Source organism: Impatiens glandulifera, chromosome 9, assembly GCF_907164915.1.
Source record: "Impatiens glandulifera chromosome 9, dImpGla2.1, whole genome shotgun sequence".
Taxonomy (NCBI): Eukaryota; Viridiplantae; Streptophyta; class Magnoliopsida; order Ericales; family Balsaminaceae; genus Impatiens; species Impatiens glandulifera.
In genome coordinates, this window is record NC_061870.1 from 26,551,958 (window position 1) to 26,691,244 (window position 139,287).

The 139,287-nt window shown below is 29.1% G+C and overlaps 8 protein-coding genes, 1 long non-coding RNA gene and 1 pseudogene across 14 annotated transcripts; 5 read left to right on the forward strand and 5 right to left on the reverse strand.

Annotated features, from left to right (window-relative positions):
- Positions 1-9,992: 9,992 nt before the first annotated feature.
- LOC124913753 (wall-associated receptor kinase-like 14) lies at positions 9,993-12,439 on the forward strand. Its single transcript, XM_047454166.1, has 3 exons — positions 9,993-10,933; positions 11,011-11,082; positions 11,170-12,439. The coding sequence occupies exons 1-3, from the start codon at positions 10,162-10,164 to the stop codon at positions 12,375-12,377; spliced, it is 2,052 nt and encodes a 683-aa protein (XP_047310122.1). The 5' UTR covers positions 9,993-10,161; the 3' UTR covers positions 12,378-12,439.
- Positions 12,440-15,545: 3,106 nt separating this feature from the next.
- On the forward strand, positions 15,546-48,306 carry LOC124914076 (protein SWEETIE). Of its 2 annotated transcripts, none has more exons than XM_047454554.1 (48): positions 15,546-15,885; positions 16,117-16,324; positions 17,557-17,663; positions 18,502-18,738; positions 18,817-18,906; positions 19,120-19,204; positions 21,248-21,312; positions 22,123-22,227; positions 23,156-23,245; positions 23,418-23,498; positions 24,532-24,600; positions 25,564-25,689; positions 26,400-26,503; positions 27,656-27,788; positions 27,874-27,980; positions 28,857-28,967; positions 29,128-29,295; positions 29,409-29,495; positions 29,617-29,707; positions 29,941-30,009; positions 30,106-30,228; positions 30,511-30,579; positions 30,683-30,787; positions 31,419-31,507; positions 31,869-32,025; positions 32,369-32,518; positions 32,940-32,989; positions 35,242-35,341; positions 35,417-35,473; positions 35,774-35,841; positions 36,315-36,408; positions 37,414-37,640; positions 39,026-39,152; positions 39,234-39,302; positions 40,195-40,251; positions 40,400-40,486; positions 40,560-40,688; positions 40,832-41,035; positions 41,138-41,593; positions 42,706-42,771; positions 42,977-43,074; positions 43,178-43,274; positions 43,461-43,596; positions 44,635-44,948; positions 45,038-45,172; positions 45,259-45,423; positions 46,320-46,445; positions 46,621-48,306. In XM_047454554.1, exons 1-48 carry the CDS (start codon positions 15,721-15,723, stop codon positions 48,076-48,078), a joined length of 7,311 nt encoding a protein of 2,436 aa, XP_047310510.1. In that variant the 5' UTR covers positions 15,546-15,720; the 3' UTR covers positions 48,079-48,306. The 2 variants fall into 2 exon arrangements, with proteins under 2 accessions (XP_047310510.1, XP_047310511.1); XM_047454555.1 differs by having other exon boundaries at positions 45,262-45,423.
- A 677-nt stretch (positions 48,307-48,983) lies between these two features.
- On the reverse strand, positions 48,984-50,254 carry LOC124916106. Its single transcript, XM_047456839.1, has 5 exons — positions 50,034-50,254; positions 49,845-49,948; positions 49,583-49,754; positions 49,419-49,517; positions 48,984-49,325 (listed from the first exon to the last, which is right to left on the reverse strand). The coding sequence occupies exons 1-5, from the start codon at positions 50,220-50,222 to the stop codon at positions 48,984-48,986; spliced, it is 906 nt and encodes a 301-aa protein (XP_047312795.1). The 5' UTR covers positions 50,223-50,254.
- Positions 50,255-68,059: 17,805 nt separating this feature from the next.
- Positions 68,060-69,625, forward strand: LOC124914499 (3-ketoacyl-CoA synthase 5-like). The gene has a single exon (XM_047455060.1). The coding sequence runs from the start codon at positions 68,108-68,110 to the stop codon at positions 69,602-69,604; it is 1,497 nt and encodes a 498-aa protein (XP_047311016.1). The 5' UTR covers positions 68,060-68,107; the 3' UTR covers positions 69,605-69,625.
- A 14,708-nt stretch (positions 69,626-84,333) lies between these two features.
- Positions 84,334-93,581, forward strand: LOC124915046 (cytokinin hydroxylase). Of its 2 annotated transcripts, XM_047455694.1 has the most exons (7): positions 84,334-84,366; positions 85,572-85,587; positions 90,900-91,130; positions 91,210-91,436; positions 91,512-91,753; positions 91,847-92,252; positions 93,162-93,581. In XM_047455694.1, exons 1-7 carry the CDS (start codon positions 84,334-84,336, stop codon positions 93,579-93,581), a joined length of 1,575 nt encoding a protein of 524 aa, XP_047311650.1. The 2 variants fall into 2 exon arrangements, with proteins under 2 accessions (XP_047311650.1, XP_047311649.1); XM_047455693.1 differs by lacking the exons at positions 84,334-84,366; positions 85,572-85,587 and having other exon boundaries at positions 90,848-91,130.
- On the reverse strand, positions 88,649-89,324 carry LOC124913726 (annotated as a pseudogene).
- Positions 93,582-107,368: 13,787 nt separating the features above from the next.
- On the reverse strand, positions 107,369-108,049 carry LOC124916107. Its single transcript, XM_047456840.1, has one exon. The coding sequence runs from the start codon at positions 108,047-108,049 to the stop codon at positions 107,369-107,371; it is 681 nt and encodes a 226-aa protein (XP_047312796.1).
- Positions 108,050-113,881: 5,832 nt separating this feature from the next.
- On the reverse strand, positions 113,882-114,850 carry LOC124916569 (LOB domain-containing protein 40). The gene is made up of 2 exons (XM_047457300.1): positions 114,661-114,850; positions 113,882-114,575 (listed from the first exon to the last, which is right to left on the reverse strand). The coding sequence occupies exons 1-2, from the start codon at positions 114,848-114,850 to the stop codon at positions 113,953-113,955; spliced, it is 813 nt and encodes a 270-aa protein (XP_047313256.1). The 3' UTR covers positions 113,882-113,952.
- A 10,753-nt stretch (positions 114,851-125,603) lies between these two features.
- LOC124913721 (ribulose bisphosphate carboxylase small subunit, chloroplastic-like) lies at positions 125,604-127,382 on the forward strand. Its single transcript, XM_047454138.1, has 3 exons — positions 125,604-125,846; positions 125,934-126,068; positions 126,884-127,382. Exons 1-3 carry the CDS (start codon positions 125,667-125,669, stop codon positions 127,118-127,120), a joined length of 552 nt encoding a protein of 183 aa, XP_047310094.1. The 5' UTR covers positions 125,604-125,666; the 3' UTR covers positions 127,121-127,382.
- Positions 127,383-130,783: 3,401 nt separating this feature from the next.
- Positions 130,784-133,373, reverse strand: LOC124916528. 4 transcript variants are annotated; one of them, XR_007096885.1, is made up of 5 exons: positions 133,131-133,373; positions 132,701-132,825; positions 132,497-132,612; positions 132,114-132,172; positions 130,784-131,879 (listed from the first exon to the last, which is right to left on the reverse strand). It is a non-coding gene; the product is annotated as an uncharacterized LOC124916528 (long non-coding RNA). The 4 variants fall into 4 exon arrangements; XR_007096884.1 differs by having other exon boundaries at positions 130,784-132,172; XR_007096883.1 differs by having other exon boundaries at positions 130,784-131,202; positions 131,681-132,612.
- Positions 133,374-139,287: the final 5,914 nt, after the last annotated feature.

Here is a 139,287-nt window from a genome sequence, read left to right on the forward strand (position 1 = left end):
ATTAAAATATTAATTTTATAATATTATATATATATAATTAAAATTAAAATTAAAATTTCTAAACTAAATAATTAAAATTAAATAAAAATTAAATATATATATATATTTATATAATTAAAATTAAATGAAAATTAAATATATATATTTATATAATTAAAATTAATATATTATATAATTAAAATTAAATATTCTAAATTAAATAATTGAAATTAAATTAAATTAAATTAAATATTATACACTATATAAATACTAAAATATATATACATTTACTAGAAAACAAGATAAAATACATAAAAAATGACAATTTGTCAAACTATATATCAACTTTTTCAGTATAGTGTCAATTCAAATAATTAATGACAGAGGTTATCGTTATGGCCAAACGACAACAAACATGGTTGAAAGTTAACGAAATCTTACGTTCGGCTCGATTTTTAACAGTCACAACAATGGTGGAATATATATATTATCAATCTGTGAAGTTAGTTGCACAAAGACAAACTGAGACTTTTGATGACATTCAAAATGGTCAAATTTATTGCAAAACGTCAAGAGAATTATGTAAAATTGTTCGAGAAATGTTATTCCATATAGGGTCTTCGAAGTCATTACTGCGCAATACAAAACCAAAAGTGGGTATTGGAAAGATAGTAACAAACAAAATGTGGATTTATGTAGAGGTTTTTGCTATTGTGGAAAATGGAATCGATATCATTTTTAATGTTCACATATTGTGGTAGGTTGTTTGACATGCAATCTAGATTGGAAGTAATATATTGAATCATGTCACAATTTATCAACGCTTTATAAAATGTGGAAGTTTTAGTTTAACCTAATTCTTAACTAAGCATATTGGACATTTCTACTAGCAAATAATTGAGAGACATACTATGTTCTCATTGCTGATGAAAATATGAGAAAAACAAAAAAAACGTAGTGAGAGAGGTCAAAGTTCGCATCGTATTCGAACTGAGATGGATAATCCTATAAAAGTGATAATTTGTGGACGATGAGAGCAAGAAAGACATACAAGACGCAGTTCGCAATGCCTTGAACATGATCGTCATTAATATTTAATGTCTACTTATTTTTTTATTTTTTTATTAAATGTATTTTTTTAATATTTATGTAATATATTTTATTTTAATATTTATATAATGTATAAATTAAGTTAATTTTTATTATTTAGTTTAGAATATTTAATTTTAATTATATTATATATTTTTTATTTTAATTATTTAGTTTAGAATATTTAATTATATATAATATATTATAAAATTAATATTTTAATAAATTAAAGAATGAAAGTGAGGTATTGTGGGAAGATCCAATGAAACTAAGATATATTGGAAAAATGAACATTGAAGTGAGGTAGAACCGAAAAATGTTCAAAAGACAAAGGTGCAATACGATAATAATAATAATAATAATAATAATAATAATAATAATAATAATAATAATAATAATAATAATAATAATAATAATAATAATAATAATAATAATAATAATAATAATAATAATAATAATAATAATAAAGTTTTAACTATTGTGAGATGAAGGTGCAATCCTTAATGAGAGATTAATTAGTTATTAAAAAAAGTGTAACTCATAAACATGGTTAGAATGGTTCCAATATATAATATTATTGTTTATTCTTCCAAGTAAATCAATAGTTCATGAACTTGCAGCAATACCATTAGCATAGATGCAATGATCTTGATCTAATATATATCTATATATATTAATATTATATGGTACTATATATCTTATATTATTTGTAATCTTATCTTTATGTATGTTGGCTCTACACCCTGCTGCAATCTATGGGCTGAATTATGGGAAATGAACAAAAGGTCCTTTAAACTTTTTTAAATATGTAAATAGGTCCCTAAAGTAAATTGTCAAATAAACAAATGCAAATATCTGATCCATTAATAGCCGCCTTGATACTTTTGTATTAAACTATCACACACTCAAACCTAAAATCAATATTTAACAGCTAAACTTAATTACTATGACTATTTAAAATATTAAATGACATTATAGTCCATCTTTTTTTTAATATTCAATTTTGTATGATATTGTTTGCAATATCCAAAGACCGGGCTGAATCAAAATTAGAGATAGGGGTTGAACTAGGATGATAATGGTTACCATATTTGTTAGGCAGTGAAGTACCTGTCTTTGAACTTGATTTTCATTTTATTATCCTACTCAAATTCAATGAATATCTCTATTTCTATTATCATCCTCAATTTGTCAAGTACCTAGGACCGGCCCATCAAGTCCCCGGACTAGGGTAGCCAACTTTCCGAATAACCCATTAAAAAACAGATTTTGGTTAAAAAAATAATAATTAAAACATAAAATGGTTTAGTGTGGTGGTTTAATATGTAGAGTGCAAATTTTATTTGGTCACATCTTCAAATTTTAAGAAAAAATATTTTTTTTTAACTAAGTACCTGATCTCTCGATATGTACCTTGTTATCCAATTAAAGTATGAATTTATATTTTTTTTAATAAAAAAAAGTTATAAAATAGAGATGGAGGAATAAATAAATAATAAATCATTTTAAAACTAATAATATCAAATTTTAAAAAAATAAAACTAAAAACATTATTTATATATATAATTACGTTGTATATATTTTTTAAATATAAAATGATATAAATGAGAGTCGTTAAAACTCAACGACAAAAATATTACAAAATTGAAAGAAAAACATTTAAAAAAACACAACACAAAGTAGTTTACTATATAATGATCGAACAAAAAGAATAAATTTTAAGGAACACGGAAATTTTCAAAAGTTCAATGAATTCTCTAACTGTCTCAACTACTTTATCTAATGAAACCTTTCCGATTGTCATAATAATATAATTATGAATTAAACGTATTTGTTGATAACGATTACTAAACGTTATATAGTTTTTTCAAGTCAAATGGTCCACCAGAATATAAGCGAGATAATGGTATAACAACATAATAATTTTGTTGTTATTATAAATTAATAAGAAAATATAGAATAAATGTTAAAAAAAATTAAAGATGGAGATGAATGAGAGAGAAATAATATTTTACTACTTCAAGATAAGAGTGAGGAATAGAGAAATAATTATTTTGGTATTAAAAAAAAAGTTAATGTGAAGTGTGGGTGAAAGAGAAATAAATGATATAAATTGTTTTGATGAAGGTAAGAATGGGATATAATCACATTTTCTAGTTTAACGAAAAAAAAAAGCTGGATATCCCAAGTCTCCTTTGAGGTATTGGGTTTTAGCCTATCATGTGACAAGTTTTGCTCGCTTAATTAATTGGTTAAGTGTGTTGCGATTATATACTTCACCTGCGGGGATTAGTCACATTTCATTCTAAAAAAAATTGTGTACATAACACACTAATACTCATCCACAAAAAAAAATATAATATTTTTTAATATTAATATAGTATTAAACCCAACCATATATACAATTTTATATTAAAATTTTTATTTTTATGTTGAACCAAAGTTCAGGGGCCTTTATTATAATATCATATTATCCTCTAATTTTATATTTAAACCAGCAGCTGTTTGTTTATTTGTTTTCTATTTCATTTTATGAATACCGCCGGCTACCCTTCTCTATCTCTTTCTATTTATATATTGTTTCCCATTTAGAGCACCTCCAATATAATTAATCATGGATTGCATTGTATCAAAGACCCAATCTTCTCTCTCCTCACCAGCTAAGGCGGCGGACGGCGGCGACAAGGTTAATGAGAAGGTGTCGACTTGTCCTTATTTGAAACTAATATCAGTAAAGGGCGGCGATGGATCGGAGTCTCTGGATAGAGACACCATTCTCCGGCGAATACATCATCACAGAGTCCGTACAGCTTTCCGGTCTATGCTTACTGGCGGCGGCCGCCGCACTTACTCCGACACCGATGAGCATGAGTGGGTTCAACTAATGGGCGACGCTTTCTCCCCTTAGTAATCAGTGGTTTAGTTGAACCTCTAAAGAATAGTAGTAGAGAGAACTAAGACCAAAGATTACGAGTTCGAGTTCGATTCATCTATGTGTGTTTTAACTGTTACAAGTTCGATTCGACCAGAGTGTTTTTTAATGGATCCAAGAGGACCTTGAATGTAGTGTCGTCTTGTTATTCTTAATTTAAAAAAATAAAAAACAATTATTAATAGCTAAAGATATTATATATAACTTCTTTTGGTAATTTTTATAATGTATATATTATTAAAATGGCAGTTATTATAAATGATAAATCAGACTTTTAATAGTGAATTATTTAATCATTTCAATTGTTAATATTAAAATAAGTATATTTTTAATAATAATTGATTAAAAACTAATCAAAGTTATGAAAATTCTCAAATAATTCATCAATATCATGGTTGGGACTTAGGATCCAATCTTAACTTCTTTTTTTATTTTTTATTTTTGATATTTTTGTTAATTAGACTACCTAGAATACTAAACTCATCCTAATTTTGTTGGTACTCTCTTTACTTGAAATTATTTAGAAAAAATTATTTTAATGTTTTATAAAATTTTACATCCTTTGAATATTTGGCTTACACATTTCCATTAACTCAATGAAAATATTGATTTGATTTAAAATTTCAAAGAATTTAATTTAAACAAGTAGGTTATATTTGTATGCATAAATTAGACAAGTTTATAAATTATTTTTATTTTATAATTTTATAAAATAAAGTGAATTTAAATATATAAATAAATAAATATTTATTATTAATTTTGTAATTATAATTTGTTTTGTTATTGTATTTTAAATTAATTGTATATTTAAATATTTATATACATAATAATAATATATACTTAATAAATTTTCTCTTTTAAATTTAAATTTATATCTTAGTTACTCATATAAACTAGTAAAAATACATTTAAACATATCTAATATATATATTTAAAAAATGAGCTCATATACTCACATACAGAGTTCATTTTTTTTTTAATTTAATATTTATAATTTTTTCTCTTTTTTTTTTTTATTAATTAAATATTTATTTTATACTTTTCTCTGTTCTTCTTTTCTTTTTTGTTTTTTTAATATAAACAAAATTAAAATTAATATTTTTTTATTTAATCTTTGAATCATAATTTAAAATTTTAATATTTATTAATTAAATATTCGTTTCTTCTCTCTTTTTTTTATTAATTAAATATTCATTTTATTGTTTTCTTCGTTATTCTTTTTAATTTTTTTAATATAAATAAAATTAAAATTAATAATTATTTTATTTAATCATTATTCAGGATTTATAATTTTAATAGAAATAAACATTACAGTTATACATTAAACTATTTTACTTTATAGTTTATTCAATACAATTAGTCATTAAGTATTAGTCTCTAAATTTAGATTAAACAATTTTAAATTAATTAATATTTATATAAAAAAAATTAAAATAGAAAAAAGAAATAAAATTAAATTAATTAAATATCAAATTATTGACATACATGAGAATAAACGAACAAAAAATAAATAAAGAAGATAAATAAATAAATAAATTAATAAAAAAATAAATATTTAATTAATAAATATTAATTTATTTAAAAAAATTAACCAAGTTTACTAATAAAGGTTAGATGAGCCAATTTTTAATAATAATACGTTTAAATTAGTAATTCATACGTCTAACTTATATCTACGCTTTCTTAAAGTATGTTTTCTTCATCGAATAGCGCCCTACCGCCCTTATGTGAGAGGAGGGGGCGCTCCGTTAAGGGAAAAGTGTTTTACTAATGATAGTTGATATAGGGCTTTTTCGCTTGTTCATCAAGCTTTCACTTTTTTGTCGCCTAATCTTCCAACATGTTCAATAACTGAGATCCATCCAGGGACTTCTCGGCCGGAGAAAATGGGATTCGAACCCATGATACAATCTTCTTGTATGTCGATTTAGCAAACTAATTCCTTGAGCCACTCAGCCATACCTCTTGTGGATTGGAATTACATTGTATGTGTGGTTGGTTGCTCCAAAAAAAGTGTCTAATAAGTTAGGCTATTATTATAAGCCCATTAATATTACAGAAATATGTAATTTTGAGATTATTCTTCTTCCGATCAAATACAATCTACCAATGTTATGTAAGCCTTTGGCTTGATAAAGCACTAATGATGACAACCATAAATCTGTATCCAAATTAAAAGATGGTTATTTAACCGTTACATATGAAAAAATTACTCGCTATAGCGTATTATCTTTTTGTAATTCGTGTAATTTCAATATAAAATTGAATGCTTTTTTTTCTATTTTTTTAATAAACCATGTAAAATAACAATTTAAGTAATTCCATTCACGGGTATATCATTTATAGAGCAAACCACCAATTGCTTTGAAGAAATCCAGCCCACAGAATCTATGACAACATGTTTTGAAGAAGGGTGTTATGTAAAATTGAAATTTATTTGAAATAGCAAGAGTTTAATTAAAAATTATTAGTTATATATTATTATATATATATATATATACATATAACTAAATATTTTATATCTTTAATAATTTTTAAAATATATATATATATATATATACATATTTAAATATAAAATTAATTAAAAAAATAATAACAACTAAATAACACTGTATAAAAATTATATTTACAAAATTAATTATTTTAATTTTTTGAATAAATAATAAAATTGTAATTTATAAATATAAGTATACTTTTTTTTTTAAAATGTAAAACCATATAAAATCGTAAAATCAAAATTATTCATAAACTCGTAAAATAGTAAAAATTTATTATCATATATATAATCTATATATATATATACACAATGATGCTTAATTTTCAAAATGTCCAGATTGTCGAGTGCTGTGGTTAATTTGGATATATATGTGAAATTAATTGATACTTGAGTCGAATTGTGGGTTAACCCGCTCATAAATTTAAAACGATTAAAAATAAAATTAAAAATGCTATAGGTATGTTTCGAATTTGCAATCTAACAAAAATAAGTACAACTCTTTAACTAACTAGACTAATAAGACTTTATATTTTAAATTCAACACCAAATTTGATGAACACGGGACATTTTTAACAATATAAGTTTAATTTTTTGACTAACTAATATATACGTATATATATAATTATAATGTTTAATTTTTAAAGTGTTCGAATTACCGGGTCAAAAACTGTAGTTAATTTGGATATATATGTGAGAGTAAATAGATACTTGAGTCGGATTGTGGGTTGACCCGTCCATAAACTTAAAACGATTAAAAATAAAATTTAAAATGCTATTGGTATGTTTCGAATTTGCAACCTAACAAAAACAAGTACAACTCTTTAACTTAGACTAATAAGACTTTATATTTTAAATTAACATCAAATTTAATGAACGCATGACATTCTTAACCATATAAGTTCAACTTTTAACTAACTAATATATATATATATATATATATAAAATGATGTTTAATTTTCAAAGTGTCCGGATTGTCAGGTCGAAAGCTGTAGTTAATTTGGATATATATGTGAGAGTAAATTGATACTTGGGTCGAATTATGGGTTGACCCACCCATAAATTTAAAACGATTATGTATGTTTCGAACTTGTAACCTAACTAGAGTCGACCTTGAGTTTTGGATGCCCCAGCCCGGTAGAAAAAAAATCGATATATTTTTGTTGTCATAGTTCTAGTTTAAAAAATTTGATAAAAAAATAGTAGTTTTTTTAGTGAAATTTGAACCCATAATCAAATAAAAGTTTAAAGTTTTCATCTTAAATTAATAAGCTACATCATTTTATGTTTGAAATTACAATAAATTTAAGTTATTTAACTAAATATCTTACCATTTTTAATAAATGGGTTGCACTAGTCCGCAGACTTTCCGGGCTTACCCCAGGGCCGACTATGAACCTAACATACAAGTACAACTCTTTAACTAAGTGTGATTGAAATGTGATTTGTCAAAAGATAATAGACTAGTAACAATTAAAAATTGTTAAAAAATATAAATTAAATATTTGATTGACCAAAGTATGAGGTCATAATGTTAAATATTAAAAAAAAAATATGAATCAGTTATTTGATAGAATAAAGTGAGAGTGTGAGGTCACAATGCTAAATATTAAAAAATATGAATTAGATATTTGATAGACCAAAGTGAAAGTATATAAGATCACGAGATGAGAGGTCATTGAGAAAAATATATGTGATGAGATATTAAAAAGATGAGTTGTTTTGCTGAAGTGAATAAAATGTGAAATTAGAGTGTTTTATTTTTTATTTTAATATATTATTCGTGATATATTAAAATTTTAAACATTAAATACATATTATTATAAAAATATATATATATATTTTATTTATAATTTTATATACACGAGAATTTTTCTAATTAGAATTTCTAATTTTTCTAATTGTAATAGTTGAACTATTTAATAATTATCTAAAATAAGATTGTTTACCTTCTCTCAATTTTTAAGAATAAACCAATATTTTAAAATATTGGTCTCGTTTTTATAAAAAAAAATACTAAATAAAGAAAATGGGCCAAAAAGACCTAATTGAATACATATATCAATTACTAAATGAAAGATATGAGCCCAATTGAATATTAAAACCATTACCAACTCATGCTCATGAAATAAATAGTTTGAATTAGTTAAAGTAAGTTAAAATTATAATTAACTTAAATTGACTACTTATATTCACAGAATTTACAAATACTTAAAATATTCAAAAACATTTAAGAGATGTATAGAAAAACGGTATATATTATTATTATTTTTATATAAATAAATATAAAATTAATTACATGAGTTTATTTATTAAATAAATAATAATTTATTTTTCAGCAGTATAAATTCATTTTATTTATATGAAATAATATACAACAATAAAATTAAAATAATTTATAAAATTATAAAATAAGACCATCATATTAACTTTCTAAATTTAAAAATAAATAATAATATATTTTAATTCTCATTTATTGTTTTGATGCATTATAGTATTTTTACATATTGAAAAGAGAAAATAATTATGCTTTTTATATAAGTATTTATATATTAATGATAAATGAAATATAAGAACTATAACCTATAATAATGCTGAGCTGTTCAATTACAGGTTAATAATAACCTATAATGATGAGTTGTTCAATTAACATCAAGTCAGCTATTAAAAAAAGAAAAATTGGTTGTATATATTATTAAATTATAGAGTCGTGTGTACACAAATTTATAATACACATTTTTTAATATGTAAAATAATATAATAGTATCACCTTCTTGTTGTGACTTGCGCTGGTGAATGCATTTTGTCCGGTTTGACTTTTTTGTACGTCTTCTTTGATCATTTTGGACTTTGAATTTTACCGGCACAATCAAAGGAATAAGAAAATTACGTGTTTGTTTTGAATTGTTTTTCTCTAATTCAAGAATAGTATTTATTAAATTAGACTATTTTGAAATTGAATTTAATTTATTATGAAAATTCAATAATTTTATAATTTAATTCTTTGTGATTTTATAAAAAATAGTTTTAAAATAGCCTCTCAAATATTTATTTTTAATTTAATAAGCATGACAATTATAATCTGTCTCACAAATTTTTTGGATCTGAATTGTCTCGTTAATACAAATTTCTTTCGCGATATTATCCTCCCGATTTTGTTCCGTACATTAATAAAATATATAAAATTATTAATATATTTATTTATATATATATATATATATGATATAACAATGCTCTCGAAATTTGCAATAGTTAACACAGGAACAAATTCAGAATTTTAAGTTTGGGGAGCTTAAAAATATAATGATAATTATATAAAATTATTAGATAAAAGTAAGTTTTGTCATTTTTTTTAATAATTAAATAAATAAATAATAAATTGAATTGAATTTTTTTAAGAAATTAGAAGGTAATGATACATTTTTTAATTATTTTTTTTTTTTTTTAATATATATAAGGTATTTCTCAATTATGAACTTACTTCTGATGGGTCAATTTCATACGAAGCTTCGTCTTCTTCTCAACCATCAATCAATCTTGGAGATCAAACAATGGAATCCATAGCTTCATTCCTCGAGTTCTGAATATAATTATATTTCCAGATTCATCTATTTTATGATGAATATGTACTTTGCTTGTTTGTGATGATTATGTGTTTGAATTGATAATGATGATTCAGCTTCATCTTCCTGTATTGCCAATTTTCCTAACTATTTTGTTTTCGATCTACATTTTCTGTTTTGCGTTCGAAGTTGAAGCTTCAGGTTATTGCAATAAGTCAGCTAGGAGTTGCGGAAAAAACTCTCTATCTTATCCGTTTGGATTCTCTGACAGTTGCCCCATTCGCCTGAATTGCAGTGCCTCCGATGGCGAAATCTTCATAGGAGAATTCAAAGTGCTGAATGTTACCGAAGATAGCATTCTAGTCAATATTCCGATGAACTGCAACCGTTCGATTTCGGATATTTATCAGCTCTTCGGCAGCAACTACGCAGTCGATTCGCAGAACGGTCTTCTATTAGAAGGTTGTAATTCGACACCTGAATACTGTTTTATACCAAATATATTGGGAGAAGATAAGATAGGTTTTCATAAATGCGACCAGATCGGAAGTACTAACATCAGTTGCTATTCCGTCGGTGATAATCGGACCAGTGAGTTTATGAGCATAGAAGATCTGGAACTGGCTAATTGCAGGTTTCTTTTAACTTCAGTTGCTATCGACATGCCTAACACGTCGAATTTCACGATTAATTCGCCGGTGTCTCTCCGATTCCAGTCGGTGAAGCTTGGATGGTGGATTATAGGGAATTGTAGCTGCTCGGAGAATGCGATTTGCTTGCCGATACTGAATACCGGAGAAGAAGACGGTTTCCGCTGCCAGTGTTTGGAAGGTTTTGAAGGAGATGGATTCGCCGACGGCGACCATTGCCGGAAAGGTTAGTAGTTTTATTGGATTTGTACTTGTACTCTTTATCTATATCTTGTTTTGAATCTTTTGATGATGCCAAATCAGTGGATAAATGTCGTGGAGGATTGTTGTTTGGCCATTGTGGTAGATCTACCAAAGCATTTGTTCTTATTGGAGGTAATGAATTTGTAATGTCTCATGATCTGGATCTGATTTGATACGAAGAGTTGAGAAATCAATGGTATAATTTGTTTTCATTCACAGGAATTGTGCTTGGAGCATCTTTAATGGCTATTACTGTATATTCCTGGTGTATCATCAAACGAAGATCCAAATCCATAAGAATCCAAATGAGCGCAAAACGTCTATTATCTGAATTTACAGGCACTTCATCTGTTCATCTTCATCCTTACAAAGAAATAGAGAAAGCAACCAACTATTTTTCCGAGAAACAGAGACTCGGAACAGGGGCTTATGGAACCGTCTATGCAGGTAAATTGGTTAACGACGATTTAGTGGCGATTAAGAAGATCAGGCATCGAGATGCCACCGATGGAATCGAACAAGTTATGAACGAGATCAAGCTTCTGTCCTCGGTTAGCCACACGAATCTCGTTCGTCTCCTCGGTTGCTGTATAGAAAACGGAGAACAGATTCTCGTATTCGAGTTCATGCCGAATGGGACATTAGCGCAGCATCTTCAACGTGAAAGGGGAAAAGATGGACTACCATGGAGAACGCGGTTAGCAATTGCAACCGAAACAGCTCAAGCAATCGCATATCTACATTCAATGAATCCACCTATATTTCATAGAGACATCAAATCCAGTAACATACTATTGGATTACAGTTTCAAGTCGAAAGTAGCTGATTTTGGTCTTTCTAGATTCGGTATCGGAATTGGTATTGATATTGGTATTGAGGACAATTTCCATTCCCATGTATCTACCGCCCCTCAAGGGACTCCTGGTTATGTGGATCCACAATATCATCAGAACTTCCATCTATCAGATAAGAGCGACGTTTATAGTTTCGGAGTTGTTCTAACAGAAATAATAACAGGTATGAAAGCGGTCGATTTCTCGAGGTCACATACGGAGGTGAATTTAGCAGCTTTGGCGATAGATGTGATAGGGAAGGGGCGTTTGGATGAAATAATTGATCCGTTGATGGAGCCTTATCAAGATGCGTGGACACTTTCGAGTATACATAAGGTGGGGGAGATGGCGTTTCGATGTCTTGCGTTTCATAGGGATATGAGGCCTTCCATGAATGAAGTTGCGGAAGAACTCGATCAGATTAGACTCAACGGATGGGCTCAATTGGATAACAACGACAATACATGCATGTCGACGAATTCAGCGGCGTATACATGTTCGTCGCCATTTAATGGAAGCGAGAAGTCGTTTAGTAGTATTTCACATAATTCAGTAGTAACGTTGAGGAAGGAATCGGAATTTACACGTTATTGATTCCTATTTTGTATACTAATTTTAATATGGTTAATAAATGGCCCACATTTTATTTTAATTTATGAATTTAACCCAACTCAAAATGATTACTCTTATGTTTATGTTTGTAAAGGAAGTTATTCAAATCTTGGCCCACTAAAAAATTGTTTGTTTGTCACTCTTAACAAGCCGTTCGTTTAAATCGTTTATTTTGGGGCTGGTCTAATATTTATTAATAAATTAATATTTAATAACAAAAAAAAATACTGATGTAAATTAGCTTTCTTAATCAGTTCTAAAAGAGTTATACTCAAACCGTTCATAAGTCTAATTACAACTATTAAACTTAGCGGTGGGTCGGTACGGTATATCTTAATATTTTATTCATACTTTATACCTTATTTAAAATTTTGATATGCAAAATATGCATACATTTACCTTACCTTGATTTCAGTATACCTTGTTTCGATATACCTAAATTTCGGTATACAAAAAATTCATACCTTTACATTACCTTAATTTCGGCATACCTCGGTATTATACCTTTAATACCTTTGAAAATTATGAGAGATTGCATATATTGAATAATATTTCAGTATAATTGTATTTTAATATTACTCTAAAATTATATTTCTATAATTAAATTAATATCAAATTTATTTAATTATTCCATTATAAGTATTATATATATATATATATATATATATATATTAACTTATAAATACTATTTCGGTATTTCGGTATATTTAGATATACCAAAATTTAAAAATCTCATATATTTACCGTACCAATAATTATGGTATCGGTATCAGACCTTACCTTTTTTTCGGTATACCTTAAAAGTTGATATTTTCAATATATTACGATACGGTATTTTCGATGTACATTTAATATCGGTAATTTTCTCCACCCTTAATTAAACTGTTCCTCTCTTTCTTGATTTTTTTAGTCTTTTATAACCTAAATTAGAGTTCTAATAATAATAAAATCTTTAAATATTAGACGAGTTGAATTATACAATTTATAAGTTAATATTACAAATACATTATTTAATGAGATTCCATTACATTTACTTTCTAATATAAATTTTTTATACATTTTTTTTTCTAATAATTTTGAAGGTTAAAATGTATAAATATAAGATTGAGAGAAATGATTTGAGTTAGAGAATTTTGGAAATAATTTGAGAAAAAATTACGTGGCACAATCTGATTCGTTAAAAAAATAACATTTTTTTTTTGTTTCTCTCCTCATCCTTTATCATTTTTTAAACACTGATGTGATCATAAATCATTCTTTCTTATTTTTCACTCTCAAATTCCCTCCCCTATCACTTTTATAAGATTAATTAAGTGAAGATTTTAATTTATTTTTAAAAATCAAAATATTTTAAATTTATTAAAACATTTAAAAATGAGATTAGTCTTGATTACGAGAATAAATATATATAAAATAAGATTAGTCTTGATTACGAGAATACATATATATTTGAGAAATGATTGAGAAAGAGAATTTGAGAGAGGGAATTGAGAGGGAATACTGTGGCGCAATTTGATTAGCCAGAAAAATAACAAAATTTCTCTCTCTTCTCTCTTTCCTCACCTTTTATCATTTTTCCAACAAGTGATGTAGTGACACATCATTCCCTTCACATTCATTCCCTCAAATCCCCTCTCCCTGTCACTCCTTTATATATTTTATTATTAAAAAAATATCATAAATTAAAATAGAGATAGTATCTAACTTTAATATATATATATATTGAAAAATAATATTCGTTATAAGTTAATAATATAAATAATAATACATCAATTTTCAAAGTACACAAAAATAAAATTAAAACTCCTATTGAATGACTTTATTCTCCCATCTATTTATAACATTTTTTCATTTATTTATGGTTTGTCTACTTTAAATCACAACAACTACTTTGTTATAATTTAGTTTTCTATATATCCATGTTTATTTAATTATTCCAATTTTTATTTTCTTTTATTACTTCAATTTTCATTTTCTTTGATTAATATGAGATTTGTTAAACATTGCCAGTTGGAGTCTACATGTTATCTTCTTTTAATAATTAGTCATTATTTTTATTGATAATTTATTAAATTTTAATCTCTTACAAAAATAAAATGAAGAATTACAACAAAATGAACTATTAATATACCAACTTTCAAGTAAAAAAAATACCACAACATTGGTATTAAGTAATTTAAATTTTTTTAATCTGGATGAAATTCTTATTATTAATATTATAATTACATGGTAATGAACTTTGAGAGATTCTTACTTAAAAGTAAAGTAGATGTAATGAATTAGAATTATTCCATTTAAATCATTTTTCTTCAATTTGAACAGTAACCTAACTCCCTACCTCCCAACAAAAATTGACATAATTAAATATATAATCATTTATTTTATCTGCATTTTAAGTGTATTTCTTTATAATAATATGAAATGTTAATATATTATATAAAAATAATTTGTATATAATTATTATAAAAAAATTATCTTAAAAAAATATGTTAAAAACGGTATTATTAGATTACCCGAGTGTAAATAGGGTAATGATAATAGTAAAAATAAAATTGAAGTTAAAAGAGCGTACTAATTAAAAATAAATAAATATATTAATACCCTCCTTATTAGTAACATTAATCTAACGGAAGTTAGAATTATTAGTGTACTTTTTTCTTAGATAATTTTATATTTGTAATTTTATCTAACTAAAATTTTGTTTGTTATCTAACATAATAATATTTAAAATCATCCAACTTAAAATTCATTATTATAAAATATCTAACAAAAACAAAATTTAAATCAAATCAATGAATCAAAATGAATTAAAATTTTATTTACCAAACATAATATATATTAAAAAAAAACTCATCAAATTTAAATTAAATCAAGATACAATATTATCAACTATTATTATGGAACTAAAATAAGTTCTTTTTTTTTATATTTATGTAATTTCATAATTATTGGATATTCTTAATTGTATTTTTCAATTATTTATACTATATACTAATTTTTTTTTTTTTATGTTATTTGATTTATTAATAAACTATCTCTCATTTATATAACTATTTATGCATTCAATAAAAATTAACAATTTTTTTTTAAAAAAAAACTTCCTAAATACGAATTAGGATTCCAAATTTCCAAGTAACCGACTTCAAAATCGATCGATATAAGTTGGATCGATCACCCGGTCCGGTCCACACGGCAAATTCGACTCACGAGTCGCAACTCGCTAGACTTACCGGCCACTCTCTCCACCTCGAGAGAGATCCATACGAACTTTTCCATTCTCTCTTCAAGTGTGAATCAACAGTACTCGATCCATCTGTGAGTTTGGATGGCGAAGAACTTCGTGAGAGAGAATGTTCCACTCTCCAGATTTGGTGTATTGGTAGCGCAGTTGGAGTCTATTGTTGCTTCGGCAGTTCACAAGTCCCCTGATTCCCTTCTTTGCTTCGACCTTCTCTCCGATCTCGTCTCAGCCATCAACGAAGAACCTAAGGTCACACTTCTTTCTCTTACTCACTTTTCATTTCGATGAACCGTCTCCATTGCATTGCCCCTCGCTCCGCAATCGGAATTTGATCGATTTAGGTGTATTTGGTGTCATTTTTGTTAATCTCAGATTAATTAATGTGTTTTAAGTTTGTTTTTCCAATGCTTATGAAGTTTAACTGATTTATTACCGAAGTATACTATTTACAACGTTGGTGAATTGATTGGGGAATTTCAGGAATCTATACTTTTGTGGCAAAGGAAATGCGAGGATGCACTTTACTCATTGCTTGTGCTTGGGGCCAGACGTCCTGTTCGTCATTTGACATCAATGGCAATGTCAATGATTATAAGGAAAGGAGATGGAATTTCCATATACTCAAGAGCAAGCAGCCTTCAAGGATTCCTTTCTGATGGGAAGAAAAATGATGCATCACGTGTTGCTGGTTTGTTACAGTTTTTATTTGCAATTCTATATTGATGCTAGAAAATATTCCTATTTACTGATTTACATTTCATATTGTCACATGTGCATACAAGTATCATGAAGCTAGTTTCATGAATTGCATACAGAAAGTGTTGGAGGCCTTGCAACCATTTATTAGTTTATTTTCATGACTTCTATTGGTTCATGAATTTTGAGTTGGTGTCACCTTGAGGCTTATAATTATTGCTCTATACTCATGATATCCATACATGTATCCATTCTCTGCTGCCCATTATTTGGCATTTTGTGCCGATGTGACTGGAAAGGTTTGCTTGTAACCAGGCTTTTCAGGGGTTGCTAGCGATAAACCCGAAACATTTGGGTTGTGCTTTCTGACATAAATTATTGTTAATAAGGTTCTGGATGTTCCCTTATGTTGAAATCACTTTCTATTCAAAATTGCTAAGACATGGCTGTTAAACCAGAAAATGCGTTCTTGGATCTCTGTTTTATATTATGATGGAAAAAGAAGGGGCAAATTTATGCATTGTCTTTTCTAACCAGAGCAAAAATATCCATGTACTAAGAGCAAAATTACACATGAACTCTATTGATAAGCTGCAAAATTAACCATACATTAAGTTAAATAAGATTTGTTTACGTAGCGGTTATGTTTATCCAAATTCCCTGACTCCCTGCTTGGCTACCCCTCTTCTTCACAAATTCTGGTAAGCAAAACTGTTTTTTCTTTCTAATGTATTTTAATGTAGGAAGCTAGCATAACCCCACAGTCATGACCTCCAGTAAGCAAAATTGTTATTTACATTTATAAATTGTATTTTATTAAATGGATCGTTGATTTTGTATCTTATTAATTAAAATCATGTGTAGTTTTTCTCATTTATTAGTACAAGAGTATTCTCTCTTATGGAAAAACTTAATGTTTAAATTTGCCTTTTCCCATGGAAAACTGTAAAAATTTGAGTTTATGCTTTGACTCAATATACAAATAGTAACAAAATGTTATCACTTCAGTACCTGTAGAAGTAGAGATTAATCCCTTGTGAGGACGATGATAATTTTGACTTGATTAAATCATTAAACATTTGTGATCGCACTTTTAACTCCTAAACTAACTACGCCCGGTATATAATTTTTGCTTTGAAGGCCCTGACAATTTTTATTGTCCTTTCCATTTTGTTAATCTCAGTTTTTTTTTTCATGTGTGGTAATCTGAAATAATTTTTGTAGGTGCTGCACAATGCTTGGGAGAATTATATCACCACTTTGGTAGAAGAATTACTTCTGGTCTATTGGAGACAACCAATATTGTCGGAAAATTGATGAAGTTTAATGAGGTGATTCCACAATAAACTATGCTGTCTCACTAAACTTATTTTTAATGGTTATTACATATATGTGGAACTCGTTTAGGTTGTATTTTTAGTCTATCCTCAACTTGTTACAACATTTTTTATTGATCAAATGTTGCTTTGTAAAGATGTACTCATTTTCTCTTTGTGTGTACTGTGAGTGTGGAATGTCTTCTAGGTGTCTTATTTTGAAGATTGTTAGCTTGTAATTTTAAGTAATAATGTAATTGTTTGTTATTTTGTTTTTGTCTGCAAACCATATTTTGAATCTATTTCCCCCTCTAAAAAACTATTTTGTCAAATCTTATTTCTAGTTTGAATAACCAAGTTGGAAACTCTTATTTATGTGCATTGAATTAAGCATCAGACTGCTTCTTCATGCTGCCGTTGGGACCCATTTTTACAACTAGTTTGCATAGCTGTAGTGTTTTTTGGTAAGGTAATTGGCTGATGTAGCCCTCCTTCTAGTGGTACATTCCCTTTTTCTCCGTGATCTGTAACCTTATGTTTCATTAATATGCTATCACAAGTCTGCAAACAAAATCAAAACAACAATAAGGTTGTTCTGCAATCCAATATGCCTCCTAGAGAGTCTAGGTACTTGTTTTATATTTTTTTTGAGACCAAAGTTTATTCCCCTCCCACATCATCCCACCACCATGAACCCCACTTAAATCAAGGTGCTTTTAGTGGGAATCAAACTTGTCACTGCCTATTCCTTCCTTTTATTGAATGTGTAAAGTCATTGTAAATCTTTCTTTCAATGTTTTGTCAAGTGACCTTATATTAATATATTCTATCGTTTATCCATCTACAATTGTAGGACTTTGTTAGAGAAGCGGCTCTGCAGTTGCTTCAAAATGCTTTGGAAGGCTCATGTGGTAATGCTCCCGCGCCAGCATATGCAGAGGCCTTTCGAATCATAACCCGTTTAGGTGTTGGGGACAAATCATTCATTGTAAGAATAGCTGCTGCAAGATGTCTGAAGGCATTTGCAAATATTGGAGGGCCAGGGTTAGGTGTTGGAGAGCTTGATAGTTCTGCTTCATATTGTGTTAAGGTTGTACTTTGTTCTCCATTTATTTTTGTCTTCTTCTTACATATTCAGTCTATGATATATTTGATGCTGCTTCTGTAGGCCTTTGAGGATCCTGTCTCTTCTGTCAGGGATGCCTATGCCGAAGCTTTGGGTGCTATACTAGCTATTGGGATGAATCCTGATGCACAGGTGCAATATCTACACTCCACCTTTTACACTTTTCTAAAGTTTGCTAAGTCACGTGAAACAGCTTGAATGAGAACTTTAGTGCATCTGCAAAATTTGCATCTTTATTTCCATGCACTGGGTATCTTTTTTAAATATCTTTGTTATTGTAGGAGGGGTGCATCTTTTATCTACTGAACTGTCCCCAGTACAATCTAATGTTTCATCTGTTATTAGGTGCAACCAAGGGGAAAGAGTCAATTTACTCCGAAAAAGCTAGACGGCTGCTTACAGAAGCATTTGGTTCTTCCATTTACAAAAGGTAATTTTATCTGCTTGTTTTCTTACTTTTCCTAAATCTCAGTATATTGATGGTGGGTTGTACTGTTTTTGTGGTACTGACTACTGAAAAATATTACTCTTTTCATTCTAGATGAATTGTTTTGATGTCTGTGATATCAGCAAGAAAATTATTAGCGATTATTAACCAACCTGATGTACCTTAATGCTGTATTCTGTGGGCCATTATGCATACCATTTAGTGTCACTGAAACTTGTATGAAACTCTGAATATGTGTACTTTTATTTGGTTGAAAGAAGTACACATAAATTTTCAGTATCTGTGATATTATAATCTTTTATGTAGAATATTGAGTTCCTTGAGAGTAAAAAGTGATAATATTATTCAGATATTATTTGTGGTTTACATGAGAAATGTGTGATATATAAAAGACATTGAGTGTAATAAAAGTAAGGACTGACAACAAACAATGTGTAGAGTATAAACAAAGCAACATGTTGAGTACAAGTAAATTGCACCAATTCCATGGAAGATGGAGATATAATTCTACACTCCCCTCAAGTTGGGTAATAGTTATTGAGAGTGCCCAACTTGCCACAGTTCCTCGAAATTCGACATGAGAAGAGCTTTGGTTAATATGTCAGCCACCTAAGAGGAATAGCCTTGGGCAGCTATGAGAGCGGAGAGGATGCTGCCGAGGGGATGAAATGTTGATGACATTCTTTCATTTCAGCGAGTGCCTTTGAATCGCCGGAGTGTCGCTGGATGTTGATCTTTCACTTCAGCGAGTGGCTTTGAGTCGCCGAAGTGTCGCTTAACGGAAGTGAAGATTGATAATTTTTGGACAGATTATGTTGGAAAAAATCTGTCGACACGAAGACGTAAAGTGCAGTTTTGAAACGACGAAACTGTCAAGAAGTCAGGACATGACGAGGCCGTTGTTGATGTCCCATGTTTCATAGGTGGGATCATCGGATTTGAGAGCGACAGTGGTTCCGGTAAGAAATGAGAGTTTTCCTCTGCCTCGAATATTCATTTTGATGGATCTTGCCCATTTGAGGTAGTTGTAACCGTTGAATCTAAAGACAGAGATAGGAGAATAATCCACATAAGGGATCCACCATGGTGGATGAGAAGAATCTTGGCCAGCCATGATAGGAGATAGCCAAATGAAAATGAAACTTTTGAGACCTCAAGAACGCTATGATACAATGTAGAATATTGAGTTCTTGAGAGTAAAGAGTGATAATATTATTCAGATATTACTTGTGATTTACATGAGAAATAAAGGACATTGAGTGTATTAAAAGTAAGGACTGACAAGCACATGTGGATAATTTTACATTTTAAAATGATCCATACTATCATTATCATCATGTGTGGATGATGCCTACAATCGATGCTTACTCCCACAACCATGATCATGATCCCTCTGCCACCAAACAGAATTACATATATTTACAGGGTAGCATAAAATCGATCAACACATTGGAAGGGTGAGAGAAAAGTGGTGTGTATCCATGACTAGTTTTGATTGATTCCGAGGCAATTCTTCTATCATCTTATCAGGGCCAACTTGTTAGTGTTGGCATATCATGTTCACATTCTGGTATTTGCGATTAGCTTAAGTTAAGATATGAAATGAGCTTGAACTATTTGGGTGCTTTATTTCGTCCAAGTTATTTGAGAAAAAGCGGTGTTCCCTAAACTGTCAATATTTCTGAATCAAAGTGATAAACAACATTTTTACTGCAACTGATCATGTAAATGTATCCACAGATCTCTTTCTGCTTTTAGTTTCCAGAGAATATGGGTATTGGTATTACTGCCAAAGTCATTGGGTGACTTGTCCCTCCTGATTATGTTTTTGCTTGTCTTCCCCCTCCCGACTGTGATAATGGTTTTTGTCTTCTTGGTGAAGTTGAAGGTGTAAATCAACCGATTTATAGATTGAAAAGTGCAATTATATTTCAAGTTTTCCCCCTCAATTTTGCAGATATATAACATTACCTACACTGCCCTACTAATTTGTACACTGAACATCTCTTGTTGTCTAAATTGCAGCCAGTGGGCCTCGGTGGAAAGATATTCGAATCAGCTTAACCTTGTCATGGGTGTCGTTCCTGCAGGTAGATTTCTGAGATCTGACAATCCAAACTGTAATTTAATTTTGGTGTTTTTGAACAGGCTTTTGGAAAATAAATACATGTATTATGCATGATACCGAACATTGTTATATTGATACTGTAGAAAACCAAAGAGACATTTTATTGTTGAGAACATGCCAATTTAAGATCATCTATTCATAGGATGTCAAAAACTAATAGTATCTTAATTAAATCCATTTAAATATTATTATCCTAATCATATCATATTTATATTGAAATATGAGATATTGTTCTAATATCATAATTGTAGGTGTATATCATATTTAGTATTTCAATGTTAGCCCTCAAATCCAAGTTCATATATTTATGATAAACTTGGATTCCTGCCTGGACTATGCAATCTTCTCTTGCACTAATTTTTTATATGCTTAGAACCAAATTTGCACATTAGTTATTTAGAAAATAATAATAATTTTACACCAGTTCTTCTTTTTTAAACGACGAAGTTTAAATCTGAAGGTGAAAGGGATGCTTGGAATTTCAGAAGGCCATAGTTTTCCTTGATAGGAAGCTAATTTCTATATTGTGCATTACTGTCATATAATGACATCCATTTCATTTCAAGATTCTTGTCCTTAAACAAAGGAGCAAATAGCTAGTATCTACTATTCCATTGTATAAATGAACCAGTAGACTGTCAGGCTTCAGTTTGTTACAAATAAATAGGTGGAAAGTAAATTGATTATTATCAAGGATCCCATTTTTTTTGAAAATTGCTTGACTTCTTGATGTAGTACTGATATTCTATTGCTATTAATCCCTAACTTGCAGGCCATGCGTCTGAAATATCACCACCCAGATATTGAGCTCCAAGACTTTGCTCAGCAGGTCATGGATATGCTTCGGGTGGACGGCCCCATTGATGCGCAAGCATTGGTATTTATTAAATTATATTCAGATTCTTTTATTTATTCTTATTTGTGGAAATAATCAAAGCAGGTTTATATTTTATCATCTCATTTATTTCTAGATATATTAAACTAAACTGGTTAGATATTTTAGGAATTTTGATTTATTATAATTGAGGAAAATCAGTTCTAATATTGTATAAATATGTGTGACCTATGATGAAAAAATATATCAAAAGTATCACTTTCTGTCAATTTGAAAATCCCTCATCATTGAAGGAATGATGACAAATTGTTGTCTTCATTTTGTTTGTTTTTGCAAAAAAATTCATGTGAATATTTAACAAAATCATCATGGGAATACTTTTTTTTATCTCTCAAGATCCAGGGAGATGATCACTTGTCCAATGTAGGGGTTATGTTGCATTAGATGGGCATCATTGGAGATTTAAGACAAACAATAGCAATAGGTTCTCTTGCATGTGTTCCTGACGGAAGGGTAAAAAATTTCCAAACCTAGCATATGCAAGGATTTGCCTCCAAACTTCAATATGAAGTTTGGAAAGGTTAAAGCTCATCAATGATGTGTCTAATGTGAATGTAGGAACATTCATATTATCATACTAGTGAACTTATCTATCAACCAGTGTAGGATAAATGACCTCATTTGAAAACACCATTTCATCCGGTTTTCCCATTTGGAGATAGGATGTATCTTAACTTAGTTTGGCTAGATCATAACTCCTGCTAACCTAAAAACAGATAATTTAAAATAATAATAATTACAACATAAGAAATAGATCATTAAAAAGGTGTTATTTTTTTAATAAGGATTTAATCAATTTATAGTATTTTAAACGTCTAATCTTTAAGTCTAGTATAAGTATACTAGTTATGTGATATATTCCAGTTTGAGAATGAAACTTATCCCTACTGCATTTCTTGGTTATTTGAAGGCATGCGTTGTGTATATTTTGCGGGTTGGTGTCATTGATCAAATGATGGAACCAACTCAAAGGAGCTCCCTTGTTTATATAGCGAAGCAGGTTTGTTGTACAATTTACTTCAGCTTGTAGTTTTTTCTTTTCTTTTGTGGTTAATAATTGGCTCGTAGGATTTGAAATCACTTGGAATCTGTATGACGTTTCTTCAATTATAAGTTATAACTATATCTTTGTCATAAACTTCCTTCATGACGTGCTTTTTCTTTCTTTGCAGCTTAAATCACCTGATACCATACCTGCAATGAAAGTTGCTGTTCTATGTATACTGTCTTATTCCCTGAAAAGCCTTGGAGAGGTTAGTGGTTGTATTGCGGTGAATTGTTATATTACTTTGTGTCTAAGAGTGTATAATATGAAGTCTGAAGATATCATTTGGCTGGTTCTTAGTTGGAAATAATTTTTTATTGATGTCATACTTTATGGTTAACCTTTAATTAAAAAAAATACTTTATGGTTAACCTTGACATGTTTATTTGGCACATTTATTTCCTTTTGAATTTTATCAGTTGTGAAATTCTTGGATAAATCTGAAATAAAATAAGGAAGCTGGTAATATTTTATAGTTGATTAAATGCTTCAACATTATTTTATCTTTGTATATGCAATATTGGGAGAGAAGAATTTGTATTCCTTTTTATGTACTATATGCAGATATCCAATCTAGAAAATATTTTGGGAAACTTAATAGAGAACATAATTTTAAAAAATATCACTTCACATATTTATTTTTCTTAATAAGTTGTTAGCTATGTCTTGCAATGTCTTGCAATGTCCCACTGTTGGGGGCAACCTGAATGTATGATAGTTCTGATGATCGTAAAAGTAGTTGCAATTTCCGGAATTTCTTTAAGATGCATGTGAAATGTGTTGAACAATGCCTGTTTTCTATTATTACCATAACAATAATCAGACTATACAGATAGTAAGTCATTCTCATATGGGATAAGCGAGTGCTATTTGCCAAGTTGAGCTTGCAATCACAAAGTTCTTTTATGTCGGGTTTCCAAACAGATCACGGGATATCATGCTAAGAATTTACGCTTTGCAGATTTTTCAGTTTTTCCTTTCTTTCTTTAAAGTTTTCCGTTCTTCCTTTATTTTTGTAAGACCTTTGGCTTAGTTGTTGATGCTTAAATGACGTTTTTAAATACAGTTTCTTAAAAAAAAAGAATGGAAGAGGCAGTCTTAGGAATCTTTAGCTGTACACTTTTGATTTTAGCTAGTGTATGTTGTTTTAGTGGGATAACTTAAGGTGCTTTAAATGATCTGAAGAACATTTTAAAACTTGATCAATGTTATTGTGAGTACTTTTTGACATACATTTGCAGGTGCCACTTGAATTCAAGGAAGTTCTTGATGATACAGTTATAGCGGCCTTATCCCATCATTTGCCCCTTGTAAGTTTTTGTAAAAAAAAAATGTTTTGTATACAACTTGGCCCTAATTAGGATTCTTGTTGGTATTCAATGTCACTGCTTTTCAGATTAAACATGACATTGTACATTACTGCTCTCTTGTTTTCTGTTTTTTTTCTTTGGATACACAATGACATGTTAACTGAGGGAATGAGTACTTCCCTTCTTGGCAGTCTATTGGTGTGCATCCAATTGATACTTCTCACCTTTGGTTAAATTCATTGTTCCTTCTATATGTGTTTCAAAATTGGGTTATGTCTGCCACTGTTGTCTTGAAAATGAAATTACAGCATGCTAACAAGGAAGAACATAATGCCCCAACATTAGATCTTGTTCTATGATTGATTCTCCTTCTCTTTTTATAATTATTCATATTGATTTGCATTGACGGTATTTTAGATATTTTCCTTCTCGTTTACATTTTTGTTTAGGGCACATGACATGAGGGGTGTGGGAGTGATTTAAAACTGATCACTTTTTTTTTTTGATGATGGTCCGGGTATGAAGACTTGAACCTATGATTTTGCGGACATGAATTCTTGCGCACTCTTCCATTGAGCTAAATGAGAACTGATCACTATAATGGTGGTTTCCTGTATTACTTCTGTCGATGGTTATGTTTAAGTTTCAGACTAAAATGGTATTAGTGTCAAAATAGATGCTTGCAACGAAGCCAGGTGTTATGGGGTGGTGGTAGATGCATTTATGTTCTCATGATCTTGACTCACATAGTCTAGATTCTTCTAGAAATTGTCAATTAAGAACCCCTTATGCAGATAATTCAATTATGGAATCATTACACATCTAAGTTGGATCAACTGTGATGGAAATATCACCGAGAGGGCAAGACATGAAATATGATCTAAACCTCCTTGAATTATTTCATATTCTGTGCAGGATAGACATGATTATGTACTGAGCTTTTACCTTAAATTTTATGGCTAGGTACGGATTGAAGCTGCTCTAACTCTGCGATCTCTGGCTGAGGTTGACCCCACTTGTGTTGGGGGTTTATTATCATATGCGACCACCACCCTAAATGCATTGAGAGATAATGTTTCATATGGGAAGGTAAAACTATTCTAACTAATACCTTTTGCTGCTTATTACCTGGGATCATGTAATTTGTTGGTTAGATGTGGCAGTTATACATATGAACGTGAAAAGTGTTAGGTTCCTTTGTCTACGACATTTATTTTTGCAAAGAAAAATTCATCCTTGTTCTTCCCTATAGTCTATTTTCCCACCTCCGGATTCTCATATATATATATATGGAATTATTGGACATGTTTATGATATGCCTGCTGTCTCGATAGACGATATGACTTAATTTTCCCCTCCCATGGTAAGATTTTCAGGTCTCACAAATTTATACTGAAAGGAGGTTATTCTTGTTAAACCATTTCCTGGTTCATCTCTACAAATATGATCACAAGTTAAGGGATTACTTGGGCCGAGTGAAGATTGATGATAAATAAGAAAGAATATATATTTTCATTTAGATCTTGTTTCCTTTGTATTTCAACAAGATAAAATCTCTAGCTCTCTTAATCAGACAACCTTAGAACATAAAACCCACCTGTCTTCATAGTATCTGAGTTTAGTCATTTTATAATGTTTTCAAAGCTCTGAGTGCTTCTATACCCAATATGGTAGCCTACTGTGTGAAATGTTTAATACCTTAACCTGTTTTTTTGCTCACTGTTTGGTGTTTGAGTTATTATTCCTTTCTCTTTGGCTATCATGGCCTTTCTTACTCTGACTTCATTTATTATCTTTAGGGAAGCAATCTAGTGTTAGAGCTGAATTCTTTGCACGGGCAGGCCGCTGTTCTGGCTGCACTGGTGGCAATTTCACCAAAGTTGCCCCTTGGTTACCCAGCTAGGTAATGATTGCATGAAGCTTCTCACATTAATTCATTTATATTCATTGATGCTTTCATGCATCTGAAAATATCTCGGAATATTCAGATTTACTACTTCGTTTGATCTGTTTTTGCTAGTGTACTTCTTGAATAATTTTCTCATTACTAGCATACCTCTTTAGGTTGCCATTTTTGCTGAATATTGGACTAACTTGTATGTTTTCTAAAATGGTAGCGTTTGATGGTCTACATATATTTTTGGTTTGAGACTGAATAACTGCTAGGCATTTGAATTTGTATCATATGTCAAGTGGAAGGGCCTTGGATAAGTTTGCTGATCCTTTAAAGTTGATGATTGTTTACATTTATTATCAATTACTTCGTATATTTAGTAACTTCCCTATAGTAGTTTGGTTTCTTCTTTGAAATTTAATAGCTTTTTAAAAATGAAAATTCCAATATTAGGCCTTTCTACAAGTCAATCTAATACATGATTTGGTATCTCTCTCTTGAATTAGTTCCCTTTTCATGGTATTTTGTCAGTTTCCTCTGTGAGAAATATTTGATATCTTCAATGTATTTTTGATGGTTTAGAGTAAAATATATTTTCTTGAAATATGTAGTGTCTTAGTTTTCGGTAGAGCTAAGAAACAATCTAGGGTAACATTATTTCTTAGTTTAGTGTTTATAATGCTTCATCTTCTCATGGTGCGCTCTTTCCAATATGAATAATGTTCTGTATCTAATACACTAGTACTCCTTCTGCCCCATTTTATGAGAACTTTAATTTTAAAAAGCAACTCCCAAATTATTTGATCTCATGGGCCAATTCATTCACTATATACTCACATCCTCCAAATTAGCCTCATCGACTTTCTCACTTAAAAGGTAAATAACTTATTTTCTCTATCATCAACCCCAATATTAATACATCATTATAATCATTACTTAATATTTTCTCTTTCTGTATCTTTAATTTTTAAAGGAATTTTGGTCTCAAATAATTTCATACCACCTTCCTTGAAACTCACCATAAACCTAAAGAATCCATTAAAATTAGACAGAGGGAGTATTAATTATTTTACACATGCAGGATAAACTGATGCTTCATGGATACTAACCAGCAGCATTTCAGTATCATGATAGATTATGTTGTTTTCTAATTTTTAACAGGTTGCCCAAATCAATCCTGGAAGTTTGTAAGAAAATGTTGACCGAATCTAGTCGGAACCCAGTGGCTGCTGCTACTGAGAAAGAAGCTGGATGGTTACTTTTGGCATCATTGTTGGCTTCTATGCCAAAAGTGGTAATTCTATGGTTCATCCTATTTTGGAACTTATAGAGATACTTTCACATTTGTTTGACATCTTGTTAAATTTTCATGTTTACAGGAACTCGAAGATCAGGTTTTTGATATTCTTTCTCTGTGGGCATTTGTGTTTAGTGAAAGTCCGGATCACCAACTTAAACAAACAGAGGATCAAATCGCAACAATAAGGTTTTTTTTTTCTCCAAAAAGTAAAAACCTTGTATTAATAATGAAAAATATCTACAAAAATTTAGATGAGATGATGAACGGGCTCAATTCTCATTTTCTTTTATTGAAAAAGATTAAACTTTCATTAAGAAAAGGAATGTAAGTTGCGTTCAAACATTACAAAAAAGGGGATTGAGTGGGGGAGCAAAAAGCACAAGGCGAAAAGCACAAACAGAAAGCTAGATGCCAATAAGATACAAAATTCCGTATGAGTCCCCATTTTCCGGATTGAAGTGCATCATGAATCCTTTGAGTCTATCTTAGCCGTAGCTTTTTCCCATCAAAGATTATTTTGGCTTTTCTTTTCAAATTGTCTACCACATGATAAGGGAGATTTCCAATTTTACGTGATGTTATTGCCCGATTCCCATTCAATCAATCTAGCTCAAAAATCAGTGAACCAACCACAAGTTGTTTTTCTAGACACGTTTACATGTCCTTCCAAACCGTTGACTTTGGCAACGATATCACAGCCCTCCCTGGTTTCTCTAGGAACGCCGTCATATGCATCGCTAGAAGTCTAGAACATATGTGAATCATACTTTTATTAGTTGGCTGCCTTATTGGATTTATTTTGAAAGGGTGCAACCATTTCATTAATCCTACATATGCACGAGGGTCACGAACACGATAAATGTGGTTAAAAACAACCTAACAAAAAACAAAAAGTGTAGTGTTACAAGTTATGACATGAGTTCTGTAATTCCATTTATTGCAACTGAAAATTGTGAAGCTCTTTTGGATTTTTTTATCTGTTTCTGGTAGGATTAACTTTCCTATTGGAAGATGTTTAAACATGGCTTGAAATATCATCTTCACAATGTTATGTCATCGCAGTGTGTGGTCAGCTGCAGTTGATGCACTTACAACATTTATAAGATGCTTTGTCTCTCCGAATGCTTTGAACAGGGGAATCTTATTGCAACCGGTGTTATTTTACCTTAGTCGGTATGTGCACTTATAAAATATTTGAATCATAAAATTCCATTTGGGCTTTACTTCAGTAGAATTATTTTCTTATTTTGTACTGTTATTTGTCAACAGTTCTTCAGAAATATTGCAAATGTATTCCACTCTGAGATAAGAAATGTAATTTATGATGGAACAGTGCATTATCCTATGTGTCACTGGTGTTAGCCAAAGACCAACTTAAGCTAAAGCCTGCAGTGGACGTGTACATCATCAAAACATTGATAGCTTACGAGGCCTTGTCTGATCCGACATCATATAGGGCCGAACATCCTCAGATTATTCAGATATGTACGACTCCATTCAGGTCTGAAGAATTTTATTTACTAGTTCTGTTAAATTCTGTAAGCATGTGCAGTTAAGAATTAATAAATGTTGGAAGATTGGCTGCTAAGGTTATGTATATTTTATGGAAACTAGGGATGCCGCTGGATGTGAGGAAAGCTCTTGCTTGAGGATGTTGTTAGACAAAAGAGATGCTTGGTTAGGTCCTTTGGTTCCTGGAAGGTGCTTGACACTTGTGTTTTCCCAAACATATTGATGTGATAATGTCATTGATGAAGGCTCCCTAAACACGTGTTCTATTAGTTATTTCAGAAATTAATCATTGTCTTTTTTATACATTCAGTGATTGGCTTGAAGATGAACTTCGTGCATTTCAAGGTGGAAAGGATGGTGTTTTACCATGTGTCTGGGAGGATGAGCTTCCTTTTCCTCAGGTAAAAATAGTTTTATTTCTGTGGTGGTTCTTTTTTGCATTTGAACAAGGAAAGATCTTTCAGTTCCGATGAATGCAAATGTAGAAGATTATATATTTTCTTTTACATTACTATCCACATGATTATCTGCAAATCTTTTTTGACGTTTTGGGATGCATGATTACTGCTGATAGTAGGTGGATTGTTGTACAAATTGTAATAATGAAGCTAAATTATGGATTTTCACTGTGAAGCCAGAGACAATAGGCAAGATGTTGGTGAACCAAATGCTTTTATGCTTCGGGATTATGTTTGCAGCACAGGTATTTGAAATGTTTAAGAATCCACTATTGTTTCTTGTATTCAAATCAAATGTTACTGTTAGAATACTTTTGTCAAATAAAAAGTTTGTATTGCAGGACAGCGGGGGCATGTTGTCACTTCTTGGCATGATGGAACAATGTCTGAAGGCAGGAAAAAGACAAGTTTGGCGTGTTGCCAGTATTACTAATATATGCGCTGGATTACTTGCTGGGTTGAAGGTTCTTATTATCCCCGAAAACTATGTTATTATTTCTTGAATCGTCCCTCCGAAGATCAATTGAATCGTCGGAGTGTCGCTGAATGTTGAGATAATTCTTCATTTCTTATGCATGTTTATTTTTTCTTTTTGAGAAAAATAGCATTTGCAGGTCTCAAACTTGAGATCTTTGCATTATTAGTACAACACTCTAACTAACTAAGCTTTTGCATGGTTGTTAATGTTTTCCATATTTTTAATTGTTACCTAAGGATGTAACCTTTGCCCATCTTTTGCATATTAGGCTTCACTTGCTTTACGGCCTCAGCCATTAGGATTGGAGATATTAAATCTGGCACAATCCATCTTTCTGGTTTGATATTCTGCCTTCATTGTATTTATCTTGTGCAGTAAACTCTATATATTATTGCCATTATTCACTGACTTTCATTTGTTCAATATTTCACCTTTGCCAGGGTATTCTGGCAGAAGGAGATATTTGTGCATCACAGCGTAGAGCATCGTCAGAAGGTCTTGGCCTATTAACACGTCTTGGAAATGATGGATTCACAGCCAGGCTGGTTAGTTCCATGTTCAAAGTTGTCCATTTTTGTAGATTGACAAGCTTCTAAAAAGATTTTAGAGTTAAGTGCTGGTTACAATTACGTTTTTTTTTTTTGGAAAAAAGATCTAACATTTTATTAGAATCGAAAGTGACCGCAAGAAGCGATCATCATTTTACAAGAGAAAGGGGGGGGGGGGGGGGGGAAGAAAAAAAAATACAATGATTAGATTCCCTATCAAATCATGAAATCCCATCTCGTGCAAATTCCCCGTTTCTTGATGGAGGCAAAGGTGTGGAGGAAAAAGCCCCTAATCCTCTCTTTCCTTGAAACCTCCTTCTATTCCTATCCTTCTAGATTGTCCACCACATGATAAACGGGGCACATTTCCACTCGGGACTGATGGCCTTCTCCTAGCACCAACCAACCAATTCATTGATCCCTGCAACATATCCACTCTGGTCACTTAAAAGCATGTTAACATTTCCGTCTGCCCCTTGCCCCTTGATAAAAATATGTAAAATGAATAAAAAAATAAAAATTTGAGGTCAAGTTCACATGGAAATCCTGTAAGTAGTATATTTATCTTCCGTAATTTACTAATGTCCAAAATAATTTCTTGATAAATACTAGTTATTTTATTGAACAGACAAGATTGCTACTTGGGGACCTAGCCGGAGCAACAGATTCATGCTATGTTGGATCCATTGTTTTTGCGCTAGGCTGTATCCATCGCAGGTGATGCACTAGAATTTGTGGTCTACACATAAACAAACATATCCTTTATTATATTAGATCATTTGAGATGCCTAGATCAGTAATTATTTGTTGTAAATATCCTTAAGAATGTACCATTTGTGTCCTTATTAGCTTATTGGACACATAGTATCTAGTAAACGATGTTTCTCCCTTCACTTTCCAATGGCTGACTACAATACATCTTAGATATCATGATTTCTTATTTTGGAGAAAGCACCATTTTAGCAACACTAGTCTTTTTATGATTCACATTCACATTCACATTTACATCTGCATCCATTTCACCTTCTGCTTGTGTGTCAGTTGGTTGAGCTTTTCTATCGTTCATCTCTGCTTGCAGTGCAGGAGGCATGGCATTGTCAAGCTTAGTGCCTGTAACAGTGAACTCTATCTCTTCATTGGCTAAGAGCTCAATCACTGGTTTGCAACTCTGGTCTTTGCATGGCCTGGTATTGACTATCGAAGCTGCTGGCTTATCCTACATTTCGAATGTGCAGGTATTCTTATAGAGTTAGTCCAGTTTACATGATCATTTCCCAGAGATGACATTGTTCTCTTATATGTTTCTATTTTTCTCTTAATGCTTATAATAGTGAATTTAAAAATGTTAGCATAAATCGTGTGAGCAGGTAAGAGATGTATAGAATCGTGTGGTTTTTCATATTGCTATATACGAGAACTGTTTCTTTATTTGCTTATCTGTTTCACAGTCATTGTCATCTTTCTTGCTGTTTGTCTTTTTCGGTTTTCTGTTCTTCTGCTTCTGCATATCATTTTACAGTTTCAGCTTTGCATCACTTTAAAGTTTTGTATATGTTCCTTATTTACCTTTCCCAATAGGCAACACTAGGTCTTGCTCTGGACATTCTCCTGTCCGATGAGAATGGGCAGGTTGACCTTCAGCAAGGTATAGGCCGACTTATCAATGCAATTGTTGCTGTGATTGGCCCCGAGCTTGCTCCTGGAAGCATTTTTTTCTCTCGTTGCAAGGTTTTTCCATTTACCCTATCTTCTTCATCATTCTTTAGTCCTTGTTTCTGCATGCATATCATCATCCAACTCTTTTTCCTTTCTAGAATTTCCCCAATCGTTTATTGTATTTGTATATAGGCATACATTATATTACTTGTGCATTCGTAAGTAATCTACTTTTAATTCATACAGTTGGCATGTTTCTTAATTTTTAAGTTTTTGCTGCTTTAATTATTGAATGGAGAAATGAATTGAAAAGTATAAACATGGTGCATACAAAACATAATCGCCTCCGGGCATCCATCTGCATGATTTTACCATAAATAAACTGACCTGTTTTCTTTGTGAGCTTATTATCTATCTTTCTAGTTTCAACTTTTCTGGCTCATTTGTATGATTACTCAAATATGACACTGACAATAGGTTTCTCCAATTTCAGTCTGTTGTTGCAGAGATAAGCAGCCATCAACAAACGTCTAAACTTCTAGAGTATGTCTGCCCATTATCCTGCTATATCTGACATTTTTTGTTTGTGAAATTTTTAGAATGGAGAGAGAAAGATATCCTTTTTGATATATTATTCTCATGATAGGTAATACATATTTTTCTAAATCAAGATAAATTAAAATCCCTAATATATTACAATAATTTATTCTTTTTTTAAGAGGGTCAACTTTTTATTAAAAACAACGCAAGATGCGTTCAAACATTACAAAGAGGGAGGAAAAAAGCAAAGCAGGAAATAAAATAACAACGGAATAATTTAAATGCCAATAAGATCGAAAATTCTCATCCCGTTCAAGTCTCATTTATCCGGATTGAAGCGAACGCGTGTATCATGAACTCTTTGAGATGATCGTAACCATAATTTTTCCTAGACTCTTCTATTTTTTTTTTCTTTCCAGATCGTCCACCACATGATAAAGGGATTAGTTTCAGTCATCCATATGTTGCTAAAACTCCAGTCAATCTATTTGATTCCAAAGTTGGCAATATTTGTTGGTGTATCCCATTGAAAGTGAAGGAGGTTTTGCAAAAGAACCCACATGCTCTCTTGGCAAGGTCGCAATGAAGAAGAATATCATCAATGGATTCTTCACTCTTCAAAAAGTTACTTCTGCTACCAAGATGATATCCTTTCTTTTCCAGTATGTTAGATGTCAAGATTCCTCCATTGATAGCTTCCCAGCCAAAGAACGAGATTCTTGATGAGATATATGCTTTCCACCTCTTTCCAATGAAATCGGGATGGAGTCCTTTGGAGGGACGCATGGTAAATGTAGCTAGTCTTGTAATTGGAATAACCGATTAGAGAAAACTTGTCGTCAGTCTCCTGGTGAATCAAAGCATGGAATTTCCCCAAAGGAAATTGCTAATGAATTTCCCCAAAGGAAATTGCTAATGACTGTGTCAATTTTGTTGGTCACCGAGGTAGGGATAGTGAAGAGGGACATAGTGAATGTGGCGAGGGAGTTCTTGATGAGGACTAACCTACCGCCTTTAGAGAGAAGTTTGCTCTTTGGCTCTTCCAAAGAACCATCCTGATCCCCCATTTTCTCGATGATAATCACAATAATTTATTTTAATTTTCTCAATATAAATTATTCTTAAACTATTTTAACAATATATAGGAATAAATTAGATAAAATAAAATAAACCTAGTTTGACTATTTCCCCTCAAACTAGACAACATATTCTTCAAACGGACAAGACCTTTGAGTGACTTGATTAACCCAAATGAGTACTTGATTCAACTAAAAAAAATAGTTTGGAGGACAATTACCAAACAGAAGGTCGATGTCGAGACTCTCGCAATGAGGCGTTGTGGAGTGTTTGCAGGGTACGACAGTGAAGTTTCTGTGGAGTTAATGCCAAAACTATATGCGTGGCTTTGAGGACAATCACCCAACAGAAGGATGATGTTGAGACTCTCGCAGTGAGGCATCGTGGATTGTCTGTTGAGTGGCGTCCGCTAGGTTGATTTAGTTAGCGCTGAAGAGTTGCAGAGGTACTACGGTAGAGGTACTACTGAGGTGATGCCAAATCTTTAGTTGTTGATAAGTTGATCTGTGAGGCTGTGAATGAATTGGATTGTTAACTTTGACATTAGCTGATGCTAAAAATTGGCTTGCTTTGAATCTTTCCAATTGACGGAATAGAGCCCAAAGTTGAATTGAGCCTAAATGACTCATTCGTGTGGAAGCCTGGAGGGGCTGAGTTTTTTTTCCTCTTCTCCTTTTTGCTTTGATACCATTTGGAATTTTTGAATGTAGAGAGGAAAAAAGTGTTTTTATATATTAGTCTCATGATAGGTAATACCTATTTATACAATTGTAGGAGCTGGTTTTTCTCAATCAAGTTAAATCAGAATCTCTAAAATATCACAATAATTTATTCTAAATGAGAGAATAAATGAGAGAATAAAATAAAATAAACTTAGTTTGACTATTTTCACATTGTTGGTAGTAAAAATTGTTTTACATGTATACCCAAAATACTTTTTTGTGTGGTCTCAGGTCAGATACTCTTTTCGGTTTTTTTAAATATATTTTTCTCTTACATATCATAATACTGCTGAAATTGTATGTCTAATCCAAAATATCGAGTCCTTGGTTTGTGAGGTATTCTTGATCTATCACAAATGTTCACTTATTCTGATATTTTTGAAGATCATTGTTTTCCCCTGAAACATTGTCATATATATAGTTACATATATATCACAACAATGCCATTTTTGGCAGGAGTATACGGTTCACTCAACAACTTGTACTATTTGCTCCTCAAGCTGTTACAGTGCACTCTCATGTGCAAGCTCTTCTCCCAACTCTATCATCAAGACAGGTCATATAGCTAATCACTCTACTTGAATAAAACTAACGTATATTGTCTAAAACATCTTATCTTCTTTTGGATCAGCCAACATTGAGGCATATAGCTGTATCTACTCTAAGGCATCTCATAGAGAAAGATCCTGTGAGTGCTTGTATTACCATAATTCTTTTTTCTTTTCCTTGCCTGTAATATATTCTACTTCAAATGAGTACTTCTCCCACTTCTGCTCTAGTTAAATTTCTTCATATACTGCTTGCGAATGGTAATGTACTTTTATCTATATCTTTGTATCACTTGTGTGACTGTATCAGTTATGAATAATTTAGTTTGCCATACATGTTGTTGACTAACTCTGCTTTAAACATTGCATTTTGTTGATCCCATCTTTGAATGATGTCCTAAAATTTAGTATTGATCAATATATGAAAATATTCTTTACAGGATTCGATCATTGGTGAACAAATAGAGGACTTATTGTTTCATATGCTGGATGAAGAAACTGATTCCGAGTATGTTGAGGCACTCTCAATTGTTATTTGACAACTGAATACATATTTTTAGCATTGAACATGTTTACACACTATCCCTCTTTGTTTGACTGTTCACTCTTTATGGAAATGATAGTAGTCACCTTATTGAATGAAATTGTTTAACATATTCTTCATTAGCTATATTATAACAGTCATCCATCTCTCTCAAGTATTTTGTTGAATGAAATTTCTCAACACACACTGGCTAGCTTGAATATCCTTCTAACAGTGAAGTCATTCTATCTGCATAATCATTGCGTCATCTTTCTATTTTCACATATATTTCCTTGTTTCCCCTTCTTTTTCCTTATTTCAATTTGTTGCAACACTTGATCTAAAGATATTATGAAAATATTCAATGATTTTCTTTTCTTTTATTATGAAGAAGCTAACACATTATCACCCAAATAGTCATATCGATAAATACTGTAATATATGTTTCCTGTTTGTAGGATTGGGAATTTGGTTCGTAGCATAATCATCCGCTTGCTTTATGCGTCGTGCCCATCACGTCCTTCACATTGGTTGTCTCTCTGCCGTTCTGTGGTAGTTTCCCTCTCCCTCCAACTTGTGCAATTGTTCTTTTAGCTTGGCCTACCCAATTTTACTTGACAAGCTTGGTTAGCAACTTTTTTGAAGATACATGTATGATTGGGGAATAATTTCCTGATCATCATCTATCTAGCTTCTCTTTTCTGGAATGAATTGGGTAGTGCATTTCTTTAGCATCACTCTTTCTTTCTCAATTCCTCAAACACTGATTGCTAAATACTAATAGAGTAGAAATATGGAAAATATTAACCGGAACAGTAGCATACATTCATTTTGATGATTTTCACCAGTTGCCCACATCCATTTTCACAAACTTTAAATGTTACACTCGTTACTTATAAGATTTGTGATTTACGTGATATTTTTTTCATGCACTCTATCCATCTGTACTTGTTTCCACACAAATATCATATATTTTTTGTTCTCTATACTTTATTTTTTTCCCTAGACCATCCTTGTTTACATTACTACATAACCCTTCATGTCACATAACTTGCCTTTATCAAATCTGATTTGTTTTTAAATGTTGACATACTAATCCCTCTCATCTTCATTCCGAAAAAGGGGCTTGTACGAGATGAAATTTTTTCAATCTTACTGGCATTTTTTTACGTTGTTTTCTTATTTCCTGTTTTGTTTTTTCCCTTCGTTTGAATGCATCTTGTGCTTTTTTCATAAAAGTTGACCTTTTTAAAAACAAAACTAGTCCCTCTCATTTTATTTCCTATCCTCATAACCTGCCTGTTTCATGATTCCAAAACCTCTCTTAGAAGGACGAGGTTACTAATGGAACAACAATTTTTGGACGGCATAAAATTATTCTAGTGGAAGGGATTATTTGATCCATACCTGCAAGTCTGATGTCTAGTTGAGCCATTTAAAAGTTCATTGAGTTTGAACATTTTGTGCAAGTTCAATAAGATATTTCAACTTTTTCTTTATTATTTCACAAGAAATGAATTATTGATGTCCAGAGTGGATCTTGTCAATTTCATGCAGGTTCTTGCAACATCAATGGGAAGAGATTCCACAACAAATGGTAATTCTGAACATGATAATTTAAATAGTCTGGATGGAGAGCCCACACCAAGTATTGAACAGGATGATGAAAGTATGGTTTCCCACTCAAAAGGCCAACACATGCATGGTGGTCCAATTGATTTGTCAAGCATTAAGAGTAGAAGAGATAAACACTTAAGATACAGAACCAGGATTTTTGCTGCCGAGTATGTGAGCTTTAAAATAGAGGATCAAACCTTTTTTTTTCTTATATCTTGACTCTTGCATGATTATTTTGTTGGTAGTTCTTTTGGGTACTCCAAGTTATCTCTTTAGATTTTGCACTAATGGATTCCCTTTCAACTACTGTTAGGTATTGACCTGTATCACATGAAAATGTGAGGGGTACTAGATGTAGTATAAGAATTGTCAATTTGGAACTGATATCTAAGAGCATTGGTATTTTTCCTTGAATCATTCTCCTCAAATCCAATCTCGTTGGTTTCCCACTTCCAACTTGGGAATTTCTTTTTATTTCCCCTTATGTAATGGTAAAAATTAACCTTGTTAAGATGATGCCAACTAGGCAAGCAACATAGGTGCCATGTCATGTAGATTATTAATAAAAAAAATTATTGCCAACCTGAACTGCAAACTTTTTTATTGAACAAGCTCTAGAATGTTTTTAATTTTTTTTCTTAAAGGGTTATGTAACCAGCCTCGTCAAGCCAATTTTCTTTTGATTTCTTATGTTACTTTTTAGACACTAAAAAGAATGCATTTCCAAGTATGATACACCACAATTTTTTGACATGATCATCGAAGAAGACAAATGTCCATATATGCTTGAGTATGATACAGAGCACTCACTTTTGTAATACAAATCGTATTCTGATCGACACTGTATTTGGAGTCTGTCATCTTTGTCGTGTCTAAACTGCAGCATGTATATTTGATATGTTTCTTATGCATTATATGTTTACTTTTTATTGCTTTATTCAGCAGGCTGTAAGTTTGGTACTATCAGTTTTCACCATTATATTATTTCTGGTTGAGCCTAAATTTGAGTTTTGGTTCCCCTTTCCTTATCTTTGCAGTAGATTCAGCACTAAAAATTTCTTCAGAATCAGTTTTTTTCTTTGTTTTCTATATCCGTCTGCATACTCAAAATATATTGATACTGGAGCTTTTGTCCTTTTCATAATATTTTAAAATTGTGCCAAAGATTCATTTACCTCGGTAGAGTGCAAGTCTTGCCCGGAAGGTTATGGGCTCAAATCTTCATGACCATTTTCAAATTTTTTTTTTTAAATTGTGCTCCTAATTTGTCTAGCTTAGGTAATTACTTATCTTATTAATATATCTATGTTCCGAAAAGATCTTAGTTGGAGCATACACACTATAATGCTAATATATTTGTCCTAAAGCCTTCACTTTGTTTGTGTATGATACTTGGACCTCTGAGACATTTTATGTACGTGGTACTCCATTCAGTATCTTTCCATATTCTAAGATTTGCTTAGTTGATCTGTTTTTGGGCTGGATAAGTACTCAATTGTCTTACTTCTGGCTTCGACATGTTAAATAATAGGTATTCGTCACATAATTTCAGGTGTTTGAGTCAACTACCTGCTGCTGTAGGTAATAATCTTGCTCATTTTGATCTCTCTTTGGCGAGGAAATATTCTGGTGACTGGCTGGTCCTTCAGGTGCAAGAGCTCATATCACTTGCCTATCAGGTAATGTATAGAAACTGATGCAAGTACAGATAGTATCATACTTACATTAAATATGTTGTAAGTGACATATTTTAACTGCAGATGAGCACCATACAGCTTGAGAACATGCGACCTATTGGTGTTGGGCTGCTAAATACCATTGTTGATAAGGTATTTAACTTGGTCTATTCTGGATAAGTAGGATAAAGGAAACTTAATGCTAGGAGAAATAATAATTGTTTTCTGAAAGGGAAATTCATTAAAATCAAAGATAAACGCCGAAGTCGCATTTACAATGGATTCGAGCAAAACGTACCTACATTAAAAGCACAAAAGAAGAAGCAAGGGTGTGACAACATTCCAAGTACAACACTTGAAAAACTAGAACATATTTGGAATGTCTGACACCTAAAACCACCACATTTAAATCAAATGGATAGTGCATATGACTCCCCCTGGTTGAAGTTGAACGGCTTTCTTTACATCCAAATGGCCCACAGAATAATTGGAAAAGAATAATCAACCAAAAGATAATTCTTCTTCACCTAACCGGGGAATACACTTCAATTGGAAATTCTCATGGATAGGATCAAACTCTATTCTATGGTATTTTCATGAGGCTCCTTGTTCTTATTCTTAAGCAAGTCCCTTGAGAGTTTAGTTGGCGACTTTTATGGCTCAAACAAATAGTGCATCATGAGGATTTCTGCATGAATATGTTTTAAATTCCAATCACAAGCATGTAAATTCTTATGGGATTTGCAAGGCATAATTGTGAAAAATTCCTACCATCCTTAGTATAGAAGCAAATACTGTAATTTGTAGGGCGAGAAGCTTTATACTAGTAAGTTGTATAGTGGAAGTCAAAATGTTGGTTGTGCAACATGTTATGCGTTTAGTTTCATTGAAATTACTTCTTATTTGCTTTTTTGATTTCTATGTTTCCTTATGGTTTTGAATCTACTGATGGAAACAGTTGGAAATTTCCTTGCTAACTTTGAAATTTAGATTTTATTGACCTAGATATATTGAGCCTTTTTTTGTTTTTGTTTCATACATCCAGTTTGAGATGACGCCAGATCCTGAGCTTCCTGGACGCTTTTTAATAGAACAATATCAGGTTCCCTTAACAATAACATATGGAATATTTTTATGTTCATTCAAATTTTGAAAGGCAAAAATCATGATCACAATATCTTTCTCTGTCATGGGCATATACATTCGGTGGTGTTATAGTTTATGTTCGTTTTGCATTTTTCTGAAACCAGGCTCAACTAATATCTGCAGTCCGTACTGCACTAGATGAGTCCTCAGGTCCAAGTCTTCTGGAAGCAGGGTTACAACTTGCTACAAAGGTATACATCACATTCTTCTCAATGCTGTTTTCTATCATATCATGGTAAATCTTAACTCTGGAAATTATATCAGATTTTGACCAGCGGTTTAATTAGCGGAGATCAGGCTGCAGTTAGGCGCATTTTTTCTTTGATTTCACGACCATTAAGCAATTTTGAGGACCTTTACTATCCTTCATTTGCAGAATGGGTGTCATGCAGGGTATGTAATAATCTATTCTAGGAATTCTCTTTGTTCCCTGAGTTATGTTTTCAGGGTTTGCTATACCTTTTCTTTTGCTCGTTCATCTTTTGAATCTAATGTGATAGGAGATCTTGTGTTAACACATCCATAATTCTTTTTAGATTAAAGTGAGGCTTTTAACTGCGCATGCCTCTCTCAAATGTTATACTTGCACATTATCAAGGAATGCATATAATGGGGTGCAAGATGATTATCGAGCTCAACTGTCTTTATTTTCTGAAAGTTCAAAAATACTGGGAAAGTACTGGATCTCAATTTTAAGGGATTACAGCTATGTCTGCTTTGGTTTGCATCTTAAGCAAAAAGTAAGCATCCTTATCATGTCTGTTTGGTACAACATGTTGAACTGTTTAAGGGCATTCTATATTTCTGCTTTTACTTTTCTAATGGCGGAGTCCTGTCTGCAGTGGAAACCATTCCTTGAAGGAATTCAATCCCCTCTGGTCTTTGGAAAGCTGCAGCCTTGTCTAGAAGAAGCTTGGCCAGTGATGTTACAAGCAGTTGCACTAGATGCTATTCCTGTGCAATGTGATAAGAGTGCACCTTTTCAGACTACTGATAATTTATCTGAAAATACTTACATCTCTGGCTACAGCATGGTTGAACTTACTTGTGATGAATTTCAGTTTCTCTGGGGCTTTTCTCTACTCCTTCTATTTCAGGGGAGAGATCAAGCTTTGACCAAACATTTAGTACCACTTGGACCTGCCAAAGCTAAACTCAGTGGCAAACTTCCTGTGGAAGATTATCCTCCAACTTCCCACTTATATGACATTGTATTGCCAGTTTTCCAGTTCCTCTCTTCAGAATGCTTTTTCAGTTCAGAGAATTTAAGTATGGATGCTTGTAGAGAGTTGCTTCAGGTGTGTATTTTAACCCCTTTTTGAGGATTCTTGCCATTTGTTGCTGTCATGAATTTTCTTTTATCCTATGTATTGTTGTATTCTTAAGATGTGTTGGATCCTATCATCAAAACCGACCCTGTTTTTGATATATTAATTTTAATCATGGGATTCATCTCATTTAGAAACACGCATCTTACCTATTATGATATAATGTTTCACTATAAGCTTGTGAACTCATCACTTCCCGTGTAGGGAAAACCATTATATTTAATTCTTACCAGTTCTATATCATATTTATTTTCATCTCATATGGAAGGAGAGTGCATAGGAAAAGTCTCTAACTTATCAAAATGTTTTGCTAGACATGGGATGTTGTGGGAAAAAAATGACTTGAGTTTTAAGTTGGGGGTGTTGGAAGGGTTGTCAGCTTCATTTACAGTGGATAGGTAATTTTTCCAACGTTATAGAAGTTTTTGCTAGATAGCACAAAATCAGGAAATGTGACATTGGGTTGTGTTTTTACTAAAACGAGTGAGAGGGTAGGTTGTGGCGAGAGGATGTGTTATGGCTTTTCTTTATATATATATATATATATATATATATATATTGGAGAAAGTGATTGTGTGTAGGTGTTGGCTGTCCTCTTTTTTTTTCTTTTTCTTTAATAAAGGTCAACTTTTAGTTTAAAAAAGTCCACGATGTATGTTGACAAGGGTGGGGGTGTCATGAGGGTAATAATGTTACAAACTGAACAATCAACAAAGGACGTTTTGAAAATTATAAGTGCTAATAATTTTCCGTTAACAAATGACCTTGTGCTGCTAGCAAGGATATATGTTCACAAGGGTGTGGTGTCATGAGGGTAATAATGTTACAAACCGAACCATCAGCAAAGGACGTTTTGAAAAATTATAAGTGCTAATAATTTTCCGCTAACAAATGACCTTGTGCTGCTAGTAATGATATTCCGGAAATATTTGAGGTTCAAGAGCAAATATTAGATCATGTCCTAGGTATATATACATACAGCATCTTGGAGATATTCATCCTTGTGAATATTCTTTACATCCAATTCTTGTTCACATATTCCATGTTTTCATTCACTTATTTTTCTGTTTTCTTGCACACAGATTTTCACATATTCTATTTGTCTGGAAGATTCGTGGGACAGTCTTGCAATCTCCATTTTATCACAGGTAGACATCAGCAAACGTCTTAACTTGGGTTTATTCTTGATTTGAATAAACCAGTAATAACTAAAACTTTTAAAGTAAATACTTTTCAGTGAGACACATGGAATCTTTTTAATCCTTTAGCACGTCTACGAGAATTTCTTAGTAGATCCTATGTGATTGTCGATAAGTTAAGGATTCAATCCAATAACCTGCCTCGTTTGAACAGATTGTGCAGAACTGCCCTAAACATTTCCTCAAGACAGAAAGTTTTGCATCTCTAGTCACGGAGCTTTGTTTGGGTTACTTGTTTAAGTCTTTCAAGAGGTACTGCTTTAGAGAAAAATCCTATACAGTCCATAAGCTCTTGTGTCAAATGCTTTTGAAATTGATTTACTTTGCTAAGGCATTTTTCTATGTATTTTCTTAGGCTTGGGGGATCTTCTTCCAATAATTCCAACTGGGATGATATTGTTTCTGCTTCTTTTACTACTTCAAAAGCACTTTTAAAGCGCTTGGAACCCGAGGTGCATCTTCATTTTCAACTGCAGTACTCTTTATATTTGTTTAAGCTAATCATTTTCATATGGTATAGCACTAATATGGCTGTGGGGGTCATGCTAGCTTCCAACATTCAAATAAAATAAAAAACTAATATGAATTGTGTAAGCTCATCTTTTAACCAAACAAGTTTTTGTTGTTGTTTTACGCAGTTGCCATTGAAGTCTATGATGGCATTTTTCACTATTGGTTATCAATATGCACAAGGCATTTCTACAGAGCAAAGCTTGTCACAAGCCATTGAATTTGTCCGCAATATAAGTTCATTATTAAAGAAGCATCTTTCTGGTGAGTGCTTTATCTCCTTCTACTCAACAACATGTCTTGTATATTATATCTAGATGCTTGTTGCTTTACATCTTAATGCTTGTGTATTTAGTTCCGCACTACCTTTACTAATTTTAGTTTGTGGATAACTAACATGTAACCAACTTATGAAGTCACTTTTTTTAACATGTCACCATACTTTTTAAAACTGTTCTATTTTTTTCAAGAACACAATCAAATTTATTTGTTAATAGACACATCTTTTTTTTTTTTATTGAAAGAGGGTCATTAAAAGGTTTTAAATAGAGTTATGAACGTGAGGTGCGATCATTTTTATAAGAGTGGAAACAGATGAAAAGATAATAACAAAGAAAAATGTGTTAGATTCCTATCAAATCAAGCCCTTGATCCTCTCATTTTTAAATGCCTTATTGGTCTACTCACATGTCAAACCAAAGAAATAATTAAAATTGTGCATACAAATTAAAGACAACCATTTTAGAATAAAGCCAAAAAAGGAATTATAGGTAAAGGCGTGTGTACTTGCAGTTCACCATTTAGTATTGCTAATTGGATGTTGCATCGTGCATATGTATTGGTTGGACCCAAAACAATATTCCCCATCCAAGTATAGTCAGCACGATTGCCATTCTGGTACTTTCTAACCTGCAATGTGAAAGTCCAGTTCAATAACAAAGAATGTTGTATCAGATTGGATTATTAGATCAACTCATTTTGTTTCAACACTGCTCCCAATTAGTGGCATGTGTACTTTGGAAACTAAGCAGTTCACCATTTAGTATTGCTAATTGGATGTTGCATCGTGCATATGTATTGGTTGGACCCAAAACAATATTCCCCATCCAAGTATAGTCAGCACGATTGCCATTCTGGTACTTTCTAACCTGCAATGTGAAAGTCCAGTTCAATAACAAAGAATGTTGTATCAGATTGGATTATTAGATCAACTCATTTTGTTTCAACACTGCTCCCAATTAGTGGCATGTATGTTAGGCTAGAAATTTCTCAACAGGCATCTTAAACAGTCCTTGTTTGCAGATAAATCTAATAAGCTAGGTGAGGATGATATATGCTGCTTGAGAACAATGATTGGAGCTTGTTTAAATGCAATTGCAAGTTTGACAAAGGACTTCATTGAGCAAACTCATATGTTGGAGAAGAGCAACACTTTATCATCCAAGCTGCTGCAATCAAGACTTGCTTTTTTCCTCGAACAAAGTATAGTACTATCTAAGATTTCATTTGAACTTGAATGTCCTAAGGAAACCCAAGAAAACAATCCAATGTTATTTGCTTTCTTCCGACTTGGGACCAAATGTATCCAGACAGCTCTTAGCAATACAAACATGCAGGTAATCAACATATTATGACTTTTAGGTGCTTTCTCGTCCATTCACTTTATACAAATATATCTTTTTTTTTTCTTCTTTTCAATTGGCAGGTTCAAGTAATTGCCTTACAAGTTCTAAAGAGCATGGTACAGAGAACTACTGACACTGAAGATAGCTCTTTCACATTATTCTTCTATAGTGAACTTCTAAGAGATATATTCAATTTGATCCAAAGGCTGTTGAGGGTATTACTCTAAAATTGTACATCATCTTGTATAAGATTTCAACTTTCATCATTCTGAAGGAACTTCTCAATGTTTTATATTAACAGAAGCCCATTAACAGACAAGCTGCAGCTATTGTCAGTGAGTGCGTTCGTGTTCTAATGCTACTGCAAACTCTTGAAAAAGACCAGAAATTTCAGAAAGCTCTTATGCATATTCTCTTGGAAGCTGTTCTCATGATCTTCTTTGCTTCAGAGGATGGTATTTCTCAGGTAAAAGGACATGGCTTTACTCTATCTCTCTCCTGATTGTCGTATCAAATTCTTTAAATGACATGAATTCTTGTGCTCTACCACTGATCTATGAGTCTCCACATGATCATATGAAAACTCTTTATCTTTATCTGAGTAGGTCATTACTTTATGGCTATCTTTCTTCCTGACTTCACAGTAGCCATGCAAGTCCTTTGAATCTGGACCAGTGAATGGTATCGTTAAGAAACCTCCATTTGCATGGGTAGATGAAAATAGAACCTTAACATATTTTACTCCCCTGATAATTAAGGCCCTGTTTGGATTTAATCCAAATAATCCCTTATGACATCATCAATCACTGCATTCATCAACCAAATACCAAATTACCCTTACGTTATTTTTTATAACATTTAAAATATTAAATACAAAATAATCAACTTTATCACCGAACAAGATTTTTCTACAAAAATCGTTGTATTAAAAAAACCCTACATCAAACAAGTTCTAAGATTTTGCATACCATGAGGTGTGAAGTCCAAAAGCTATCTTTTATTTACAATCCTAAATCTAAGATATGAATAATTCTTTTTCGTTGTCTTTTAGAGGCACAAGAGCTCCTTCAGACATCAACTTTTGTATTTCAGATGTTTTCCTCCAGCAGCCTTTTGATAGAGAATATGAGACTGTGCGCTTGTTTAAGTTGTCCTATAAGAATATTTGTTTTTTTTTTGTTGCCCCATTAAAGCCCCTATTGAATTAGTCCCAACGTTATATTTTTTGGGAAAAGGATCCCAACCTTTGTCAACACTGAGGAACACTTACAATGCTTAACCCATCCATACATCTCTTAAGCAGGAGAAATATGCATACAGCCTCACTTCATAGTCTAATGATGGTTGTGCTTTCTCGTATAGGAAGCTAATGACTTAAGAAGTATGGCAATGAAGCTCGTTTCTCAACTTGCTCAAATTCCAGCTTCTGCAGTCCACATTAAAGATGTGTTGTTGATGATGCCAGTGGAACACAGACAACAACTTCAGGTGACTTTCTTCTCGATTTCTAGGTTTTTGTTTTTGCTTCCAACGAGCATTAATCAAGAACATATAGGATAGGATTTATGTCAAAAATAGTCACGATGTTCTTTTTAATCCATTTCCTTTGGATCGATATGCTAGTGATATTATTGACATTTAATTAAAATATTCTTGCAAACAGGATATCATTCGAGCTTCTGTTATGGATGATCAGAATGCAACTCAGGCCAAAACAGTTGCACCACTAGTCATAAAGCTTCCTGCAATTACCATGGAAACTAAACCAAAAGGTTACTCAATTCCATCTGTAGTAGAAAACACTGACAAGAATACCATAGAATCAGAAGAGGAAGAGGAGGAAGACGATGATTGGGATGCTTTCCAGTCTATTCCTGCCTCAGCAAAAGCAAATGAATCAGATTCAAATGCCAAAATGATTTCTGTTGATTCTGACAATGATCTTCAAGAACATTTTGGACCCTTATCTTCCGATAATGTAACAGACAGTGATGCAAAGAAAAATGCCATTGACATTCAAATGGTATCTGTTATAGGAGATAGTCAAAATCAGAAGGAAGAGCTGCATGGTTCAGACACAAATGATATCAACAGTAAGCCGGATGACCAAAATGCTGACATCACAATAAACCATATTGAGGAGGACGACTTACCATATCTCGATTCTCCTAAATCTCAAGAAAATATTACTGAGTCATCTGATAATCATCAGGATGTGGAAACAAATACACAACTCAACCAATCTGACGATCTAATTCATACCAATAGTCAGAGTGTTGAATTTTCAGACCAGATTGGACCTGATAGTTCACTCAGCCAATCTGACGATCTAGTTCATACCAATCGTCAGAATGTTGAATTGTCAGACCAGATTGGACCTGATAGTTCAGAAAATGAAAAGAGAGAGAGCGAAGAGGGATCCTGTGAAAAAGAAAATGGTCTTGCTGTTTTTCATCATCTTTCTGCTGATGACACAGAAAACTTGGTCCATAATCAGATTTTGGAGGATAAACAGCCTAGAGAACTTTCTTTAAGCCTCTCCGAAGAATCAGGTGATGGTAATAATACAGATCCAGATGAAGGAAGTGACGAAGAATCTGGAATTACATCGAGTGCTACTAATAAGACAGATAAACACCCTGTAGAACTTTCTTTAAACCTCTCGGATGAAACAGGTGATGTTAAGAACACAGATCCAGAAGAAGGAAGTGACGAAGAATCTGGAAATAAATCTAGTGCTACTAATGAGACAGATAAACACCCTGAAGAACTTTCTTTAAACCTCTCGGATGAAACAGGTGATGTTAAGAACACAGATCCAGATGAAGGAATTGAAGAAGAATCTGGAAATAAATCTAGTGCTACTAATGAGACTGATAAACACCCTGAAGAACTTTCTTTAAACCTCTCGGATGAAACAGGTGATGTTAAAAACACAGATCCAGATGGAGGAAGTGACTTAGAATCTGGAATTAAATCGAGTGCTACTAATAAGACAGATAAACACCTTGAAGAACTTTCTTTAAACCTCTCGAATGAAACAGGTGATGGTAAGAACACAGATCCTGATGAAGGAACTGACGAGAAATCTGGAAATAAATCGAGTCCTATTAGCAACTAGTTTGTTTTGTTGTTGCGGTTTCTTCTTACATTATTGGAATCTTAGCAGTTGAATTTAGCCTTTGCAATATTCTCTGCATTTTCTATCTGTGCCCCTGTTGGAGTTCTCTCTCTGTTTATGGTTATTGCAAGGGATTCATTGATTGTTTGATTGGTGTTATGAGGAATTGCAGTCAGAAGTGAACATGTTAAAATGATTTTAAAAGTTAAGGGAGTAAATTCAGAATTACTGAATTAGAGGGTCATAAATTTCAATTCAACTCAAAATATAGGGAGCAAATTGATATTTTGTCTTAATAAACAGAAAATTGTTATGTAATTCCAACTTAACGTTAGCATTGGTCCTGGTTCGGTAGGATTTATTTAAATAAATTTTTAAAAAAACTCATTATCTTTTAATATTGTTTTTATCTTACATCACTCAATAAAATATTAAACTATTTTTTATTTTTCTTTAATTATTATTATATATTATTATCAATCTAAGGTTCTTAATTAAATATTTTAATTTTTTTATTAACTTTGTTATTTTATTATATTTTAAATAAATCTCTTATTTAAAAATTTTAAATATTTACTTAAAATCAGAATTGTTAAACCTTTTAAAAATTATAAAACTTTAAGAGTTGATTTAAATTGATTTCAATTTTAAAATATATTGTTTATCTCTCAAACTACACTATTTTCATTTCAACTACACAAACTATAAAATTAATAAAATATTTTAAAAGGTAAAACTACTCTGAAAATAAGCAATCAACTTTAGAAATAATCAATGTGTTTTATTCTAGAAAAAATCTACAAAAATTTGAAGACTCTCCTGCCTGTAGCTAGTGAAATCCTATGTTGTATATTCTCTTTTACATAATTTTTTAAGCCAAAAATGATTCTTCATTTCATATCTTGTCAATCCAATTGGTTATACTCCAAAAGTTTCATGCCATCCACATTTTTCCCATCTTCTTCATCTTCACTTCTATTAAAGACAAGTTCTTCATTTGACTGCAGTATTATTTGTCCTACATCATCACCAAATACTTCTTCTTGTCCCAATTCAACATTACTTTTACTCTCATCATCTGTTTCTTCAACTTCTGATTTATATGATCTCAAATTATCTGAACTTATTTCATCATAACTATTGTTTGAATGTTCATCTGTTGGTTCCAATTCAATGGTTTCCTGAGTATCTGTAGCAAAATCAGTATATTTCTTTCCATTGATAGAATCCAATAAATCTGGAGTCCCCTGCAATTACCCAAAACACAAGTATTTTTATTGAATATGATGCTCTTTGTTTGATACAATCAATGGTAATACTAATTCCAAATTGTTCATTACCTCACTTAGTATATCAATGCCTTTGTCTAAGGCAATCTCCCTTAGAACCTGCAGTTTGATATCTCGACTAGTTTGTTTGATCGATAGCTTCTGTATTATCTAGACAAAAAAAATTGAAATTTTAACAGTTTTGCTCATAAAAACTATATATGATATTTCGTTACCTTAGGATTTACTCTGCTGTCTTTTCTTAACTCAATGGAATGAACAGCGAATTCATTTCCGAATTTAGAAGTGAGAATGTTTCGAATCTCTTGCAACTCAGGGAATTCGCTGCATCTTGAAGCTGCGTATATTAAACTTGACATTGCTTCCTTTAACTCTTCTGGACATTCCCTTTAAATTTGAAAAATTATCATTGATTTAGTTAAATATAACTTGTACACTTAGTCTGAAAAAAAAGTGTCAAAATAAAAACCAACTAACCTGCTTTTATCAACCAGGCTAGCTTTTTCTTGAAGGACATGGAAATAATCATCTAAAATGACAAAAGCATCCAACTTATTTTGTTCTTCAATCAAATGTTCCACCTGCCAACAAGAAAAACAAATCTTGTTGAGTATAAATATAATCATCCCAAAACTAAATTTGATCAGTTATGGATATATGTATTACTCGAAGAAGGGCGCGTTCTTGGTGGCCGAGGCAGAGGAGCTGGGCAACATCAGAACGAGCATAAGAAGAACGAATTTGGCGTTGGTTCTTGATCATGACTAGTCTGCAAGCAGCAAGTTTAGCTAGAGTCTTCATTTTGGAATGTCTGTGATGAATCTTTCCAAGCAGTGCATCTAGTTTCTTGCCCATGTTTCCTTTTCCTTGTTTATTTCTTCTTCTCTAAATTCTGCAATTTGCTGGCTATAATGGAAATCTGGTTATGAGCTTCATTAATTCATGTATTTATTAACTGAGTAGGAAAATGAACTTTTGTCATGTTTGGTGTGACTTTTCCAAGGTTGGAAAATATTTTACACTTTTAATTGTTGTTATTTGGGTTATAGCGGAGAAAATGTGTTGAGAAGCTTTGAATTGTCCATCAAAAGTTTGATCAGGTCATGGTCTCTGTCCCTTTTTCTTTCTCGAAACTCAGAAAATATTTTATTAAATTTTGTTTAAAGAAAACTAAGTCACCTGGTAGTTGATGCAAAAATGAAGATTAGCTATAGTTTCTTTGAGCTTGTTTTATGTTGATTATTTGAGGGTTTTTAATTTCATATAATTAAAATTAAAATTTATAAAATTAAAATAAGAATAGTTTAATATTTTATTTAATAAATTGAATGATTTAATAGTTGAAAAAATATATGTTGAGTTTATGGTAAAAATCTTTAAAACCCATATAAGCAAGTTTAATTGTTGAATATATGTATAATTAAATAATATTTATTATTATCTCATTTAAAACATTGTTGGAGTGATATTCAAAATTCTCAAATTTAATACTTGTATTGTAAAATAAAAAAGTATTTCATGTTTATATTTAGATGAGATAATTATTAAAAAATTGTTTTAAAATTTATTTTCAAATGACTGATTAATGTGGTATAGGATTTGTGGATGTGTTTATTATTATTTGGATTCCAAAAGAAGAAAGAAATTTATTTGAAATTTATAACCAACCTAACCTACCAGATAAATTGAAGGTGTAAAAACAACTTATTTTATGAATTATTGATGGTTGTACATAATATATAGTTTGGTCAATTCAATGGTAAATTAAATAATAATACTAATTATACATGGCAATTATACTTGGTCCAAGCTGAGGATTCACCTTTATTTTCAAAGTTACATTATTATATTCATGTCAAAAATAGGCTGATAAATATGACCAATAAATTTAAAATAAATAATCATTCTAAAGTATATTAATTCATTGTTATAAGAGTAAAAAGTGGACCCAACTCTTTATTCATTCATTTGACTGATTCTAAATCTTTTTATTGTTATCAGATTTATAGTGTCTAAAGTAATTTATTTATTTTTTTATAAAATAATATATATTATTCTCTACCCTAAGTACCCTTAAGAAGATTCAGAGATCCAACTTTTAACTTGTTTTGAGAAAATACCACAATATAAAATAATAATAGAAATTTGCCTACACATTTCATTCATAATGTTAGCTATTTTTACGATTATAATTGAGATTCGTAGTATAAGAGTTTGTGATAATCCGATTGAAGTCTTGATTCATGTTGAAGGATCTTCGAATAAGATAAAAAGACATCTTCTTTTAGAAAAAAGGGTTTAGTATTAGTTTTAATTAATTAGTTTATTTTTTTTATGTCAAGTTATTCACTTATAAGTATTTCTTTTGGAATTTTTTACTTTTATGTTATTCCTTAATCATTGGGCTTAAATGACATAATTTTCACCGTATGTATGGATTTTTTAATGTTAAAAAAATACCCATATAAGACTCCATTATAAGAATAATTAATAAGAGTTAAAGTGTATTGTGGAGAAAATATTAATTATAGTAGTATAATTTTAATGAGTTAGTATCTATGACTATTAAATGATACGGGCGTTAGAGCATCAGCAGCGCACAAGCCCTCTGCCCTCTTATTTTGTGAAATCAATATTCCACATCAGCCGAAAGCGGGCACACATTGTACTTGGCCAAAACACTCCAATGCTTCCGCCCGCCCTCTTATCTAAATAATAAATTTTATTTATACTATTTTAAATAAATAACTAATTTATAATATAGGAATATTATAACTAATATTATAACTAATATTCCTATATTATAAGAAAATTTGAGATCGTTGTTAATATAATTAATAAAAAATATATTAATTTATTTAAAATATATATTTATTAATTAAATATATAAATAATATTCCTGTATTATATATATATTATAGGAGAATTTGAAAATTTCACCCTTAAAACATATTAATATAATTAATAAAAAATATTTTATAACGATATAATTTATAACGATATAAAACATGTTAATATAATTAATAGAAAAATATATTAATTTACAATTATAAGAATAAATTTGAGAATATATAGGAAAATTTGAGAATATATAATTAATATTTCTATATTATAATAAAATATAAAATATTTTTATAATTTAAAATATATTATAATATTTTTATAATTAAATATATAATTAATATTATTATAATTTAATATATAATTAATATTCCTATCTTATAGTAAAACTTTAGAATATATATTTATTTAACGTTATTATAATAATGTTACTTAAACACAGTAGGAAAAAATATTATAATTAAATATATAACTAATATTCCTATATTATATAATATATTATATTATATAATTATGAAAAAGTCAGAAGAGGGCATGACCGGCATAGAGGGCACTGCCCTCTTTTTGCCTTCATCTCCAATGCAAAAAATGAAAAAAACCAATGACCTGCCCTTTTCTACGCTATCCGATGCGGGCACAGGTCATGCGCTGGAGATTCTCTTATAACTTACCTAAAAAATAAATCCGGGTGATAATATATTCTAAATAGTATAATGAGTTTAATAAATTTAATTTAAGTTTTGAGGTTATTTTAATCCTTAGCTTAACCATAATTGTAGTAAATAGCAATCTCCTCATGAAATATGAAATCAAGGTATTTTGGCATTTTTTTTTTCCGTAAAAAATATATTCTTAAGTCTGGTTTGAATTGGAGTTTTTAAAAAAAAAATAGAGGGAAAATAATATAACGATTTTTGATGATTTTGAGTAAGTAGTGATTATTTTTTTAAAAAAGACTTAAAGAGTATTAATATATATAAATAAAATAAAAAATAATAATTTAATATGGAGAGTATTTTAATATTTTAATTAATAAATTAGTGATGTAATTGTTGAAAAGTGATTAATTAAAAATTTATTTTTATTTTGATTATTTTAAAAACTCAACCTAAACAAGACCTTAAACAATTAAAGGTCATAAAAAAAAATTAAAATTAAGTAGTAAATTCAAATTTAAATCAAAATTATTTAAAAATTGGAATTTTAGGGATATTATTAACTTTGCAGGCCCGGCCACAGACTAAGGCCACATAAGGCCGGCCAACCTACTCGGCCACCCTTAAAAATGGATTTAAAGTGCCTTAGGCCCATAAAAATTAATGTGATATTTATTCAAATAACTTTTTTTAATTTATAATACAAATTATTATATTTTTCAATTCAACTTAAAATATAAGTCAAATATTTTTTTTTTCCACTTAGAATACCCAGAATTTCGGGAATTATTGTTATCTAGTAAATGAAATTTATGTGATGCATGAGCATTATTCTAGTTCTAATTGAAAATTATGCAATAATAATATAGTGTTATTGTGTTGTCACAAGGATTCTTCTCAATCTCTTTGCAGCAATAAAATTTTTTTATTCTTATTTATTTAAATTAATGTATTAAAAACTCTATATTATTGTAGATCTACGTATTTAGTGACAATTTTTTTGAATTAAAAGAGAATTAACATGACATCCAACAATTATGTAATAAAATTTAATTTTTTTAATAGAGTGAAAGAGATTTTTTTTATTTGGTATAAAAATATGATTGAATAAATAAAATTTTATTAGATATAAAAAGATTTGAAAATATTTTTTATCTATATTTTATATTTAACATTTTTACCATTTACTTTATTTTCAAAAAAAAAAAGTCAATTCATTTAAAATATCAATATTTTTGACAATTTTTAAATTAGTTTCTTTCACTATAAAAAGCAGATTTTCATTTCCATCTATTTCACCACAATGATATAGTTAGGTTGTTGGCTCACCAATACATTGTCTTACGAATTGTTTGAACTTATTGATGTAATTTTTATTTTTGTTTGAACTTCTTTATCAAAATCACACATTTGTTGATCATCTTAACTAATTTAATTCAACTTGAAAATCGATAAATACAAATGTACATTTATATTTTGGTTAGCTTTCCTTAGAGAGCTCTGACCAAATATCGATTTAGGGTTAGCAGATTCATGTTTGTTAAGACCTCGTACCAGAGAAGAAACTTGTGATCACATGAATATATATCTAGCTAGGTCAAACTTAATATATATGATGAATCGATAGTGTTTTTAATTAATGATAAAAATGGATAATTACAAATACAAATACATTTTTTTTGTTCAACTTACAAATATTCAATTGCATTTTGTGTTTGTGAAATTATATTCCAAATCTATAAACTTAAAAAAAATTGAAAGTATATTAAAGAATATAATTTTACTTCAAGTGGAATCAAACTTTGTTATTATGCATGAAATGGAGTATTCACACTTTTGAAAAATGTTTATTTAACTAACTTTATTTTGTTATATGATTTTAATTTTTTTTATATTTTATTTTTATCTGAGAAATCTAACTATTTATTAATAGTTTATATTTATATGTTAATAATATTTATTTTCTTTCAAAGTGATCACTTATTTTTTTTTCTTTTATGAATATCCATTTTCAATTATTCATTTATGTTTGGAGTGGTGGATAGAGCAGTAAATTATGCAATTATTACTTTCTATCCTCCAACTACTTACACGGGATATTCTAATTACTTAAATCAAATAGAATGTGCAATTCATAGATAACAAAAAAAAAACACATGAAGATGTGTGTATTGTTGAAGATTGGTAAAATGTAGGTGTAACATCAAAATCACACCCAAAAGAATGAGGGTCCCCATTAATTGTCTATAATTCGATATCAATGATCTTAGAATTCGTTTCTCTAGAAGTAGCCAAAGTTCCGAGAATCGGTTTTTCACCCGACTTGTGTAGTGTTAATCGAGCATGACTCGATGCTGCCTCCTTTACAAGGAAACAATTTTGATTGACATATATATATGTAATTCTTAGAAGTAAACAAAAAAAAAAATATGTTCATCCAATTATCTTGCAATAAGAATTCTTAACTTCAACAATAAAAAAATCAAATTGAAGACTTTGGGAGAGAGGTTTGTTGAGAGATCATCATCCTATGATCTATTTCTGTAATAATTAATCATTTATTTTCTTTTCTATCGTAATCATATATATATTGATTGAATATTTCAATTATATGTTATGCTTTAGATTTCAACTTTCTTTTCTCATTAATTATTCTTTTACTATTATCATATAAAGATAAGGTTAACTATTTTATAATCAATATATGATACGGTAGAAGATATATATTGGCCATGTTTGAAAACTCTAGTTCTCTCCTCTGGCAGGGCGAGAGTTTTGTTTGGGAAAGTTTTTTTTTTATTTACTTAAAAGCAAAATTAATATCTTATTGGTATTGATTTAAGTAAAATAATATTTTGAATATTTTATAATCATGTATGTATTAATAATTTTAATAACATATGTTTACAGGTTCATTCAAATTTAACTTCACCTCCATTATTATTATTATTATTATTATTATTATTATTATTATTATTATTATTATTATATATATATATATATATATATATATATATATATATATATATATATATATATATATATATATATATAAACTTGAGACCTTTTAAGTTACTCAAAGAAAATATTTGATTTAACTTTTTTTTAATAAACATAATTTGTTTTAATTTTTGACAAATTATTTTTATGAGTATTTATTGGGAGAAAAAATATGGGTGAGAGAATGTGAGAGGGAATAGAGATGATAACACGTGATTGACTGAAAAAATTAAATAATTTTTCTATTTTATCTTTTTTTTTTTTTTTTTTTTTTTTTTTTTTCATTTTTCCATTTTTCCAATTAATGAGTTGATACCATGTTATTCATCCTCTTATTTCCTCTCCCAAATTGCCTCTACTATCACTCTTTTTCTTTTATATTATATTTTTTTAACAAATAAGTCAGAAATAATCATACATCAAATAAGTACAAGTATTATTAATATTTGAATATAAAACTGACTGTTGATACATATTGACATCCAAAAAGTGGTTGGGAGATGGAAGGTAAATAATGTATAAAAGAAGAAGAAGATACAACGTTGACTAAATAAGGTTGTTTGACACGTAAGCTTTTGTGTCAATTTTATAATTACTTTTGGATCAAATTTTATGATTGATCTCCATCAACACAGTTGAGAGTTGGTTGCCAAGAGTTTATAACTAACTCGTCTATCTTTAAAAAAAAAATTCCATTTTTATTTCTTCAAACATCTTAATTAATTAATTAGTACTCTTACCATGCATTTTATGTTATTCCTACTTTTATCATAATTATTGCACCGATATAATAGTTCAAATCATTAGACATCATTTCATTTTCTTCTAATATAATGCTCATGTATTATACTTTAAATTATAAGTTATCAGTTCATTTTCATCCTAATTTAATGATCATTTATTATATTTTTTCATTTATTAAAATAAATCAGTCTTTCAATTAAAAAAATCGTATATCTATATATAAATAATACAAAATAACCTATACAATTAAAATTAAAATAAATAACTTATAATCTCGAGGTTAAATAGCTAGTACGATAAGTTTATAAAAAATAAGATTTTAGTGAAGAATTCAACAATCATGCAATGTTTTCATAGTGACTTTGTACGTAGACGAATTCATTTGAGTTTCAGATGAATTGAATAAAAAAGTCGCGCTAGTAAAAATTGTTATTGTTTAAAGCAACAACAAAAACAATTATGTCAAGTGATAAATGATTATTTATATATATGATTAAAATAGTAAAAAATTTATATAAACGTTAGAGTATTACTACAAGAGGACATCCAAATTAAATTAAAGACAAATTTCAATCACTTTTAATACAAACAAAAATAAGAATCATTGATAAACTCAAAAGTATTATTTTATTTATTGCTAAGAGTTAAGAAAATAATTATAATTGGAGAAAACATAATATATATATATATATATATATATATATATATATATATATATATATATATATATATATATATATATAATCTAAACATAATTCAATTTAAAAAATACTAGTTTTTTAACTTAATATTTTTTAGGATTGTTCAAGTGTGAATAGTTTTAACTAAAAAGATTAAAAAAAAAATATGGAGTTAGATTCCCACTATAAATTTTAATAACTTTTTAAAATAAACAAATTTAAAATACTGGAATTTAATTAAAGTTATGACTGAGTTAAATAAATAAACATAGAAATCAATGCAAAATGATAAAAAAACAAATCTACAAATATTATTTACAGATTTGCAGTTATTTTTTTTATTGGTTTCCTGCTCTAAAGAATAAAAAAAATGTATAATATTGTTTAAATAAGTTTGTCTATATTTATAAATGCTGATGTCCTATATACTTAGGGCCGGGTGTTGGGTTTACTAAAATCCACAAAACCCAATCGGTCAAAAATTGACCTAAACAAAACGCCGAGCCGAGCCGATCCTTCAAATTATAAATCAAAGTCAAAGGATATAAAATAATATGTATTTATGTAAGCATTTAATATAAAATAACCACTAACACCAGTGATAAAATATCTTTTTATGAGTTTGAATAATTCAATCACTTTTTTTTTATATATATATATATATTTTTAAATGATTCATATTTGAAATTTGAATTCACAAACTTGAGAATATGAATTTTGCATTTTATCATTAAACTATGAATCTTCGTTAATTTTGTTAATATAATTATTAAAATGTCAACTTCTATTATTGCAATTATTTGTTTGATCTCTAAATTTAGTTATTGTTATAATGATTGCTGTTAGATAATAATATATAGATCTTTTTGATCCATTAGATTGTTGGTAAAATTTATTATAATTTATGATTTGTCTTATTTATTATTAAAATAGACCCACTAATAAACTTGTTTAAATAAATTTGAATATTTGAGTTTTTTTTAATGGGCCGACTCAATTATCTACATGTTAGACTTTTTATTGGTTAAAGTTTAAGGGACAGTTATATAAACTTGTGTCACAACCCTAACAATTTAAAAAGAATTCTTTAGGTAAAGTTTTATTTTAAATAATATTTATAATATATATAGTTTAATAATTTAAGGTTCATATAATTACAAAAGAAACAAATAAAAATAAATTTAAAATTATTATATTTATTATTCTAACAAAAAGAAAATATAAATAGTAATATTCTTATTTAATTATGAGTAATTAATTTTTTTCTTTCTCAATTATATATTTGTATTTAGAAAAACTTTTTACTAAGCAGTGAGTTGCAAAGTCTTAAAGTGGAATTCTCCATTTCTAATTTCTAGCTTTTTGGTTTATTGAACAAATTTTATCTTTTAATATTTTAATTTTAAAAGTCATTTTCTATTGCAAAACATCTTAATTTGAAAAAAAAAAAAAAAAATTTTTTTGTGACGTCTCACATTAATTATAAAAAATAAAAAATAAAAAATATGAATTACTTTATTAATATAAAGGATAAATAAAAATGTTTGGTCTCACGTCATCAAATCTCAAAATATGAAGGTAACTTTTGCCTTAAAATTATGGTGATTAAACTGATGCATAAGATATTTATATTTTGTATTTGTTTTTTCTGTGTAGATTTTTTTTTTTATATTTTTAATTTTTCTTATGTTAGGTTTGGTTTTGTTATACTTAAACAGTTTTCACATATTGTGTGGCTTCTAGCGGAATACACAAGTAAAAACAGAGGATATTTATTGTATTTAATATGATATATATTTAAAAGTTGAATGACTTATTTTTATCTTATTTTCTAATGAATAATAATCCTATAATTTTTTGAATTGACATATGCATATGATTTCCTTTCACAAATAATAATCAAAACTTCAGATCTAATTAAGTGTTCCGTTTGTTTAACGATTTAATTAAGAGTGTGTATAGCTAGGTCCCCGTCACTTATTCACTTTCAAATGTTACCTAGTTATTAATAGATGTGGTTGGAAGTTGTCATTTAAATCAATTTTAATAGTATAATAAACACATTTTTTTTTCTTTTTACATATATAAATACTTTGTGATGCATATAATTGATCATCACTAAAATAGAAAAATAAAATAAGAAAAGGACAAAAAGCTTCCAACTTTCACAAATGAAAGAAGAAAGAAAATATGAAACTTAACCCACCCCCAAAAAAGTAGTGTAAATAAAAAAACAATATATAAACTACACACATGTTTTAATAAAAATAAAAATAAACATGACTGATTTTTACATGAATTATGAATATATCACAAATCTTTTATGAGAACAAATAAAATGGGATTTAAAAAACAAAATTGTTTGTAGGACTCGACACTAAGAAGACTAACATTAGAGTTTATTTGAGCTCTTATGACATGTGATTTATTTATTTATTTTATTTATTTTGTTACCATCTTAATGTTTGTTTCATTTTTTTTTCTTGTAATTAATTTTATTTTGTGAAACTTGTGAGTTGTTAGGGCATTTGTAGCAGAATTTTTAAAATGTGTTCTATCTCTATTATGAAGATAAATAATATAAAAATTGTAAAAAAAATGCTTTATCAAAGTATAATTTTTTAGGGATAATGAACAGTGAATCCTTATATTTAGGGATTACTGTAGCATCCCTAAATAATAAAATAATATATTTTGTCTTTTATGGATAACAATGAATATTTAAATATATATGAATAAGTAATTAAGTGGTTGAGATGGTTGAAAAGTTGGTTGTTTTAATGAATATTTAAATGATATATGGATAAGGATAAGGAAACTGATGTAGAATAATTTATATTTTGATTCTCTAAAATAAAGATATTATTATTTTATATTATTTTTAGGGATACAAAATAGGGAAACTGGTACAAATGTCCTTACAGTTTATGTGAAATTTAGTTTGTATTGGTGAATATTTTTTCTTGATTTATTTATGTGATCTTAATGAGGTTAGGGACTAATGAAAAAACAACTTATTTTATTTTTAAAAAAATTGCTTGCAAGAGTGAGTAACATTTTCTCCACCGTCACATCATAACTTATTTAGAGACTCCATTCATTTTTGTTACACATTTTATTTATTATGTTGTTAATTTGCATTCTCAATTTGAGAGTTTGTAAAGAAAATCATTTTTTCCTTAATGAAGGATGTTTATATCTAGGCTAATGGTGAGAAGAATGTTTAAAACTAATACTTATTTAAATATTTTTTTTTTATTTGTTATTGCTAAGAGGACCTCTATATATATTAGAATATATATATATATATATATATGTGTGTGTGTGCTAATAAGTAATAACATATCTCATAAATAAATTAATAATCCACACATATGGTGCTTAAAAAAAAAATCTTATGTTCAACTCCAACTTAATTAATGCAATTATAAACTGTTCCTAACCTAGCTAATTTCCCTCATGTAAAATACCATGCACTTGATTTTTATTATTATTAACAGGGTGTTCTCCATTTGTGCGAAACTCGACTAATATTGGGGATTATGTGTAATATTTTTTGCTGTAACCCTCTATAATTAAAGTGTTTCTAATAATAATAATTGAACACGATAAACGTTTAATCCAAAACTCTTACCAATTAATGAATTAACAAAGTGGGTGGGTGGTTGATATACCACTTAATTTCTTCTAGGCAAATTATGTAGAAACGAAGTTAAGTACATAACAAGTGAAGCTTGGACTAAATCTAAAATTAGACCAAAATAGAATGGGAATAGGGATCATTTCCTGTCAAATTTAAACCCATACCATGCACACCATTTTCAGTGAATACTTATTCCATCACACTGACATGGAGAAGATCGGCTATAACCAGTCCCAATTGATCAGACTAGTCAAAATGCTTTCTCAATGCCTCAACTTGTATTTCAGATAAAGAGTAATTAAGTAATAGATCCTAGCTAGAGGCCTTTTCCAATGATCCACATTATCCTACCGACCTTAAGCTGTTAGTAAATTCTGACATAATAGTATTAATGATTTACAGAGAGGTTGTAATGAGTTTTTTTTAATTATTTATTAAGGAAATAATTTTCATTAAAATCAAATAAGAGTTAAATATGAAAAATGAATGAGTAAATGATACCAGATACTTCTTCAAAATCAATAATAGATCTAGGTAACAAATTGTATAAACAATTTATAAAAATAAAACTCTTAGTAAAAATATTCAACGATTAAACGAATTGTTAAGGTCCTTCAAAGATGAACTCATTTGAGTTTTTGAACGATGTTAAAGTAGAGCAAGCCAAACGATGTCAAAGATTTTGTACGACAGTTAAAATTATCATTTGTCAAGGGTTGGTAAACAACGCCGAAAAATGTCATACCAAATAAAAATAGATCATCTACATATTTGGCTGAAATAGTGAGAAATTCTTACCCCTCATGAGAGGATATTGGTAAGAGTTCCTACATATAAAAAATCAAATCAAGTTACTTTTTATTATTTTGTCTCCTTTGCTGCTAATTAAGAAGAGGATAGAGACAAACTCGAGAAAGAATCACCAACACAATCGAATGGTATGAACAGCAAACTATACCACCAATGATTGAAAATATTATTCGGACTACAAAAATTCGAAACGAAAAAACCGATCCGATTAAATAGGATGTCGAACCAAACAAAGTGTAACATCAACTCAAATCTGAGTGATAGAAATAAAAACAAAACACCCTCAAATACTAAAATAGCTATCGGAGGGGAAAAAAAATCGAACTTTCAACTTCTCTAAAGTTTATTTTTTTAAAGAGCAAAGATCCATGTGTATTGAGCTTCGGCCTAGTCAATTTTGTTTTATTATTACAAAGTATGTGTATAGCACAATCTTAAAAAAAAATAGTTGTTGTATTAGTTAATTAATGTGATACAAATTTTAAATCATACTCTATGTTCATATTATTTTTTCCTTTCATTTCCTTCAAATTAATCAGATTTTTATTTATTTTATGCTTAATCTAACTGGATCTATGTAATGGCTCGGCCCACCCGAAAAACAAAGGTGACATTACTCTATTTATTTTTACGGTAAAAATATGATATTACCCCTAATTTTTAAAAAAAATTTAATATAATTCACTATTTGTTTATCTAATTATTAAAAAATGGTAAAACTTACTTTTATCCACTCGTTTTAATCAAAATTTCCTCGTTACTTTTTAATGCTCAACCTAATTTTTTTCAAGCCTTAATTCTTGATCCGTTTCTGCCCATTAAAGCACTGAGATTTTATTTAAGTTATTTTTTTACCGAACTCTCTACCTTATATTCAGTTAAGAAATTGTTAACCCGTTGTTGATATATAGTTGTGCAACCAATTTTATTTGTATGTGAGTCTCACCTTCTTTGTTGAAATGCCCTTTTGTAAAGGTATCAATTTTTTATATAACAATTTTAATGTTGCAGTTGTTGCGGACTAACTTCTATCTTAATGAATTGATGATAGAGATCTTTTATCATCGAATTGATGACCAAATATTGCATTAGTTATAGTAACATATATTAGTTTATTTTACAAGTTATATATATAAGGTAAGAATTTAGCATGACTTAACCATGTAATATAAGTTAACAATATTATCACAATATTATTAGAATGTTAGATAATGTGAGAATATTATTATATTTAAATTTTATATGTACAACATGCAATTTATTATTTATAAATAGACAAAATTTATGTAATGAATTATAGAAGTATTATTACAATAATTTTTAGCTCTCTTTAAATTTCAACAATTATATATCTATAATATCCGGAGACACATTATTTTTGTTCTTCTCCAAAGATAACCAAATTTTCTTTTATTAAGATTATGAATTTATCTTGAGTAATTAATTTCTTAAATTAATTAAGTTGTACTCTCATGTGATAAATTTCTTTTTTCTTCTTAAAAATGGAGATAATGTCATTTGGACGGGTGTATTATATCATTTATTTAGTCATCTAAAAAAATTATTTTATATTTCATTGCGAAAATTTTTGTACAGGTGTTTGGGTAATATTAATATTTTAACTTTCAATGCAAATATAGTAATAGTATGATTAATAAAAATATATGATTATTTTTTCCCTTTAGTATATATTCATTTGTATTGAGATTTCATTATTGTCAAATTATTAATTTGACCAAACTTATTCTTCAGTGTCTTTAAATATTAGTGTATATTTATGATATTAATTTGTGCCTAAAACAAAACTGGTTTCAATATTTGGATAAAATTGATATTTGTGTAGCTTTGTCGTGTAACTTAATATAATAAATAAATAGAAAGGAAGTATTCAAATATTACATTATTAAGTACTATAACAAAAAAAGAAATTTGTCGGCTCAAAAAAAAACCTTGTCCAGCTCATAAATGAATCTACTGACGCATAACATTATGGTCCAAGCGGCGCATAATAATATACGCCGCTAAGACCCTATTTAGCGACGCCCAAAAGTTAGATATTACCTTATTTAGCGACGCTTTTTCAATAAATAAGTTAATTTATTTTTCTTTTTTCTTTAAAGAGTGTTGGAACTTATAAAAACACATTCTAACCACTGTGTTAAATTATATTGACAATTTGATTTAAAATTATTTTCATATTTTGATAATATAATTTAATATTATTTTAATTTTCCCTTTGTTTTAATAAAAATTAGTTTTATTTAAATATTAATTTCTATATATAATATTTTACTTTAAAAATCTTAAACTAATAAATGACTAATTATTATATTGAAGATTTTTTTTTTTAATTTCAATTTTCAACAATCAAACTTTATAATAAAGGTTAATTAAGGTTCAATATTTTAAATAAAATTGTGGAGGATAGTCTAAAATTGTAAAATAAATTTTACAAAAGAACTAAAATATGGTTAAAATAATGTATTCAAAACAATAATTGTATTTATCTAATGTAAGTTTTACGAAAAGGTCATTTTCGTGAAAGTAAATATCATTATCAACAATATTTAATTAATATTTGAACATAATTTAATAAAAAAACATAAACTTCTAGAATTCATCTAGAATTATTAAAATTGAGATTTTGACAATGATATGAATAGAAAAGAAAATAGGTATTGGACTTGATGGACTAATTAATAAGACTTAGCCTAGTGTCATACCATAAATAAATAGTTAATAAGGACAAGGACCAAAGAAAATTTATTGGCCACAACATGCATTAATCACAAGTCATAACCGTAACGTGCAACCACCACCCAACCATCCCTGTCACACAACCCCAACCCTAACCTAAATCAAAAACCATTTGCTTATTCACTCTTTTCCCAATGAATATTCTTTTTTTTTTTTATCATGAGTCAGGTGTATTTATTTTTGTGTTCACTTCTATACACTAGATAAATATTTTGCATAAAAGGAGGGGAATGGGCAATTAATTCTTTTAAAAATTTACTAAGTTCCCATGCGTTTTTAAGAAATTGAACTTGACACTTTTGATCTTTTAGATTAGACTATTTTCATTTGACCGTGAACATGCTTATATATAATATAGGCAAGACATTTTTTTTTCAGTATGAAACTGCTAGCTATTTTGTGATAAAAAAGGTACATGAGTTTAAATTTCACCTATCCCTAATAAAGAAAAGAAAGTCTAGGCAAGTTCAACTGAAAAAATCCTTCACTAAAAGCTAGAGAAAGAAAATTCTTAGTAATCTCAAGTTAAAATAATATTTATTTAAACCATATTGTTGAAGAGTTGATTCATATTTTTGTATAAATAAGAGTGATATTAAATTTAAACATATTGCAAAAATTGTAGTTAACAAAAGGGGTATACTAAATATATATACATATATGTAAGTTTGGATATGCATGTTTAATTACTCTTAGTCTAATTATTCATAAAAATAGTGTAAAAAATTAATAAAATTACTACTCCATCTCGAGATCATATTAGCATCTATTAATCGTGTGGATGAAGTTAACCAAATCAAAATTTCTTTAAACAAAATAAAATTTTCTAAACAGTTGTTACAAATTCATACATTATCCTCATTTCATATTAGATGACATTCACTACTTCCAAAACATCATTCACTCACTAATAAAGTTAATTTAATTTAAAGATTTTTTTTTTAAAACACTGAATTTCGTATCTTCTTCGGACTGCGACTAATTAATCTATGTGGGTTAAGCATATGACCCGCAAACACACTTAATTAATTAATTCGACGAGCGAGAACTTGTTGTCTGAAATCTCGAACTCATGACCTCATAAAGCTGGGGATATTGATAATTAAATATTTTTAAAGTAGAAAGGTGACGAGACTCATAACTAATTGATAAAGTACAATAACTCATTTACTTATTATTGGTTAGAGTTTTCACGCCCTAACTATTTAAGAAAAAAAGGGTCAAACTATGGACCACCATTTCTTCTCCTTGTTCGATTCTAATAGATAATAGCACAGCCTTAAACGTTTGTTCTTCCCAAAATAAAACAACAAATTGACATATTTACAAGTGCTTTGAACTAAGATTATCATCTAGCAGCAAAAATGAGTTCATGGCAGCCGATCATGACAACATTAACTTATAAGACTTTCACTTTTATTATTTATTAGAAGAAAATTTTCATTTTTTTAAGAGAAGATAAAATTTTGTATATATATATATAGTACCTAATTAAGAATATTTATTGACTGTCCAAGTGAAGTTGGGAAATGTTTGTATGCATGACATCCAGCTAGTATTCCTAATTCACTGTTTTGTTTGGTTTGTCTTTCAAACCTTAATTATGAATTTGGCAGAATATATTTAATGGAATTATATGCTAGCAATTAATGCATATTTTATAGGTCGGCTTCAAACCACTCAAATGTCATTTCACTTTTTTTTTTTTTTTCATTTATCATATCACTCAATTAACTTTTAACTAAATACTAAAATATATATTACTAAAATATTATATTTTTTAAATTATTAATTTTATTATATATATCCATACTCCCGTGTCTTTTTATATAAAATAATTATCACCTATTTAAATTCATCGACCATCGTTGTTGCTTTCTACTTTTATATTAGAAACTAACTCAATTTGAGCCTGCTCTTAATGAGTTGTTGGCAATTAATTGACATCGTTTATGCCGAATAATTAAGTTATGTAATGTACTTTAATTGGTTGGTTTTCTAATTTTTTATTTACATTTACATCGTTTTGTTTAGAATAAATATTTGGAAAATTTTTAAGTTTTGTTTACCTTTATACAAACAATATTAAAGTTTTTTTAAGAAAAAAAGTGCTGGTCACTACCATTAATAATAAAAAGATTTAAGCTTTAAAAGAAATATATATATATATATATATATATATATATATATATATATATTAGGATTGTGAACAAACCGACCAACTTAATTAAAAAAAAGAAGAAGCACCAAACAAACCGAAAATTAATAGAACCATTAATTCGAATTGATAGGGTATGTTCCACCATAAAAATAAGAGGTTGGATAATAATAATAATAAGGATTATTTTCATATGCCATTTTTTTACTCCAACAAATAAATCAATAAATAATGGTTAAAAATTATGAAAAAAAAAGGAGAGAGAAAGGGAATTTAAGAGAGAATGTGAGAATGAGTGATATATCAAGCTAGAAAATGAATAATTAGTGAGAATAGAGAAGAAATAAAAAATTTATTAATTTTTTAATCAATCATCTCTATAAAAAAAAATTATATATATTTTTAGTGAATAAACCAAATCATTAAAATAAGATTTCAAAATACAATTATGTAATGGAATGCAGGTCTCATCTCAAAAGTTAGATATATATGGCATTTGTGTAACTTTTATTTTTTTTTTAACTTTTAATTTTAAATATTTTTTAAAATAATGTAAATATGAATAATAGTTTAATATAAAAATTAACAAATAAATAATAATAATAATAATAATAATAATTTAACTTAGATAATTTATCTTTTTTCATTTATAGCTTAATGTACTATAAATAAATGATTCAACCCTTAAAAAAACATTTTTTTTAATTATACATAAATATATTTTTTTAATAGAGGAAGATAGCATAAATACCCCACCAGCCTGACCTCCCCTTATGATGTTCTTTAATGTTTTATCAGATTATAGTATTTCAAAATAACTTGATTATTTAAAATTTTAATAATTTGTGATAATTTTAAGTATATGATCATTTTTTGATAATAAAAATAAAAAATATTAATATATAATAATAAAATAAAAAATAATAATTTAAACTAAAGGGTAATATTTTAGTATTTAATTAATTAATAAATTAAGTAATATAATAAATGAGAAGATATTTTTTATTATTCAAATAACCAAAACTAAACAATGTTCTCACCACTTAAATTACATCATTTCAAATATAAAAAAATCGTCAAACGTTTTTGTAGTGTAGAAAATAGATTTGCTAATAAACAAAGGTTTTATTTCCACCAATATTTTGGGTTACACTAAATTATAGAGATGATAGTTATTAGTCAAGCTAGTTTCTTATATATAAAAAAATAAATAAATTGTATTTGAATTAAACCTTAATAAGAATTTAAATTATTATACAAGTTTTCCAGCTAAGCGAGCGTTGTGTGACATTAGACTTATTTAATCTCCCCATCTGTCTCTCATTCATTGCAAAATCTCTCTCTCTTCATTCCCGCCTTTATATTTCCTTCATTTCTCCCTCACCATTTTTACCCACAAAACTCAGAATTCCTTTTCTCTCTCTATATCTCAAACACTCATCTTTTATAAGATGCCGCCAAGATCACCCGAGTTACTACCCAACTCAGTCACAAGATTGAAGTATGTTAAATTAGTCTATCAATACCTAGTAAACAACATATTCCCTTTGCTCCTCATCCCGATAATGTCTACAATCATCGTTCATCTCTTCAACTTAGGACCCGACAAGATAATCCAGACATGGGATTCTCTCCATTTTAACCTAATTCAACTACTCTCTTCTTTCTTCATACTAATCTTCATCTCCACCATCTACTACATGTCCAAACCTCGTTCAATCTACCTAGTAGATTACGCCTGCTACAAACCTCCCACCACTTGTCGTGTACCATTCGCCGCTTTCATGGAACATTCTCGACTCATCCTTAAAGACAGTCCCAAATCAGTAGATTTCCAGATGCGGATACTCGAACGGTCGGGTTTAGGTGAAGAGACATGTTTACCACCAGCGATTCATTATATCCCACCTAAACCCACCATGGAGAATTCCCGTGGAGAAGCGCAAGAGGTGATTTTCTCGGCGATTGATTCTTTGATGAAGAAAACCGGGGTTAAGGCTAAGGAAATCGATGTGTTAATCGTGAATTGTAGTTTGTTCTCGCCTACGCCGTCGCTTTCGGCTATGGTTGTGAATAAGTATAAGTTGAGGAGTAATGTTAAGAGCTTTAATTTGTCCGGTATGGGATGTAGCGCCGGGCTTATTGCTGTTGATTTGGCTCGCGATCTTCTCCAGCTTTATCCGAATTCAAACGCGCTTATAGTTAGTACTGAGATTATCACTCCAAACTATTACCAGGGGAAGGAACGTGCCATGCTTCTTCCCAATTGTCTGTTTCGCATGGGTGGCGCCGCCGTGCTTCTTTCGAACAAACGCCGGTACCGTACTCAGGCGAAGTACCGTTTGGTTCGTGTCGTTCGAACTCATATGGGTGGGAATGACAAGGCTTATAAATGCGTTTTTGAGGAAGAAGATGAACAGGGGAAAGTTGGAATTAGACTTGATAAAGATCTGATGATGATTGCCGCTGAATCCCTCAAATCAAACATTACAACATTAGGGCCGTTGGTACTTCCAGCGTCGGAGCAGCTCCTGTTCTTGTTCAGTCTAATCGGCCGGAAAATCTTTAACCTGAAATGGAAGCCTTACATTCCTGATTTCAAACAGGCGTTTGAACATTTCTGTATTCATGCTGGAGGTAGGGCAGTGATTGATGAGTTGCAGAAGAGTCTACAATTGTCGGCGGAACATGTGGAAGCGTCGAGAATGGCGCTTCATAGATTTGGTAATACATCGTCTTCTTCGTTGTGGTATGAGCTAAGTTATATTGAATCTAAAGGGAGGATGAAGAAAGGAAATAGGGTATGGCAGATTGCGTTTGGAAGTGGGTTTAAATGTAACAGCGCTGTTTGGAAATGTAATCGGACGGTCAAAGTTCCGACCGACGGAGCTTGGTATGACTGCATCGACCGGTACCCAGTACACATTCCAGATGTCGTCAAGCTTTGAAAATCTCTTTTTCTCTATAAAGATTCATGCTTTACAATTCCATGGAGAATCACAGACAAAAATAACTGTTACCAATATATAAATTTGGATTGTGTATGTATCAAGGAGTAAAGAAACTTGAAAAAGGTGAAAAATTAATGAAAAGGGCATGTTGATGAGTTCTCTAGTACGGTATGGCCGGTGACCGGCGACCGGTTGCCGGCGAGTCATTTTCTTTTACTATTTTTGGGTATGCTGGTCAGAATAACTAAGTTATCATGAATTGATCTATTGAAGGAGGTCTTAATTGGTGACAGATTTCTTTATAAAACTTATATTTCTTTTAATAGAAAAACACCTTGTATTCTATGCTTCACTTCATAAATTAACTTTATAGCAAAACAAATACATATTATAAGTTATTACTTCAATCCGGTTATATATATATATATATATGATTGAAAAAGAACAAACTTTTATGTATAATATGAATATTTATATATATGTATGAGCTTTCAAAAAAACTGAATAGCTCAACCTTTGTTCATTCTGAAAAACATTCAATTCTCCGTAAATAAAGTGAAGTTCATATATATTAAAAAGTGTGATATACAATTCCCCCAATAGAATGTGAGACTAATATACAAAAACCGATGTAATTTTTGTTTAAATAATTGAAACCCTGCATTCAAAATATATTAGTTAAAATTATAATATACGGAAAAAAAAATTAAAGATATAACAATTTATTTTCTAGGTGTATTTAATAAGTTTGGAATATATATATATATATATATATATATATATATATATATATATATATATATATATATAATGATTCTTAATTTTTAAAAAGTTCGGATTGTCGGATCGAGAACTGTAGTTAATTTGGATATATGTGAGAGTAAATGGATACTTGGGTCGGATTGTGTTTGACCCGCCCATAAAAATTTTACTGTTATATTTTTTTACGGTTTTTTATATTATTATTTGCACGAGATACATGCTAGTTGTTATTATATTAATATTTCGTAGATTAAAATTAGTTTACAAATATACTGCCTTAAGATTTGGGATGCCCTAATTAAGTGTAAAGATAATTTTATTCTTACATTTTTATTTCACTATAGTGTATATATATAATTTATGTTAGGTTGAATATATTAAATGTGGCTAGTATAGTTGGTCAAATCTAGTTAGTAAACCTTTGAACTTACCTTAGGACGCAATATATATAAGGTTAAAGGTAAAATTTTGATTGAATATAGCTGATATAGTAAATAAAATTTAAATTTATCTAAAAAGTGTAAGTGTATCTACAGTTAAGATACTAGATTCAAATATAAATATGTAATATTTTTTAAACAAATACAGTTAAGATACTAGATTCAATCACAACAAATGGTAAAATATTATAAATCAAGTAATTTAGATTGATGTTTGTATTTTTGAATTTTTATTATAAAAAATTACTTATCACATCTTATTTGTTTCTAAATATTAGTATTTTTAATTAATTAATCAAATTAAAATAATTTTACTTTATTTTTATCATTTTTAAATATAAAAAAACATTTTTATAATTCAACTAATTAAACCCAAAAAGTTTCTTAAACAATATTTTTTTTTTAAATCAAAAAAATTTCAAATAATCCAACATCAAACAAGATTTATAGTTGATGTTATTTAAAATAAATTGAACTATTCACCCAACCATCTATTAATTATTTATTTTATTTTAAAAATAATTATAAATTCATTCATTTCATCAATTAAAATATATTTTCCATAAAAATCATTATATATTTATAGGTGTAAATATTGTTTCTTCAAATAATTTGATTACTATCCTATTTCAAACAAAGTTGTATGAAAAAAAAAACAATTAATTATTTAAATAATCATATTTCAAACATGCAGAAGTTGTGGAGAATAAAATAACACCCACCTAGCTAAAATATAATAGTTTTATATATAACAAATCCAACAAAACCTAGTATGATTAATTAAAACATCCACACAAAATCATAACCATCCCATGTAGATGGATATCACATCAAATCATTTAAAAACAATTAAGTACCTATGATCAACCAATCAATAATTTTTCTTTCTTTCAAAATAACTTCAAATTTTAATTATAATATAAGAGTAATGACCCAAACTGTTCCAATGACACCTCATACATCTGAGTATTGTGAAGAAGTTCCTTTTACAACTTTGAGCATGCATGTGCCCTATTTTTTTGCATTCAATCGAAAGAATATATCTCCATGCGAGCAAGGTCAATGCCGATAGGGAACTCTTGAGACTTAATAATTTAACCGATGAAGAGAAAATGAGTCATTTATAGAGAATAAATATCGATATGAACATTTATCCAGAAGTTTATTTATCAACAATTATGAAACCCTATCCGATAAAATAGTGATTTCTCTCAATTATGAGGAATACAGAACTATAGAAGATTTATACAAGTTCAGCTGGGCTGCATGTAGCATTCATTATTTTATTTTTATTTGTTGTTGGTTTGTATTTGAACATATATTAATTATTCTTTTAATATATCACAAATATTGAAAAATGGAGAAATGCGTCTAGGATATATATGACTCGCAAGGTTCAAAACCAACTAGGGTAGTTCAAATGTCATGAGTCGTGCCTAAATGATAAAAAAATTATGGGTTCAATTATATTCTCACTAAGAACACATTAAACTGAAGCGTGAGTAATTACTTTTGGGTAATTGTGCTGTCTTTCTAAATTAATAGAAAAAAATAACTCAGCAACCTTAAACTTAAAAAAAACATAAACCTCAAAATAGGATATGTTCTGGATCATACTAACTAATCAAGAGAGAAACCTTATTTTTAGATCAATGAATAATTTCCCACTTCTCAAAAAATAATGAAAGCAGAGATTTAAATTAGAATGAAATGACATGAAAATGAGTTATGATCTCCAATATGTGTTTGGTCAATCACATATTTGCAATATTTTGTTTGATTTTTTTTGGTATTGTTATGTATGTATCTACACATATAGCTAGGATGCTTCAATAATTCAATGACACAAATTATATTCATTATTATACAGAATGAATTAAATATATATCTTCTAGAGGTTCTTACTTTCTGATGATAAACTTCTCTCTAAACATATATGTACATTAATGGTGTTAGCTAGCCAGAGAGCTATAAGTTGTCTGTGGATGAATGAATGACAAGTGAACGTGGCAATTTTAAGTTGACTGTTCATCTGTGAAGCTAGCTAATGCATTTATGAGTGAGGAATTAATGGTGTTGTTGATGATGATCAGTGAATCACAATTGACCCTCCATCTTTCTTTTTTTTGAATATAATTGGATCCATATATGAACTTCTCCCATATTTATTATCGTTTCTAATTCAAACCACAAACCCATTTGATCATAACATATATATCTCCAATTCATCAAAACCCATGATCTAGAAAGTAACTAAAAAAGGTGCATGATTTGCAAATATGTGATCCAAAATCAATCAAAAGATCTGGTTGTTTGTTACTCCCAATCATCCCGACCAAGAGAGGAAAATTTGAAAGAGTGTCCTGATCAGATCATGAGCCAAAGAAGAATGTAAAAAAAAAAAACTTCATTTGAAAATTTTCTTAAGGAGTTCAAATATTTAAGTCATCTCACTACTAAATTAAAAGGGAATCTTTAACACCGGTAATTATCGTCGGTAAATCACATTTTACCGTCGGTAAAAGTTTAAACACGTGAATAAAGTTTTGGTGGAGAATGTGAAAATGAGCATTATATACCTACGGATTTATATCTAGTACTATTAGGGACGTGAATTTTTATGCAAATTATGGTTGCGGAGAAACTAATTAAGATGATTATTTGTAATGCGATAATTAAAGCTGGAGTTTTGAACCTATAACCTATAATTAAGTTACAAGTGTGATATTTTATTTAATGATTAGAGACCTTGATTAACTTTTATATAGAATATTAACTTTCAATTCAAATATTACTAATTGTAGAATAAAAACATGTGAGACTAATAATAATAATCTAGACTTCTATTATTGTCAATTCCATGTAGATTTTAGTTTTGTTCTCGAAAGAGTAGTATATTAATAATAATAATAAATAAATAAAATTTGAAATAAATTCTAACAAAAATCAAACCTGAAATCTCATGGACAGTTACCTAAACTATTGTATCTATTAAAACAAAATTCACCAATCCAAAAATAATAATAAAATTCCAAGTTGAATTTTTTTATATATAAATTTATATTATATATATAGAGAGAGAGCATGTGTTAAAAGGGTGGACAATGAATGAGATTTTCATATGTTAGGTAGAGAGTTTAGGAAGCCATTATGATATTTGTGTGCTTTCATTTATTTGATTTTGTATATCTTGAGGTGGAGAAAAGATTTCTCTCTTTTTTTTTTCTTTTTTTTTTGGCTGAAAATTATATATTATATGAGAAATGATCGATAAGAACTAGAATAATATGATAAAAAAAGTTAATATAAATGATTTGTCAATAGAACTTTAGTTGAATATTGTAAAACTTTTATCTTCCATTCAATTTTCAATCTTACTCAACATTTTTTATTATATTATTTTCGAACCTTAAAATTTTCATTTTGTATATATATACAACCCCTCTCTCTCGGTTCATACTAAACTCCTTACAAAAAAATATTTAAAAGTTGAAATAAATTAAATATTAAAGATATCTAGTACTACATAGTAAAAATTATTACTCGAAAATTTATCAATTTTTACCCCCTTAGAATGATGACAAGTCTCGAGCTGGAAGGTGAGGTGGTGAAAAAGACTTGACTATTCAATTTGTAGTATCAATATTCTTTTATTATAATTATTATCCAGATGTGTAAAGCTGTAATACCAATGACATTCAATGAGCCAACTTTTATTAGGTGAAAGTGAGAAAATGGGATTTTTTTCATTTTTATTTTTGATAATAATTATCGATCACCCTCAATGCTGTTTTGAATTAATGTTCTTTCCCAGCCGTCCATCTGAGCATGCATGAGCGCCATAAGATTTTTTATCATGTTATGTTTTGTTGACGTTTCTTATCAAAGTGGAATTGAAATAAAAAGTTATAATAAGATTAATAATAATTGTGATTAATAATACAATAGTCTACTATACCATTGTAATTTTCATTTTAAATATTTCCTAGTCATAGGATTATTGATAAATAAAAATTTACGAAATTCTGATACAATGATCTATTTAGTGATGGTTGAATTATTCGTCGCTATTATTAGTAAGGAATAAGCGACAAATTAATGCCGCTAAGGACAATAACGAAGGTACGTAGTTGAATACTTGAATCCATCTTTTGGGTTAATGGTGATGAAAAACCATCGCTATTACCTTTTACCTTGTTAACATGAAGTATACCGAATTTATTTGTATTGTGATGAATGTGAAATACTAAAAGAAAATCATCATTTTGTCATTATAAATTTTTGGTATGATTTATTGAAGCTTTATAGGGAAGATAAAAGTCCGTTCAGGATTAAATGCTAAGACCTAGCATATGCAGCTGGCCACCTCTATAACAATATTGCATTAAAAATTATTTGTGTAAAATATATATTTTTCATTTAAAATAATAAGTAAAATTATAATTTTATTTAGGTAGATTTTTTAAATAATTTAATTTAATTTTACCCATTACTAAATTTATAAATCAAAATATTAAAATATTTTATATTTCTCTTTAAAAAATATAGTCATAATAGAATTGCATTTTCTATTGCAACGGATTGGTAAATCAAAATAGAGTGAATTCTTACATAATTATATATAACCATTCATAATCAACCAATGTCACTCCCTACTTTAAAAAACGTGTTAACATGTTATATATGTTAAAAATGTGTTAAACGTGCTAAAAACGTAAAAAAAATGTTAAACTTATCAAAAACACGTTAAACGTATTAAACATGTAAAAAATGTATTAAACGTGAAAAACGTGTTATGAGTGTGAAAACGTGTTAAACATGTAAAAAATGTGTTAAACGTGCTAAAAACATGAAAACGTGTAAAAAACGTGTTATAAGTGTAAAAACGTGTTAAAAATATTTAAAATGTGTGAAAAACGTGTTAAATGTCAAAAACGTGTTCGACTTAAAGTTGAAAATAATTAGTTTATATTGGATTAATAATAGAGAATTAAATTAAATTTATATAATTTGGGTAATTTGAATAACTCTAACCCAATCCAAATTAAATCCAACTCATACTCATCCCAATCTATACTCAACCCAACCCATATTAACTGACCCAAATTAATATTTTGGGTTAGGATTTGGGTAAACCCAAATTATGCTCACTCCTACTCCCTAGCTATATCAGATAAAGTGCAAATCTATAATGGAAGTAGGAAACTAAGAATAATTATGACATCTTAAAAATGTTGTTTTCATTTAGGGTTATTTTATTGTTTGGTCTCAAAAAAAACATATGGGGGTTTATGGAGGAATTAATGTAATGTTTTTTTTATAGTTGAAGTCGTGAATATCTTTAACGACGTGGCGGAAAATAATATGTTATTAATATATTACAATTTTTAAGTTAATAATATAACACTATTCTGAATTAATCATAAGGAATATAGACAAATATGTTCTGTTTTGTGTGCAAAATTTACAGTGTAATTGCAACCTTAGAAAGCTACTAATGTAAAACAGATCATTAACTTAACATTGTCATTCATCTCAACACACTCCAACATAATAGTAAATGGTAGTAATAATCTATCTTTGGAAGTATTTGAAGATTTTTTTTACCATATGATATTATGCTGGTCACTCTAAAATAAAACGATAATTTTTTTATCTCAAATCATTCATTTTGTTATTAATATGTTACGATTTTAAAATGTTAGAAAGTTATGAAAGACCCAAAGACCTAGAAATTAAGTTCGTTAAGCAACTTTAGTTAGAGTTTTAATTGAAATTTTTAAAAGTTTATTTTGTGTTAATTAGTTTAATTTTCATCGAATGAATATTTATATTTCAAACTTTTATAACAAATCATGCAATAAAAAAATATATACTATAAAATATCAAAAAGATCTCATGAGACAACAAATGAGACCTTTTATAAAATGAGGTAAACTTTTATAACAAATCATGCAATAAAAAAATATATACTATAAAATATCAAAAAGATCTCATGAGATAACAAACGAGACCTTTTATAGAATGAGGTAAAAAAAATTAGTACATATTTTTATAGGTAATTAATTTTTTCATTATCTATGTAACTCATAACCTCATATAATATAATATCTTTTTATTTATTTATTTTAACATGGTATTATATTCTTGTTTTTATTTTTTTTATTCTAAGATGGTATTTTCTTTTTTATTACACAAAATCTTAGTTATACACTGTCCAGGGTTACATTAGTAATTGATAGAAGCTCTAATCATTTATTATTATATTTTTATAATAAAACTTTTTTCTTTTAAATGTTTCTGTTGTTATTTTTATTTTTTTCGACTATCTTATTTTTAAATTTTTATTGTTGTTTTTTTCAGTAGTCAATGCCTATATTTTTGTTGGTGTTAATCCAATCAAATAAATTTTTTGGCTGGTTATTTAGTTATTACACTATTATCCCGTCGTTTGATGGATCTCAACACTCACGAATAACATTGGAGGTTCTTTTACTTGTTGTTTCACCTCAGCATTTAACGCTCATGAGATTAGTTTATCGGTCAACACATTGACATTCTGTAATTAGATGAATTTGAACACTTACGAGTTTATCAAACTTGAAAATATAACATCAATATTTGACAATCTCGTTTTCAACTTCAAATTATTCAAATATTTTTTTCAGTTGAAAAGAGATATTATAATATAAAATAATATATATGTAATATATTATCACAATATAATATTATAATATTGTGATAATTATTATATTATCATATTATTTTTTTACAAGTATAATACATGACCTTCAATATAATTTCTTCTACGTTCTAACCATTAAAATTAATAATAAATTTAAATCATTTATTCTTAAATAATTACTTTATTATAAAACTCTTAATAAAATTAAAAAGATTAATGTATATAAAAGTGTATTTATAGTATATTTTATTTATTGAAAAAAGAGTGAGTTTGATCACATAATTAATGATCATGAAATAAGAGACCAAATCAAATTGGTAATCTTACCGAGATGGATGATTCTCGAGATTGAGAAAATTATTAGAACATATTAATATCAAAGAGGGGAGAGAAGAAGATGAAGAAAAATAATTTAAATTTTAAAGAGAAACACGGAAAAAGAAATGTATGTAGAATATGCAAAAGAGTGCTACAATTAGCCCGGCCCGGCCCGGCCCAGCCTCAGGTGACACAAAAAATCAGCATATGTTTTTGCAAAGCCCTAACCTTTAAAGGTGAGCCCAAATTTAATTATTAATTCTTTAATTAATTAATAAATAAATATTATTAATTTATTAAATACTTTCTTATCAATAATATTAATATTTTTAATATAAATTAAGAAATTTTTATATAATATATTATAATTATATATTTTATTTTCATTAAAAAACTAATTTGTATAAATTTTTTATTTTTGTGTGCCTCCATTCTTTTTTAAATGGTTCCTCCATTTCTCATGGTCGCCCTGCTACTTGGTATGTTACTAATGATGGGTGACCCAAATTAAAGAGGGATTTCTCAGCTATTTATTAAAGTTTAAGAATTAGTTGTTGATATAACAATTTTTTGTGTTAAAGTTAAATATTGTACTTAGGATAATGATAATTGATGTGATGAAATGTGAATCTATGTGCTTGTTCTGAGGAAATGATTTTTTTCAGGTTTTTATCCTAAAATAACCTTGTTTGATTAAATATTTTTATTATAAGTACATAGAAAATGTGATACATAATCTCAATTGAACCGGCAATCTGAGTCCACTGCTCAAAGCAATTATCCAATTATTAAGAATTAAAAAATTGGATAAATTTAAAAAATAACGAGAAAATTATGAATAAAATAATAATAAATAAATATAATTTTTTTTAAATATTGTATTAAATTTAAAAAATCAATAAATTAAAAGGTAATGTGACATTTGTACCGTAAAAAAATAAAATTTGGGATGGGCTTCAACCACCCGAGCCTTACATAGACTCGCCCTACATACACTCGCTTTGATTAATATGAAATTATATTTTATTAAAAAAGATGTTTAAAACTCATTAAATGTAGTTATTATTACTTAAAAGATTATATATAATTTCTTTCATTATTTCTCATTTTGCATAAAAGTTGAACATAATTAATTATCTTAATAAAAAAAATTCCTAATACTTTTTACATTAACATTTCTAAACTATTCAAAATATTATATTTAAATATTACCTCCTTTATACGGATAAACTCCAAAACATAATTGACATTATTTACTATAGGTACATAATTGAAAAATAAGCTACAAACTATATATTTTAAAATTAATAATAATTATTATTAACAAGCTAAAAGAAATATTATTGTCTTAATATTATATAATAGGAGATAAAGATAAAAGCAAATGTAATTAAATTATAAGGATAAGAACCATTTGAAAGGAAACTATTTTTTAAAGGATAATATTGTTGAAGATAAGAACTAATTGATATAATTAATTGATAAACTTATCTATTACGTACTATACTTTAACCGATAAAGTATTAATATACGCTATGATGCTTAAATGCACAGCCAAAAATATAAATAAAATATTATTTATATATAAATATATTAAATAAAAAAATAATTAAATTTTTATTTTTTAAAAGAATTAGTAAAAAAATTAATATTCATTTGACTTTAAAAAATAATATTAATCATTTTTTTACTATCCAAAATAAATTTAAAATTTATTAATATTGTGATTTCATTTCAAACACTTCTCAATTAATCTCATTTTACTCATTATTTTATTTCAAACATTTCTTAATTAGTCTCCTATTACTCGTTATTTCACTTCGAACATTTTAGCATTTTGTGTTTATTACTAATATTCATAATATCCAGGTTATTAGGTTAGTTAATTAATAATTTTTTATTATATAATATCTTATCCTTTTATATAAAAAATAAAATAAAATAATAGTTATAATATGGTAAAACAAAAATATAGTTAAAATTTTAATTTAAAAAAATCTAATATTCCATCAAAATAAACTTCGACTTATTTGTGATCTCAATCTAAAGTTTTAAACAATCTCTAATTATCTCTCACTAGTATAGTAGTATGTAGTCCGTGCATTTGCACGAAGAATAATATAAAAATCCAGAAAAAAAATTACGTTAAAATGTGATTTATAATTTAATTCAATATTTTTTTATTTAATTATTAAAAAAATATGATAAAACTTACATTTATTCACTCATTTTATTTAAAATTATTTTGTTAGTTTTTAAACATACTCAAAATTATATAAATTGAAAACATTCATAAGTTTCGATAAAAATAAATCTTTACATTGAATTTTAGATCAAATTACCAATCAAATATGAAGTTCTCTAATGGGTCTAATATTACTTATTATTATATACTTATTTGAAAAAATAAGAATATTAAAAAAATATCTAACCAATTTATTTAAGTTTTTGTATTTTTATATCTATAATGATTTTGATTATTTAATAACCAAATTCGAGGGTGCATTCTTAAGCATTCGATTACACCTTTAGGTATAAACCATTAGGTATCACCAAGGTTTGTTTTACTCAAACCGACATTTCCTCAATGGACGAACCTTAAGGTTTTCTCACAAATGTTTGGTTACTCAAGCCAATATTATCGTTTTCGCTTCATCTATCAATAATCGCGCACTCACATATAATAATTACTTCTTTTAGATCAAATTATCAATCAAATATAAAGTTCTAATGGGTCTAATATTACTTATTATTATATACTTATTTAAAAAAATAAAAATATTAAAAAAATCATCTAACAAATTCATTTAAAATTTTATATTTTTTATATCTATAATGATTTTGATTAGGTTTTCTCACAAATGTTTGGTTTACTCAAGTCAACATTCTCGCTTCATCTACCAATATTCGCGCACCGAACATTAGTCTTTAGTATGAAATGTTTACACTTTAACCGCTATACCATTTATGATTGTTGAAATAATTTTATAATTTTGTACGTGTATATATATATATATATATATTTTGTAAGTTAGATTTTGAATAATCATATAAATTATCTATTAAGGTTTAACATTACTTATTACTAGGAAAATTTTCGTGCGATTCACACAGATAAAAATATAAATAAAAAAGTTTAATAAAAAAAAATAATAATCATATGCATTCAATGTTTAAATTTTTTAATAAATCACGAATAATATATTAAAATAAAAATATAACGCTCTCATTCCACATTATATTCACTTCGGTAAAACAACTTACCTTCTCACATATCTCATCACATATTTTTTCCGAATGAACCTCTTATCTCGTGACCTTACACTTTCACTTTGGTCAATCAATTATTTGATTCATATTTTTTAATATTTAACATTGTGACCTCACACTTTGGTCAATCAAATATTTGATTCATATTCTTTTAACCACTTTTAATTGATACCGGCCTATTATCCCTCGGCAAACCACATCTCAATTACACTTTAAAAATTAAACATCATTATATATCATTATATATATATATATATATTAGTTAGTTAAAAAGTTGACTTATATTGTTAAAATGTCTCGCGTTCATCTAATTTGGTGTTGAATTTAAAATATAAAGTGTTATTAGATTAGTTGGTTAAATGGTTGTATTTGTTTTGTTAAGTTGCAAGTTCGAAACATACATATATCATTTTTATTTTTATTTTTAACCGTTTTAAATTTATGGGCGGGTCAACTCACAATCCGACTCAAGTATCCATCTACTCTGACATATATATCCAAATTAACAACAACTCTCGACCCGACAATCTAGACACTTTAAAAATTAAGCATCATTATCTATATATAGATTAGTTAGTTTAAAAATTGAACTTATATTGTTAAAATGTCATGTTTTCATCTAATTTGGTGTTGAATTAAATAAAATATTATTAGCCTAATTGGTTAAATGATTGTACTTGTTTTTGTTAAGTTTTAAGTTCGAAATATACATATAGCATTTTTTATTTTATTTTTAACCGTTTTAAGTTTATGGGCGGATCAACCCAAAATCCGATCCAAGTATCCATTTACTGTCATATATATGTCCAAATTAATTACAGCTATCGACCCGACAATTCAGAAACTTTAAAAATTAAACATCATTTTATATATATATATATATATATATAAAAGTATTAATGTACTTAAACGATAAAGATTTAAATAAATTGAAGTAATTAAATTATCAACATTTCATTTTTTCTAAAAACAATTACACATAATTATCCTTGATTAATTGACAAATAATTTATGTATATTCGAGAATACTCTTAATGTGAAAACAAAAACAGACATTTCCATTTTAATTATATATATATATATATATAACCATTGACATTATTAATTATTTTTTTAAATGTAGTAAGTTATTCTCACTTTCACACTCTCACTTTCTTTTGTAAGGACATTATTAATTACTTACAACATATATTCTTAAAATATTATTACAATTCAAATAGATATTCATGCATACTAACCCATTTTACAATAAAGTTTTCAACATTAAACCAGTCACTTAATTTAATTTGTTGACAAAATAAAAAAAAGTTAAACTTCTTTTTTACTAAAACATTAAAGTTTCTTTATTTTTTATTTTTTTAATATGGTAAATGTTTATTAAAAATGATAAAAATAAATAATAACAAAATATGATATATATGAAAACAATAAAATAAAAATGGCACTAAACCTAAAAATAAGAAACGATTACAAACCTATTATTTGGACAGTAGTAAATCCGGAGAATGATTAATAAAATAAAAAATAGGTCCGGATTGATCACCCCCTAAAGTCTTGTTAACTCTAATTCGGTGATAGTAAGCAAAGTATGTTACAATATTTAATCTAAATCTTTAATTCTTAAGTCTATAATCTATATACTCTATGTCGATAAATTGAGATAAACTGTAATTGCGGAAACGTACATGGATCTTGAATGAAGAACGGTTCATTAAACCGTTCTTCGTTATTCTCTTCTTCTCGATCTTCTCTTGATCTTGGATCTGGACCTGAATCTGAATGTGGATCTTCTTGTTCTGGATCTGGACCTGGATCGGAATGTTTAATGTGGGTGGGGTTTAAGTCTTCAAACCCTATATCGATAGCCCTTCTTTAGTGTTCTTGAGAGATGAACAGAAACCTTATTGTTTGATGAGAGAAACAAATCGGTAGGCTATTTATATGGGTTGGGGACTTAACCCTAATATACTCATTTATTATTCGGCTCATCAACGAAATAATAAATGCTATTTCTGTTTCTACACAAATATGTCCCCATATTTATTATATATGTCTAAATAAGTCCATAATCTTTATACTTTAATAGATCACATTAATTAGGCTTTAATCTTAATTATGATAACAACTAATATACTATTATTAAATAATATATGTACCCAAATATTGGAAATAATTTCAACAATCTCCCACTTAGATTATATAATATTTTCTTCAATTGTATATTATAATCTTAAGAGCTCAAAATATTGTTATCATTTCCAAATACATCTATATCAATCTCGTCCATCAATTATATCAACATAGGATTAAAGTGATTTTTGTTACATTAGTTCGTAACTAAACCCTCAATAGTCACATATGTCAATACAATCAAATGACATAGATTAAACATGGGTGTGTAGTGTGGATTAACATGTAGTGTGATCTTTAACATGTTTAATACCAACTGGTCCTCCTTTATTTCTTATAGAGATCAATCTGAATAACTTTATAATCTTGATTTCTTTAAAAATTAAATCTTTAATTTCTTTGGAAACTGATTCTTTAATGTGCACATAAATTTCAAATTATATCTATACAAGCATCACAATACAAACTCCCACTAAAACTGTATATCATCTAAATATGCAATATCCATATGAACAATATATTCATGAAAGACCTCGGATAACAAATATTTAGAGAACTGATCCGTAATTTTAGAGTTTGTCCAAATATGCTCAATAGATAAGTAAACATTCTGAATTCTTTATTTTCCAAATAGTCCGACTTAGTCGAACTCATATTACTCTTAAAGTAAAAGAACTGCAAATTATTATCACATAATATCTTTATTGGTCTTTCTATATCATTCATAATTTGCAACCCCGTGACAAAACTTTGCAGTCAAATTATTTAATTGGATGCCACAAAACACCTAATAAATCCTGCAATCATGTTGAAATAATGCTAGTGTCTGTTTAACACTCTTACAAGAATTAATTCTTTAAACTAATAATTAAACTAAAATTATGTGGCACGAATTTCTGACTGTTTTGGTATCCAACAAAATTCGAATCAAAATACCAAATGATCTCTATCCGATTCGACTCACTATATGAGTATGTAATGTTTTGTTCTTAAAATGTCACATTATTTGTTTGGTTGCTTTCTTAATGATCCAAACTAGGATCCTTCAAGTATTTGTCCAACTTCATAAATATACTTAATTTCTTGATTCATATAATCTTGAACATACATTGATCCTTCAAATGATCTTGAATATACTAAGGAGTATTATGTATATATTTATTTTCAAGGCTAATCTTGAAGTACTTATGAGACTAAATTTGTCTCTAGATCTTTCAGAATATCCAATAATTAACATCTAGCAATTCTTTAGTATAGTTTATTTTCTTTAGACCTATAAGGCCTGACCTTAACTAGACAACCCCAAAAGAATTCACTAGTTGTTTTAGTTGAATTTTTATTCCATATATAAGTTGTAATTCTTAATTCTTCCTTCCAAATGAATCAATTACATGAAGATATTCCATAAATGTTTGTTTCCAAATAAAGAGTATCTAAAGTAGTTCTTTATTTCTTCATCTTTAATATGAATTGTCAATGCCTACACCGATGTTTCTTTCACCATCAATTGACTTTTGACAACTAACTCAACCGTACATCAACACATTTACTTTATATAGTAATAATGAAGTTTACCATCAAATGTGTATGAGTACTAAAGTTAAATTACTCTTAGAACAAACAAAAAAAATAAATTGTAATATGTATCTTTTATGCACCATTTTCTTTAGTAAATTTCTTTTAGGTGCAACATTTGCAATTCTTACAACTTCATTTCTTTATTATCTTTTAAGTTATTTGCTAAGTAAACATTATTTATGTTATTTTTGTTTCAATCTTTTATTTTCTTACACACAATATGATGTGAGTTCATATAGAGACGACAATTCACATCAATTAACTTAAGTGTGAATAAGAAAATCCAAATTAGATGCATGAGAATACATTAGTGTAACTCTAACTTTAATGCATTTAATTTTGAAACAAAATAAAACATATGGTTTATTTTTTTTATGAAATCTTTATTCTAATAATAACCTTAGCAATTTTAACCCTTTTAGATATAATTCTTACAAAAAAATAACAAATTCTAGATACGCCTTAAAATTTTCATCATATAAAATGAACTTAAGATGTTGACAAGAAAAATCCGTATAAGCAGAAGTGTTAACTTAATTAGATAGCAAAACAAATGAACAACCATACTAACAAAATTTTAATAATCACATAAATTCAAAATAATAGTGCGTCTCATCATAAGATACCAAACGCAACATTAATATTTAGTTTTTGAACATTAAATATTAACTTGCAAACGGTACTCTTTTGTAGTAATCAAATATTAACAATAAGTCATGTCAAACAATTGGTTATCTTTGGATAGTCCAATTATTCACATGGCACACCGAATAATTGTTACATATTTATTACCACATGTGCATAATGTTATTCTGTCCAATTATTTATCTTCCTTTGGGCCGATTAAATAACCGCATGAATTACATACACACTACCTTCTTAATTTATAAAACATATTAACCTACACAAGAGAGCCTACTTTGGTAGGATGTTGTTTCAATTAATTGATTTAATAAATTAATAACTTATGTACATACTCAACCAATTATTAAACTTCCTTTTGTCCGATTAATAATCGCATAGTTATAAACACAACCGTCTTAATCTTATAAAACAAATATGTTCTATAAATTAATAATTTGTACATTATTTAAATTTGCAATCCGACCAATTATTAACCTTCCTTTGGTCCGATTAACAACCGCATAATTACAAATTTAAGTGGGCCTAAAATTGTACCAAATTTTGAATGTGTTATTAATACCAAAATCCGAATATTATTTTATATATCAAAATTGCATAAATTCTATATGTGTTACACAAAACAAATAATTGTGATTTTACTAATCACTCAATTATTTCTTAATATCAATCAACACGATATATATATATATATAGATTTGTTGATATTTTTATTTATTCTTTAATTATAAATTATTATTATTAATAAATAATAATAATAATAAATATTTTCTTTCTCTTTATTCTTTAGTCTGAATAACATAAATAATAAATATCTTAATTGAGTTATAAATTAAGGTAAATATAAATTGAGTTATAAATTAAGGTAAATATAAATATGTATATCTTTCTTTAATTAATTCTCAAATCATAATACTTATTTATATATATATATATATATATATATATATATATATATATATTAAATTTCTTAATTTACTTTATTTCATAATTCTTAATTTTTATTTTTATAAAATATTTCAACTTTATTCTTAATTTTATATGAATATATTAATATATTAGCATTTACTTAATATTTAACCAATTAAAATAATTATTATTATTTTAATTATTTAATTAATAATTAGTTATAATTAATTAAAAAAATCTGAATTCCTTAATTAATTATAATAATTAATTATTATTTTAAAATTAAATTTCTTAATTAAATATTCATATCTTAATTTCTTAATTATATATATAACTCTTCAAATCCCTTTATTAATAATTATATATATAATTCCTTATTATTATCAAATCTCTCTAATAATAATTATATATATAATTCTTTATTATTTTTTTTATTAATAATAATTATATATATAATTCCTTATTATTATTTTTGATTAATAATAATTCGTTTATATACCAACGTTATTCTTATACCTATACATTAATTATTATAAGTAATTAATATCTTAATTAAATTATATAAAATAAATTTAATTAGAATTTGAACAAATTTAAACAGTTCACGGTCACATAATTCCTCAATATATAAGTAATTCCTTAATTAATAATAATAATAATAATTAATTATTATTCTTAAAACATTAAATTCCTTAATTAGTTATAAGAAAAAATTGAATTCCTTACTTAATTATAATTTTTAATTAATAAATAACTAATACTTTAATTAAATTATAAATTTGATTTCTTGTTCTCCACCGTTACATTGAAATAGATACGTATGGTGCCTTAATTATTATTAAAAAAATAATAATAATTAAGAAAATATGTATTCTTTTATTTCTTGACAATAAATGCATATTATATAATGCATTATCCTGATTCATTATCTTGATTCCTTATGTATGTTTTAAATATTAGTTCTTCAATATTCTTTATATATCTAACTAATTAGATAAATTTGTTGTTAAGAGAAATAATAATAAAATAATTAAAAAAATATGAAAAGATTATTTTCTTTTTCATTCATTCAAAGATTAATAATAATTATTATTATTATTTCATCATATAAACCTTTCATCTTCCTAAACCAAATAATCATATGAATGAAATCAAAATATGAAACTTTAACATATTTTTATAATTAATTTTAAACATATCTCTAAATTTCCAAATCAAATACATATATGTGATCAAAATATATATAATATACAAATTGATTTATCTTTAATTATATGTAAGACACCTTTTCATTCATCAATAAATATGTTTTCTTTCTTTTTCTTAATTAAATCTGATTTCAAAACTTCGTATAACATATGTATCAGTTATTGTCATTTCTAAGTCAATCGTCAAATCTATTCTTTATCGATTGTCATTTCTAAGTCAATCGTCAAATCTATTCTTTATCGATTCTGGCTGAACTAGATCAAGAACATATATAAAAAAAAATGTTCGTTCATATTCTTAAAAAATTCTTATAAATTTAAATCTCAATAGATCGACATAGAGAAGACTCTGATACCACTTATTAGAATATTTAATCTAAATCTTTAATTCTTAAATCTAAAATCTATATACTCTGTTAAAATCTTGAAGAAGAAGAAGTGTAAACTGAAATTGTATTATTGAAAGTTATTATTCAAACAATTACATATCTCTCTTATATAGGAGTTCAATACTAACTAATTAACAAAACTAACTAATTAGTTACTAACTAATTAACAGTTTAATAAACCGTTATTTATTATTTTTACATCCTCCCCTCAAGGAGAAACGTAGTAGAAACAAAGTTTCACCTTGACAAAACAAGTCGATGAAACATTAAACTGCGATCATGCAGCCATCGTCTTCAGCAAGCCCAATTCAGCAAGCTTCATTTTTTTTTAGCTATCCAATTTAGACAACCGAGCAAACCCAATTCAGCAAGCTCCATTTTTTTTTCGCTACTCATCGTAGACAGCCGAGCAAGCCAATATTTCAGCCAGCTCTATTTTTTTTTCTTCGAACTACCCGATATAGATAGTTCAATCTTCGTTAGTCCAATCCACAACAATCATCATGAATGGTCTTTTGTTCATTAGCCGCCAGCTTTCAACCTTTGCAGCTTTAGTTTTTTTTCTTTTAAAAAAAGCCAATTTAGCCTTCTTTTTGGTATTGGTGAATCATGTCGACTAACCTCTTTCGACAATTGCAAGGGAATCTTACTCTACAGCTTGAAGATTGACAAAAGCTGTCCTTACATCCACAATCATTTTTCAAAGAAGCTCATATAACATTCTTTTCCTTTGAGTCCTTGTATTCATCTTTAAACTGAGATGTGAAGCTGTTAAGCAATTCTTGTTATCTGATCCACTAAATTTCTTCAGTCTATTTCCAACAGATTCGGCAAATGCACTACGAACAGAACCAATGCTTAATCTTCCATAAACTATTTGGAGTCTAACAGTCGTCCTGATATCATTTTCCATTATATCCTCAATCAATGTCTTTTGTCCATTCACTTGAGAACCAGAAACAGATGCAAGAACTTCCTTTATATCTCCATCATCAGCATAAACCCCGAATGAGTATACATCGATATTCTTCAATCCCATGAGATATTTCTTCCTCATCCCAACTCCAAGAAGTCGCTGAGAATTCCCAATGACCGACGGAAATGCCATTCCTGTTCTGGTCTGAGTGACAGGCGGGGAATCTGAAGCTAGGGATAAAGAGCCCCACACAGATGAAACAGGGTTGTTGGGAGAGAAATTGGAGAAGAAGAAGTTGAGGGTATTTTGTAGGAATGGATTAGATGAGTTCTTGGAAATGGAAACTGCGGCGACGGTGCCGGCTCCGACGAGGGTACAGGCAACGACGGAAGAAGAGAAAGAGGGAAATCTGGGTGGTGGATTCTTGATCGGGGCTGAGAAAACAAGAAAGGGAAACGCAAACCCACCATTTCTGTCCAGAAATGGATGGAGTTGATTGAAGAAGAGCAGGTTGAATTGAGTATCTTTTGTTATATAAAGATCCAACTGATGTACCTGAAGCCTTTTTTCCACTCATGGATGGACTTGGTTTAGACCCGTAAAGAACTTCATGTTTCGCTCGCATTTTTCCCTCGAGTTTCTTCTCTTCTCTCTGCCTCTGAGATTCTTTCTCCTTCTCTTCCTTGGATATAGTATATTGCTCAAGCATGGTAAGAAGATTGGCACCATCGTATAAAAATTCAACTTGTTTCTCATCATTCCACGCCCTCACTTTTGCAACCAATGCCTCAACCGTTGCGAGAATTTTATTAACCAACAAACGAGCTTTCTCTGCACGTTTCAAAATGAGATGAGCACCCCTCCCAACATTGTAGCGGTTATCATCCCTGTTATATTCCTCAAGCCAGTCCTCTTCTTCACAAGCTGCTAACCATTTCTCTACTTTTTCTAGTATTTCTTTCCTACTAAAGCTTCCTCTAACTTTTCTTTAATAGTAATAATAGAATAAAGCCCTCCATCAATGGCTGTTCCGGCCACCAACAGAGGCAGCGGAAAACTCTCCAAGATCGTTAACCTTGAAACTCTGATACCATGTTAAAATCTTGAAGAAGAAGAAGTGTAAACTGAAATTGTATTATTGAAAGTTATTATTCAAACAATTACATATCTATAGGAGTTCAATACTAACTAATTAACAAAACTAACTAATTAGTTACTAACTAATTAACGGTTTAATAAACCGTTATTTATTATTTTTACATACTCTATGTCGATAAATTCAGATAAACTGTAATTGCGAAAACGTACCTGGATCTTGAATGAAGAACGGTTCATTAAGTCGTTTTTCTCTTCTTCTTGATCTTCTCTTGATCTTGGATCTGGACCTGAATGTGGATCTTCTTGTTCTGGATCTGGACCTGGATCGGAATGTCTGATGTGGGTGGGTTTTAAGTCTTCTAACCCTATATCGATAGCCTTTCTTTAGTGTTATTGAGAGATGAATAGAAACTTTATTGTTTGATGAGAGAAACAAATCGGTAGACTATCTATATGGGTTGGGGACCTAGCCCTAATATACCCATTTATTATTCGGTCCATCAACAAAATAATAAATGATATTTCTGCTTCTACACAAATATGTCCCCATATTTATTATAGATGTCTAAATAAGCTCATAATCTTTATACTTTAATAAATCACATTAATTAGGCTTTAATCTTAATTATGATAACAACTAATATATAATTATTAAATAATATATGTACCCAAATATTGGAAATAATTCCAAAAAAGTAATGAACCACGGTGAACCTGAGGCAATCTATTGAAGTTTATTACTCTTCAATAACATATTTCTCTATTAAAAAAACTTGTTGTTTTTCAAATCAGCTCAGATCAAACAAGGCCCAAGGTATATATATATATATATATTAACAAACATGAAGACAATGTGTGAACATAGAGTGGTTTATACAAAACATTCCTAACACAAATGTCAACTGTTTCTTTACTTTCTCTATTTTCTCTGCTTCCATTCCTAATAGTAATTAGAATCGCTTACGATACGCTATGGTTTTACTGGCTAACGCCGAGACGAATCAAGAGGACGATGGAGAAACAAGGCGTTTGTGGACCAAAACCTCGATTAATCCTAGGAAACATCCTAGACATGGCCGCCCTTATCTCCAAATCAACTTCCTCCGACATGCCTTCCATCACCCATGATATCGTCTCCCGTCTTCTTCCCCATTACGTCGCCTGGTCCTCCATTCACGGTCAGCATCACCATCCATATCTCCCTGTTTCCACCTCCAATTGTACTTGTTTTATTAATGTTTTTTTAGATCATAACAGGAAAGAGATTCATATATTGGAATGGGACTGAGCCAAGACTATGTATAACGGACACGGATATGATAAAAGAACTGATGACAAAATACAGTACAAAAGCAGGAAAATCATGGCAACAACAACAGGGGGCTAAACATTTTATTGGTCGGGGATTACTGATGGCCAATGGACACCACTGGCAACACCAGCGCCACATCGTGGCACCCGCCTTCATTGGTGATAAACTCAAGGTATATATATATATATATATTTACTTAATTGGGAAATCATTCATCCTTTTTACATAAATTGAAACTCGAAAACAGAGTTATGCTGGATACATGGCAGAATGCACACAACATATTATAGAATCACTTGGAATAGAGGTCGAATCAGGGAAAAATGAGATCGAGATTGGAGCATATATGACGAAATTAACAGCCGACATCATATCAAGAACAGAGTTTAACAGCAGTTATGAGAAGGGTAAACAGATATTTCAGTTGCTCACTGATCTTCAGCATCTGGTCGCCCAAGCAAGCCGCAACCTCTGTTTACCTGGCAGCCGGTAATTCTTTTTAATAATAAGGATAACTCAAATGTAAACGTAAAAACTGCATCTTTTTCGGGTTTTACATAATAATGTGACCATTTTTGGTAGGTTTTTTCCAAACAAGTATAACAGGGAGATAAAGTCATTGAAAATGGAAGTGGAAAGATTGTTAATGGAGATAATACAGAGTAGAAAAGAATGTGCAGAGGTAGGAAGAAGCCAAAGCTATGGAGACGACATGTTGGGGATGTTGCTTAATGAGATGCAGAAGCAAACGCAAACGCAAACGCAATCGCAAACGCGAGGAAACGGTTTCAATTTAAATTTGCAGATTATAATGGATGAATGTAAGACATTCTTCTTTGCCGGCCATGATACAACGGCTCTCCTCCTTACTTGGACCGTCATGCTTTTGGCCAGTAATCCTAAGTGGCAGGATAAGGTCCGAGCAGAGGTCAAACAGGTCTCCAATGGCGGACCAATCTCCATTGAACATCTTTCTAAACTCTCATTGGTATATAAAACACTAAACCACCTTTTTTTTTCATCAATAAATTTTAATGGTTGGTTAAAGATTTTATTTTGACCGTTGAAATTAGGTCAACCAACTTTCAAAAAACATCAATCAAAATAAACTACATTTATCTCAAAACTAAATAATTTAATTTAGATATAGAAACAAATATGATCAATATATAAAAGTTTTATAAAATTTACATAAAATAATTGTGAATATGTATAATGTTGATAATTCTATATACAAAAAAATATTTAATTAATGTGTTTTTAAGTAAAGAAGTTATATAATTATATATTGATTGATTTAACAAATTTAATATTATTATGAGATAAAAAATAATTTGTTATAATTATCATTTATAATTTCATCTCAATTTACATAAAATGTAATTATTTTGTAATAAACTAAAATTAGTATAAATAAATAAATTTTGTAATGTGAAGTTATATTTTTTTTTTTTATAAATGTTGAATGCATTATGAAAATAAGCATATTTTTAAAATTCAATATATTTTTTGGATAATTATTGTTTAAAACAAAAACTATATCATTTCAGCTAGTATTCTTAAAATTACATTTGTCAATGTTTAATATATAAAAATAGTTTAAAGGATATTGTCTTTTCATTATTCTATAGTCAAACTGCAGATATATTTTTTTTGTTCTTTCCTTTTGTGTTAATAAGATAGTTAGTGGCTTAGTTATATTTAAATAATAAGGGATAACATTCCCATTAATTATATTTATTTATATAAAGTTGAAATGGACCAGTTGGGTGTGGTGTGAACTGTGGGGAACATATTTCATTTTGAAATTAGTAGTGGAAGAAAGCTTTATTTTCTAATTCAATTTAATTACTAATATGTTACTTATTTTATTATTATTATCATGTCTTTAATGCAGTTACATATGGTAATTAACGAGTCACTTAGGCTATATCCACCAGCAACAGTGTTGCCTAGAATGGCTTTTGAAGATCTAAAGTTGGGAGATCTTCATATCCCTAAAGGCCTATCGATATGGATTCCGGTTCTAGCCATCCACCATAGTGAGGAACTATGGGGAAAAGATGTGAATGAGTTCAACCCGGGCCGGTTCGCATCCAAGTCCTACATCCCTGGCCGGTTCATCCCTTTTGCGTCGGGTCCAAGAAACTGCGTTGGTCAGTCATTTGCCATGATGGAGGCCAAAATCATATTGGCCATGTTGATTTCGCGATTCAGCTTCACCATATCTGATAATTATCGTCATGCCCCGGTCGTGGTCCTCACCATAAAACCTAAGTACGGGGTGCAAGTGTGCTTGACCCCCATCCATCCATAAATGGGTCGGACAAGATCTTTGTTACATTTTTATTTTTTTCAGTTGGTCTAGAGATAGTTCTTGTTCGTATTTATTTTATTTTATAACTATCCCTATTACCATCTTCTAATAATAACCTTTTGAGAGAAGTTTTGTGCCATTTTTCTCTAGTGATTTAAGCAATTTCAAAGAGTTTTTGACTTGGATAATCGAGTATCAAGTTTATAATTAAGTACAGAACCGAGGAGGTGATCGTTCCAAGCTTAAGACATTGGATTTTTGGGAAAATAATCAGAACATTTTTATTTGTATTGTTGTATTGTTAATGGATGACTTGTATTAAACTAGTTTTCACATGCATGTTTGTGTCTAGGCTGAAATTATATTATTTTGTCCAAATTTTGTCCTTTATAATATTTTTGTTTAAATCAATATAATATATATAAATGATAATAGTTTAAAAATCATACAAAAATATGAGTGTTCATCTTGTCACCAAACACACATGAAACTATGGACGGATCCAAGATTCTGGGCTGGGTGAGCTTGAAAAAAATTTAGAGTGTACTTAAAAAATAACGAGAAATTTTTGAATAAAATAAGTGATTAAAAGTATATTTTACTATTTTTTAATAATTAGATAAACAAACATTGAATTATATTGATTTTTTTTTAATTAGGGTAATGTCACATTTTTTATCCTTAAAAAATTATTATTTTTAATTATTTTTTTTAGGTGGGTTCCTACACTGCCTGAAATTAGGGGCAGATCTTTATAGGGAATTGGGTGGGTTGAAACCTACCCTAAAAAAAAAATATATATATATATATACAGTAAAAATGTGACATTACCCTAATTTAAAAGAAAAAATTTAACTTTATACATTATATTTTTTATTTTTTTATCTATTTTTATAAATAAATAAAAAAGAAAAAACTTATCTTTATACACCATCGTTTTATCCATAATTTTCTCCCCAAATTTTTTCAAGTCTACCCCAATTCGAATTATTGGATCCGTCCCTACCTGAAACACAACAATAACCAGTTGAGAATAACAATAAAACTATAAAACAAAAAACTCATAACGAATAAACATAACATAAAACATAACATTAACAACCTCAAAAATTTTAAAATCAATTAATTCAAGACCATCTCCATTTTCTAAAATAAATTTTGTTAATTAATTTTATTTATTAACTTATAATAATTTGTAATATTTTATTTCTTTTAGTATGATCATAGTACTGTTTGTTGTGCGTTGTGGGTTAGTGAAAAAGAATCTTATTTTTTCAATAATCTTCCAAAACAATATATATAAGATAAGTTAGATTTAATGGAAGCTCTAGGCGAAACATCATTTCAAAATAAATTTCATATTGATATAATTTTATTAAATCAAGGATCAGCCTGTCACATCTTATAAAGTGAGATTTGTTCAATAATTTTAATTACAATTATCAACTTGGCTGGTGCTAAATGATTTGCAAATGTACCTTGTTTTATTTTTAAAACAAAATAATATTCATGAGCACTAACTACAAATATAAAAAAAAAAATCAGCTTATTAATTAATTAGTAGCTTTATGATGGAACTCATAGAAGATCAATCAACAAATCCTAATTAAAGATATATATAATGAATTCTCTTCTTTATAAAATGAGAAAATAAAAAGGAAAGACATGTATTAAGAATGATTGATAGTATAAAACATTGATGCACTTACTATTGTTTTGCGATGTTTGGAACATAACGCAACAAATATTTATTGTGTTAAAATTTACTTCTAAATTTTATCCTTTTTTTCTGAAATGTGTGATCTTTGGATCATCGTTGAACGAAATAAACGAATGAATGTCTGTCTTTACATATTCATATTATTGGAACCAATGTTTTTTTCGAAGGGCGGACGAGTTCCGATCAATTTTGGTTTATTAATTGTGTGAATTGTCGTTTTTGTACTTTTGCGAGGTTAGTTATCTTTCTGCATTGTTGTTGAGTTTTTACCTCCAAACTTTTCCATGTATTGTGATCTTCACAACTGAATGGTACTAAAGCTTTGACAATTAAGAATGATAGTGATCCCAAAAAGTCATAAAAAAAAAAGAAGCCCTTGACAATTAGGAATGTAGGGTAAATTTAGGTAATAAAATTACCATTTTTTATTTAAAAAATTAAAATAATTGATTAGGGTTAGTGTTAAGTTAAACTGTTAAAATATGATTGATAATAATTTTTTTTAATTAAGGATAACTAGTCATCTCACCTCACCTCACAGCCTCAATAATTTTATTATTTCACTATTTACTCTAATATTTTTTACAATGAATTACTCAGTTTTAATTACACTAAATTAGATGGACATCTCTCTCCCAAGTCTAGTTAAACAATCAATTAAGATAGACTTTTGATAATCTTTATTTATATGATTATTGTCGCACCATGAGTCAAGATTACACTTCAGTTTAAAGCGTTTTAATTGAAAATCAAACTATTAACATTTTAACCTTTAAATATCAATTTTTTTTGTTTGAAGTACTCTATTCTCTATCAATATAAATACACCTTTAAATAAGTGACAAATCATTTTAATATTAACTAAATTTTATTGGATGGTATGATCCTTAATTAATTCTTAAGAAAACATTTATGCATTGCAAAATATTATAATACTCTTCTTTTTCCTTTAAATATGCATGTGTGAAGATACATATATTAAAGGCCCTTTTGAAATTAAATATTTATAATAAGATCTCAAAAGATCATGAATTAATATTGTCATGATTATTATTTCTTTTCAAAAACATTGCTATTATTATTATTATTATTATTTGTTTTTGAAAAGTTAAAGTTTCTATTAAAATATTAATAAAGTATCAAGAATTGTAACTTGCATGTTTTTAATACAAATAAGGTTAAGAATACAATAATGAGAATAAAATGAAGAAAGATGTGAAAAATAATATGCATCAATATCATATAGTCGAAGTAACAAGAGTTTTATATAAATAGTAAAAAGTTTGGAATTCGATTCTTATTAACAATTATCTGATTAAATCTGATTAAAGGTGTGAATGACCCTTCTAAAATAAATATGGTTAAAAAAAAAGAAATTCATATATTCATATTTGAAATTTTAAAAATAGATTGAAATTGTTATTATATTATGTGGAGGGGGTACTAGTGTATGGTGGGAAGAAAATGCATTGAGAAGTGGGCATTATGGAATAGGGATACACTATAAGATTTATTAGTTTATTCTTTAACCATTAAAAAAAATGTTTTTTTAATTCTATGATTTGACCCCAACACACTTTGACTATTACATCAGCCCTTTTTTATTTAAATGTTGAAATAAGTCAGTTAGAGATTAAACTCTCTCAATTTTGATTTAAAATATTTCGGATGCCCAAGGAATTTAACCACCGAGTTGCATATTATATTGTCTTTATTCTGATTTAAAATATTATTTTATTATATTAAAAATTTGTCAAAAAGCATATATACATTTAATTGTTATAAAAGTGGTTGATATTTGGTAATATTTAAATTCAAACAATATAAATTTAACTATAAGTGATCCTATAATATTGATGTTATTCTGAAGAATGGTGATAAATGGGGAAGCTAGTTACATCAGGTTATTATTTAGGTTTGACGAAATCATAGGTTTCGCTGTAAAACCTCTTGGAGACCATGGGTTCACATTCTGACCCTAGGACAAACACCACATCAGCTATGGATAATGAAAGTTGTGTGGCCAAATATTGTTGAGGTCCATGGTGTTCTGAAGGATCCATGTGCTGACTAAGAGAGCCTCGAGGCAGAAGGTGACCATGAGCATCAGAGGCTCGGGGCATGCCAAGAGCCTCGAAAGATGAAGTCGAAGACATGGATTGCTCATTTTGTGGATTATTTGCTTCTAAACAACTCATGTAACAAAACCAATAAATGTCAAAAAACTATCATAGTCCATGACTTGTTAAATAAGTCATATACTCAATTCCACATAACAAATGGGAACAGGTAAGAACAAGCTTATTATAAAGTAATAATAATTCAAATCAGTTGGCAGAAAATTTCTACAGAAGGAAATATTTTCTCTAAAGATTAAATAATACATGTTCATTCAAGTTTCTTCTCTTCTACAAAACTTTTACATGATTTCACACATTCAAACAAAAAAAACTACAGACCCCAAATAGATTACTCTTTAACTAAAAGAAAACACATTTTTACTTTGTAATTTCAATGAGTATATATCACTTCATTATCTACCACGCCTAAGCTATGATCATCGAAAATAATTATACATTATCTGTCTGTGTCTGTAAATTCACTCCAATAAATTAACCCACTTTATCTCCCTTTGTGGTCAATTGCAGTCTCCTCCTATTACGGGTAATGGTACATCCACCTTTGGTGGCTCTCTATTTTGACCTTTTTTTTAAATAATCCATGCAATAACATAAAAGTAAAAAGATAAGAAACGAGTTAAATTGTTCGCAAATCCTCCAAAAGATTCCATAGAGAAATTAAGGCATCATCGTCACATTCCTTGTATAGGACTTAACACAAATTTCTGAAAATTTGGAAACATACAATGTTTCTTCTTCCTCAGCTCTATTATGCATGTCTACAGCTACCTAAGGAAAACCCACATGACCATATGTAGAGTAATCTAAGCACAAACAAAAAAAAACCTTAAATCTAATCATTGTACTAGTCGAGATATTTGGTTTTGAAGTATACTATTAAAAAAAAACTTATTATTCGATTTTTGAATTAGTGGCCACATCACAAATTAAACTGTTTATCAAGTCAAATTTGATTTTGATTTAGTCAATAAAAATAAAAAGTTTATTTAATCATGACACTATGTGTATCATTATTAGAAGCTATTCACATAAAAACAGTAATCTACACAAGAATGAATTTCGTGTATAATACTGATTTGTAAATTCAAATGTAAGTCAATTAATACAACAAGTTGATCACCACAAGACTATAATTTATTAATCTATGAAAGAATAGTACAATAAAGATGCAAAAAATTGGGGAGAAAGCAAGAGTGATCCATCCATACATAATTTAATTAGTGACTTTAATAAGGCATGACTAACTTTATTCTTATTGTATAAAACACCACTAAAAAAGCTCACCACCCACCATCTATTATCAATGATCATCACTACATTCATAAGATGATAAAAATCACAATAATAAATACAAATCATGAAACAATCCTAGATATGGTTGACTTTATACCGAATTAATTGAGCTCTTACTCTTATAATTCATGTCAAAATGAGACCCTAGACCAGATATTCTTCTTACTATTAGCATGGAAATGAATCCTTCTATTGCATAAACAAAGGTGGAACAGTTAAGAGCATTGAGTAATTAATGACACTTTGGGGACTCCACCTAATGGCTGGTGTCTCCTCAGCATTTATATTCCTGATTAGATATCATTTGTTATATATGTCTCATCATCACAATTAGATCACTACATCAATTAATATAACTATATATCTATTTCTCAATTGTGATATCAAATATTATATTCGACAAATTTACTAAAGAAGTTTTCAAATAGGCTCAATATCTTATCATGTGTAGCTAATTTATACTACAAATAATCTATCTTTTTTTCCAATTGATCTCACTAAACACTGCATAGGTTTAGGTCTTAATTAGAATTACTCTCAAGAAGTGATTAAATGAATACCAAATTGAAACATGTGCTTAAATACAGGAGAGTAAAAGTTGATTTGACCATTTTCTCCTTGCTATATTAAAATTAAAGATGGTCAATCTCTTTTGATAGCTACACACACTTACTCTTATACAGTCTTCTTTCGGCAGATGATAGATAGAGACAGCAAGATCCTACCAGTATCTGCCTAGTAATTCCACTTACCAGTCAAGATTTGAAGGTAAAAAGAAAAGCCAGAATGCATATTAAGATCTCAAAAATGACAAACTATTCTTATAGAGAACCAAAGTTTATTTAACATTCAAAATGAAACTCAAAATTTATATAGATATTAATATTCAAATCTAAATCTAACTTTGTTGTTTTTAAAGAAAGAAAAAGTATATTTTGGTGGATGATTTGAATGATGTGATTGATGAAGGGATAGTCTCAAATAACCCTTGGATTTGGGTCAATACAAAATGAGTAAGTATAAGTGAATCCAAGCCCAAATTTATAATTTTGGACCCACTAAAGATATTCTTATCCTTTAATTATTCTACCTATCCTCTGATTTAGTGCATGTCCACCCATTTTGTCACATACCTGTAAATGTCTAGAAGATTTCATTTTCCCCCTACTTAGTTAGTCAACAAAGAGACCAATAGAGATTGAACCATACACATCTGATGGAGTTTAATGAGACTATTAGGGAATCAAGATATAATATATATTGATGAGTTTTTTTCCTTAATCAATCATAGGTTTCAACAATTAGATATGAAATCAATATCAGCCACACAGACTGCACAAGCACATTAGCTTCTTGGACTACTAGGTAAAGGAGAGAATAAGAGGTTGGTTCACATCATCATTAAAAAAATTAAGAATCATTTTATTAGTGAAAACTTTGAGGAACCCTTTTATTTCCGTCCATAAAATTCTTAAAACCTTTGAGTTTTTTAATATAGAATTACCTGACGATCCAAGGTTGTATTCTTTGTCTCATCACATGGCTGCAAATTAACATACAATTATAATCCACATGATAATGATATATTTGGAGTTAACTATGTTGATAATACAGAAATGTTATGTCATCCTGTATTTTCTCAGTTAAAGTAATGAAGAATACCATATTGTTTTGAATGAAATATAGATGGATCTTAGTGGAAAATCCTATTGAGGGGAAACAGAAAAGTAGAAAAAGAAGGATGAATGGTGGGAGAGAAGACAGCATCACTCTAAGCATACACCTACTAGAAACATGTGTAGAACATTTCTAGGTGCAATTCTGCAACTCATCTTATGGATTCTGAATAGCATCTATGAACATTCATCTGTCACATAAATTAGTTACTCAAGCTTCGCTGTGTTGATAAATGGAACTGTAGATTCTTCCACGGGAGAAGGTGACATTTCCATCGGAGTTTAACATACTCATTTCACATAATGGTGCCTGGGACCTAACCATGGAGATTAAAAGTTTCAAATAAAATGGGACAGTGGCATCCCCTGTTGCAAATACAAAAGACATGTCGTTCTGTGGATATGAGATAGTAATGCTGACACCAAGGGAATAGATTTACAAAAAAAAGAAAAAAATCCAAAAAAGGCATATCACCATAAACCTTATCCATGCATGTGGTCAAGAGTGGGATGAGCACCAACCTGAATTCTTAGAGAGAGTGGGAGAAAGTGACAAGATGTCATGATCTTATATATCATGTTCTCCTTTTTCTGCATGAAACAATACTAGTTTGGGAATAAGAAACTTTCCAATTGGCTTTCGAGCTTATCAATTCAAATATAATTGTCTAAATATGGTCATGTCGGTAAAAGGTGTCCCTCCATGTAATAATTCATGGCTCGTACTCCTGTTTTGTACCATGTAATGGACTCTAAAAACCCTAATCAACAGAGCAAGCCACTTATGATGGGGTTGGGTGGCTATCCTATCTTCTTATTAGCTGATTGTGGTGACTTATCGTCTACCACCGTCATGTCTTTTCTAGAAACATCTACACAATTAACTTATTTGGGTACAGTTGATAGTGACTCATATTGGGACAAATTCTAATGCTGCATTAGCTACCCTATTTTGGCTCAGATTTCTGTATAGTTAAGAATAGAAACAGAGTAAATTAACGATGATTGGCAAGAACAGTTTAAGTAGTCTGAAGACTGGAACATATACCAGTACTAGAAAGGCAGAATTCCACATCAAACCACTAGGTATAACATAGTAACAACACATGTTCTAAAAGATCAAACTATGGAAAGCATTATTTCTGCTTGGGTTAGTGTCAGATTAATCAGATCTGTAGAAGGGATCATACCATCCTTATACTTGTGCAGTGAACTCTCTATTAAGAAATGAAGTAGAATTAATATATTGTTGCCATCAAAGGGAAATAAATAAATAATTGTCACTGCAGATACATATAAAAATGTGAACAGATTCATTGTCCATAAGTATAAAATCTAAAAAAAAAAATTACTCAAACCACACCTAAGCATCAATTTTTAGCTCATAATTAATATAGAAGGGAACTATTTATACAGGGGGAGCACAACTCTTGTTTGGTGAGAATCCACTTATCTCTTTAATGTTCCAATGTTATTTGACCCCAATTTTAATTTATTATGGAATCAGTAGTCCAAAAACAGTAGTTATTTAAGATACTAATATATTTGTCAATTTTATAAATATTTTTTCAATCTCAGCATCTTTTTTTTTTTCAATCTCAGCATCTACTTCTCTCAAAACTCACAAAACAAACAACCTCTAATCATCCATTGTGAGATCCAAAGACATCTTGCATCAATGTAATCAAGCTGATATTGTAACTTAATTTTTTGAACGGCTCTTCTATATCAAGGGAGGGGACAACTCTAATGCAGGACAAAAACATGAGAAATTCCACATATGTAAACATATGCAATATCGACTCGAAAGTTGGTACATGCATATATTTAAATCTATTTAAAATAAAGCAAGAAAATATTGTACTCAAATGTTTGACAATAAAGGAAACTCTCATGTTGAACCATACCTTTATGGCTGTCCTATTTCCTGCCAGAATGTTAAGTTTGTGATAGGAAATACAATTTCTGGAAAATTTTAAACCAACATTTACACCAAAAATATTGTATTAGACAAGAAATATAGCATTTCTTTAATCACATATCAACCACAAAACATTTATCAAAATTAAATGTTTGTCATTTTATCTGCCTCAAGAATATCCTTTGCTTAAATTTTGTAATGGACAAAATTTTAAAGATATACAGGCTCCAACTTCTCAAATAATATGGGATAGTGAGATATGCTAAGATGGTAATACAATCACCATAAACCAACAGGCAGAACATATTAATTATTTTCCATGCATGAGGTCAAAAGTGGGAAGAGCACCAACTGTGTAACTACTACTAAGAGAAGGTGACAAAATAGCATGATCTATTTTTTTCTTTTCCAAGCATGCGTTTGGTAAAGGGAAAATAGTCTGATTGGGCTTTTGAGCTTATCCATACAAAAATAACTGTGTGAAAAAGGTCATGTTGCTAAAGGTTCCACCTATAAGTGGAGCATTGGACCTTCAGAACATCACAGCCCATATATCTTTTTGTACAACTGTATGGACTCAAGAAGCCCTAATCAAAACAGGGTCAACCACTATGGAAGTGATTGGATGCAGCTATCTTGTCTTCTCAGATAGATATTATAGCACTCTCTGCCTTCCACCATGTCCATTCTAGGAACATTTATAAAAGTAAGGTTATCTGGATGTAGCAGATCAGATTGAGGCAAAGATTGCTTTATGATGCAAATCTGTAGTTAGAAAGGTATAATTATTTCATTGTGAATCACGTTTTGTGCCATACTGAAAAGTAAAGAAAGTAACAAAGCAACAAAAGAAGGATGGAGAACAAGACGAACAGCTAATATTAAAACGTTAGTTATGAAATTCCCTTCAAGGATCCAATATTTAGTGTGCATCCATTAATGAAAGATGAACTATAAAATTAATTTCCAAAAATAAGTATGAAGATGATTAGTTTCTCCCAATTTATCATCCTTCAAAGAAAAGTAACTTAAAATCAGGATGGCTCCCCAAGAAAGAGCAGAATTAAACCTCATCTAGGCGGGACATATAACCCCAACCTCCAAAATGGAGAACTAGACATGTTTAGTTGTACAAAAGGATGGCTACATTTAGTGGTTGCAAATTCTCATAAACATAAGGGAGGTATATGGGCTGGCCTTATTGTTTGGTAGTTGGGTAAGACTATATGCTTATTAAGAGGTTGGCTTGAACACAATCGAGATCCATTGAGCCCATCCTTTATTTAATTTGAAAATTGTGTCAAATGGTAGGATTTGATAATGAGAGAAATGGAAGGAAAAACACAAGATGAGACCCAATTTATATTGCCCTTGACCAGAAATCTTCTAGTTCTTTCCACTTATTACTACGAAAGATCAGGAGTAGATCATTAGAAAACAAAAACCCACCAGAAAGAATAAACGGTACTAATATACAGAAAACAGCTCTACATCAACAAAACACAATCTTCTTCTCAGTCTATATCCATAAGCAAGTGAAACCGATATTAGGCTTGAGCAATGGATGCTGGTTATGATGGTAGCAGCAAATGGATGATGATAGCCAGTTGCTAAAACATAATCTTATTACTACTGCACACTTTGCATACTTCTTCAGATATTCATATGTCTATTTTCATTTATTGTTATGGACAGACCTTGGATTTTCATGATAAAGAGTACAATAACAAAACATGGATAAATATGACCCACCTTTCATCAAATCTCCAAAACCCAATAAAATTTAATTTTGGGCTCATACGCAATCCCATCCCCACTCCAACATGCTTTCAATAAACCAAATGGGAGGTCAAGGCCCCCTGTAACATGTCCCTCATTTAGGACAGATTCTAGCACAAGTAATCTGTCTATATATTAGGACTATTCTCAAAACCCTTTACTAAGGCTCTGTCGCACCGGAAACTATTCATATGCTTCTCCACAAAGTTGTCAAGTACTGATTTTGCTAATCTAAATACACAAACTGAACCCATTTCTAGATATATATTTGGCCAAAACCATTGAGCAACATCTAGATGAGATTTAATCTTCCTTGAGTGATCCTTCAAATTTTCTTTGGATACCAACAAACCTAGTCTTTACACCTAGAATGAAAAATCTTGCAGACAATGCAAAGACCAGATAAATGCAAATTCACAGCTTAAGAGAACCTAGCAAACCGCCAACACCTTCATTATTTATGAACTATGCTACACAGAAGAATGAAAGAAAAGGAACGGTTGAAACCTGAAAGAGATCAGCTTCTAAACCATCAATTGCTTTGCTGACTTAACCATGTCCTTAGAGTCTAGATTTTCTCACATAGTAACAGACATTTTCTCGAGAGAATAGACGATTTACATGCAAGTTTTGTACTGTAGCTTTGAAGGACGGAGCGTATGCATGTGAAGAGCTTATGGATTACCCATGGCATGTACCGGCTCCGGCGATCGGCGGAATGTGGAGTAAACAAAAACCGCCAGCGGGAAGATTTTCATCATCACGCTTCAGGGTTGCTTTCAACAGCCCAATGGGCTGGACAAGTAATAATATATGTGCGTCTTTTCTCAGCCTATAGGTCCTGCACTCTATTGGGCTTCAAAGAAATGATAACCCATATAATGTAATTAAAATATAATATAATATTAAATTTAATTAATTAAGATACACTTACATTTTTTTAATTTTTTTTAAAAGTCGTGTATATTAAAAATGAAAAAAAAAAATTGTTTAAGCATAACTATAAAGCATGACATAAAAATAATAAAGAAAAATAAGAAAAAACAATATTTAAAAAGTTAGCGAGCTCGTAAATCCTCGAAAAGAACGATTAACTCCCCGACAGACTCTACTAGTTTTCCTGAACGAATATCAGAAAATATCATAATAATAGTATTATGAATGATACGCATCGGACAACTACGATCATTGGAAGTTTGACGATTTCTTTTCAACTAGATAGTCTATCATAGAATAATTGAGATGGTAACTCAAATATGTAGGTCTGTCATATTAGTCGCAACAATCCAAAATTCTCAACAACTATCTAAATACTCGGGCATCACCCAATAAATTAAAGTAATACTCCATAAAAGACTTCAAATACTAGTCACCCCTCGACAATGCAAAAGTAAGTGAGTTGTCGATTCAACCTCTTTTTGATACATACGACTAGCCATAATACAACTTTTTTTCATGCACATATCATCTGTTAGAATTCCACCATGAATAACGCTTCATCCAAAGAACAAGATTTTTGATGGAATCTTTAACTCCCAAAGTTTTTACCAATAAAAATTATATTGAATCATCTTAGCGAACAACTTGTAACAATGCCCCACATGGAAACTATTCATATCTTGCCAACACATAATGTCTTGTTCAAACGGTGACACTTGTTGCGTCCTACCAAAAGTAAAACTCTATTATGGGACGAAGTCTCCATAATGTTTAATCTCCTTCTATATCTAATTCGGTTAGCGAAACTACTAGATCAAGGATCAAACATGTCCTTAACTGTGTCATTTCTACATATAGCAATTGAAGCAAGCTCAAGATACGTAGTAGCTAGACTTTTGACACTACATTAAAGGTCGTCCCAAAATATAATAAAAAAATCATCCCCCACAATGAATCTAGACTATTCACGAAAACTTTTCCACATGGGATAAATTCCCTTCCAAATGCTACACCCCGCTAGATAATTAGACATTTTAGTGAACTAATTAGACCAATCATTATCATACTTACATCTAATTATCGATACCTAAAGACTATTCAACTCCATTGCAAATCTACTACATCATTTTGATAGAAGAGCTTTATTAAAAAAAATAAGATCTTGAATATCTAGACCTCCTTGATCTTAAAACATTTAATTTTATCCTAACTAACTAGATGACAAAATGATGAGTTAGAAGATCCTCATTAAAATTTACACATTATTCTCTCCATTTTCACCACCACACTCTTGGGGAGAATGAATAACGACATCATATATGTGGGCATAAATGACAACACACTCATAATGAGGATTAGCCGACCCCCTTTCGAGATTATTTTACTTTTCTGTCTAGACAATTTATATTCCATTTTAGTGATAATCGGGTCTCAATAGACTTTGGATTGCAATTTAGAACTTAATGGCATACCAATATATGTTGACGGAAGATCACCAATTTTAAACCTAACACATTTTCCAGCCTTATCCTTCTATTCAAAATAGAATTTGAAAAAATATGTTTAATTTATTAAGATTAACTCGAAAACTGGAACATGTACCGAAAAACCATAAAATATCTCGAATGTGTTTAAAATTCCTATAAGTAGCTTGAACCATACAGAGCGTGTCATCAGCGAAAAGCAAATGTGATATGACAAAAGAATATATTCTTGACCCACAACTCACTTCACGATGAGTCCCGAGTTTTCTATGAAGGCTATCATTTTTTAGAGAGCTTCTATAACAATGATGAACAAAAAATGAGAGAGTGGATCACCTTGTCTGATCCCTCTAGAGCTCTTAAAAAATCTCTGAGAACTTCCATTAACAATGATAGAAAACTTAATCGTCGAGAGGCAATATCTAATCCAACCAATTCATTTCGCACTCATTCTCATTTTTCCATTACATCAAATAAAAACTCCCAATTAACACGATCATAAGATTTTTCGATGTCTAACTTGACAAAAGCACATTTTCACCTATTGAATTAGTTGAGTCAATGCACTCATTGATTACCTTTGATGAATGTCATCTGATTATTAGATATGACCGTCTTTAACACCTTTCACAACCTATTGGCCAAACATTTTGCGACAATCTTATATAATGACGAAACAAGACCGATGGGCCTAAAATTCTTCACATCAATAGTTCTTGGAGCTTTACGAATGAGACATATTAAAGTAGAGTTCCAACTCTTATCAAATGATGAAATCGATAAAAATGATCAATTTCTTCCATAATTTCAGTTATAAGGAAAGGCCACACCTTTTTAAAAAAAGCAAAAGTATTTTGGCGCTTTATCACTTCCACACCCCTTAATGGCCTCCTCAACCTCCTCCAATGTAAAATGAGCATCCAATATATCTTTTTGCGTTGTACTAATTGAATCAAAAGTTATACCATTCAATTTAGGTATGACCTTAAATGGCTCCTTAAGTAAACACTTATAGAATTTGACAATACTCGTAGAGATTTCAGGTTCACTATCATAAACTTCCCCCACGATCGAGATAGAATTTATCACATTATTTTTTGCTTGCGCATTAGAGATCCCATGAAAAAACTTAGTGTTTCTATTTCCAACTCTTAATCGTGTAGCTCTACTTCGCTGGCGTGCCCTAGTTTCTTCTTCCTTACACATATCGAGTAACTTGCTAACAATGTGAATCTGAGAACTAACCTCATCAGCGAAGAGTTCATGAATCTCCTCATTCTCGTTAATGACATTAATTTTATTATACAAGTCATTGATTTTAGCACAAAATAAAGCACGATCTCCCACAAACCAACTTTTGAGAAACTTACGTAGATTCCTTAAATTCACAAAGAGATTACTCGACGGAGAACCAACAAATGACTGATTCACCCACCATGATTGCACACGCGGTATAAAGTCCTCTTTGATCAACCATTTATTTTTGAATCTAAATGGTCGACATGTTCTCTCCATCTTTAGGTGTTCTATCAAGATCGGTCTGTGATCTGAACAACTCTATAAAAGGACCTTTTGAAATATATTATAAAATTCTCGAAAAATTGATTCAGTAATTAGAAATCTATTGATACGAGAATGAATGTGAACCTCATTACCATTACTTCTCCTATAAGTGAATTGACCACATTACAAAGGCAAATCGATAATATCAAGTTCTTTAATTGTCTCTAAGAACTCACGCATTATGCTATTATGTCTATTGGCCCCTTTTCTTTCAGACGGAAATCTCAGTTCATTCATGTCGCCCGCAAAAACAATTGTTAAGTCTCAGAGACTAACAACCTTCTTCATCTCATTAAAGAACTCAATTTTAAATTGTGTAAGAATCGGTCCATAGACCGTGAAAATTACCCATCGGAAATTATCCTTCCGATTTCTTAATTGAACATTAATCGAGTATCTACCAAAATTAACATCCAATTTCTCCTACATATTTTCATTCCATGCAACAAGAATACCACTTGACGCTCCTATAGAATCAAGAGCCTCCCAACCACACAACCTCCAATTGCATAAATCTCTAACGATTCACTTATCCATCTTCCGAATTTTTGTCTCACTAAAATAGTATATGGCACAATTAAGGATTCTCATTAGTGACTTAATGATACCTCTATTCACACCATCATTTAATTCATAATTTTTCAAGTAGTAATTTTTCCAATCATTGATAAAATCTAGTTGGAATAAACCTTTTTTTCGGCTTCAAGACACGCTTTCATACTTGTATATACCCTTGTGGTAGATCATTTAGCTTCTTCAGTTGACAATGTTGGTAGTTTTTCGATAAAGAGGGACTTGGGTGGAAAGTATACGGCATGGGTGGAATCTCGTGCATATTAGGCCACACTTCATTCTTTAATTCAAGGATCTCCTTCATGGGACATTTGTTTTCTTCCATTGTCATATTATGTGTAGAAAATTCTACTTGTATATTCTCGTTGATATCATAATCTGACTCAGAATTCATTGAATCCTCATCAGACACATCATGAATGAAAATTGGTGATTCAAGAATATTAATCTAATGATAAAGTGTTCTAATAGGATTGACTTGGATTATATCTTTTATATGAGACCAAAATTTATTTTCTAAATCTTCAATCGTTTCTTTCTCGGACAATAAATCTGAAATATAACGAGGAGTTGATGAACTCACCTTTTGATATACCACCACTTGCCTATTCTCTATTCTTTTGACATTCAAGTAATCATCGCCACCCGAGGTGTGTGAAGACGGATGCTCCATCTCATCCTCACGAGAAACTATTGAATCATTTAATATATCTTCATTCTGTTCAATCACCCTCCTAGCCATATCAAATCTCCCTGAATTTGTTATCTCAACAATTAATCTTTCAACATCAGCAAGACTAGCCATACGAATCTGATCGACATAAAATGGTGTAATAATTGAATCTCTGGTTAGTCCACACGAAATCGATGCCTCCGACACAAGAGGATTTGATAATGAAGAAGACCCTAGAGAAGGAGACACGACAATAGGACGTTCAGGTCACACCATCATTTTATATACATGTGTCCCGTTATCAATCCAAATAGATTCAGGGTAACGACTATGTAAATTAGAATGGCGCACCTTAATTCTAACACAATCGTTCTCTTGTACTAATTGATTTTCCTCATCGAGTTCAATAAATCTCCCAAGATCATTATTGGCCCGACTAAGAAGATCATGATTTCACATATCTGTTGCTATCCCAAATAATCGAATCCACATACCTTCCTTATCTACGGGCGTTCTTATGTTGTGCTTGGTCACTACATGTGTATTTTCAATATTAAATGGTCGACCATCAATGAGTCATCGAATTTCTTCCTTGATTAAAGGTCTAATATATTTATCAATTGACATAATAAACATTGTTTTAAATTCTTTCCATAGAGTAACATATCTTCCATGAGAATTGAATCCATACCAAAACAAACTCTCATTAAGTTTGATCCCAAGTCACCCTCAATTTCACGTCGACGTCTGAAGGGCCCGACGTAATAACTTTAATTAAAACCAAATCAACCTGAATCGTACTTTTTTCCCGTTCTTAATTTCCGATATAGCCACAACTCTAGAACGCACCTCCTACGTTTGAAATTTAAAAGATTTAGATCCGACATGAACAACCTTCGTCTAGTCGACCCAACCCGGTTGTTTTCTAGCTCCTACTACTGTATAAGTCAGAACTTCATCCTTGCTAAAATCTTGCACAACTCTAAGCCTAAATTGATGCATAAGTTGTGTGTTAACTAAAGACTTCACGGAGTCTAATCGATGACTGGCCCTTTTCTACTTTGATGAGTTTTCATTTAAAAGACTATAAACTCTTAATATTTGAACTAACCAACCATTCTAGAGTTTAAAAATGGTCAATAATTTTAAATAAATTGTTAATTTTAATTGTCTTTGGATGGTCAATAATTTTAAATAAATTATTAATTTTAATTGTCTTTGGATTTGAAACTTAGTTTCAGAAAAAAAATAAAATAAATTCATCTATGAAATCAATTGATTTAAAAAATTCAGAATAAAATGAAATATTGAAATGAATATTTTTAACACTCTCGTCGCTACAGCACAAACTCTTTTAAAACTAAAATATGACAATTTTAACTAATATTATAAAAACATGAGTGTCTATAATATCATCTAAAACATAACAAAATTAATCATTTCGAGAAGAACATAAAACTTAACCGAACAACTAAATATGATATTATTGTATTGGTTTGATGATAGGGGCGGTAAATAATATATACTACTATTCTAGGTTAACTAAAAAAATCGATCGGGTACTCGCACTATGACAAAATTAACGTGTCGTGTTGTTAATTTGCAAAATTTAAATTATAATATTAAAATTGACATATATATAAGTCTTGAAACTTACGTAACTATAAGATTTTAATCAACTAAACTAATAACAACTAAAATAATAAGACTTTATAATATTTTTAAATCAACATAATATTGATAAGTGACATTATATTTATATAATTTAATTTTTTTATTAATTTCTTATAATATATATATATATATAAATACAGTTTTTTCACATCACTCGATTTTCGCACCACAACGCACAACTATTTTGTTATAGTAAACCAGTAGAATTACTAATTAATTTGCAAGTTGACCTGTTATGTTATAATAAACGAACCGGGTTGTTAATTAATTTGTGGGTTTGACCCGTTCATAAAATTTGAATATGTTAATTTAAAAAAGTAAAATGAAAATAATATAGAATTTTGAAATATGTTTACTATATAAATATTATTATCACTTTAAATAATGTTATACTTATTTTTTTTAATTTATAATTAATTTTAAATATTATTTTTTTTATAAAATTATTTTAGTTAGTAAAAAGTATTTCAATTTTTTTGAAAGATAATTACGTAGAACTAATGTTGAAACTTTTTTTAAATGTATATAAATATATTGATTATGATGACTATTTGTACCATTTTATATATTAAGAAACACGACTATTTAATATATATAACAGTTATATATATATAAAAGAAAGGTTTATAGTTATTTTTTAGTTTGCTCTTTTTATGATTATTTTTATCTGAACAAGTAGAAACATAAATAATCCCAATGGTATAGTTTGAATAGAACTGATCATTCACACTGTCTTAATTAGAGGATGACTAAGTTGAAACCAGCATGCATCATGATGAAATGGTGATAATATTTTTACATTATGATTAAATATAAAAATATTGTTATAGATAATTATTGCTCTTTTGTTTGTGGATTTATTATAATATACAGTGTGTACTTATGTCTTTTAGTTCCCACGTGAAAGTAGCCAAAATGCGCAGAAACAGGTGGCCCACCGGCCATGCCCTTGCCCAGCTCCGACCGTCATGCTCAACCTTTGCATGTTCATTACGTGGCAGCGGTGCCGATGATCAACATCTTTTTTGCTTTGTCTATCATTTTCTTTTGGCCATTTTTCGGTAATAGGGTTCGTTTGGTTCAAACATTCCTTAATCTTTTATTTATTTATTATTATATATTGAACTTTAAAACTTAAGGATATACGTCACTCGGTCTCTTAAACTATCAAGGTGTTTGATTATATTTATATATATATATATATATATATATATATATAAATAAATATATATATATTAGCAGTTTAATTATCCCTATATAAGAGTTTAGATTTTTTTTATAGATCTTCTCTCCTATAGTAGAGTTTATATATATTTTGTTGAACTTTTTTTTTAGTTATGTTTTCATTTTTTCGTTTAAATAGTTAATCTCGTTGTGTTTTTAGGTACGTTTAGTTTGATGACTAGGTAAACACTCTTATTTTTTATTTATTTTATTAAACGATCATCATTTATAATGCATACATTTTTTTTTAAATGAGTATTTTTTTTTTTAATTTTGTTATAATAATCCTTTTATATGTATACATGTCCAAGTGAAAACGACAAAACTACCTAGCTGTTAAACATTAACTAATGATAAAATATCAGAAGTTTCTTAAAAAATATTATTTTTTGTATTTTTTATTTTTTTATCTGATTAATATTTGATTAAGATAGATAGATAAAGTTTTTTAAACAGCCAATTTATTATTTATAATGTGTTTTGAAATATAAGTTTGAGGGTTTGACCCCTACTTACTTGACTTTACAATTTATCATTTAACAATATTTATTGTTATAAAACATGAAGTTAAATATACATATATTTATAAATGTATTGTGTACATACATCTCCAATAAAATTTAAAAAGAATCTAATACTTCAATCTAATCCGAATCTTAAGACGTAGCTAGCCTTTAATCATGAAACAGAATATTTATGTTATTTAAACCCTTAATCCATCTTGGTATAATTAATTTTCTTTGACTTAAACTAATCTAGAATTTATATTGGCACACTTTTTTATTTAGATCCGGCCATTAAGATCACAACTATATAAGGATTGATAATGGAATTACCGACAAAAGTATTATTTGTCGCTATTTTAACAAAATAAATAAATAAAAATATTACTTACCGTCGATAATGTAATGTTCGAGACGATAACTCACTTAAATGTTAATAGTTCAATCTAATCCTTCAATCTTTGTTATTGTTAGTGAATAAATATTTATTAAACTTATTTTATTTTTGGTTATTAAATTTATTTTACTTTTGGTCAATAATAGCGTGTCATTTTCTACATTAATTAGTCTTCAATACAACATGAGCTGTCATATATTTATCAAAATAAAATTACCAAAGTTGAATACAATATCTAACAAACACAAAAAATTATTGACTCAAATTGGAAAGCTATAAAAATGTTGATAACTGATCAACTCAGTTTTTTTTATTTGTCTAGTTAGTTTAAACTCTATAAAAGTCATTAATAAAAAAAAGAGTATTAGAAGTAACATCAATTCTCATAATTAAATGTAGATTCTTTGGTCCTTTTATTGAAAGAGAATATATATGCCATTAATTGTGGTGAGTTTAATTTTACCTTGGCATTAAATTATACTATAGTCTAATTAATAATCTTCATGATAACAAAACTACATGAGAACTTAATTAAAATAAATAAAATTAAAACAGACATATAGACTAATATGTATAACCTCCTTAGTCTTGTACAATATGATCCATGCATTTATTGAAAGTTATTATACATTTAACATTTGTACAAGTCTATTTCTCTCCCTCTGCTTCAAAAGGAACATTAAAAAGTAACCAAACAAAATTTCGTAAAATACCCAAAAACTTAAACCTCAAAAAAAAAAAAACTTGGATAAGTCAAAAAGAAAACGTAACCCTAGCCAGACAGCAAACATGACATCATGATTCCGACGGCTCAAAGCCCCAACTTGGTCCTGCATGATTCGCCGCCGACGTCCGATATTGAATTCCATACACCTCGCGGCGGCAAATCCTTCTTAGGGCTGACGTCATGCGCAGATTGGAAGTTGAAGCCAAGAGTCAGTCCCAGCTCTACAAAGTCTTCCTTAAGTCCTTCTTCCACATGAGGAGTACCGACGGCTTTAATCGCCGACTGATTCACCGCCGGGGGCGGATGAAAAACCAAGCTCTCTTCGAGTAGGAAATCTTCTTGAATCTCTACTTCGGACTGATGACTCAGAGACGACTCATGACTCGTTGACCTTTTCTTCTTTCCTAACTCATTCACCCTCGAACCGCCGGACTTCTTAAATTGGCATCGATCCCGAACACGATGAAGATGATCATTACCCAAATTTTCATCTTTGGACACGTGGCGAATATCGTACGCCTTCAAAGGCGGTCCATTATTCGCCTCATCCGATTCAGATGCAAATTGGGTAATCGGAACTCCTTCTAAAACCGCTTCAACAGCAGTTTGACAAAGAGCCCAGTTTCCCGACCACAACAAACCAACCGAACCATAAATCGGATTCACAATTCTCCCACAAGCCTCGTAAAGCAACGATCTGAAAACCGCTGTAAGAAAAAGAAAACATGTTTTAGTATTTCCGAATTTCGACCAATTAAGTTTGTTAGGACTTAGGCTCAAGATCTTATTTACCCGGGCGAAGGTGGTCAGGGCCGGCGTTGATGAGGTTCATGAGACCGGCACGACCGTAGAATTTGGCTAGAAAAACGGTGGCATTGGCTTGGGATTCAGGACTTTTGATCCAGTGAAGACAAGGGCGAATACTACAGTTTTCATTGCAGCCTTTGCGAAGAACTCGGCATCCATTACAACTCATCCTCATTTTTAATTGAAGGGTTTCTTTTGTTGGTGGGTTTGGTTTGGTATGAATGTGAATATATATATATATATATATATAAAGGAAAGGGGCGCAGTTGTTTCCAACAAAGCAGCTAGGAAGAAGAAGTAGAGAGAGAAATGAAAACCAGATATCCATATTCATGGTTTTTTTTAAATAAAATAATACAATAATCATAATTCATTGAACCTAAGGACAAGAACAATTTTCCGTCGCGTGGTTTCACACACCCTATGCATTCTGCTTGATTGCCACGTCAATCTTGAACGTTTCAATCTTTTGTTTTTTAGGGTTTGAAATAATTACTTAGAGAAAGTAGAGATAATTCAACCACTTTTTTCTTTTTCTTTTTAAAATTAGTCATAACAAATGTCAATTAGAAACATTGTGATTATTTTAATTGAAAAAATTATTAAATTTTTTTACTAATTCGTCCACATTTATTATTTTTTTTAATTTTTTTTCACATAAAACAATTATTTATATAATCATAAATATTCCCTTAACTTATTATATAATTCAGTGGCCACAGAAAATATTCGATATGCCCATAGTAATAGAAAACAGCTTATCAATGCATGCAAACTATCAAACAACCTTTTCATTTTAAAATAATAAAATATTGTAATATTTTGATTCCTTTTCTTTTTTTTAATTTCTTAATTAATTATGATGTATTATTATTTTCACTAATTCCACAAGCAATAATCTTGTGCGGATAATAATATAAAAAATCGTGAAAAAAATATTACGGTAAAAATTTGATAACATCTTTAATTTATTTTTAACCATTTTAAGTTTATGGGCGGAGAAACCTACATTAATCCGACTCAAGTATTCACAATTGATACAGTTTGATTCCTCAACTCATTTAATTTGACCACTAAAGTCCACTTTTTCCCCATACTACGAGTGAAATGGAAAATGTAAAGACTACCATTAAAGTAGCATAGACGAGCTAGACTTACTATATTTATATTAATTATATCTCATATCTCTATAAATATGACAGAATTCTTCCATTATTGCTCACTAATAATAGTGAAATCTATAATGCGGAGTCAAAAAAGAATTATGACTGATTAAAAACTATTATTGAACCATCGCGTTCATCAAATTTGGTGTTGAATTTAAAATATAGAGTGTTATTAGCCTAGTTGGAAAGGGTTGACTTGTTTTGTTAGGTTGCAAATTCAAACTATAACATTTTTAATTTAATTTTATCCGTTTTAAGTTTATGGGCGGGTCAACTCAAAATCCGACTCAAATATCTATTTACTCTCACATATATATCCAAATTAAACACAGCTCTCGACAATTCAGACACTTTAAAAACTAAACATCATTATATTTATATATATATATTATTTTATTTTTAAAGAAGACCAGTACAACTGGCTTTTCAATATAAAATAGTGATTTTTTTTGTAAATCAAATCCTTGTTTAGGATAAAAATAAACATAGTAGAGAATTATGCATGTAGCTAGGGTTATGTGAATTTTCTTTTTAGATGTATGTGATGATAACCTCATAACCCGATTCATTAAACAATTTAACAATCAAATATCAATAATTAGTAAAAGATATTTATATATTTTTTAATTATAAACTTTATAAATTGATAATTAATATAATGAGTCAAGGGAGGCTGCCATTTCAGACGACAAAAGAGAAAAAGAAAGAGAGGAGAGACAGATGGAGGAAGGAAATGAGACGTGGAGGTTTGGAGCCATGCAAGTTAGTCCAAAAGAGAGATGAATAATGTTAGCGCGTGATCAACACGTGGATGTGTCAGAGTGCGGTCGAATCGCCACATTTCGTGGAGTAATAGGTCTATCCTTTTAACCCCTTTGCATGGGACCCCACGTGTCTCCTGGTTTTATGGAAGTCTCATTTCTATTCGCTATTAAAAAAGAGAAAAAAGAAAGACAATACCACTTTATCATTTCCTACCTTGTTTAATTTTCCTCTGTGGGCGCCTAAACTTTATCAGCCACTGGTTTCTTATTTTGATTAATTTAATGTAAAAGGAATGAATGGTCTTGGCGCCGCATGATTAATTATCCAATAAGCCTGGACAAATTACACATTAAGATGCATGATCCTTGCTTACTTTCCTTCTTTTTATCCTATTTTTTATTCATAATTAAAATAAGAGTTTCTTTTCTTTTTCTATTATTTATAAACATATATATATAATTGTACTGTTATGACCAAATTTGAGATAGATTATATAAGGTCGGCCCAAGTAGTAGGCTGCCTCAGACCTAGGATAAAAGAATTTAAAAAGAAATTGATTGTCTTAATTTTATTTTAAAAAGAAGTGTTTAAAAAAAATTGTAAAATTTTGAACTTATAATCAAACAAAAATATTATTTTTCATTGTTGTCGAATTTTATGTTAAAATAATTAATAAATTAAATTAAATAATTTATTTTTTATTAAATGAGTGTCCCTAGAGATAAACTGTCTTAGTCTGTGGACTTGTTGGGCTTACACAGTGCTGGGCCGTTTGATTTATTTATATTTTAAATTAGTTTAATAATTGTTCAACATTTAAATAGATAAAAAAGAAAAAAAAAAAGATGAGAGAATATATCAAGTAGAAGGTATTTCAATGTTTAGATGGATATTGAGTTTTGATTAATAATTTTAAAAAATAACAATATGAGCTGTGTTGATCTTTGTTATTTTAGGAGTTTTATTTTTGGGATTTAGAAAAAAAAATTATTTGATTAAAAAAAAAGAAAAAAAAAGTTATTTGAGTTTTTAATTAGTTAACTTTTTTTTTAAAAAAAAAAGTCCATTTATATTAAAAATATTAAAAATCGTTTAAACACACTAACAAAGCATAACTTAAAAAAAGGAAGAAAAAAAAAACGTTACTCAATATGTTATCGAGCTCGTAAATCTTCGAGAAAAATTATAAACTCCTCGACGGACTCTACCAAATTTTTAGACCGAAAATGAGAAAGCTTCATAATAATCAAATTATGAATGATACGCATCGAACGACTACGATCAATTAAAGTTAGACGATTTCTCTCCAACCAAATAATCCATAAAAAAATAATTGGGATGCTAATACAAATATGTAGTTCAACCTTATCAATCCAAATTTTTCAGCAATTACTCAAAGACTCAACATCACCCAATTAATCTTAGTAATACTTCATAAGAGACTTCAGATACTAATCACCATTGACAATGCAAAAGTGAATGAGTTGTCCATTAAATCTTCCTCGTCACACATAGGACAACGATTAATCATAATACAATTTTTTTCATTCACATCTCATCTGTTATAATTTTACTGAATAATGTTTTTAATTGGTTTAACTACTCAAATGTCTTTTTATATTTAAAATTTAAATTTTTAATAAAATAAAGTATAAATATTTTAGTATTTAAATATTTAGAAGGACAAAAATATGATAGAAAATTTCTATAAAAAATAGATAAAATCTAAATAAAAAAAAACATATCAAACTATTTAGATTATATATGATAATTATATTAATGTATACAAATTTATACAATTATTGAAACTAGATTTATTGCATATTACATGGACCAATACATATAATTTTACATAAAGTATAGTATTATTATTTCAGAAATCAACATATATATAATTAGATTTAAATAATATGGGTGGGGTTATTAAATGCATTTCTTAATGGACTAACTGTCTTCATTAAACAATTGACTAACTAAACTTTATTACAAAATCTCCAACCAACTTGCGAATTAATAATTTAATATTTAGCAAGTTGTGTTTAGCCAGTGTGAGGACGTGAATGTTTTCCTTGTCATTTTCTTAATTGTATATTATATAGTTTTAATCCAAATCACCTTCTAATCACTGTACTAATAATGGGATTTGGTAATAGATATTGTGCCTACCTTTTTATTTTAATATATATATGACCTTATCTATTTCGAAATTGTCAAATTCTCATTTGTGCGCACTTATCTAGAAAATAACTTAAACCCAAATTACCAATTTTAATTAATATATAAATGACAAGTTGGTCGGACATTTAGTGGACATTTAGTACAAGATAAGTCTAATTAAGGAAATTTAGTTGTTCATTTAATTTATTTATTTTCCATTTATGTGAAGAGGGTATATTTGTAGTGAAATAATCTTTTCGTGACGGTACAAAAATCCTGTGCTTATAAGCGTCGTCAAAAGAGTTTTTCAGACACTTAATTTCGTGTAACCAGGAAGCAGAGTATTTAGCACACATAATTTCATTAATTAATTAAGCATAATTTTACTGATTTGTTTACTTGTATCTTTATTTTTTAGAAATAAAATGGTAAGAGATAGTAGTTATAATTTAAGTGATAAAAGTTTTACTCAAAAAACTAAAAATATTACATTCGATTTATATTAAAAAAAAGTGAGATTATATTATCTACTCACAAAACAAAATTGAGTAAGAAAACAAATCAAAAAATTACAACTTGGTCTTCTTCCGGTGGCAATACATTAGTTTTGTAAAATAAGATAAGTGTTTTGATTTATTTATTTTTACTTTTAATTATATGGGTTGATGAGAAGGGGTTAAACATGCTGCTTTTGCAAAGTTTTGGCATTGATCATGTCCATAATTAATATTTTTCTTTAATTCAAACAACCAATTGAATACATTAATTGGTGCTAAAATCAACAAAAACATCTCAATTACAACTGCTTAAAATGTTCAATAGCTGTTTTTTTTGCTAGAGATTTAGGCAATTTTTTTGTTTGCATTGTACTAATTATTTTTATTTTGGCTGACTCATAGTAAAAAAAAAAAAAGTCTCTTATTGTGTCTATTATATAGACAATGATTATGTTCTGATTTTTATTCATTTGTAACTTAGTCACTAAATCATTATGTGACTATTTATTTGATTCATTATCTTTCGATGAATAATGATATATTATCACTCTTTCGAGAATTTTTAGGGTTTTCATTTGTTTTCTTATCAAATGGGAAAATATTTTTATGAATGTCATATCTTTGATGTCAATATTTTATTTGAATCAATTTTATATAATATGTACTCTTTTGTATTTGAAGAATATCCTACAAATATACATCTGATTCCTCTATGTTCAAATTACTTTTTTTAGGATTATTGTTAGTCATATAACATAAAAATTTAAAAATTTGAGAATTTTATAATTAACTTCGTACTTGTTTAATAGGAAATATAGAGTTTTCTAATTTAAAACTTCGGTTGCAATCTATTTATTAAAAATGTTGCAACAAAAGTGATAATGACTAAAAATTTATTGGTTAATTAAATGTATGTGTTTTCTCTCGACAGCCACATGTGTTATGTGTTGTTGTGGGGTGTAAACACATGTTATTTGATGAATAATTTTTAATTCATTAAAAAATTGTGTACAATTAGAATTAATAATTTCTATCTCATTATCACTCCTAACTATTTTTACACTTCATTCATATTAATTCTTAAATAATTGATTTTTTTTAATATTATCAAAAACACTTGTATTTCAGGAAAAGTGTTCATATACATTTTGAATAATCATTATAGTCAACATAAAAGATCGATGTATAAGTTACTTAATCATCTTTAATATAAGGTCTCATACATATAAAAAAAATGTTTCTAATTGAAGTGTTATTATCACTTTTTATTATTTTAATATTGAAATAAAATTAATTTTTAACTACATTAACACAAATCTTGACTTTTTTTTAAAAGAAAAATGAATGTAAATCTAGTATTATCATGAACATATATGAAATGTAGGTTAAATAATGTTTTTTTTTATGTATGTCTACAAGGATTCATATGGATCAAATCAAAACAATTATATTTCTAATTTAATGAAGGATTCTATTTGATTCATTTGTCAAGTAAAAATTATTTTGTTTTCAAATTTGTTTGAATTACTAGCTCCAAATCTATTAGTTTTCAACACACGTGATCGTATCAGTAAGTATATGAGCATCCCGGACGCGAGCTGTCTTCTATGCATAGGAAATGAAGAAACCATAGATCACCTATTTGAGAGCTGTTGTATTGCTTCGGAGCTTTGGGACAGATTCTATAAAAGCCTGGAGTTGATCAGTTTCCCGAGCGAATGGAATGAAATCAAAGAAGCGGCACTACTCAAAGCCAAGGGAAATAGATTTGCAACAAGCGTGTTCAAGTGCGGCTTTGGAGCAGTGGTGTATAACATTTGGCAAGAACGGAATGCAAGGGTATATGACAGAACCCGCAGGAGCATTGACGAGTTATGGAAATATATTGTATCGGATTGCAGCGCCCTCGCGGGAACGTGGAGAGGAATTCCAAGCACGGAGCAGAACTGGAATATCTGCAGGAACTGGAATTTACCGTTTTTTAAACTCACTAGAATTGAAAGCATTGTAAACAAATAATTCATTTACGTTTTTAGTTTTTATTCAGAATGTTACGAATTCAAAATCATTCTAGGCCTGTCTAGAATGATCTCTTAAACTCGTGGTTTTTTTTCCCGTTTTTGGGAATTTTTAATGAAATGACGCTAAGTCGTTTTCAAAAAAAAAAAAAAAAAAAAAAAAAAAAAAAAAAAAAAAAAAATCTGTTAGTTTCATTGTGTTGTTTTGGTTAAAAATATTTGTGTTCATACTATATTTGAAAAAGCCACTTGGAGTCTCTGACAACTTTTTTTTTTCAATTTTTGAATAAATCTTTAAACATTAATCATCCGTAGTTTCTTAATATCGTTCTTGGTTAATCGATTTGTTTGATGATTCATCTTTGTTGATGAAGTTATGTTTACAAACTTTTCTGATCCGTCGAGTAAGTTGTTGAAGTCGAATGTGTTATTTTCTTTAACCTCGATTTGATATAATATTAAGATTTATACGAAAGATTAAATGTACCTTTTTGAAGATCGATTACAAACAAATATGAAGTTGAAACTTAAAGAGATATAATAGAGAATAAGAAACGAAAGAATAATTTGTGTTATTATTTATGTTTGTTGATGGAAATTAATGACTCAAATCAATGTATATACATAATTTTAAGAAACATTCATAATTAAAAAATATATATATATAAATATATATATATATATATATATATATAAATATATCATAATATTTTATCATTTGAATAAAATATTTTCTAAATATATCATATCTAACTTCTCTCTTGATCATGATGTTATTGCTGCTTATTCTTTAAAAAAATTATTGAGGGAATATAAGAGTATATAAACAATATTTTGCGTACTTTAATTTAATGTGAATGAAATTCTTTCCTCTCGATTTGCAAGTGATCATCCACCAATCTGTTGATGATATCGGAATATCGACATGGTTAATTATGGTTATGGACAACTTTTATTCAAAATGATGTACCATCTATAACCAACCTAAGTATCTCTTTCTTCTTAGCAATAAATTCAACACTTGGGATATAGCAAAAAAAAAGAAGCTCAACATTTAGGCATATAAACTTGAGCTCGAAACAAATTTGGAATCACTTACTTGTGTCGAGAGTCTATAGAAAATAAGTTTAATCGTGATCAATGAGACCAATTAAAGATTGACCAATTACAAATTTACAATCTTTGTAATTTCTCAGTTTCGGGCATATGGTACATTAGATTTGCGCAAAATTGGAGATTTCACAATCATTGTGAATATTAATTTTTAATAATAATAAATAGTATTAATTTTCATAATATGTCTTAGTAATTTATGATAAATATTGTCCTAACTAATATTTATCTTGTTCTATTCACCTTATTCTATTGGAATATGTGATTTTTGCTTCAACTCATGTGTTGTAATGATATTTTTTCTTTCTCTTGTGTAGAGTAACATGGCTATAATCTCATTGTGACTAACAACTATTTATTATATTTAAAAAGAATCTCAACTTGCAAAAGGTAGAGCACATGACCTTATATCAATTTAATTAACTACTTTTACTTGATAGTATAATTAAAATCCCCAATAATTTGGGCATCTTTCATTGTATATTTTTATGGAACATTTGATTCATTAACACTATCAGCCCTAGATATAGCCTACATCTACTCATTATATTTACACTTTATGTGATATTTCATTTCAAGGACAATCATAGACTTGATTTGAGTTGTTAATTATAAATTTATAATTACATTTTTTTTTAATCAGAGATTGTTCTATTAAAAAAATACAATATCTCACAATTATGACTTCAAGACCTTTCACTTCAATCAGAAAATGTTTGTGAAAATAAAACATAAAATATTAATTTTTTAAACAATATTTTTTATACTTGACCTACACATGAATATGTAATCTAATCCCACTTGCTTGCAGACTCATAAATATTTTGTCACCTTTAATTTGAGTAAGATATTTAAATTAGTTATTTTTTACTTTTATTTATTTCAAGTAACTTCTGGAAATATGTTGCTTAAAGATATTTAAATTAGTTATTTTATACTTTCATTCATTTCAAGTAACTTCTAGGATATGTTGCTTACCGTCCGGGCCGAGTAAGGCCTTGCATAGGCCCACTTTTTAAGGCTCCAAATTGTTAAAATTTATAATAAAAAAAAGTAGTATTATTAATTATTTATTATATATTATAATATATATAAATATATTGAATATTATAATTATATATTTAATTTATATTTTAAGAGTAATGATTTGTGGGATAGCAAAATTTTTTGAAACAATGATGTGATGCTAAATAGGACCTACTAACTATTAATAAAATATAAAAAGTTTATTTTCCTCCTATCTTTGTTAATAATTTCTTTTTCTTTTTTTTAAATAATTTTTCACAATTTATCTATTAATTTGTAAATATATATTTATAAATTTTTATTAATTAACTTATTTATTTATAGTAATAATAAGGTGAATAAATAAATCAAATAATAAAATATATATATTTTAAAATATATAGTATATTTTTAGAGTAATAAAAATGATAAAGAATAAATCAAATAAAATATTATTATATTTTTAAAAAATAAATTAAAAAATAAAATAAATTTACTTTCTTTCAATTCCATCATTTAATAACTAGATATATATTTATAGACAATTTTAAAATGTACACTAACATTAAATATTAAAATTGTTCTAAAATAATTAAAAATATTAATATTTTACCCTGTTTCACTAATAAAAGAAGAATGAACAACTTTTATTAGAGATTACATTTTGTAATGCTTTCTATCGTTTAGTATCATTTTCTTTTAACTTTGTGAGACACAATTTTTATTTTTCATGGTCTGGCAATTTACAAATTTAAAAGTTTTTGTTTAATTTCAAGACTTTTTGGATGCAGAAAGTTATCTTCTTTTTTTATGAAAATGGTTAAATTTAATATATATATATATATATATTCTTAAGAAATACATTAAATTTATAAATAAATCTAATAATTAATACTGTGAATTACCATATATAATTACATTACATTTAAGTTGTCATTCTTTGGTTGTTAGAATGATCTACTTGAATGACAGATAAACTGCTAGGGCCTACAAAGAACCAAACCATATTTCAAAAAAAGGCCAAGAGAGCCTGAAACTGCAATTTCTTCAACTACTTACAATTTCTGTTGGGCTTCAACTTTAGGCCTTTAAGCTCAATAATCGCAACAAAAATTAATATTTTTAAAAATAAATAATTTCTTTATTACATATTTTAAAAATATTTTTTAGTGAAAATAAAATATAAAATTTTAATTTGGTTGGTAGATAAATTATTTTGTCAAATTTAATTTTGAGACAAAATCCTTGTTGTTCAAATTAATTTAGTTAGTTATTACTTATTACAAATCAAAACAATTATAAACATTAATATAGGATAATGAAAAATTTTGCAATAAAAATAATGCAGTATGATGGTTATGTTTTGAAAAACAATATTGAAAAAAAAAATTGGATTTCATTTTCATTATGTCCTTAATAATTACTTTCTTATTGAGAGACTTTTGGGCATTAACACTATATTGAAATTGTTAAAAGATGAATTAAGAGAGTTGATGTTTTACAATGTTTAATTAATAAAAAAAAGTGACAACTTTGATATTTGAGTGATGATTAAGGATAATTTACGATGTTTTGGGAATTAAAGGAGAACTAGTCTGACATCCTACGGTCATGGTGTCCGCTTAAACTTAAAGTCTTTCAGATGGAATCGAACTTGTAACTTTTTGTCTACTGGTAACCTTGATAAATTTTAGATGATACACTTTTAAACTTATATGATTGTATATTTTTTTGGTACTCGACAATTAAATTATGCAATCTTTCATAAGTGAATGATTTTAAATAAGTATAATACAATTAATCATTATCTATTCTATACATTAACAAGTTATATACATTGGCTTACATGATTGTTTTTTTTTTTCCTTTAATAATTGAAATCAATCATTGATTAGCAAACGTAATAAAAGAGATGATGATGACATAAAGTGACCACCAATAGCAAGAAAACAAACAACCATCACTCAATTTTCAACTACCATTCAAGATCAGATAAGATTCATAATCTCCTCCGCCACGTGGCAACTCCATGATGGACCTTCATGATAACCCATACCCTCTTCCCCCATACAAATTTTTAAATTCAAAAATCTAAAATCATGAACAGTCACTATTAACCTCATCCAACGGTCACCACTACTCCATCTATCTATCTTGATAGTGATTTTTTCTCTTCTATCTTGATTTATATATAGGAAAAAGGGAATCAATCTAAAGTTCATAATGTATGAAAAAAATAAGTTATAATTAAGAGAAAAAAAAATAAGAAGATGGCATCCATGATTTCCTCGGCCGCCGTCGCCGCCGTGAGCCGGTCTACTCCGGCTCAAGCTAGTATGGTTGCACCATTTACCGGACTTAAATCTGCCGTTTCATTCCCTGTTACTCGTAAGGCTTCTAATGACTTGAATTCTCTCCCCACTAACGGCGGAAGAGTTAACTGTATTCAGGTTACCGTTAATTACAAATTTTTTTATTATTTTTTTTGTAATAATAATGATATTGAATTATTGGGTTTGATTAATGATGCGATTTAGGTTTGGCCGACAACTGGGTTGAAGAAGTTTGAGACACTATCTTACTTGCCACCTTTGACTGAAGAACAATTGGCTAAGGAAATTGAATACTTGCTCCGTAACGGATGGATTCCTTGTTTGGAGTTTCAATTGGAGGTCAGATTTTAATTTAGAAATTTTATTATTATTCATTATGTTTGCAAAGTTTATGTTTTTGTTTAGTAATTTAGATTTATTATCCTACAATCCATAAATAAATGGATCCATTTAGTTAGAATGGTAGTGATGGGATAGAAAGATCATTTATAAATTCCACGTGATCAAACGAGCTCTTAGTGTGTTAACGGTAAGATCAAAGGTGTGACTTCCTAAATATAAATAAAAATAAAAATAAAAAAAATGATCACATCACAGCTAATTATCAGTTGAAAAATGATGGGAACAAGACTTTGGGGAACGGCTCGTACAGCGAAAGTGACATCGTTGTTATACAAAAGAAATCTCGTTGTTATACAAAAGGGACAAGACGAGGTCACGTTTGTATAACAGTGATGTCACTTTCGTTGTACGAGTCGCTCCCCCAAAGTAGTGTTCCCTATCCTTCCTCTTATCAGTTAATTTGAAGAAAAAACATTTCTTAATTTTGTAGAATGGTCAAATTAAGCTAAGGAAATTAAATTAAAATAGTTAGATTAATGCTATAAGGTACAAATGGATAAATATAGATGAACATGCATGAAAAACAACTTTAATCCTTAAAAAAGTGAATTAAAAGAAAATTAAACATATTCACATTTTATCACATGAGTGCATAACTTAAAAACACTTACCTAATTCGATCGGTAGTTAATATTAAGTATATAAATATTCAGTTTTATAAAATTGAAGGAAAGATTTATAGATTAATTCAATGTTTTTCTTTCACGATAAATACTGATTTGTTTTTCTTTTTTTCTGACAAAATATTAAAGGAGTTGAACGGGTTCGTGCACCGTGAGTACAACAGTTCGCCAGGATACTACGACGGACGTTACTGGACAATGTGGAAGTTGCCCATGTTCGGATGCACAGACTCGAGTCAAGTCTTGAAGGAGTTAGACGAGGCAAGGAAGGCGTACCCAACCGCTTTCATTCGTATCATTGGATTCGACAACAAGCGCCAAGTCCAGTGCATTTCCTTCATTGCCCACAAGCCACCGGGTTACTAAAATGGTTCTATCCATACGAGTACATCATTAGAAACTGATGATCACTCTTAAAAAAATCATTTACATATAGTATTATATACTATATCACCATCTGTCGACTACTCATGTCAGTTTCTTTTGATTGCATTTAGGGTTTTTTCTTAACAAAATAAATGAGTTTGTAATTTCTTGGTATTATTATATCATATGTATCCGGATTATCAATAACTTGGATGAGAGACTCTTCTTATCAACTTAATAAATGGCGAGCTAGTTCTATTAATTTCTCTTCATTTTTAATTTTTATTTTATCAAGAACGTTCAAACACCATTATTTAATTCTACGATCAAAATTAAATATAAATATAGTTGCTATATATCCATGGTCAAATCTTATTTTGACATAAATTTTAATCACTATATTACTTGAAATAAAGGGCAAGTATGATGATTAAACTGACTGTGACAACTGCCGTTGGGGATAAAAAAAAAAAAAAAAAAAAAAATGACAGTTACATATGTGGCTCCAAATTGGATTCTCGGGATTTCGGATAGCATGAAGATAATCATATGGGCCATATGATTATATTATTATTGATAGGTCAATTAAGATAAATCGAAATAATTTAATTGTATTAAAGGTAATACTTATTCAATTTCAAGAACACTTTGATAATTCTCGTATCAGACCATTTAAAAAACAATCAACTCATTACGAATTCAATATTGGGAGATTAAGATCATACAAATATTCAACGAACTGGAGTATTGGAGTACAATGTTTTCATATAATTGCAACATTGTTTTGTAATTTATTTATACTAATTGCAACATTTTTTTTTGTAACTTATTTATATCCTATAAAATTTTAAGTTTAGAAATGAGTTCTTCAACATAGTTTATTATATTGTAATGTAATTTGTAACATTTTTATAATATAAATTTTCATATACTTTTATAACTTTTTTAATTTTAAAATAAATTCAATTAATTAATTTATCAATCCCTATTTTAATATATTGATTATATTTTAATAAATATTTAAATATAAATAAATGCTTAATATAAATACATTATATCCAATAATATCACCTAAACATCAAACAAAATACTTATACTACTACAAAATTATAATATTTAATTATGCAATAATAATCCTTCAAAATAGGGTACAATTAGAATTTTGTCTATTTCTAACATACAACTCCATTTTTTTTTTGTTCAAAACAATTGAAAACAAATAAATTAATAAATATCAATTTCAAAATAATTAAAAGAAAATAAATTAACAAATACTACACCAAATGCATAAACATCAATGTTCCCTTAAGGACAAACCAAAATTTACAATCTTTTCCCCAAAATTTACATCAAATAAGAAAATATTAGTGCTCGTAACATTAAGATGAATGATGCACCGCTTATTACAGTTATGAAGAAACACCAGACCCTAAACAATAGTAATGTATATTAAGCCTATGCTAGCTTCCATGACAAAGTTCGTGCACTGGCATCGCCTTGGCGATTGATCTTGTAGAGATAGATAATCATCAATTGTTGCACACACCATATACTCGTATACTAGGTACTTCTTCATATTATCTATCAATTGTTTAATTTTTTGGTCTAACGACTGGTACATAGTGTTATCACATTTTCATTTATTCCAACTGATACAATTATGTATAATCGATAACTTCAATTCTGGCTAAACTATCAATCCATAATTCTCTCATCAATAAGTTCAATTATAGACATAATAAGTAATTTCTTTCAAAATTTGATTCATACTCATTTGAACCTTAGATTGTTAGAATCTCTATCGTAATCTAATTTTCAGTTAATTGAATCATACTCAAGTATATGAAAGACTGACATTTTCTCAATAGGTTGATCGTAGAGGTGTAACACCATCGCTCGATAATTGATTTCTTGAGTTTTGAAAATAAACGAGCATATCTCTCATGTTAATATTAAGTTGATCAATTTGGCATTGAAAATCAATTTTTTCCTTTGACGCAACTTCTTATTTTAATTCTAATGATTTTATTGATTCTCGTTGCTTTTCAATCTCTACATCTTTCTCCGCATTATTTGATTGTAACTCTTTCATGGCATCCTTTATGGTTATAAATTCCATACAAAGTTGGGTTGATGAAGAAGGTAAGCACATAAGCTGTTATTTAGGGACATATGACATTCTAAATACAGTATAAGACCTCCTATGAAGACAACATTTCTTTAGATTATTTTTCCAGAATCATCTAAATCTTCTTGTGTTTGTTTTAATTCATTATATTTTCCTATACTAAATTAAAATGAATAAAACAATTAATCTACAATTTACATTTTAAAATATATGAAAATATTGTCAAATTAAAATATATACCACAATTTTAGCTGCTCGATCTCCACTCCAACTTTCATTTTTCTTTTTTGGGTTCGTTCAAAAGTTTCTAAAACTGTTGACGCTCTTTCGAGTTCCATTGCCTAAATTAAAAAAAAAAACAAAGTAAATTTTAACAAGTTTAATTTTATAAATTAATTTACGATTATTCACCAATCTTCGTCGATTTTCTTCTGAATTTATTGAACCTCCGCAGTACACAACTATCCATTTTTAGTGTACAAATCTCGACAACCTGCAACTCTTATGAATCTCTCTACGTACTTGGGATCATCAAATATTTAAAATCTAATTTTCATCTGTAATGTGTGGTGGCTTTCTCAATTCTATTTTTGCTCTACCGAAAAAACTTCGAATTTTTTAACTTGCTTTTTTTTAAATATAAATATCATCAAGCATTATCGGATCTGATTCGAATATTTTCTATGATAATTCATTTAGCTTTATTAGATCATTATTATAAAATTATACATATTTACGAAACTTAAATTTAATCTAACCTTGAAATTAGCCCACCACAAGTCTTTCACATCATGAGGGATTTGGTTCCAATTTACATAAGCTCCTCTTCACTATCCTATCACAATATTGTATATTTTCTTTGTGATAATTGAATCAAAGCTACATAAATATAAAATGAAAACATGTTAGTATAATATTCACTTGGCCCCATTAATCCCGATAAGAATTTTAAGTTTTTTAATTTGCATTTTCGTAATATCTGTATTCTCAATATCTTCTTCACCAACACCATCAATTAAAATCAGTTGTGATGGTGGTTGAGTAAGATTAAGTGTTACACATGGTGGTGGTTGTGATGGTGGTTGAATATTTGGTATAAGTAAAGGAGCTTGAACATTTGGTGTGGGTAAAGGAGCTTGAACATTTTGAGTTTTTGTAGCCTTCTCCTTTGTTGAGGTATTTTTATGTTTCTTTTGTTTTACTTTATTCCTCAATATTCCCTAAATAGTTACACCAAATAAGTATTATAATTAAATTCATATATTAATTTCAAATAAACAAAGTAAGGCACAAAAATCACACATCATCAGATTCTGATTTTGAAAATGGAACTGGACACTAGTAAAAAATGATTTTTAAGAGAGCAAAAATCTTTGAAGAAAGAGAAAATGCCTTCGATGATACTGTTCACCGAGGGCGATAAATACTCTAGCAGCGTCTCAGTGATACGACTGACGGTGAAAGAAAAAAGAGTATATGCGAGAGTATTTGTAGCTCTCAGAGATAAATAATTACCGAGCGCTTTAGCTCTCAGAGAAAATGTTAAATCATTACGGAGAATTTTAGAAAGGCTCTCGACGAAAATGTTATATATTTACCGAGAGCAGAGTCAATGCTCTCGGTGATAATTTGTTTTTTTTTAATTGGTTTCTTCCAAATAGATGATCACATAGATTAAAACATGATATATATATATATATGACAAACTGATACTCACCCACCATGCTTGTATCATTATTAAAATATGTATATATATATGAAAAATTGATATCACTCACCTACCTCCTTATCACTAGTGTTTATTCTCAATATGAAGCACCCGAAAACCGCTTTTCCAAAAAAAGCAGAAACGATATGAAAGCACTACTTCGGGTTAACTCAGAAGGCAACCTGTGAAGTTGTCTTTCTCCGGGGGGGTCCTTATTAAGGGCGAATTTAGAGCGTCCTAAATGACCTGTAAATGACATTGTGTGTGGTCAATATCAAATTTTTTCCTTGGTCTTGAGGTTTCAGAAATATCGGAGACCTGAGCGCATTAAATCAATATGTAACTAGATTAGATACGGAAAAACTCATTTACTACTATTATAGTAGTACTAGTAAGACATCTTGTAATAACCATCCATTTGTAGAACAGATAATAAAATATAAAGTTTTTGCATGGGCTCATTTTTTTATTCTTGTCTGGGATTAAAAAATTTAAATTACTTAATTGATAATAAAATTAGTCAGATTTAAATCAGGTTCAAACCTCCTCAACCATTTCTCTTGCTCTAGGACATTTGTCAACCAACTGATCTCGTCAAATTATGTAGATTGCTAAAATGGAAGATTGAAAACTTGGCTATGGTAAGTTGGTAACTCATGCATGGTCACAATGTTTTTACTTTTCAAAATTCAAAAAACCTCACCATACACAATATCTTGAGTACCTATAATGGTGACCATGTCTGCTGGCATGTGATGTTTGGACATATAATCGAGTCCTTGTAAATGGACGGAGCCATGTGCTCTTATTCCTTTAAGAATATGATTAAAATATGTATATAGATGACATACTTAATTGATTAAAAAAGGCTCAATTGGGTTGTTTATCACCCTGTTCTCTTCTACCAAGTCCAAATAGAAGTCCTGAAAATCACAATAGTTAGTGTAATATGTTCATGACTTCATGCAATTCAAGCAAATGAAACCATTAAATTCTGTTTAAAAAGAATACACATTATCATTTATACTAATATATGGGAAGAAAAATATTGTTGGTATTAGATGATAATATGATATTGGTTTATTTGGATCTTGTTTCATCTAGGGTTATTTGAAAATGATCTGATTTGTATCTTGTATTATGAATGAAACACTTACGATGATAGTGAGTCAAGCTCTTCAGAAGTGACATACCACATAGGAGGGGAGGAACGACTCTTTTTCTCATGAAAATCAAATGGCAGCTTGTAAGAAAAAATGATATCAAAACAAACTTTCCTTCTTTTGAAGCACATCTTATTTACACTAAATTTCTTATTCTAGGCTACATAAAGAATGAATTCAAATAAAAGCTCATTATTTAAACTAGAGGAAGACTAAGTTTTTGTTTAATCACAGGTTCATCTTAAAGATTAAGAGCATGAAAAGCAGTTTCCTGATTGTAAGCCTTTGGCTGTAAACTATGAATAACAAGATTTCATTCAACTAAAATTAAGCATTTCAAGTGGTAAGAAGACAACAAATGGGTAAATTTAACATACAATTTACTAGGTTCATGGCTTATAGGAGTGGTTCTCTTTGGCAAGTATGAAGAAGGAACATAAACAAACATGCTATGTAGTTTCTTTTGCTTTTGCAATGATGCCTCAATGAGTTTCTGCATTTCAATAGAGCAAAATGAAATTTAATTTCCGTAATTTGGTATTCTGAAATGAGAAACATAAATTTAACAGCTTAATTATCACTTTAGCTTTAGGAATGACTTGTATCTCGTCACATATGCGATTTTTGATCTGTTAGACCTGAAGCTCCATAGCCTTTACAGCAGCGTCGATGACGGACATATCTGTGACAGTGCTAGCCAAATACACTGTATATAAAAGAATAGTTTGATAGAATTCAAATATAAAAGGGAAAGAGAATGAGGAATATTCTTAAAGGCGTATAAAGAAGAAGGAGGTATAGACACTTTACTATTGCAAGCAATGACGAGGTCTTGAAATAAAAAATTATGAACTATAAACTAAGAACAAATAAGCCAAATTAAGAACCTTAGAATTCTAAGAAATTTCATTTCCATTACGTAATAAGTTAGAATCCTAGAAATTATGGTTGATAACCAGATTATCATTTGTATTTGTTTAGACAGAAAAAATAGCAGAACACCAATCTTACAGCGCCGAGTACGAAGGAGGAGCGACCGAGAGCGAGGAAGAAGAGAGCGGCAAAGAGGAAGAAGAAATTAATGCTTTGCAGCCGCTGCAAAATTCTGATTAACGCTCTAATTAAGCAATCTACGCTTCCGATTGATGAAGGAGTATCAACTGATTGATGAAGGAGGATCAACTAATAACTCCGATTGACACTACGGGAGGAAGAGAACAACATTGAGAAATAATAAAGAAGAGAGTCTACGGGTTTAGGGCACACAATATAATATTATCGCCGAAGCTCGTATTTAATGAATTTCACCGAGGGCTTTATCTGGATGCTCTCGGTAATAATTCTTATCACCGAGAACAACCTTATGCTCTCGGTAATTTCAATAACTTTCACCGAGGGCTCCCTTTGCTCTCGGTGATATTAATATCACCATGAGTTTTCTTTCACTCTCGACAATTTTTTCGATAATTGTGTTCTTTTTACTGGTAGGAACTACTCTTCGTTTTCTTGAACATATTTTAAGCATCTCTTATTGTACTTGGAAGACCTTGAATTAATAAGAAATACATGCTGCAAACGAGACAGATGATAGAAATTAGAGAATCTACCCATATGAATTTAATAGGGAAATTTGTATGACTTCACATTGTGACATTAAATAATTTATGTAGTATGGATCAACATGTGATGAGATAGATTAATCATATTAGACAAGTTAGTTTCTTACATCAAATTCTGATATGAAATTGTCAAGATTATTAAATTCATATAATGTTATATTACATTATATTATAAATCATTCTCTAGTCCAATTAAGAACTTTTCATTTCTATTTAACATAGCATTCTCTAGTATTGCTAGCAAGCAAGGGTTGCCTCTTCTTTCACCATCTAATTGATCAATGCCCAATGCTTTTAGAACTAGATATATTGATGAGAAAAATAAAGGATTTATCAACCTTTTCAAGTCTATCCCACATTTGATCAACTAGATATACTAATTAGAAAATATAACTACAAGTTATGGATAATGAATTAATACAATTTTATAATGATGAATGAATCAATCTACTAAAAATCATAATTATATACCTAAAGATCGATCGAGCTGATTTTGTTGTTGTTGATACTGTCTTTTCAATCAATCCAGGAAGATGGAAATCAACCGATTCAATTTCTACATCTTTTTCCCAAAAGTACCTGCTAAATATCTCACTAGAACAAAAGCACATTACAATAATCTCTTTCAAATCATAAATCTTATCTGATCTTTCATTAATCCGTAATATAAAATTCCTAAAATATTTAAAGGTCTACCGTTCTGAATAATTGTTACTAGAACACTCGTAGAAGAATTACCAAAAAGAAGGACGAAGAAATTGCCCTGAAGAATCGTCGAGAAGTTATTACTTAGAAGAAATTGCCCTAAAGAATCGTCCAGCCTAGAAGAAATTACCCTAAAGAATCGTTCAACCAAGAAGAAGTTACCAAGAAGATATCAACTAGAAGAAATCGCCCTAAAAAATCGCCTAGCCCTGAAGAACCTCTTAGAAGAAATCACCATGAACATAATTCTTAATTAGTGAATGTATAGAGAGAAATGAAAAAAAAAACATTTGAGAAGTGTATAAGGTATTGGAGGAAGAAATGAGAGATATAGTGAAATTTTAGCTACATGAAACATTTTAAGGTTTATGGTCATTTAATTTTATAAATAATTTTCAACTTGTTTTCTAACTATAATATATAATACACATTTTCAACATAATTTTGAATATTTATATTAAAATTATGTTGCCAAATAAAATACATTCTCAATGAAAAAATGTTATAACTTTTAACTATCGGGTGTAAAATCATTCTAAATAATTTGTAACACATTTTATAATTAAAATGTATATTACCAATTTTGAACTCATTTTACAACTATGATATTAAACATTTGTTGTCAATTGAGTTGGTAATTAAATAAAATAAAGTAAATTTTGAAATCTTAGGTGCAATTTTTTTCTAAATACCTTTCAACATATTTTCTAACTATAATATATATGGCACATTTTCAACATAAATTTTAACACTTATATTAAAATTATGTTGTCAAATAAATTACAATCTAGATAAAAAAAAGTAGAAAATTTTGAACTCTCAGATGTAAAATCATTTTAAATAATTTGTAACACATTTTGTAACTAATGTTTTAACTCAAAATAATATATCGTTAAAAGAGAGTTTCAAAATCTAGTCATTAATCACTTCACCAACTTCAACCAACTAATATTTAACTTTCAAACCATCTCTTTTATCAATTCATTTTCATTTCTTTTTCATCTGATCCAGATGAAATAAAAAAGTAATTTCTATATTCTTCTTCTTCAACCTTTCTCATATTATTCCATTCATTTTCATTTCTTCTTCATTCGATCTAGATGAAACACAAAGATAATATATATTTTTTTTCTTTTTCTTCAACCTTTCTCATATTATTCCATTCATTTTCAATTCTTCTTAATCCGATCTAGATGAAACACAAAGATAATATCTATATTTTTCTTCTTCTTCAACATTTCTCATATTATTCCATTCATTTTCATTTCTTCTTCATCCGATCCAATTGAAACACAAATATAATTTCTATATTCTTCTTCGTCTTCAACCTTTCTGCGTATTAATTTTTATGATCAAACTATATAAATGTAGTTAGTTATATTCTGCTTATAAAAATTATCACATCTTGATTCTTAATTTTATTTAATCCTGAATCCAAACCCTAATATTGGTTAGTAAATTTATTGAGCATTAATAGTGATAGACTAAAGTTTGATATTGTTGTTATGATTTAGATAAAATGATCATCCTCACTAGGTATTATATAAAACAAACTATGTTGTTGTGTTATATTGTTTTAAATTCTCTTTTATTGTAAAACAAATTTGTTGTGATTGAACATAATGAGACCCGATCGTGTTTGGATGTATTTAAAAAGATCCATAGATGAATTTTTAAATGGTGTCGAAGAGTTCATGTCATTTTCTACGAGTCAGCTTTGTTACATGGATGGCGACAAGATTATGTGCCCTTGTAAAAATTGTGGTATTCAAAAATTTATCCCTAAACAATTGTGTTAAAGATATTTGTATACAAATGGCTTCATGGATAACCATTATACGTGAACCGTGAACCGCTCATGGGGAACAAATTCAAAACTCAAATGTATTCCAATATCCTAAGAGAATATAAAGTCAAGGCATGATTGAATATAGTGAACAAGTTAATGAAGAACATTTCAATGCGTGTGAGGAAATGATATTCGATATTGCATCAAGTAGCCAACCTAGTGTCCAAAATCAAATTTCAACTTCTAACACGTATCACACACATCATTTATCTGCAATTTTTTGGGAAGCGTTGAACGCGACAAATCAACCAATCTATCATGGTCATCCAAGTGAGACTAAATTATTTGTACTTCTTACTATAAAGTTTGAGAACAATTTTTGGGAAGCGTTGAACGCAGAACATTGACTAATCTTAGTAATTTCATGCATGAACTAAGTTCCACATTATTGAATATTTCTAAAATGCAAAACTTGAAATCAGAGACTCCAGGCATACTTTGCAATTTAGAAAAAATATTGCACCCTTCATTTTTTTATTTAATGGAACATCTTTTGGTGCATCTACTATAGGGTTGTAAACGAATCGAATATTACTGTATTCGATTCGTATTCGTGAAACTATTCGAATATTCGTATTCGTATTCAAAAAATTTTCGAATAATTAATGTGATTCGTATTCGATTTGAAATTGATATTCGTATTATTCGATCCGATTCGAGTATTCGATTCGATTTTTTTTAAAACATATTTTATACAATATGTACTAGGGTTTTAGAATAAATAATATTTATAAAATTAAAATTAATAAAACGGTATATATATATATAATCGAATATTTAATCGAATATTAGAGAATACCGAATCGAATATCTTGATTTTGTATTCGTATTCGTTTATTAGTCGAATCGAATCGAATATTTTTATTCGAATTCGAATCACAAAATTACAAATACGAATATCAAAATTCGAATGCGAATACCGAATCGAATCAAAAGTATTTGATTCATTTACAACCCTAATCTACCATATGCAACCAAAATAGAAGACTCATTTCAATACAGATAGATGTATCTTTTTGAGAGGTATATACTTCTACATATCTTAGAAATTTTATTTGTAGTAGTAATATTTTTTATTAATATATATACATGTCAATGTTGAATTTTTCTTAGGTTTTTGTAAAATGTAAAACAAATGGTCAAAAATAAAGCTAAAATTGAAACATCCATTTGCAATGCATATCCTCTAGAGGAAATTTCAATATTTGTCTCGTATTATTTTGAATCTAATGTGCAATGCAAATGGATATTAGTGGAAAAATGGTCATTACCGAGAGTAAAACTATCGATATTGACCATATATCTGTCGGTATAACTTAATACCGAAAGATTAGAAAATTGTCGGCATTCGTCAATTTACGACTTTCGGTAAATATTTTTAGCTGTTTCCCGAGAGATTCGTAAATCTCTCGGTATAGCCACTAGAGTAAAATACCGAAGGTTATTCGAAAATCTCTTAGTATTTCCCCAAGAGAAAATACCGAAGGGTTTTAAATTCTCTCTCGGTATTTCCCCCAAGAAAAAATACCGACAGATTTTAGATTCTCTCTCGGTATTTCCCCAAGAGAAAATACCGAAGGATTTTAGAATATCTTTCGGTATATAAATTATCTAGGGGTGGACAAATCCACTGATCCGATTCGATCCGGTATTTCGGATTGAATATCCGCCTCTATTTTTACGAAAAATTGCGATCCGTATCCGATCCGATTTTTTTTCATATTTCTAATTTTTTGTTTGATAATTAATTATTTAATATTTTTTTTTGGGGGGGGGGTAAACAGAGAATTATTTTAATTAACTGATGTTGTTTGTTGAAAATTATCAAAATATTATTTTAGACAAATAATAAAAATAGACTAATTATTGTTTAGGCCCTTGATTTTTATAAATATGTTATTTTAATTTTAAATTTTAAGACTTACAGGATCGGCTTCGGGTATCCAATTTTTTTTGTTCGATCCGTATCCGATCCGGAAATCTGGTAAAAATATCGAATCGATATCCGAATCTGATCCATCGGATTCAGATTTTTTCGAATCAGATCGACCGGATCAACGGATCAGATTTTTTGGTCACCCCTAAGATTATCTCTCGGTATTTTCTCTCGTGGGAAATACCGAGAAATTATCTATTATCTCTCGATATTACTCCAAGAAAAAATACCAAGAGATAATAGATCATCTCTTGTTATTGTCCTTGAAAATGGCTCAAATAGTCTGTCCATTTTTTACGCAACCAAATATTTTTATCAGTTAAACCAAAACATATACAATATCATTATTACACAAAAATATCATTATATTTCCAAAATTCTGAGTCACCAAAACGTTACAAATGTTTCAAAAAAGAACTACAATGTACTAACTAGAGGATGAAAACCTTGTCATTAGGTATGAAATTTGTTGTTTATATTGCTTCATTTGCGCATCCTTTTTGCCTCCCTCCATCGCAATTTTGCATCATTTTCTGCCTCCCTTCGTCGCAATTCTACCTCCTTTTATGCTTCCCTTTTCGCTTAATTTTCCGCATCCTTTATCAGATTTCCTCCACTGTTGATGTTATTTCTCTCATTTCTGTCCGAAGCTTTTCATTTTCCAACATCAACAACTGTAGATATCTGGTTAGTTACTTCTTACTTCTTCCATCTCCTCCTGCACATTTTAAATTAATTTTCATTTATATAAGTTATATAGTTTATTAAATTTTCAATTAAAGTCATTTAACTTACTATCTTCTCTTGTGCTCGTACGTCCAGATTGAGTTGAGGTTTTTTTTAGTAGCTTTCAGGGTACGAGTCCTTTTTAAAAAAATCAACGATAGTGGATGTCCGTCCTATTTCACTCGTCTGTTGAAATAAATGATTTATCAAATTAGTAATATTTTTCATATTAAGTTATTTGAAATAATGTACATACCAAATCTTCCCGTATAGTGCGGAAAATTCAATTTATTTATGTTCTCAATATTTATCACTTTTTTCTGCATTTAAAAT

What these genes read in the sequence shown, in the direction of transcription:
- LOC124916569 (XM_047457300.1), bottom strand. Translation starts at nt 114,850, where the DNA reads ATGAGGATGAGTTGTAATGGATGCCGAGTTCTTCGCAAAGGCTGCAAT. An exon ending in CCCTGACCACCTTCGCCCGG is followed by an intron (nt 114,576 to 114,660) that starts GTAAATAAGATC and finishes TTTTTCTTACAG; the next exon opens with CGGTTTTCAGATCGTTGCTT.
- LOC124915046 (XM_047455693.1), top strand. Translation starts at nt 90,848, where the DNA reads ATGTCAACTGTTTCTTTACTTTCTCTATTTTCTCTGCTTCCATTCCTA. An exon ending in TCATTGGTGATAAACTCAAG is followed by an intron (nt 91,437 to 91,511) that starts GTATATATATAT and finishes ACTCGAAAACAG; the next exon opens with AGTTATGCTGGATACATGGC. An exon ending in CTCTGTTTACCTGGCAGCCG is followed by an intron (nt 91,754 to 91,846) that starts GTAATTCTTTTT and finishes CATTTTTGGTAG; the next exon opens with GTTTTTTCCAAACAAGTATA.
- LOC124913721 (XM_047454138.1), top strand. Translation starts at nt 125,667, where the DNA reads ATGGCATCCATGATTTCCTCGGCCGCCGTCGCCGCCGTGAGCCGGTCT. An exon ending in GAAGAGTTAACTGTATTCAG is followed by an intron (nt 125,847 to 125,933) that starts GTTACCGTTAAT and finishes GATGCGATTTAG; the next exon opens with GTTTGGCCGACAACTGGGTT. An exon ending in GTTTGGAGTTTCAATTGGAG is followed by an intron (nt 126,069 to 126,883) that starts GTCAGATTTTAA and finishes AAAATATTAAAG; the next exon opens with GAGTTGAACGGGTTCGTGCA.
- LOC124916106 (XM_047456839.1), bottom strand. Translation starts at nt 50,222, where the DNA reads ATGGGCAAGAAACTAGATGCACTGCTTGGAAAGATTCATCACAGACAT. An exon ending in AAGAACGCGCCCTTCTTCGA is followed by an intron (nt 49,949 to 50,033) that starts GTAATACATATA and finishes TCTTGTTGGCAG; the next exon opens with GTGGAACATTTGATTGAAGA. An exon ending in GCATTGATATACTAAGTGAG is followed by an intron (nt 49,326 to 49,418) that starts GTAATGAACAAT and finishes GGGTAATTGCAG; the next exon opens with GGGACTCCAGATTTATTGGA.
- LOC124913753 (XM_047454166.1), top strand. Translation starts at nt 10,162, where the DNA reads ATGATGATTCAGCTTCATCTTCCTGTATTGCCAATTTTCCTAACTATT. An exon ending in CGGCGACCATTGCCGGAAAG is followed by an intron (nt 10,934 to 11,010) that starts GTTAGTAGTTTT and finishes ATGCCAAATCAG; the next exon opens with TGGATAAATGTCGTGGAGGA. An exon ending in AGCATTTGTTCTTATTGGAG is followed by an intron (nt 11,083 to 11,169) that starts GTAATGAATTTG and finishes TTTCATTCACAG; the next exon opens with GAATTGTGCTTGGAGCATCT.
- LOC124914499 (XM_047455060.1), top strand. Translation starts at nt 68,108, where the DNA reads ATGCCGCCAAGATCACCCGAGTTACTACCCAACTCAGTCACAAGATTG.
- LOC124914076 (XM_047454554.1), top strand. Translation starts at nt 15,721, where the DNA reads ATGGCGAAGAACTTCGTGAGAGAGAATGTTCCACTCTCCAGATTTGGT. An exon ending in GGTTACAACTTGCTACAAAG is followed by an intron (nt 40,487 to 40,559) that starts GTATACATCACA and finishes AAATTATATCAG; the next exon opens with ATTTTGACCAGCGGTTTAAT. An exon ending in GTTTGCATCTTAAGCAAAAA is followed by an intron (nt 41,036 to 41,137) that starts GTAAGCATCCTT and finishes TCCTGTCTGCAG; the next exon opens with TGGAAACCATTCCTTGAAGG.
- LOC124916107 (XM_047456840.1), bottom strand. Translation starts at nt 108,049, where the DNA reads ATGGAGAGAACATGTCGACCATTTAGATTCAAAAATAAATGGTTGATC.